Below are 144,179 nucleotides of genomic sequence, written 5' to 3'. Positions count from 1 at the left end.
CAAGCTACAAGCCACCCACGACCACCTGCAGGTTCCGGTGTCCGGCAAAGGATGCTGCAACATGGACAAAAGAGAGAAAAGGGAGGAGAAGAGAGGCCAGCACAAGAAACTACAGGAGCGACTCTGACACACTAAAGTTTACACTACCTAGAGATTTACCAACACCAGCTAGAGGTTTACTAAACACTAACTATAGGCTTTACTAAACAGAAATGTTTTAAGTTTAGTTTTAAAGGTGGAGGTGGTGTCAGCCCCCTTAACCCAGATTGGAAGTTGGTTCCATAGTAGTGGCGCCTGATAGCAGAACGCCCGCCCTCCAAATCTACATTTAGATACTCTAGGAACTACAAGTAAACCTGCACTCTGAGAACGGAGAGCTCTGACAGGAACATAAGGCACTATCAAATCTTGCAAATAATGCGGAGCTAAGCCGTTTTGGGCTTTATACGCAAGTAATAAAATTTTAAATTGGATTCTGAATTTTACGGGTAACCAATGGAGCGACGCTAACACTGGAGAGACGTGGTCTCTCCTGCTAATTCCTGTCAGTACTCGTGCTGCTGCATTTTGGATCAGCTGGAGCCTATTCAGCAAATTACTTGGACATCCTGCTAACAACACATTACAGTAATCTAGTCTAGAAGATACAAACGCATGAACTAGTTTTTCTGCATCACTCTGTGAGAGGATTTTCCTAATCTTTGCAATATTACGGAGATGGAAAAAGGCTATTTTACAAACCTGATTGACATATGGTTTAAACGACAAATCCTGATCGAAAATAACACCAAGATTTCTCACAGTTGCACTGGAAGCCATCGCAACACCATCTAATCCCTTCCTAAGATGCTCTGGACCAAGAATGATAACCTCTGTTTTATCTGAATTTAGAAGCAGGAAATTTCTGGACATCCAGTCCTTGATGTCCCTAAGACATGCCTGAAGTTTAACTAACGGTTCTGTTTCATCCGGCTTCATAGACAAATAGAGCTGCGTATCATCAGCATAACAATGAAAGTGTATGCCGTGATTCTGGATTATACTTCCCAACGGCTGCATGTATAAACTGAACAAGATTGGCCCTAGCACTGAACCCTGCGGAACACCATAACAGACCCTCGACTGTTCTGAAGAAACCTCAGAAGAATGTACATGAACAAACTGGAACCTGTCAGATAGGTATGATTTAAACCAACATAGAGCTGTCCCTTTAATCCCAACAACATGCTCTAACCTGTGCAGTAAAATGCCATGATCTATAGTGTCAAAAGCAGCACTGAGGTCCAGTAGAACCAGTATGGACACTAATCCCTTATCTGAGGCCATAAGGAGGTCATTCGTGACTCGAACAAGTGCTGTCTCTGTGCTATGATGCATTCTGAACCCTGACTGAAAGACTTCAAACAGATCATTTCTATACAAATAGTCACATAACTGGCTTGAAACTGCCTTTTCCAGAATTTTAGACACAAATGGAAGGTTGGAAATTGGTCTATAATTAGCTAAGGTGTCTGGGTCAAGAGAAGGTTTTTTAAGTAAAGGTTTAATTACTGCGACTTTGAAAACCTGTGGTACATATCCTAAACTTAGGGATAAGTTAATTTGGTCCAGTATTGTCGTACCAATAAGAGAAGAAATATGTTTGAATAGTCGAGTCGGGATGGGGTCTAACATACATGTGGTTGACTTAGCTCTATTAACGAGTGAAGTCAGCTCAGGGAGGTCTATAGGATCAAAACAGTCTAGAGACAAGTCAGAGCCTAGGGAAGTCGCTAAAGCTGAAGAAACGCCCACAACCGGCTGGTTGATTTCTTCTCTAATTCTCGCGATTTTACTGTTGAAGAAGCCCATAAAGTCCTCACTACTGAGAGCTGCAGGAATGCACGGCTCAACAGAGTTGTGACTCTTTGTCAGCCTGGCTACAGTGCTGAACAGAAAACGTGGGTTACTTTTGTTATCCTCTATCAACGTTGAATAATAAGCTGTTCTGGCTTTGCGAATGGCTTTTTTATATACTATTAGAATATCTTTCCATTCACGATGAGAGTCTACAGACCTACAAGAGTGCCACTTCCTTTCCATTTTACGCACGTTTTGTTTCAACATGCGGATATCTGAATTATACCAGGGAGTTAAGCTCCTGTGGCTAGAAACCCTCCTTTTCAAAGGAGCAACTTCATCTAAAGCTGAATGCAACAAATCAGCAGTGTTACTAGCAAGGAAATCAACATCTGCAGAGGTAGAACCCAGGTCACTGGCCTCGACTACATCACTATTTCGCACTGTCGTAAGATAAGCAATGGGCTCCCTAAATTTAACAATAACTTCATCAGACAAACATCTGCTAAAATAATACCTCCTATTTTGCACTTCAACATCAACAAAATTAAATTCAAACGTTATTAAGTAATGGTCGGATAAAAGGGAGTTTACAGGTGACACCAACAGACCATCAGTTTCAACACCGTAGGTGAGAACGAGATCGAGAGTATGATTAAAACAGTGCCTCGGTTTATCCACTTTTTGTGAGATACCCATTGATTCTAGAAGAGAATCGAAGGCTAATTTAAGATTATCGCTTTCAACATCCATATGAATGTTAAAATCACCCACTATGATGAATTTATCTGTGCTGATCAATAATCCAGAAAGGAAATCTGAAAATTCAGACAAAAACTCCAGATACGCACCAGCAGGGGGCCGGTACACTACCACTAACACAACTGGCTTCTCTGATTTCCGGCTCGGAAATTTCAGACCAAGCATGAGGCTTTCAAATGTATTATAGTTGCACTTAGGTTCAATTTTTGTTTGGAGACCGGAGTTATAAATTGCTGCGACTCCTCCGCCCCGGCCCGTGTTTCTAGGAATGTGATGATTAAAGTAGCCGGGCGGAGTTGATTCATTCAAACTAACATACTCTTCCTCCTGTAACCATGTTTCTGTTAAGCAGAAAATATCACTCCTGCTCTCTGTAATTATATCATTTACTAACAGAGACTTAACTAACATATTTCTTTATATTTACTTAACATACAGGCTTTAATTGTTCTTTTGAATGTAATGTTTGATTTGGATTCTTTGTTTTCTTTATTCAGATTGTTCCATAAACTGATTCCTTTCACAGAAACACAACGTTCCATCAATTTTGTCCTGAATCTTGTTTTTTTTTAAAATCTCTGTTCCTTTTAAGTTATACTTGTTTTCTCTTTTTTCAAATCTTTTCTGAATGTTGATTGGTAAAGTTTATTTATGAGCTTTAAACATAATTTGCAGAATACTATAGTCTACTAGTTCATGAAATTTCAACAATTTTAACTGAAGGAATAATGGATTTGTTGGATCTCTATATCGTTTTCTATTGATTATTCTTATGGCTCTTTTTTGCAAAATGAAAATTGACTGAATATAAATGTTTTACAGGCATTTCCCCAAACTTCAACACAGTAGGTCAGATATGAAACAATCAGAGTGTTATATAAAATGTACAATGCTTTGTTGTCCAATGAATCCTTTACTTTGTGTAACAGAGCAATTGTTTTGTATATTTTTATCTTTCTATAACCTGATAAGTTAACCAAGAGTTACATAGAATAAGAACCAAATAATCCCAGAACACAGAGAAAAAGCACCTTAACCCCCCAGCCAGACCGGAGGTCCTAGTAAAAGCTAGACAAGCAGCACAAAGACAGAGGACAAAGGAGCAGACACCATCCTAACTAATAACCAACTACCCAAAGAAAGAAAGAAATATGTCACTTGACTGGCTGTATGTTCAGCTACAGCGTGATAATTAAACAATACAAGGTCATGAATAAATAATCAACAAATAAGAAAAGATGATTGTGGAACTGGTGAAAGAAGATTCTACAGATATTAACTAAATTGAATGAAATAAATACATATATTTTGTTTGACATTTTAGGATTAACTTCTACTGAGGTAATATACTCATTTGTGAACTCCACGAAACGAGTGTTTCATTTGCAAAACCATGAAAACCTGATCAAATGTATTCCATTTAGTCGTATTCTGTCAAAACCAGTACTGGAGTTGAGGGGGGATGAGGGGGGATGGCACCCCCCCCCCCTGAAATAAAAAAGATCAAAATCATCCCCCCCTGAAATAAAAACGGTCCAAATCATCCCCCCCTGTAAAACTACCATCCCTTATGTCATTTCATCAATGAATGTGGTTTTACTGCTATTTCAACATTTAGAGTCATCACCAGAAAAATAACTTATTTGACAATTTTCACCTGTTCCAAGTAAATTTTCACTTGAAATAAGTAGGAAAATCAGCCAGTGGGACAAGATTTATCTTCTCATTACAAGCAAAAAAATCTTGTTCCACTGGCAGATTTTTCTACTTATTTCAAGTGAAAATCTACTTGAAACAGGTGAAAATTGTTGTTTTTTCCAGTGATGAGTCTTGTTTTAAGTGTAATGAGATTTTTTTTACTAAAATGAGACATTTTAACTAGAAATAAGACACATATTCTTGTTAAGATTTAGAGTTTTTGCAGTGATCCATTTTACTTATCCTGTGAAGGACAGAGTCATATTGATAAGTTCAGAAAAGTGTTTTTTATTGTTGTGTTTTGATGTATTTGATGTAAGCCCAGTGAATATTTAAAGCTTACAGAAGGCTGCATTTAACTGCTGCTATGTCATTCCTGCAGTATTTCTGCAGGTGTTTTGGTCTGGTCTATTATTTGTAATATATTATATTATTTGTAATCAGCACAAATTATCTGTCCCCATATGATAAAATCCACCATCCCCCCTGATTGTTTTTTACAACTCGAGTACTGAATATACTAATTTGTGAACTCCACAAAACGAGTGTTTCATTTGCAAAACCATGAAAACCTGATCAAATGTATTCCATTTAGCCGTATTCTGTCCAAACTAATCCCCACTTATACTGAAGGGCAGCGCTGAAGCTGAAGCCACCGCTCACACTGGTTATTACTGAGCCACATAACTGGCCCAGCTGCTCTGATCCGTCTGCCAGTCCCCACCCCACTCAGCCTGGCAGACCTGAACTCACTCAGACGCTGGAGTCGCCACACCTTACAGTCACAGCTGGTGGAACTGCCGGGAACTGTCTGGAACTGTGCCATGATCATTTTAAAGTGCGAGTAGAGAAGAAACCAAGATCAACCAGCAGTGATCTGGGGAGGATGCTGTTTTCTAGCACCGTGGTCAACCTGATCTCACAAAAATCCGTGAAGTGCCCACAACCTCTCACCACTATTTTCCGTGGTACCAACACGGAAAGTGTAATTCCGTGTGAGCACCACGGATATTGTACCATGCAAAGTCATTGGGATCCGTTGTCATGATATATACACGGAATATGACATTATTATTATTTATATATTATTCTTTATTATAGTGGCTAAATTATGAGTTTTTGTCGCGCAAGGTACTGTTTGTTACTGTTAGTTTGTAAAAGCATGTTTTTAACGCTGTTTTAGCAGTGTTTTATTTAGGTTTTAATGGGAGCACCACGGATATTGTACCATGCAAATTCAATGGGATCCGTGGTCGTGATATATACACGGATTATGACATTATTATTAGTGCCACGGCCCCCGGCCAGAGGCACGACTCCTCCAAAGCTATGCAATAGCAAGGAGGAGTAATGCCTCTGGCCAGAGGCCAGAGGCACTATTGTTATTCTGCGGGTTTCATCTTATTCCTCTTCCGGACAGATTTCGGTTCGCTACTCCTCCTACAGCTTTGAGAAAACGCGAAAAGTAAAAACGTAGAAACGTGCGCCTTAATCGGGAATCGTGTGCTATGACTTTTATAAGCAATTGGCGTGCACGTTTTTGCGCAACGTGCACAAACGTGCGCGCTAAAACCCATCCGGAATGCATTGGGAGAACTTTGGGGCCTCACCACTCGCACACCGTTACTCAAAGAATTCTGAACCAAATTAGAAAGTTGTAGGCCCTGAATTTAACTACAGTCCTGTGGATTTTCAGAGCGATTGCACAAATAGTTTTTGCACGAAGTGCAAAAACATTTCCAAATTTCCAAACTAATGGGGAGATCATTTTCCCATGTATTCCTATGGCGCCATTCAAAGCGGATGGGAGAAAAAAGACGAAATTCACCTTTTTTCTCAGTCACGTATCTTTCTCATAGTTGCACGTAGAAATGTCATTCAAACTTCAAAACGGAGGAAAACTTCTCTTCTCTCTCTGAACCTGGAACAGTTTTTTCCTAAAATGTACACTTTTCAAGATATGAGCGCTCAAGCAAGGACTGGAAATCACTTTTTGTCAAATCTAGAGGGGAAGTTCTAATTGATCAGAGTGAGGAAAGATTAAAAAAATGAACATCATTTTTATTTGTAACTCGAGCTCACGGGCAAACCGTAAAAGCTAGAAAGATAATTTTTGGTCAGAATGTAGACATAGATGTTGAGATTCAAATAATGTGACTTTGACAGGCGTGGTGTGCACAAAATTTGAACGGGGGGGCCAACAGACACGCCAATTCCTGTCTCGCTCTCCATTGGCTGCAATGTAAAAAAAAGTTTTCTTCAAAAAAATCTCATTTTTGTTTTCGAATTGCCGTTACTAACACATTTTAAGGAATATCTGTATGAAAATAACATTTAGAGAATCTGCTAGGTTCTCTGTTTCTCAAAATGTTTTCGTTTTTCTGCTAAGAGCTACGGTTTCATAACAAGGTGAAGTTATTTGAGGTTTGTCAAAACCGAAAATCTAGCTGAGTCATTCCCGCTACCTCTGTATACAGTAATAGGCTTCTGAACCTTTTTTTTTTGTTGTTGCCCGGCAACCGGAGCTCAGCTGTACTGATTAGACTGACCCAGAACTGGTCACATGACCCAGTCAGTACAGACATCATATAATATAACCTGGAAAATGGAGAAATCTGAACCCTGACCTTTTGACCTTACATGATCCCCAGTCCTGCTGGGAACAGGTTCATGGGATATATATGTATATTATTATTATTATACATATAAATATTTACATTTGTATATTATATATACAAATTAGCCCCGCCCCTTCTTCTGATTGGCCGAAACGTTATAGTCCAATATCTTTTGAATGGTTTGACATACAGAGTCATGGGTGATGTCATATTACTCAGTCTCGAGTCCTTGACCTTCATTGGTGCAAATTAGCCCCGCCCCTTCTTCTGATTGGCCGATATGTTATATTCCAATATCTTTTGAATGGTTTGACATACAGAGTCATGGGTGATGTCATATTACTCAGTATCGAGTCCTTGACCTTTATTGGTGCAAATTAGCCCCGCCCCTTCTTCTGATTGGCCGATACGTTATAGTCCAATATCTTTTGAATGGTTTGACATACAGAGTCATGGGTGATGTCATATTACTCTGGGATGGCAGGTGTTTTTATAGGATGTTAGTGTTATTATGGGATGGCAGGTGTTATTATAGGATGTTAGTGTTATTATGGGATGGCAGGTGTTTTTATAGGATGTTAGTGTTATTATGGGATGGCAGGTGTTATTATAGGATGTTAGTGTTATTATGGGATGGCAGGTGTTTTTATAGGATGTTAATGTTACTATGGGATGGCAGGTGTTATTATAGGATGTTAGTGTTATTATGGGATGGCAGGTGTTTTTATAGGATGTTAGTGTTATTATGGGATGGAAGTGTTATTATGGGATGGCAGGTGTTTTTATAGGATGTTAGTGTTATTATGGGATGGCAGGTGTTATTATAGGATGTTAGTGTTATTATGGGATGGCAGGTGTTTTTATAGGATGTTAATGTTACTATGGGATGGCAGGTGTTATTATAGGATGTTAGTGTTATTATGGGATGGCAGGTGTTTTTATAGGATGTTAGTGTTATTATGGGATGGAAGTGTTATTATGGGATGCTAGGTGTTTATTATAGGTTGTTAGTGTTATTATGGGATGGCAGGTGTTATTATAGGATGTTAGTGTTATTATGGGATGGCAGGTGTTTTTATAGGATGTTAGTGTTATTATGGGATGGAAATGTTATTATGGGATGCTAGGTGTTTATTATAGGATGTTAGTGTTATTATGGGATGGCAGGTGTTTTTATAGGATGTTAGTGTTATTATGGGATGGCAGGTGTTATTATGGGATGCTAGGTGTTTATTATAGGATGTTAGTGTTATTATGGGATGGCAGGTGTTTTTATAGGATGTTAGTGTTATTATGGGATGGCAGGTGTTATTATAGGATGTTAGTGTTATTATGGGATGGCAGGTGTTTTTATAGGATGTTAGTGTTATTATGGGATGGCAGGTGTTATTATGGGATGCTAGGTGTTTATTATAGGATGTTAGTGTTATTATGGGATGGCAGGTGTTATTATAGGATGTTAGTGTTATTATGGGATGGCAGGTGTTTTTATAGGATGTTAGTGTTATTATGGGATGGCAGGTGTTATTATAGGATGTTAGTGTTATTATGGGATGGCAGGTGTTTTTATAGGATGTTAGTGTTATTATGGGATGGCAGGTGTTATTATAGGATGTTAGTGTTTTTATGGGATGGCAGGTGTTTTTATAGGATGTTAGTGTTATTATGGGATGGCAGGTGTTATTATAGGATGTTAGTGTTATTATGGGATGGCAGGTGTTTTTATAGGATGTTAGTGTTATTATGGGATGGAAGTGTTATTATGGGATGCTAGGTGTTTATTATAGGATGTTAGTGTTATTATAGGATGTTAGTGTTATTATGGGATGCTAGGTGTTTATTATAGGATGTTAGTGTTATTATGGGATGGAAGTGTTATTATGGGATGCTAGGTGTTTATTATAGGATGTTAGTGTTATTATGGGATGGAAGTGTTATTATGGGATGCTAGGCGTTTATTATAGGATGATAGTGTTATTATGGGATGGCAGGTGTTATTATAGGATGTTAGTGTTATTATGGGATGGCAGGTGTTTTTATAGGATGTTAGTGTTATTATGGGATGGAAGTGTTATTATGGGATGCTAGGTGTTTATTATAGGATGTTAGTGTTATTATGGGAAGGAAGTGTTATTATGGGATGCTAGGGGTTTATTATAGGATGTTAGTGTTATTATGGGATGGCAGGTGTTATTATAGGATGTTAGTGTTATTATGGGATGGAAGTGTTATTATAGGATGTTAGTGTTATTATGGGATGGAAGTGTTATTATGGGATGCTAGGTGTTTATTATAGGATGTTAGTGTTATTATGGGATGGAAGTGTAATTATGGGATGCTAGGGGTTTATTATGGGATGTTAGTGTTATTATGGGATGGCAGGTGTTATTATAGGATGTTAGTGTTATTATGGGATGGAAGTGTTATTATGGGATGGTAGGTGTTTATTATGGGATGGTAGTGTTATCGGTGTTAGCGGTCCCGTTAGCAGTTCTGTTAGCGATCCCGTTAGCGATCCCGTTAGCGGTCCCATTAGCGGTTCCGTTAGCGGTTCCATTAGCGGTCCCGTTAGCGGCTCGGTTAGCGATCCCATTAGCGGCTCAGTTAGCGATCCCATTAGCGGTCCCGTTAGCGGTTCAGTTAGCGATCCCGTTAGCGATCCCATTAGCGGTCCCGTTAGCGGCTCCGTTAGCCATTCCGTTAGCGGTTCTGTTAGCGGTCCCGTTAGCGGTCCTGTTAGCGGTTCTGTTAGCGGTTCCGTTAGCGGTTGTTAGCGGTCCCGTTAGCGGGTTGGTTAGCGATACCGTTAGCGGCTCATTTAGCGGTCCCGTTAGCGGTCCAGTTAGCGGTCCCGTTAGCGGTTCAGTTAGCGATCCCGTTAGCGATCCCGTTAGCGGTCGTGTTAGCGGTTCCGTTAGCGGTTGTTAGCGGTCCTGTTAGCGATTCCGTTAGCGGCTCGGTTAGCGATCCTGTTAGCGGCTCGGTTAGCGGTTCAGTTAGCTATCCCATTAGCGATCCCGTTAGCGGTCGTGTTAGCGGTTCTGTTAGTGGTCCCGTTAGCGGTCGTGTTAGCGGTTCTGTTAGCGGTTCCGTTAGCGGTTGTTATGGGTCCCGTTAGCGGTCCCGTTAGCGGCTCGGTTAGCGGTCCCGTTAGCGGTTCAGTTAGCGATCCCGTTAGTGATCCTGTTAACGGTCCCGTTAGCGGTTCCGTTAGCGGTTCTGTTAGCGGTCCCGTTAGCGGCTCGGTTAGCGATCCCGTTAGTGGCTCGGTTAGTGGTCCCGTTAGTGGTCTCGTTAGCGGTCCTGTTAGCGGTTCAGTTAGTTAGTGGTTCTGTTAGCCTATTACCTATTTTCTGTAATAACTTTTGAATGGTTTGACATAGAGAGTCATGGGTGGTGTCATTGGACTCGGTATTGAGTCCTTCACCTTTATTGCTTGTACAATGTACACAAATGTGCAGCAGCCCGCCGTGGCACTCTCGAAATTTCTGCGAGGAAATTGTCTAGTTATGTATATATTATTCTTTATTATAGTGGCTAAGTTATACGTTTTTGACGCGCAAGTTACTGTTTGTTACCGTCAGTTTGTAAAAGCATGTTTTTAACGCTGTTTTAACAGTTTTTAAATGGTGTTTTGATGATTTTTAACAGTATTTAACCGTGTTTTCTAGTATTTAACGTAAATTCCAGTATTTAACCGTGTTGTTTGCTGTCGCCATGACGACGGAGGTGGCGTAAGTGATGTGAAATTATTATTTTTAGCAAAAACCACAACCGTTTCCTACTTCTTCTAACCAATCATTAGTGGTGCCTTAACCTAACCAGACCTTAACCAGAGCGTCGTCCAGCCACAAAATATCATTTTTAATGGCTTTTGAACCAGGAAGTGGAGACAGGCGATATTTAAATTCATTGTTTTAATCATTCTCCCATTCCGTCAACCACAGGGAATTCCCTGGGCATCCCCTCTACGTCATAGAGTGACGAGTGGAGATCCTGATCATGTGACGAGTGCCCCAATCGCGAACTTTATTTAACATTTCAATGGACGTGGAAGTAAACGGTTAAATATGTTGTGCTTTTGAATGGTAAATATTTAAATAAACCGTACACAGGTACATTTACAACTTATATTGAATCATTGTGAATAAATCAATGTTATTTACATGACGTTAAATAAAGTATCCTAATAAACAAACATATTTACAATTCCTTAACATACATCATCTCTATAAAATGTAGTTACTATTTCAGATGCACTACATAATAGATATATTCAATTGATAGATGTTTTTTAAAACGTTTTTACACGTTTTTACACGTTAACCAAACCAATGTGACTACAAATATGCTTTATTAAAAATATGCTGATTAGCATAAAGCTGTATAGCATGACTCTAGGGAAACGTAGTTCTTAGCTAATATTATTTTTTTTCAAAGAAATGGAGGTTGTTAATACTAAAATAAGAGTGCACATAGTAGTTTAAGGGCATGATACACACATTTGTGTAAATATATTTGTTATATAATTGTTAAGTATGTGAAAATGTATTTTAACCATGTTTTACCCTTATATTATAGCGCCACCTAGTGATGACTACTCTGGCATGATACATTAGATCAAGAGCTTTCCATAACAGTTGGTTTCATGTATATAGTCCATTTTATCGCAGAATTATAACCCTTTAAAAATTCATCAAGGTCAAGGTTCAATGGTCATTATTTCAAAGCAGGAGGCATGTATGAGCTTCATTCTGACTTATGCTAATCTACAGCTCAAGGCCTTTCCAAAAATGTATTTGGTTTTGTCATACGATTAAGTTTCATTTTTACCTCTGTTAGGTCGCATGATCTGTGAGGTGTAAATTCTGACCCTTATAGATCCAGCCTGGATAAAAATAAAAAAAAACGTTTGTTTTTTTTATTCTTTGGTGGGACTAATCTTTCAATGTATTGATGTTTTTATTAAAATTAATTTTAACCATGTTTTACCCCTTAACCATGTAATACCCTATAATATTCTATAATCCTGACCATTATATTTGTATTTGTTAGGTAAAATAAGGTATATTCTAGCCCAAAACATAATGTATGACTATAATTAGGAAAAACATCAAAACTTGATGTTTTGAAAAAGTTTTTTTTTTTTCATTCTTAATTTATGTTATTTGTGAATTTATTTCTTGGAAAAAGAGGCACATTAGATAAGATTCTTCTTCTTTCTGCTCCCTTTTCATTCATAATTTATGAACATTTGTATTGTTGTTTGAATTGTTTGTTTTATTTTTTGAATGAAATAAAGAATAAAATGAAAAATGAAATGAAGTACAATTTCCAGAAAAAAGTCGAAATGTATTTCAACTTTATTCTCGAAAATTCCGACTTTATTCACGAAATTTCGACTTTATTCATGAAATTTCGACTTTATACACGAAATTTCGATTTTATTCTTATATATAAAATATATAAATATTTCAACATTATTCTCGACATTTAGATTTTTTTCTCGATATTTCGACTTTTTTCTCGAAGTGCACAATAAAAAAAAAAATCTTCCCCTCTCAAATATTTTTTCTCCTGCATGGCCCTGATACTCTTCCGTAGTACGACTGCTGTATTAAAAAAAAAACACACAGAAGGAACTGGAAGCAGCAGTGGAAGAAGGATTTTTAATGTTTTGATATCAGCAGTTAGTGGTTGCTGTTAAATGTGCTGCGTAAAACAACGTCCACAGAGGGCAGAAATGTCAAAAGCAACTAATGAGCATGAAATCTCTAGGTGTTTGGGAACGGTGGGTGTAAAACCCAGATAGTTGATGCATTCATAAATAACGATCAAATTACGGTAGGTGGCAGAGCAAAGAGGTTCACTACCTTCACCTGGTAGCTAAATGAGGACAGTGCTTTTGAGGGCAAATACTGAGATCTGTTTCTTTTGTTCCTCAACAGAAATATGGTTTACACGAAGAGGAGGTTCAAACTCAGATACATGAAGATGTGGTTGAGATATGACAGGATGTGCAGCGTTTTGGCTCGGTGCTCGCCAAAAGTGCTGAGCAGCTGAATTGTCACTCAAAAAAGAAAAAGGAAGAAAAAAAATCTCTTCCCTAATTAATTTATTATACTTTAATTAATTAATTTCCCTTCAGGGATTAATAAAGTATTTTGAATTTGAATTTAAATGCATACATTTGTATAATTTTAATTTATAAGGCATGTAAAGATTTACCCCACAAAACAATTCCCACTGGAATCTACATATTTTATTTTGATCAACTTTATTGCAGACACAGGTCCATATAAAACATAATACAATATAAAACATATAAAAAAGAAATACAAAAATATTAAATATACATCTATAATACATACAAGCTATTGCTTGTATATACAAAATATTCCATTTATAAAACATACAAGCTATTGCACCAATGCCACCTACAGCCTAGAGGTGAATCTATAGCAGCTTTTCAAAGGGGCTGACTAAAGCTTCAATTATGTGGTTCTCTGATTTGTCCAATCGACACATAAAACTAAATATCAACTGTCTTAAGAGCCTCACAAGCTGGCACTCTGTTGGACACAAACAATTGACTGGCACTATGCCACCTAGGAACACGCAGCAGCAACCTTAGTGCATCATTGTATGCTACCTTGAGCCTCTGCATGCTCTTTTTCTTATAGTTAGACCACAGGTGAGCAGTATATAACGGTGTGATGTCGGTTCCAAACACTTCACAGAGTCAGAACACATATAAAATCCTGCAAGCATGTTAGCTTGAGAATAAATGTTACAGCGCTGTCGATACAGGTCTTTGTCATCCGTCCAGTCATCAGAAATGACATGATCTAGATATTTAATTTCCTCACATACATCAAGGGGGCTGTCTGCCAAATAAAAAGTGGGAAAAGTTGATTTACTGTCCCCAGCACTTCTAACTATCATTATGTGGCTTTTAGGCCATACTGAGAGCACCTTCATCTGCTGCAGCCCAGCACTATATGGACAAAGCAGTACCAAGTCGTCCGCGTACATAAGATGATTAACAATAGTGTTACCCACAAGACAACCAGTTTTTAACCTGTCCAATTGATTTGATAATCCATCGATATAAACATTAAATAAAAAAGGGGACAAAATTCCTCCTTGCTGCACTCCGTTACTAACACAGAATGGAGCAGATACCACATTGGCCCATTTTACTTGAAACCTTTGATGGGCATACCAAAACACTAAAATTCTCACCAAGAATTTAGGAACACCTCTATCTAACAATTTAACAAATAATTTTTCATGATTATTACGATCAAATGCCTTTGACGCATCAATAAAACATAAAAATACAGATGTGTTCAGGCTTGTGTACTTAAATACAATCTCTTTAGAGCATACAGAGGTCAGTTCCATTGAAAGCAAAACCATAATTATTACCAGGCAGTAAGTGTCCTTGTTTTTGCCATGAATGTGGACATGTTAACATGTTAACTCGTTAACTTGTGGGAGTGAATTGAAACTGACTCACTTTTTAAGTTGCCACTAATTACCAGTCGAGGAACTTGTGCCGCTTTTGCACTAGGACTTACTTGGCCCGACTCGGCTTTACACGGTTCCACTGTGTGTTTTCGCACTGCCAGGGGAGAAGCGGGCAGGTTTGGGTGAAGCTGCTGTGACGTACTCGATTGCGCAACACCTTTGTTCATGTCAGCGCTGATCAGAAATCAGCTGGAGCCGGAGCGGCTGAGAGTAAAACAGCCCGTCTACATCGCTTTTTTAATTTTTTCTCGACAGCCACCAGGTTTATGAACATCTGCACCTCAGAGTTGGATCACCAAACAGACGTTTTGTGCTTTATAATAAAATCGCCGCGAGCCGCGGGTCGCCTCCGTTTTATATAATACATCCATGGTCGCCTCGCTCTGACTCCCGCTTCCTGATTCAAACGTCTGACGGCCCCGCCCCCCGACCAATCAGAGGCGCGGAGGGTGGTGACGTCCCCGCCCCCCGACCAATCAGTGGCGAGGAGGGTGATGACCTCAGAAATAGTCCCTTCTCAGCCCGCTAAGAACCTGGCTGAAATGGTTACAGAAAAAAGTACCGACTTGGAGCGGACCGTGACATGGTTATCACTGCCACAAATGACACATGGTCCCCGAGACCTGGCGCGGCCGCCAGTTCCTGATCTAGGTGGCCTGGGACGTTGAGAGGCCTCCCGTTGTAGTAAGCGCTCCAGCAGAGTGATAACATGTTGCAGTGACTGACCTTCACCTGAAACAGTCTTACTAGCTGTATTTGTTTGAGGGGCGGGAGAGCTCTCTGTAGTCTGAACATGGCTGTGCAAAACCCTCGCAGCCTGGGTGGGTTGTAAGCCGCCAGCCGTGCTCGTGGACTGACGCTGCTGGAGACGCCTTTTGCGGTGGTGCTCATCCAGCCGTACCTGAACATCAGTGGCAGACCACTCCTCTAATGGCTTGCAGCTAAAGACCAGAGACAGTTCAGGATCAGGGCAATGAGTGATGAACATGATCATCACCTCATGAGAAGGGTTGTCAAGAGCCTTGCCCTGTTTCTTCAGTCCCTCCCCAGCAGTGTTAATGGCTTTGTTAAGCCGAATCCAGTAGTCAACAGCAGTCTCTTTGTATCATAAAAGTCAGCAAGAGGCATGAAAGAGGTCACAGAGTCACTGAAGTGCTGTCTGAGTATGTCAAACACCGGTTGTGGGCCCGACTTCAAGTCTAAAGAGGGTTTGCTACGTAGCCCAACCGTCACAACATCCCGTGCTCTCCCCCGTAGCTTGCCCAATACCTCTCCCACCTGGTCACATAACTCAATGCCCCTCCTAACAAGATGTATCTTAACAGCATCCTCCCACTCACAGACTGAAAGTTTGTCATTACTGTCTCTCCTGAAAGGGTGTGGCTCATAACTGTCATGGCTAACTGTCACGTTAACCTTAGAAAGATCACCTGTGGCCGACTGAGCCATGCTAACATCACTAGATGGAATTGACTTAAGACATGAGACAATGTTCTCACTTATACTGGTCCCGATCTGCTTCACCAAGTCACCAAGAACAGTAACTGAGACGTGCTCAACATCCTGACCAGAAGATGCAGACTGCCCACCCACCCGAACATCCGCAGTCCCACATGCATTATCATCCACAGTATGAATCACCCTAGCATGCTGAGGGGTAGACGTCATGTAACTTGACCCATTAAACTCTCCCCACATCGGGAAGCTGATCAAACCCCAGTCCCATACCCCGGCCAACAGTCGACATATTAGGACCATCCATTATCAGCGAAAAATGTAAAAAAAATTATTTTATTTTCAAAATCTACACCCCTTTAATTTTTTTATTTTTATTTTTATTTTTTTAGCCACTACACACAAAATGGAGTCCCCTAAAAGTAACACACATTAGGCTTCAAGCCACACTCGCGACTCACGGCACCCCGAGCACGCTGATCAAAACACACGTAGAGCAGCAATGTGAAGAGCCGTCCATCCCTCGTCGAGTCCGCAGCGACGCCAAGGCTAAGACCCGGGTCACGGCACCATTGTAGCGGTTGTACTCGTTCTCTTGCGTTGTGTTATTGAAGAAGAAGCACACACGTTCATTTTCTGGTTCCGCTCATATTTATTCACTGAGCCTGGTAATAGAACATCACAGTATTAGCTCCAACAGCCAGTTTTGCAGTTCACAGCTCCGCACACACACTGAGACCAAATTACATGAGTTAGCCAGCTACACCACGAGGGTTAGCCACGAGCTAAAAATTTCACCAACAACCTGCTCCATAAATTGTCCCACACGGACCGCAACCGACTCGCATCATTACAGAGCTTTTGTAATGGTAACCGGGAGCTTAACTCACCATATATATAAACATAAATCACACTTAACAAAAAAATACAACATTATAAAGCCCAAAACAGCTTAGCTCTGCATTATTTGCAAGACCTGATAGTGCCTTATGTTCCTGTCAGAGCTCTCCGTTCTCAGAGTGCAGGTTTACTCGTAGTTCCTAGAGTATCCAAATGTAGATTTGGAGGGCGGGCGTTCTGCTATCAGGCACCCCTACTATGGAACCAACTTCCAATCTGGGTTAAGGAGGCTGACACCACCTCCATCTTTAAAACTAAACTTAAAACCTTTCTGTTTAGTAAAGCCTATTAGTAAACCTCCAGCTGGTGTTGGTAAATCTCTAGGTAGTGTTTAGTAAACCTCTAGTTAGTGTTAGTAAACCTCTAGTTAGTGTTTAGTAAACCTCTAGTTGGTGTTAGTAAACCTCTAGTTAGTGTTAGTAAGCCTCTAGTTAGTGTTTAGTAAACCTCTAGTTAGTGTTTAGTAAACCTCTAGTTAGTGTTAGTAAACCTCTAGTTAGTGTTAGTAAACCTCTAGTTAGTGTTAAGTGTTCCACCTGTCTGTGTAGATGTCTGCTATATGCTTGCTGACACCCTGCAGCGCAGCTTGAAAGCCCAGCCTATTGCAGGCGTTGGCAGGCGTTGCCAACAGTGCGATGCAGCATCCTGGGCGACCATAGGTGATTTATGACGCATTCGGTGTGAATCCACAGAAACAGGGCCGACCGTCTCCTTGAGCCCTTCAGCCACACAAGAACCTTTGACTGAAAAAAATAGCACCGCCGAACACCAGGTGACGGCAACGCACATTTTTTGCAGTTCACAAACGGCCAGTAAAAGAATGAAAAGAAGAAGAAACAAGTAAACCACGGATGCTACTTGCTTTTCTTTTTACACAAACACCGCAATCGTAGCGATTGAGATTAAAAGAAACCCGCCGGACCTCTATATTGGTGTAATATGAAAGCAAGACCTGAACGACTCGTCAGTCCATCCATCGTTTTGTTTCATGTACTCTCTAACTGCATCAAATGTACTTGTAGCAAAATGTCTCTGGTCCAAATGCTTAAATGATTTGTGGTGACATGATTTAAGTTCATGTGAGATGACTGAACGTGATTTCCTGCTTTTAGAATACCCAATCAGCAGAGACCTCCAACCCGGTAGTCCCTCTAGGCCGAAAAACGTCCGTCTCTTACTACAGGGCGTTTTTTTTGGCCCCGTAAATGTTCCTGAAGGCCACATTACAGGGCTGTTCCTGGTAATGGAAACACACACAAACAGCCCGGCCCCGGAAAATCAACCCGGAACTCCTGCTGGTGGAAATGACACTAAACATGTACTGATTTAATATACTGATTCACTTATGCCAAAGGCTTTATTATGAAATTCCAAATAATGAATTTGATTGACAGTCGGCTTGGCCAATGACTAGTCACTATCCCTTCCTCATCCGTAATCATCATGCTACTGTGCCTAGCAAAGCAACCAGTCATTTGTATGAACCTGGTGTCTGCTGGGTGCAACAGTGAATTTTAATTTCAATGCTGAGAACTTGTTAAAAGGTACAGGCATGTTCCTGTCGCTGTCTTAACAACATGGCATATGCATGCCCTGTGCGAAGAAAAATTGGCTTCAAAAATGCTCTTCAGAAACCAATGGGTCACATGACCTAATGTTTCATCCATTGTTTTTTTTTTTTTTTTTTTTTACAGTTAATTGGTGTTATGTATAAACACATACACTAACGGAAACATTAGTATTATGGTAATATTCTAACATGTTAGCATTATGCTTGCTTTGTGCTAACACCAAACAGTGGCGGAGGACATGGAATTTTAGCTTTGGTTGCAACTTGCTTAAAACACAAAAGTTAAGAAAAAGGTCATTCAAGCAAAAGGCAAAGTTAATGAAATCTTCAGAAATAAAGAAACCTAAGTAATATGCAGCACAAATTCTTCTGCAGGAATGTGCTGTGATTTTCTTTTTTTTTTATTTTCTTTTCTCCACTATCTATCTTATGTTTAAAAAAAGATGTGTTGATCCTGCCTGCTCATTAGTCTCCATGGTAACCTGCAGCTTGTGAGAAGGAAAGAATGAGCAGGATTTTGCCTGGGTGCTTTACCTGAAACTGTTTAATGATAGAGGAGAACAGTGTATCACAATCTTTTAGACACTATGAATGAAGATGAAGATTAGAACAAAATCACAATCTAAAAACACTTTACATGTCCGTATGTCTCTAAATGTAAATGTTTGCATGGAGAAGTATGGGTTCAGATTAGGACATTCTCTCCTGAGGCTCATATGTCACATTTTCTTAAATCACAGGGCTTTGGCAGATATATTGTGTGAAAGAGGAGTAATGTTTTTTTTCCATTTTGAGCCTTAATTTGAAGCTCTAAGTAAATTAAGCTGAAATCCAAAAGATCTTTGAAAATGTGAGCTCTGCTCTTACTGTAGGTCATGTGACCTCCACTCTAAGCCCTCTCCAAACCCATTATATACTCAGAATGGACCTAAAAAGTTAATTAAACTTAAACTGAGTCATATGGTTATTGTGGTATTATTGTATGTTGATTCATAGTATGGTTTATTGCTATGGGAGTTTGTGAGTCACGTTACCATGTGGGGGCGCTGTGGTGCCAGGCGGCGGGTTATGAAGGAGTTGGCCACAGAGATTGTACTGCACAGTTGGTCTGGAGGTTATTACTACTTCATTAATGCGTGAAGAACATGACAGTTATAGCCCAATGTATTGTGACTTTGTTAAAGTTGAATGGTGTTTTTAGATGAAAGCATGTTGCAGCTGTAGCTTGCATCATTTTCATTAGGGAATGATTATTAATTCCCAATGAAATTAATTCTATTTAAATTCAAACTGATTCGTCTACAAGTATGATCTTTGCATGGGCTAAGTATTTAGCTTAGCTCCGGAGCACCGGAGCCACTCTCTGGACCGGACCGGTGAGCAGCTCTGGTGGCTCCGGTGTTCCCTAACGGAGCCACTCACTCGTTAGGTAACACCGGAGCTCTATTAGTAATACATTTTTCTTCTGTTTATGGTTTCAGATCTTCCAAGCTCCTGAATCTGTTCAACGACACCTTCAGAAGACGCACGGTCCTTCCTTGAGCCAGCAATAGTGCATAAATGTTATTTATATACAACATATGTTCTTTTATTTTTTTAACAATAAAGTTGCCATTTGTGAAAATTCAGTGTTGTGATTTTTCTTTACAGTTAACATGATTCATTTGTCTTGTAATATAAGTAATTAAATTATGAGGAATTGGAGTAAAGAACTGTGGTGTACCTGTTTAGAATTCAATTAAATCTTCCTGTGTGGTTTGTGTGAAGACGAGGTGACCCGTTCCCTCTTCAGGGAACTAAAGGCTGATTTATGGTTCTGCGTTACACGAACGCAGAGCCTACGGCGTAGGGTACGTGTCGATTTAACGCGGAACCGTAAATCAGGCTTTAAGATCCGTTTACAGCGTGTAACTGAATGAGAGCGTCCGACTATCGCGTTGAGCTGCGTGACATCGGACGCTCTCTGTCCACACTGAAACTGTTAAACTCTCTCTGTCCACACTGAAACCGTTAAACTCTCTCTGTCCACACTGAAACCGTTAAACTCTCTCTGTCCACACTGAAACTGTTAAACTCTCTCTGTCCACACTGAAACTGTTAAACTCTCTCTGTCCACACTGAAACCGTTAAACTCTCTCTGTCCACACTGAAACCGTTAAACTCTCTCTGTCCACACTGAAACCGTTAAACTCTCTGTCCACACTGAAACCATTAAACTCTCTCTGTCCACACTGAAACCGTTAAACTCTCTCTGTCCACACTGAAACCATTAAACTCTCTCTGTCCACACTGAAACCATTAAACTCTCTCTGTCCACACTGAAACCGTTAAACTCTCTCTGTTCACACTGAAACTGTTAAACTCTCTCTGTCCACACTGAAACCATTAAACTCTCTCTGTCCACACTGAAACCGTTAAACTCACGGCCAGTTAGGACAGTCCAATACAAAAAAAAATAAAGCAATGAAATTTATCTTGTCGCCGAAGCTCCCTCGCATGGGACACGCTTTGTGTACGACGCAGCCGGCTGCTCTTCTCCCCGGAGCGAGGCTTTGTTCCCTCCCCTGCTACACATCATTCAGGCAGCCAATCAGTGCAGAGCCTCATTATCATAACCTCCCCTCCCCTCAGGATCACTCACAGAAAATGGGGTTAGAAGCGGTAAAACTAGAGACATGGCCCACAGGCTGAATTTCTGTTTTATGTAGAAAAAACAAGCTTTAGATTGTTTTTAAGACATTCAAGGCCTGTTTAAAATATACATTAAATGCCATAATAGGTCCCATTTAAGTTGTGTTTAGTTTTGTCTTGTGTCTATGTTGTCTCAATTCAATTCAATTCAATTCAATTTTATTTATATAGCATCTAATACAACAGATGTTGTCTCTAGACGCTTTCCAGAGATCCAGAACATGAACATAAACATAAACATAAACATAAACCCCCGAGCAATTATTATATAAACAATGGCAGGTAAAAACTCCCTTAGTGGGAGAAAAGCCTTAAGCCAAACAGTGGCAAGGAAAAACTCCCCTTTAGGAGGGAAGAAACCTTGAGCAGGACCAGACTCATAAGGGGGGACCCTCCTGCCGAAGGGCAGACTGGGGGAGTCAGGGACGGCAACAGCACAGCAGGCAGGTGGAAGCAGCAGCGGGATGACCAGAGGTGGGGGGGGGGGCGTCAGCAGCACACAACAGTCATGTGGAAGCAGCAGCGGGATGACCAGAGGGGGGGGGGGCGTCAGCAGCACACAACAGTCATGTGGAAGGAGTAGCGGGATGACCAGAGGGGGGGGGGGGGGGGGGTGCAGGCAGGCGGAAGCAGCAACAGCAGACATCCACGTAGGCAGGTGGAAGAAGCAATGGGATGACCAGAGGGGGGGGAGGGCCGGGAACACAGGCCAGAACGCAGCTCCTGAGGCTCCGGCCTGCAAACATACACAAAAGAGAAAAAAGGGGGGCCGGCACAAGAAACTACAGGAACGATGGACAAAGATGATAGCTATGAGATATTTATAATAAATAAAAATGGTAATGGAGAAGAGAGGCAGGGAAAAGGAGAGGAGAAGAAGGGTGAGAGGCACCGCCCAGCGGATCATGTCGGTGCCCCCCTGCAGCATAAGCCTATAGCAGCATATCTACCGCGAAGCTATATTTGAGACTAACTATTATAGTTTTGTTCTATAGCTGCAACTATGACTACTGACTCTAACACACTAGAGTTTACACTACCTAGAGATTTACCAACACCAGCTAGAGGTTTACTAAACACTAACTATAAGCTTTACTAAACAGAAAGGTTTTAAGTTTAGTTTTAAAGGTGGAGGTGGTGTCAGCCTCCTTAACCCAGATTGGAAGTTGGTTCCAAAGTAATGGTGCCTGATAGCAGAACGCCCGCCCTCCAAATCTACATTTAGATACTCTAGGAACTACGAGTAAAGCTGCACCCTGGGAGCGGAGAGCTCGGCCAGGAACATAAGGCACTATCAAATCTTGTAAATACTGCGGAGCTAAGCCGTTTTGGGCTTTATATGCAAGTAATAAAATTTTTAATTGAATTCTGAATTTTACAGGTAGCCAATGGAGCGACGCTAACACTGGAGAGACGTGGTCTCTCCTGCTAATTCCTGTCAGTACTCGTGCTGCTGCATTCTGGATCAGCTGGAGTCTATTCAGCAAATTACTTGGACATCCTGCTAACAACACATTACAGTAATCCAGTCTAGAAGATACAAACGCATGAACTAGTTTTTCTGCATCCCTCTGCGAGAGGATTTTCCTAATTTTTGCAATATTACGGAGATGGAAAAACGCTATTTTACAAACCTGATTAACATATGGTTTAAACGACAAATCCTGATCGAAAACAACACCAAGGTTTCTCACAGTTGCACTGGAAGCCATCGCAACACCATCTAATCCCTTCCTAAGATGCTCTGGACCAAGAATGATAACCTCTGTTTTATCTGAATTTAGAAGCAAGAAATTTCTGGACATCCCGTCCTTGATGTCCCTAAGACATGCCTGAAGTTTAACTAACGGTTCTGTTTCATCCGGCTTCATAGACAAGTAGAGCTGCGCATCATCAGCATAACAATGAAAGTGTATGCCGTGATTCTGGATTATACTTCCCAAGGGCTGCATGTATAAACTAAACAAGATTGGCCCTAGCACTGAACCCTGTGGAACACCATAACAGACCCTCGACTGTTCTGAAGAAACCTCATGTACATGAACAAACTGGAACCTGTCAGATAGATATGATTTAAACCAACGTAGAGCTGTCCCTTTAATCCCAACAACATGCTCTAACCTGTGCAGTAAAATGCCATGATCAACAGTGTCAAAAGCAGCACTGAGGTCCAGTAGAACCAGTATGGACACTAATCCCTTATCTGAGGTCCAGTAGAACCAGTATGGACACTAGTCCCTTATCTGAGGCCATAAGAAGGTCATTCGTAACTCGAACCAGTGCTGTCTCTGTGCTATGATGCATTCTGAACCCTGACTGAAAGACTTCAAACAGATAATTTCTATACAAATAGTCACATAACTGGCTTGAAACTGCCTTTTCCAGAATTTTAGATACAAATGGAAGGTTGGAAATTGGTCTATAATTAGCTAAGGTGTCTGGGTCAAGAGAAGGTTTTTTAAGTAAAGGTTTAATTACTGCCACTTTGAAAACCTGTGGTACATATCCTAAACTTAGGGATAGGTTAATTTGGTCCAGTATTGTCACACCAATAAGAGAAAAAACATTTTTGAATAGTGGAGTCGGGATGGGGTCTAACATACATGTGGTTGACTTAGCTCTATTGACGAGTGAGGTCAGCTCAGGGAGGTCTATAGGATCAAAACAGTCTAGAGACAAGTCAGAGCCTAGGGAAGTCGCTAAAGCTGAAGAAACGCCCACAACCGGCTGGTTGATTTCTTCTCTAATTCTTGTGATTTTACTGTTAAAGAAGCTCATAAAGTCCTCACTACTGAGAGCTGCAGGAATACACGGCTCCACAGAGCTGTGACTCTTTGTCAGCCTGGCTACAGTGCTGAACAGAAAACGTGGGTTACTTTTGTTATCCTTTATCAACGTTGAATAATAAGCTGTTCTTGCTTTGCGAATGGCTTTTTTATATACTATTAGAATATCTTTCCATTCACGATAAGAGTCTACAGACTTACAAGAGTGCCACTTCCTTTCTATTTTACGCACGCTTTGTTTCAACATGCGAATATCTGAATTGTACCAGGGAGTTAAGCTCCTGTGGCTAGAAACCCTCCTTTTCAAAGGAGCAACTTCATCTAAAGCTGAGTGCAACAGATCAGCAGTGTTACTAACAAGAAAATCAACATCAACATCAGAGGTAGAACCCAGGTCACTGGCCTCTATTGCTTCAGTAGAGGCTTCACTATTTTCCACTGTCGCAAGACGAGCAATGGTCTCCTTAAATTTAGCAATAGCTTCATCAGACAAACATCTGCTAAAATAATACCTCCTGCCCTGCACTTCAACATCAACAACATTCAATTCCAACGTTATTAAATAATGGTCGGATAAAAGGGAGTTAACAGGTGACACCAACAGATCATCAGTTTCAACACCGTAGGTGAGAACGAGATCGAGAGTATGACCAAAACAATGCGTCGGCCCGTCCACTTTTTGTGAGATACCCATTGATTCTAGAAGAGAATTGAAAGCTAATTTAAGATTATCGCTTTCAACATCCATATGAATATTAAAATCACCCACTATGATGAATTTATCTGTACTGATCAATAATCCAGAAAGGAAATCTGAAAATTCAGACAAAAACTCTAGATAAGCGCCAGCAGGGGGCCAATACACTACCACTAACACAACTGGCTGGTCTCGTGGCTTCCTGTTTTATTTTGATACTCACCTTCTCCCTCTCGTTTCAGATCCTGACTTCCCCCCTTTGTGTGATTTTCCCCTCCACTGTGATTGCCAACCCCGCCCCTGATTGGCTCCACCTGTGTTCCCTACCTCATGTATAAATAGTCTGGCCCAATCCCAAACTCCACCCTAAACCCTCAAGCCCTGAGCCCTCACAGACTTTCAGTGATGTCAGCGTCACGTGATCAAGTGTGAGAGGGTGTGAGGGCTCCAAATGGTATAAATAGGAATGGGACACACTTAGCAGAAACCGGACTTTCTTTTACAAACTTTATTTAAAATTTCAATTTACAAAATCCTAGTCAGATCAAAATGTTACGTACCGGTATTATAAGTTTGGGAATGATCATCCTACGGATGTTTGAAAACAAAGTGGTAGCCTATATAAAGGAGCATAAAATTCAACAAAGAACATTATTTAAATATGTGCACAATACAATATGTATTTCCTTGTTAATGTAGTGTATTTCTTTCAATCTACCCATACCAGCACATCCAGTATGCCAGGCTCAATCGCCGAGTAATTTCATTTTTGTAAGAGAGCATATAAATTGATGGTATCCTGAGTTAAATATTACAGTTATATTATTACTATTTACTGCAACGTTTTTGTTCAACTTGCTGAAATTGTTTAAATTTAGTGGTCATAAATAAATGAATAACCAAATTACTGCCTGACTTGTTTGTGTTGGATCTAAAACTATCTTGCTAGTATTTACATGTATGCATTTCTGTTAACAGAGGAAATCTTAATTCAAACACTGTACTCAGATCAAAGAAAAGCAAGTCTTGTTTTGGTCAACTGAGGATTTGTCTTATACAGTGCTTCTCAATCCTGGTCCTCGTGTTCCCTGTCCTGCATGTTTTACATGTTTCCCTGCACCAACACACCTGATTCTAATTAAAGGTCCTCATTAGCTTGTCACCAAGGTCTGCACAGCTCTGTTGATGACACACGTACTTTTATCACGGTGTGCTGAAGCAGGGTAGCATCTAAAACATGCAGGACAGTGACCCACGAGGTCCAGGATTGAAAAACACTGGTCTAATATAAAATGAAAACAAATGAAATTGAACCTCAAATTATGAATGAAAAAATGATGAATAAAACTACATTTTGTCCTCCATCTTCCCACAAATGTCAATTAACTTAGATAATTGGTCATCCCTCTTCCTTTCCCTCTCCTCCTCCTTTTCATCCAGCTCCCTCAGCCTCTTTTCTTGTCTTTAGTGTTGAAGAAAGTCCAAAACGTCATTTGTCCTTTTTTTTGGTTTTCTTCCCTCCGATTGAATGAATGAATGAGTGAATGAAAAACTTTATTTCGAACATGCTAAAAAAAAGAAAAGAGAAATAATATATATATGTATATATGTATATATATATATATATATATATATATATATATATATATATATATATATATATATATATATATATATAGAACGATAGTTAAATAATATGTTTGTTGGTCGCTCCTTGTTTGTAAAGGAAATAATAGGGCCGTTGAAAAATCATCACGGGACAACAGTTTCTGAATTTAAATCACCAGTGGGATATGTATTTATATTTACAGGTGAACTTTCTTCTTGCAGTCGCACATGGTTCCTTTTCCTCCGTCCCCTGTTTTGTTTACATTCTCCCTGGTAACCTCCTTTTATGTCCCAACGCAATGAACTGTGGGTAATTCCCTTTCCCAGAGTGTGCTGGGATGCTGACTTGCTGGAAGGGGGCAGTAAGGGCTCAAAATGGCTGCCGGGAGCCCTCGCGCACTTAACCACTTGAGGAATGGGACAGCCTTAAGCCCTTACGCAAGGTGCGGGAGCGCGCACGTAAGTCTACGAGTCTGCGAGGGTGGAGATTGGGATTGGGCCTCTGTGTCTCCCCTTGTCTTGTTGCCAGTTCGTTTTGTCTGCTGCGTCAAGTGTTCGAGGTTCCATGCCAGGTCATTTATTAAAGTCAGGTTTTGTATTTCGTTTTTTTGCAGTTTTGAGAATTTTCCTCGGTGGAGTGATTTTTTGTTGATACTTTGCATTAAAAGATTGTTTTATTTTGAACTTGTCTCCGGTCGTGCATTTGGGTCCAGATCTTAGATCTGTCGTGACAGTACGCAGAGCAATTAACAGCGGCCATGCGTTCCCAAGGCGTCCGCATGAATCAGCAGGAGGAACAGATGTCCTTCCTACAGCAGGGAGTGAAGAAGCTGGCGAGCGGTCAGGAGGATTTCAAAGCAGCCATAACCCCCCAGGTGAACCTCCTGGCAGCCCAAATACAACAAGTCCTCACTTATCTCTAGAAGGATCCCTCCGCTTCTGATACGGAGGCCACACTGCCTCCGGCGGCTGCTGGAGCATCATCGGTCCCAATATCCCACCCCACAGCTCCTCGCCTCTCCCCACCAGAAAAGTTTTCCGGTGAGTCTGGAGAATGCCGTGCATTCATTTTGGACTGTGAAATGCATTATGAACTCTTGCCATCAGCCTTTCCGACAGAGCGCTCCAAAGTGGCATTTATGGTTTCCCATCTCAGCGGGAGGGCGAGGGCGTGGGCTACAGCAGATTGGTCCCCCGATTCACTGATCTGTGACTCCCTCAAGGAATTCATAAAGGCCCTGAGGAGGGCTTTTGATCCCCTCTCATCTGATCGAGAGAAGGCACGTGAGTTGAGTAATATCAAGCAAGGTACAGACTCTGTCTGTGATTATGCCATCCGCTTTTGCACCCTAGCCACAGACAGCGGATGGAATGCCACGGCCCTTTTTGATGTCTTTTTAAAAGGACTCTCCGACCAGATTCAAGATTTGTTAGTGCCCCTTGATCTACCGTCTGACCTGGATTCTTTGATAACCCTAGCCATAAGAACTGACAATCGTTTACAGGAGCGTAAACGAGACCGAAATCAAAGGGCGTTATTGGCTGAACGTCATCAGGGCCGCGCTGCAGCTACTACACCCAGTTTGCCGACTCCCTCACGCCTCCCATCGCCGGTTCCACAGAGGAAGGTGTCCTCCGAGGAGGCTGAGGGACCCATGCAGCTGGGACGAGCCAAATTTTCCCCAGAGATGCCGCATCGCCGTCTGCAGGAAGGAAGGTGCTTATATTGCGGGCAGCATGGTCATCTCCTCGCATTGTGTCCAGAGCGGCCTCGCCAAGTAGATGGGAGGATACTGGTGAGCCGTTTCTCCTCCACTGAATTTCCTCCTCGAGCCTTAACGGAGATCCAGGTAAAGCATCAGGACACTACCATTTCTCTTGAGGTATTCATTGACTCAGGGGCTGATGAGATTGACTGTATTATATCTCTGTTCCTGAAAAGAAAGCCATGACTGAATATATTGAGTCTTCTTAAAGGCTGGTCTTATTAGCCCCTCTTCGTCTCCAGCTGGGGCAGGGTTTTTCTTTGTGGGGAGAAAAAAAAAGATGGGTCATTCCGGCCATACATTGACTATGGGCCACTTACGACATTACTGTTAAAAATCGGTACCCTCTGCCACTCATGTCATCAGCTTTTGATCAGCTTCAGCAGGCCAAAATCTTTACCAAACTAGATGTGAGAAATGCCTATCACCTGGTTCGAATCCGAGAGGGGGATGAGTGGAAGACGGGCTTTAACACACCACACCACAAGTGGTCATTATTAGTACCGGGTTATGCCATTTGGGGTGACTAATGCTCCTGTTGTCTTCCAAGCCATGATCAATGATGTACTTAGAGACTTTCTGAACCACTTTGTCCATGTTTATTTAGATGACATCTTGATCTTTTCCCCAGACTCAGACTCTCATGTTGGCCATGTACGTCAGGTTCTCCAGCGGTTGCTGGAGAATAATTTGTATGTTAAAGCTGAAAAGAGTGAGTTTCATGCCAACACTGTATCATTATCATAGCTCCTGGAAAGATGCAAATGGATTTGGCTAAAGTCAGCGCTGCGGCTCAGTGGCCTACGCCTGATAGCCGCAAAAAGGTTCAGCAATTCTTGGGATTTGCTAACTTTTACAGGCGGTTTATCAGAAACTTCAGCGCCATAGCTGCACCGCTCCATGCACTTACCTCTCCTCTGACTCCTTTCCTGTGGTCCCCTCAAGCTGAGGAGGCCTTCCAGCAGCTTAAAACACGGTTCACCACCGCCCCCATCCTCACGGTGCCTGATTCCGGCAGGCAGTTCGTGGTGGAGGTGGACGCCTCCAATGTCGGGGTGGGAGCAGTACTCTCCCAGCGCTCCGAAAAGGACAACAAGCTTCACCCCTGTGCCTTCCTGTCTCGGAAGCTTTCGCCGGCTAAGAAGAACTACGATGTTGGAAACCGTGAGCTGTTGGCCGTTAAAATAGCTCTAGAGTAGTGGAGACATTGGTTAGAGGGTGCGCTGCACCCTTTTTATTGTATGGACAGATCATAAAAATCTGGAATATATCCGCAAAGCTAAAAGACTGAACTCACGTCAAGCCAGGTGGACACTGTTTTTTAACCATTTCAACTTTGTTTTGTCTTACAGGCCGGGGTCCCAGAACACTAAGCCTGACGCCTTGTACCGTCTGTTCGATCCCGAGCCTACTGCCAAGGATCCTGAGCCCATTCTACCACTGAACCGTGTAGTAGGATCGGTGACTTGGCGCATAGAATCCGAGGTGAAGCGAGCCAATGGTGAGAACCTGACACCTAGTGGTTGTGGCCCTCCATGGAGCGAGAGGTTCGGGAGTATGTGGAGGCATGCTGTATCCGCGCCCGCAACAAGACCTCCTCCAGAGCGCGGATGGTGTTGCTGCAGCCGCTCCCCACTCGTCCCTGGGCTGAAATATCTCTGGACTTTGTCACGTGGCTCCCGGTCTCTCAAGGTAACACCACTGTCCTCACAGTGGTCGACAGATTTTCTAAGAGGACTCATTTCATCGCTTTGCCTAAGCTGCCGTCTGCCAAAGAAACGGCTGAAATTAAGATGACTCATATGTTTCGTATCCATGGTTTCCCTAAGGATATTGTTTCAGACCGGGGGCCCCAGTTCATCTCCAGATTCTGGAAGGAGATCTGTAAACTCATCAGAGCCACTGTCAGCCTCACCTCGGGGTACCACCCGGAATCGAATGGCCAGACGGAACGTCTCAACCTGGAGTTGGAGACATGCCTTCGATGCCTGGTGTCGCAGAACCCGGCTTCCTGGAGCAAGAACCTGGTGTGGATGGAATATGCCCACAACTCGCTCCCCACCTCGGCCATCGGCATGTCACCATTCCAGTGCGTCTTCGGTTACCAGCCCCCTGTCTTCTCAGAGACAGAAAAGGAGATCACTGTCCCATCAGCTCACGCCATGGTCTGGCATTGCCACCGCATCTGGGTGGCCGCCCGCAAGGTTCTCCTGCGCAGTGAAGAGGTCTGCAGATCGGAGGCGCCAACCGGCTCCGGCGTACCAGCCTGGCCAGAAGGTCTGGCTCTCAACACGGGGCCTGCCTCTCCATGTCGACTCCAGGAAACTGGCTCCGCGGTTCGTGGGTCCGTTTCCGGTATCCAAGGTCATCGGCCCCTCTGCTGTACGTCTGCGCCTACCCCGGTCCCTGAGGGTCCACCCCACCTTCCATGTCGGCTGGGTGAAACCGGTCAGGGAGAGTCCCATGGTTCCCATGGTTTTTTTTTGATACTTTGCATTAAGATTGTTTTATTTTGAACTTGTCTCCGGTCGTGCATTTGGGTTCAGATCTTAGATCTGTCGTGCCATTTTTGTGACCTCATAACAATACATTGAGGCACTTCAATGTTAGATGGATTTATTGGATTCATTGAAGTTTCTGTGATTCAAATGATCCCTTGAAATTTGGTGTGTGTGTGTGTGTGTGTGTGTGTGTGTGTGTGTGTGTGTGTGTGTGTGTGTGTGTGTGTGTGTGTGTGTGTGTGTTCTCGTGGCAAGCCATTCAGGAAAATAGGATATGTATAGAAATATAGAGTCGCAATATATGGAATGAAGTTTGACATCACCAAGTCTCTTGCCCCATCTTGTTTTTTCTAAGTGCAATGCATTATTTTAGGGTGCCCGACAAGGGCACTTGGGTAAAAATTAATAATAATAATAAAGCTGATCCGTCAAAGTCACTCTTTAGTGCGTAGACCCATTTTCCCCCTACTGCACGTTTGCTTGGTGGCAACTGAGTGAGGCTGAACGTCTCATTCTCCTCTAGTGATTTCAGCTCATCATCCCTGGCACTTTTCCACTGCCTTGACCTGTTTGACATCACGGCTTCTCTGAAAGTTTGAGGAATATCACATACTGCTCTATAGTGAGAGTCCACGCATGTTTGCAGTTTGTCCGCTGCATCCTCAACTTCCAAGTCCTGTAGATGAGTTGGTCTCCTCCTATTTCTTGGTGGGTTCCTTCTGTTTACAGTCTCAGTGACTTCACCCGGCTGTGTACTTTCAGTCTGTTCAGGTAAAGTCCCATGAACACCACCCTGTATACAGTACTCCAGTTGTAAAAAGAAATCAGGGGGCATGGTGGATTTTATCATATGGGGACAGATAATTTGTGCTGATTACAAATAATATAATATATTACAAATAATAGCAGTGACCAAAACACCTGCAGAAATACTGCAGGAATGACATAGCAGCAGTTAAATGCAGCCTTCTGTAAGCTTTAAATATCCACTGGGCTTACATCAAATACATCAAAACACAACAATAAAAAACACTTTTCTGAACTTATCAATATGACTCTGTCCTTCACAGGATAAGTACTCATCACTGGAAAAAACAATTTTCACCTGTTTCAAGTAGATTTTCACTTGAAATAAGTAGAAAAATCTGCCAGTGGGACAATATTTATCTTCCTATTACAAGCTAAAAAAATCTTGTCCCACTGGCAGATTTTTCTACTTATTTCAAGTGAAAATTTACTTGAAACAGGTGAAAATTGTCAAATAAGTTATTTTTCTGGTGTTATTTTTCTGGTGATGACTCTAAATGTTGAAATAGCAGTAAAACCACATTCATTGATGAAATGACATAAGGGATGGAAAGGGGGGATGGCAGTTTTACAGGGGGGATGATTTGGACCGTTTTTATTTCAGGGGGGATGATTTGGACCGTTTTTATTTCAGGGGGGGATGATATGGACCGTTTTTATTTCAGGGGGGATGATTTGGACCGTTTTTATTTCAGGGGGGGATGATATGGACCGTTTTTATTTCAGGGGGGGATGATTTGGACCGTTTTTATTTCAGGGGGGATGATTTGGACCGTTTTATTTCAGGGGGGGATGCCATCCCCCCTTACCCCCTCTCAACTCCAGTACTGCCTGTATACCTTGACCTGGTACATTTTCAACATTGTCATGAACACACATTTCTCTGTTATTAACCTCGGGGTGTAGCTCCCCATCACCATACCCCATGTATGACTCATATGTTTGTGTTTCTTTTTCTGTTACAGCTTTTGTCGTGAACTTTACCAATTTGTGCTTTTGAACCTTTTTCTTTTTTCTGGGTAGTACACCAGGTAAGCGGGGCTGTTTTTATCATAACCCACTAAAACACCCTGTTCACACAGATTTTTCTACTTATTTCAAGTGAAAATCTACTTGAAACAGGTGAAAATTGTTGTTTTTTCCAGTGATGAGTCTTGTTTTAAGTGTAATGAGATTTTTTTACTCAAATGAGACATTTTAACTAGAAATAAGACAAATATTCCTGTTAAGATTTAGAGTTTTTGCAGTGATCCATGTTACTTATCCTGTGAAGGACAGAGTCATATTGATAAGTTCAGAAAAGTGTTTTTTATTGTTGTGTTTTGATGTATTTGATGTAAGCCCAGTGGATATTTAAAGCTTACAGAAGGCTGCATTTAACTGCTGCTATGTCATTCCTGCAGTATTTCTGCAGCTGTTTTGGTCACTGCTATTATTTGTAATATATTATATTATTTGTAATCAGCACAAATTATCTGTCCCCATATGATAAAATCCACCACCCCCCCTGATTGTTTTTTACAACTCGAGTACTGGCTGTAACCACGTGATGGCGACAAAGCCACAGTGATTTCTTCATGTCTCCTCATCAACTCCTTTCAACAAACAGAGGTCGGTATTGCTTCTGCATCAGACACTTCAGATCACCATTCAACATCGAGTGTCAGGATTTAGTCATGAGTTAAGCAGCCCAGTCTACAAGGACATGTTTGTAAGCTGGAGGTAATTGATGGTCAAATCATGAATACTTTCTCACCAGGATCACAGCAGCACTGAACCCTATTTTACCCTATTTACTATATATATATATATATATATATATATATATATATATATATATATATATATATATATATATATATATATATATATATATATATATAAAAATATATATATATAAAATGTTTGTGTATTTAGATTGAGTCCCTTGTCTCCTAAAATGAGCAAATAACTTGTTCACAGAGAGATCACCGTTTTGCACTTTTAAGGGGTTAAAAAAGCTGTTGCTGAACCAGTCCGGATAAGTGTGACATCAAGCTTCTTGCTTATCTCTTAAATGGAGAGAGTGAGACTTGAGCGCCGGCCCCAGGCTCTCCAGGCTCTCCAGGCTCTCCAGGAGCGCAAGGCGCCCCAGCTCTCCAGGCGCGCAGCAGCGCAACATTCTGCGCACTGAAATCAAACAGAGCTGGCACTCGGAGTTAAAACATCCCGCTTGTTCTGCACACCGTTTATTGCTCACATCGTTTGGGATTAAATAAGAGAAGGTCTAGTTTACTGCGGGTTTGGCAGGATTTGAAAGTGAACGGAGCCGTGTGAACAGACGCTGATTGTAGACGTTTATCTCGTTTAGAGGACTCCAAGAGTCCCAGCTGCTCCCAGGAAATTCCCCCAGAGACGTTTTTGGAGAGGATTTTCAAGCTCTTTTCGGAAAGTGGATTGAAAAAGAGGATTCCAGCGTGAGGTATTACTTTTGTGAGGGGGAAAGAAAGAGAAAAGTTATTTATTTATTTCCAAAAGACGGACCAAAAAGCCGCATCTTATTGTGATTGTAACACTTGGGTTTGAAGTGGTTTAGGCAAATGTTTCCATCTCTCTCTCCCAGGTGATCAGAGCGATGTCTGCGCGGCAGGAGAGAGGATTTAACTGAATAAAGCCAGAGAAGTCGCTGAAGATGGATGTCCTGCAAACATTCCTCCTGCTCTTCCTCCTGCACCAGGTGAGACTGGTGCGTTTATTCTGCTGTTGTTTCTGCTCAACTTCCAGCTCTGCACGGGATAGTTGATCACACACACCGACCCATTCCAATTAATAAGTCATATGGGCTTAAACTTGACGGAAATTTGGATTTAAGCACGTCCACAGTTAGGTTTTTTGAATTGATGACTGTATTCATTTGATTATTTCTATTTCTACGTTTTTCCTGCTTATTTAAAAACTTAGACTCTAACTTGGACCCATTTCTAATTCATTTATTTCATCCTGCCTGCCTGTGTTTTTATTTTCAGTCAGAAGTTTATATAATGTAGAGTTAATGCCATCAGAATTCTTTCACTGCACCCCAAGAATTCTCGTTTTTGAAAATTAGCAGCACATCCAAGCTTTGCATGAAAAGCCTCGATCATAGTTCAGAATTAAATCGCTGGCGTATCCTACATGGAAAAGTGGTAGCAAAAACCAGTATAAAGCAGCATTTACTTTCTGCATCGTTGTTGAGATTCCAGATTGTTGCAGGTGTTTTATATCATTTATATTCTGAACTCAGTTTTTTTTTCTTTTTTCATTTATGACTTAAGCAAATAAAACACACACCACGCTGTTCACCTATATCACCTTTATTGGTGGTTAATGGCAACCAGTATCATTCTCTATTTGCTCCCAGGCAGGAATACGGTTTGACAGCTGCGTTGAACCCGTAACATTTGTGGGACATACGTGTGGTACCAAGAAAAGGGCAGCTTGTAAACATAAAAGAAGACAGAATCCACACCTTTGCGCCTCCTCTCGCTTCATTTCCACAAAGCTCCAATCCTTGTGAATATGTAGAAAATGATTTGCGTGCAGAAGAAACTGTTTTAAGCCTCTGGACATAATCTCCCCCCAGTGTAATTTAGTTTTTATTGCACCAAACACTCTTAAGAGCGATCAAGGTCTTTGGGGAAATTTAAAGTCGTTTTTTCTTTTTTACTTTCATCAGCGGCAGATGACACTGTCTGCTCTCTTTTTCTATTCATTTTTTTTTATTTAGGTACATTGTGGATTTTATCGTGATTATCCTCTCCATGCAGGCTTGAAGGGAAAATGTCAAGCAATTGAAGAAGTTCTTCACATCTGTGCTGAATCCTCAAAGAGGGCTTCTGTAGAGATAGCCTTGACCTGTGCAGCTGCAGCTGCAGCAGCAGCAGCAGCTGCAGCAGCAGCAGCAGTTGCAGCAGTTGCAGCAGCAGCAGCAGTTGCAGCAGCAGCAGCAGTTGCAGCAGCAGTTGCAGCAGCAGCTGCAGCAGCAGCAGCAGTTGCAGCAGTTGCAGCAGCAGTTGCAGCAGCAGCAGTTGCAGCAGCAATTGCAGCAGCAGCAGCAGTTGCAGCAGCAGCAGTCGCAGCAGTTGCAACAGTTGCAGCAGTTGCAGCATCTGCAGCAGTTGCAGCAGCAGCAGTTGCAGCAGCAGCAGTTGCAGCAGCAGCAGTTGCAGCAGCAGCAGTTGCAGCAGCAGCAGTTGCAGCAGCAGCAGTTGCAGCAGTTGAAGCAGTTGCAGCAGCAGCAGCAGTTGCAGCAGTTGCAGCATCTGCAGCAGTGGCTGCATTTGCAGCAGTGGCTGCATTTGCAGCATCTGCAGCAGTTGCAGCATCTGCAGCAGTTGCAGCAGCAGCAGCAGTTGCAGCAGCAGTTGCAGCAGCAGCAGCAGCAGCAGCAACAGCAGCAGTTGCAACAGCATCAGCAGTTGCAGCAGCTCTGTCTGCTGTGCTGGAATCAGCATGAGCGTGTTGGGAGCGTGTTGGGAGCGTGTTGGGAGCGTTGCCCCCAGAGAACCAGAGCCACGCTGCCTCCCTGCAGAGACTCTCTTTATTTAAACGCCTCAGTGCTTCCCCTCCCAGCACCCACCAATGGCTGAGTGGGAGTGAGATACATACGCTTTTATCAATATTAGCCCACGTTCTTAGGCTGAAAAATCCAACATTATCACTCACTTGAACCGCGTAAATGAGTGCCAATGCCAAAATCCTTCAACTCCAAAGATCTTTCTTTCCTCTTTAGTTTAGTTTAGTTTAGTTTATTGGTCCTTTAAATTTCCACAACACAAATAACCCAAAGTACAGGTTTAAATCGTCAGTTTTATACAAAAAAATATATATAGAATTTTTGGTATATATATATATATATATATGTATGTGTATGTACTATTGCTTATATAAATACTGTATGGTATGATATTTATTAAGGACATTGCACTAGTTTATAAAAGCTAACATTTTTTGTGAAAAGGGAAGGCGTCATAATATATATATATATATATATATATATATATATATATATATATATATATATATATATATATATATATATATATATATATATGCAATTTTAACCCTTAACCCTAACCTTCCAACCCTTATGACGCCTTCCCTTTTCACAAAAAATGAATATTAGCTTTTATAAACTAGTGCAATGTCCTTAATAAATATCATACCATACAGTATTTATATAAGCAATAGTACATACATACATACATACATACATACATACATACATACATACATACATACACACACACATGCATACTGTATATATTTACATACCGGTGTATATATACATATATATATATATATATATATATATATATATATATATATATATATATATATATATATATATATATATATATATATATATATATATATATATATATATATATATATATATATATATATATATATATTTATACACATGTCCACAGGTACATGGCTTTAGTTGAAGAGATTCTTGAGGATGCATGAATATGCATCACACAGAGTTGGTAATGTTCTATCACATAAACATGGAGACGTAGGTGCAGAGCAGCAACGCTGATGCCAGACTTTACATCGTCAGATTAAGGGAGTGAGTGGCTGAATCATAAACTCACATAAAAATCACATTTATCTTTCTTGGACTCTTTATACACGCAATCAAAATAAAAAAATTAAATAATTAAAACCCCTCAAATGAAGTGGGGCTAATGTGACCTCAGCATGAGCATCTGTGCCAACCCCTGGGGACAAGAGAGGGTCAGGAGCGTCCCGGGATAATAATCCAGTCACCACATCTGCTGCCGTTATCACGGGTGCAATGACAGACAAACAATGTGCATAAAGACGAAACTAGTTAAGTGCCCTGCTCTCTGCCGTTTCTCCTCCGTTTCTCCTCCGTGCAGTCAGACTGCTGCACGGGAATGTGAGGAGGCTTCACTACATGTACGGCGCTTCTCAACTCTGTTTGGGATTAAATGTAAGAAATCTGTGACAAGGATTATCACGGCTTTCTACCTCATGGCTCATTTGTAATATTACGTGACAACAAAGTGTGGATGTGGCGACTGTAGGAAGGATGAGCTGTGGTGTTCACTGCAGCAGAAATAAAACCCCCAGGGTGGAGAGGGACGGGTGTGGCACGCAGTGTTTACATGGGAACTTTAATTCCTCTTTAATTCAGAATTAGAATTAAATCTGATTCAAAATGAGTAAAAATTACTATGTAAACACCTAATTCTGAATGAAAATGGCCATTCAGAATTAAACTTGATTCCAAAGTAAGTGGCTGGTTTATTCTGATTTTAAATCCGAATAGAATAATTCTGTATACTGTATACTATTACTACGTTTACATGCAGTCAAAATTTGGGTTATTGCTAATATTCCGGTTACTGAAACATTGGGAATATTCCGTTTCCATGGTAATTAATCATTCAGGATATCTGGATCAAACCAGCGACACACGGAGAACGTCATGACACAATTCCTGTCATTTCTGCTTCTTCTTCCTGTATCCAAATTCAAAACAAATGCTGCTTCACGCAACTTTTCTCTCACCTTCTTGTAAATCTTCTATCCCGGTACTTTCTACCGTCTACAAATGCAGAAATGTTCATATCCTTCATTACATTTATGAAGTGATTAGTCTCCTCCTGGTCTTGGTTTCTCCGTGTTTATAAGAACTTCCTGGACTCAAAAGACCAGGATTCCTTGTGAACAGAGCATGTGCAGAAAACAGATTCCTGTTCCGTTTGATGGGGATATTCCGTTTGGTGTTTACATGACTGAATATTCAGGTTTTAAAAGGAGTAACCCAGGGCTCATATTGGGGTTTTTAAAAACCTGAATATGAGCAAATTCCGGTTATTCAAAGGGTTATTAGTGTTTACATGGCCGTGCAAATTCGGGTTATTGCCAATATTCGGGTTTTAAAAGTGTTATTGATGCATGGAAACACAGTCAGTCATTCCTCTTTAAATTAATTCCGGTCTTTCTTTCTGCTCGTTCCCTCACCCGTCTGTCTCCATGACCTTATATTCCACGCTGGGCTGGTTTTCCAAACAAAGTTTCCAGATGCAGCAGCAGTAAACGCTGGTCAAGAGCAGAGACCATTTATTTAAGAAATAGAAATCATTAAAAGAACAGATGGAAACAGGAAACATCAAAATTGTGAGCTTTTCAAAGTTGTAGCGGCTAAGTTAGTTTTTCTTCCGGTAGTTTAACTTCCGGTCCCCCCCCTATCCAATCAGAACCTTCCCAACCCCCAGACCTGGAGAGGAATTGGAGAAAGACCATCAAACGTGTTTTCCATGGAAACCTCAATTCAGAATGACTATTTCCATGTTAACTCAAAGGAAAATAGTTTAATTCTGAATAATTTAATTCAGAATGATTAATTCTGAATTAAAAACCATCCTGTAACTGTGGCCGGTGTGCGGCTGAGCCGGGCCAGAACCGTCTCCGGGCCGCGGCATGCTCGGCCCTCACCGGGGCCACTGATGTGCTGGCATTTAACGGATTACGGAGGATTTCTCAAAAGATTTGGCATTGATTTCAACTTTTATTTTTGCAGGTTTGCATTTTTATTCACTCATTCATCAGGCAGTTGCAGGAAAATAAACTGTTTTCTGTTCAGATGAACAGAAAAATATTTACCACAAGAAAGTAGTGGTAAAATACTGCGATATGAATTCTCTTCCAGCCCTTTGTGTTTCCAGTGAGACAGAGACGCTCCACTCAAAGTCAAAAGGGGCTCCAGCAAGGACAGAAGTTTTATCCCTGTCTTAATAACAAAACACAAATTCTACACAAATTCCCTCTCTGAGGACTCTTTAAACCTTTCCCCTTCCCCATGCTCAATTAGGTTTGGCTTTATTATTTATTTATTGTATATTTAAAGGCAACTAACACTGGGAAGTGTAATAAAATGTACAGTTCGGGGATTAGAACTAGCTCTTTAATCTCACGCTCCTGATAATACTGCATGGACTGATTGATTAGTTTTTCAGGAAGCTTATGTCAGAAAAACCTAATCCGTCTTTGGATTGTGCCAGCCTTGTAAGGTTTTCTGCGCCGCCACTTTATCATGGCGGCGAATTACAGAGCTGCTGGGCTGTGATAAGGTCCTCGTCTCTTTTACAGACCCCACCGCCCAGCACTCCCCCCGTCCCCCCGTCCCCCCCGTCCCCCCCGGTCCCCCCCGGTCCCTCTGGACAATAAAAAAAACGCTGTTTATATTCTTCACATCCCTGCTCCGCCTGGTCCTCACATCAACCTCTCCTAGGATTTGCCTTGTAAGAAAAAAAAAGGAACGTAAGTCTTCAAAAAGCCAGCAGAGAAATTGGGTGGAGAGAGGAAAAAAAAAAAGAAATGTGAGAGAAAATGGCAGGGAACATTTCTGTGGAAGTGATTAAAACAGCGGCGGAGTGAAGGGGGCATGTAAGCATGCACGGCCTTCTAGGAATCATTGTGGAGCTTACACGCTGCTGATGTGTATCTGGACTCATATTGGGGTCACAATCTTTCCAGCCAGAAGGCTTGACTAGATAATCCCTCATAAACAATACTGTCTGTGGCATTTGTGCAGCTCGGACTCCGGCACGGCCGTCCGGACCTCGGAGGTTTTACTCCCAGCCACCGCAATCTATTCCTTTTTCCAATCATTGCCAATAACTGCGTGGACTGGCAGGAAATCCATGACCAAAACATGTTGAAGTTGACGCGAGAGAAGCTGCGTGATTGATCACCGTGGGACGGCTGCCCTTTGTGCTGACTAAAACCTTAATAGTTATTAACAGCGTGATTACTTTCCCGATTGCCACGGTTGTCCAGGATGAAGGAAACGTGCTGAGATTCTCCTCCTGCACACTGTAGGAAAAGCCCGTAGAAATGACCGTAAAAAACTGAAATAGCAGCGTAAATGTTACAGATGAAAATCTGTGTTGACATTGTGTCAGAGTTTGTCTGTTTAACTGGTAATAACTCGTTTAATGAAGACATTACTCAAAGAATTCTATGATATTATGTAGATATTTATTTCACAACAAAACACCGCTATTAATACTACAAAATATATTACCCCACACACAATCTTTTAAAAAAATAAGAGGAAAAACTCAGTCAAATTACTGTCTTATAATGAGGCTTTTACCGATTAATAATGCCTCTATTCTGATGTTTTCCAGTGAAATGTAATAGGATTAGATGTAAAATTAGCAATGGCTGCACGTAAATTGTACAGGAGAAAATAGCTTTAATGAAGGTATAGTCATGCTAATTTGGCTGAAAATGGATGTTGAATTGACCAGTTTTGTACGTAAATTGTATGATGTTATTTTGTAAAGGATTACAGTTTGAAATTGTAAATTTACAGGTTGTTCTGTAATGTGTTTCACAATCCGCTGTATCTTTTACAGTATTATTCTGGCAACCACAGCTGCCAGTTTTTTTCCGTAAAAACAATGTTTTTTTTTCTTACAGTGCACGCCACGCCCAAACCCGCAGGTATCCGTGCAGGAAACATTATGTTAAATATGCTGCAGACTTTCCTGATCGTTGTCCACAGCTATGAATTTTTATTGGCACCCGAGGCGACGCTGCATCTGGAGCGTCTGCTACCTCAGTATTCTAGTCATTACTACTCAGTAGTACCAGGAACACCAGCAGCCTCTCACGCACATCCTTACGGTTTCACAATATTCACAACGCTGCGCCGCCCTGTTTTTCTGGAACAAAGCAAAATTGTGGTCACATATGACTAAAGGAGCTGCGGAGGGTGGAGTCTGTGCCTTTTTTAATTGTTACATATATTTACAATTTGTCTGAACCAGGAGTCTTCAACCTTTTTTTATCCCAGGGAAAAACAGAGCAGGGACCCCCGCTTGGAATTTTTATTTTTCCCCTTTTTTTTAATGTGTCAAATTTTAAGCCTGGCTTATAATAACTTTTGAATGTGTTTTATTCTGCTTATATCACCTTATTAACCAGTTCCTGACTGGGTTATTAGCTACATGTGTTTACGGTTGATGAAACTTTGTCCTGGTCAGACGTGGAAGGAGTAACGTTAGGCCGAGCTGGAACGTTACAATCTCCAGCTTTAGGTTTCGTTATTGTCACTAATTTATCCATCAGGTCTAATTAGCGTTAAATAGGAAATAGCCAAGTTAATTTCACAACAAATGTTCTTTCCTTAAACAGCTATCTAGCTCTTTTTTCCGCTCTAAAGTTGACATTAGTCACATGACTCACGTCATGGGAATCATTTATGTAGAGTTGTAGATTAAATAGTTATCGTCAAAAGTAGATCATATTTATATATATATATATATATATATATATATATATATATATATATATATATATATATATATATATATATATATATATATATATATACAGGACTGTCTCAGAAAATTAGAATATTGTGATAAAGTCCTTTATTTTCTGTAATGCAAAAATGTCATACATTCTGGATTCATTACAAATCAACTGAAATATTGCAAGCCTTTTATTATTTTAATATTGCTGATTATGGCTTACAGTTTAAGAAAACTCAAATATCCTATCTCAAAAAATTAAACAAAACTATCACTTGAATAAACTAAACTTTAGTTGTTTTTTTAGTCTAGCATACGGATTATACACACACACACACACACACACACACACACACACACACACACACACACACACACACACACACACACACGCACGCACACACTCATATGTATATACATATATACATATTCTGCACCAGCCAATGGCAGCACATGTCAGAGCTCAGGAAGATGATTGACCTCTTTAATTAAAAGTGCATGGCGTTGGTGTAACAGCCAAGGTGTGACAGCTCCAGCGTGAGTACAACATATCTCCTCTGTGATTATTCTCAGTTTAACGTTCTCCGCTGCCTCGGAGTTTCAGGCCGTTCATTGCAGCTTGTCATCGTGAGCCCTAACAAAGCGCTGTCAGCTCCTCCGTCTCTGTGTGTTTCTGTGATGTACCTGTCTCCACAGCTAATCAAAGGCACAGGAAGCTCTGTCTTTGCCAGCTCCGGTTTCCTCTTCAAAGGCACTTGTTTTTGTGAAATCAGCCACAGTCACCGCAATCAGCTTTGAGAATAGAAAACATTCACTTTGTCAAATTTGGTGGACGCTTGCTTGAACAAATCAAGCAAAAATGACTTTTTCAAAAAACCTCTTTTATCATTTCCAGTGCAGATTTGAGGAGAGGAACGTGGAAAAATTGTAGCTGTCGCGCACATTCATTCAGCACGAAATAGCTCAGTTAGAGAAATGCTAAGATGGTTCTGTAAGAGATGAAAGCAGAACATCGGAAATCAGAACTCCAAGAATAACATACAATGCCTTGATTTGGATAAGCTGAAGAGTTTTACCAGCACAAAGTGCTTGTACACGGGGGCTCGTGTACAATTGTAAGGTGCTAAAACTGGTCAAGAGAATGATAATTATGCTGAGTCCTGTGTGCTCTGTGGTATTATCCTCCCAATCCCTGCTATCAGTGCTGGATTGCAGCGCTGGATTGCAGCAGGTGTCAGGAGCCAGAGGAGCTGCTGCTTTGACCATGTAAGGGGATTATGAAAGTGATGATGCGTTGAAAGGTAACGCCTGCTTAAAAGTGAAGTGCTCAGGGCTTTGCTGCTGTCACATGTGGCAGGTGTTGAGATAACGCCAGTATCCAGATTACCTGCAGGCTCTTGTCCCGGAGGCTCCACTCGCTCTTTCTTCTTTCCTGGTGGGATCTTTGTTAACACTTTCAAACAAGTGAACAGCTTTGCTGCAATTAAACTTCCCACACCGAGGCCTCGCGACTGTAGGGCCTTGTCTTCACTCCCAGCCCCCCCACACTTCATTCACTCATTCATTTGGAGGAAGGTTCTTTTTTTAGTGAGACCATAACAGCCGTACAATTTATGTTTTAATCAGTTTTCATATGTTGTGAGTACATTGTCACATGTTTCATGCTTACTTGGTAACCCTTTCTTTAACAGTACAGTAATAACCAGGTAATACCATGGTAATTACACTGTAATTACCTAGTAGTACCTTGTATTTACAAGGTAATTACATGTAACTACCGGGTAATTTACACAGTAAGTACTAGGTAATTATTACGTACCATGTAATTATGTGTATTTATCATGTAATAACATGGTAAATACCTGGTTGTTTAAACTAAACATTACTAGGTAATTACAAAGACATTAGATGGGAACTATGAGGGAAATTACAGGTATTTACTAGGTTAATATTGGCAACTACCAGTAAATTTACCATGTAATTACTCTGAAATTACATTAATTATTTCTAAGTAAGTACCAGGTAATTACTAAATATTTTTCTGCAAACTACCAGGAAATTATAACCTATATTTGAGGTAGTTACCAGCTAATTACACTTCAATGACCATGTAGTTACCTTGTATTTACTATACATTTCATGGATAACTACCGGGTATTTACCCATTCATTATTGATTTATGTATTATCAATGGATTGGTGCATGTACCCCCGAGGGGGTAAATGACTCTATCGACCTTGTAATTAACCTGATAGTTACCATGTTTTACCTGCAATTGGCAGGTACTTACCTTGTAGTTACTTGCCCAGTAATTCTATTTCCTAAGTATTTACCCAATAAGTACAGACATTTTTACCTGGCTTTTACTCAGTAATTAAAGTGAAACTGGACTGTAAAAGAAAGCGTGTGTTGTTTCCATAATATTACCTGGTACTTCCTCATTAAGTACAGAAATAATTACCTGATATTTACCCATTAAAGGAGCTGTATGTTAGAGCAATAATAAAACAAATCATAGAATGACCCCGATATGTCAACAGACATTTAAAAATCATGTTCATTTCAAATACTTATGTCACTGACAAGAGCACTCAAGCCAGGATATTCCAGTTTAAAAAGAGGAGTTGCAGCCCTCAACTGATGTTTATGTTGTCATTTTTTGTTTTGGCCTGAAGCTCCACCCTCCACCTATCTCCCAATCACCAAGTCAGTATTGTTTCTGAAGCTCCACCCTCCACCTATCTCCCAATCACCAAGTCAGTATTGTTTCTGAAGCTCCACCCTCCACCTATCTCCCAATCACCAAGTCAGTATTGTTTCTGAAGCTCCACCCTCCACCTATCTCCCAATCACCAAGTCAGTATTGTTTCTGAAGCTCCACCCTCCACCTATCTCCCAATCACCAAGTCAGTATTGTTTCTGAAGCTCCACCCTCCACCTATCTCCCAATCACCAAGTCAGTATTGTTTCTGAAGCTCCACCCTCCACCTATCTCCCAATCACCAAGTCAGTAATGTTTCTGAAGCTCCACCCTCCACCTATCTCCCAATCACAAAGTCAGTATTGTTTCTGAAGCTCCACCCTCCACCTATCTCCCAATCACCAAGTCAGTATTGTTTCTGAAGCTCCACCCTCCACCTATCTCCCAATCACCAAGTCAGTATTGTTTCGGCATCCGGGTTGCCAGCTCGGCTATAATTATGGCAGCCATGGCAGCCTACGTTCCTGCTGCATTCTGCAGCCTACCTGGCAACCTCTGGTCAGGGGGAGGAGGGGGAGGGTACACGCCGCTCAACAATATTTGGAAAGTGACTGCAGTACCAGTTTTGGACATTTCTTACAGACGGCTCCTTTAATTAAAGTGAAACTGGACTGTAAAAGAAAGCGTGTGTTGTTTCCATAATATTACCTGGTAATTGTAGATTATAATTATAAAGATTTGAACAATTGGCAAAACGTCTGATAATTACCTCCCCTTTACCCCGCAATTAGAAAGTTGGACCACACCCCCTCACACACACCCCCTCACATTTACCTCCTCACACACCACCACCACCTTGTAACAAATACACCAAAACAGGTGATCTGTCAAAGACTCTTTTTTCTTCTTCAAAAGGATAAAGAAAAAAATACAACGTTCTGTATAAAAACATATTGTACAGTGTAAAACGTATTGCATAGTGTAAAACATAAAACTAGGCACAGTGTTGAAAATATAGGCACATTCAGTCAATCAATGCAACAAATAAAAAATACAGTGCATTCAATAACGATATAACAACATATTTAGATCTCAAACTGGGATGTCAAGGACCCCAGTATTATCTGCATTTGGCCATCACCCTTAATCTAATTTTTTTTTCCAGAGACCCTCACAGAAGCAAAGATTTGAGACATGTAAACAACAAAAACACGGGGCGAACCACAATGAAATAACTTTTCATAAGTTTCAACACAAAATATGACAAGTTAATCATTTGCTTGCATATTTGACCAACTCTGGAGCAGCGTTAGCATGCTGCTATGCTCGGACGGGAACAGGAAGTTAAGCTTCGTCAATAACGGAAGTAACAGAGGAAGAACGGTGCTCTTCAAAATAAAACTTAAAATGACAGAAGTGCTTAATTCACTCTGCACATAATCTGCTGCCATTTACACGCACCACCAGCTGAAAAATAGCAGATCTACAAACTTATAGCGCAGCACTCTGCCCTGAGTGCAGCGATATGAGCTTGTACAGTATATCTGCTAACACCTACTTTAAATATTGTAAAGTAATTACAGTGTAATTACCATGGTATTACCTGGTTATTACTGTACTGTAAAAGAAAGGGTTACCGCTTAATTTGATTATAATCAGTACTCGAGTTGTAAAAAACAATCAGGGGGGTGGTGGATTTGATCATATGGAGACAGATAATTTGTGCTGATTACAAATAATATAATATATTACAAATAATAGCAGTGACCAAAACACCTGCAGAAATACTGCAGGAATGACATAGCAGCAGTTAAATGCAGCCTTCTGTAAGCTTTAAATATCCACTGGGCTTACATCAAGATAAATCTTGTCCCACTGGCAAATTTTTCTACTTATTTCAAGTGAAAATTTACTTGAAACAGGTGACAATTGTCAAATAAGTTATTTTTCTGGTGATGACTCTAAATGTTGAAATAGCAGTAAAACCACATTCATTGATGAAATGACATAAGGGATGGAAAGGAGGGATGGCAGTTTTACAGGGGGGATGATTTGGACCATCTTTATTTCAGGGGGGGATGCCATCCCCCCTCATCCCCCCTCATCCCCCCTCATCTCTGATTATAATATGTTGCTGCTTGTAAATAAAGTCTTATTAGAAGAAGCTATTAATTATAACAGATTTCTTTGTGGGTTTCTTTACATTAACAAAGTACAGAACAGTTAACGAGACTCATCCCAGCCATTTATTTTTTTTGTCATCATTTTATATATAATAACCACGGTTGTAAAGCTGTGAAAATTGTTCTGCGGACAGATATGAAGTTTACAAATTCCACATTATAAATACATGATGTTGCGAAATGAAGTATATTTTTAAATGACACCATATGTGTTATTGAAGTTTAGCCATATCTTTACTTAATGCTTAATAATATCCACCCCCCAGCATCAGCATGTTGCTGTTTCACAATAACATCTGTCATCTAAAGCCACTCAAGTGCTCATTTTCTGTGGTATTAATACATCGATATCAGCAGCACTTTCTCGCCCTTCTCTTCTTACGAACACACACGCACGCACGCACGCACGCACGCACGCACGCACGCACGCACGCACGCACGCACGCACGCACGCACGCACGCACGCACGCACGCACGCACGCACGCACGCACGCACGCACACACACACACACACACACACACAGTCTCACTGCACTATTACACAGTTCTCTCTTGTCTCATTTGCTCGTGCTGAAATGTAATATTGGTCTATTGTTGAGAGTGCAGGATCTCATAAACAGACCATAAACAGTCTTTATTCAGATCAGGAACTACCAGTCCAGTTACACAGGGGCCGGTTACACAGGGGCCGGTTACACTCGCCGTCGACAGGGCTGGTAGAGGAGCCAAACATTGTACTCAAGTAAAAGTACTGTTACTTCAGAATAATATGACTCAAGTAGAAGTAAAAAGTAGTCATCCGAATAATTACTTGAGTAAAAGTAAAAAAGTACTTGGTGAAAAAAACTACTCAAGTACTTAGTAACTGTTGAGTAACGTCTGATTTATTTTTTTAACACAACCATTCAAGCAGACAAAAGTACAAAATAAACATCTTCAGGCAAATTAATAAAATAAATTAAAATTAATAAAAAATAGCTTACAGTAAATTAAAATAATCTTAAAGTAAATTCAAGTACTTTAATAAATAATAAAATAAATAACAGAATAAAAAAATAAGTTAAGCACAAGTAGCACAAAATGTCAAGCCTTTGTACTTTTCTTTTTTAACCAGGCAGAACTAGAACATGAACTCATAGAAACTCTGTGTGTGTTTGAGTCTGTGTAAATGTGACAAAACATGCAAAAACAAACATTTTTACCAAAGAATCACCAGTGATGTTCTAAAATCCTACACTGTTGAGGGACATTAAAGTACACTGGAACTCAGCAGAAGTTTCCCCGTGTTTATCCTACTCACCACCCCAAAAAGGTTTAATTTAATAAGGTAAGGCTTAACTCTACACCAGCCTTACATCAGTAAAAGTTCAGAGCTCAAAACCCCCAAGAGTCCCGTGATCGGGACCAAAACGGTACTAGTTTCTTCTGAGGAGGAAGATTTTGGTCCGCGGGTCGAGGCGCGGTCGTTACTAGTCAACACAATAGATTAATATTAATAACCCAATATCGTGATACAGTTTGTCACCTCCACGACACGTATCGTGACGTTTTTGTATCGCGAAATTTCATGGCACGATATATAGTTACACCCCTACTGAATACTCAGGTGCATAAGTGAGGAGGAATCCACACTGAACTACCAACATTTTTAAAAATGAAGCCAAGGCAGCACATTCAAAGACAAGATGATGAACTTCTCTCAGCTCTGGTGTGTAAGAACACTGAACATTAACTGTGAAAATGCAGCTTCTTCATCAATTTTAAATATGGACTGAAAACTGTGACCAAAGAAATTTGATTTAAAAAACAAAAAGATGCATGTGACCGCACAAATGACAAAAAATACCGAGGTAAGAGTAAGATGAGTACGCCAGCCAGGCTGGCTTATGAGACACAAAGGAAAACTAATGTGAGCGGTGACACACGTGAGAACTGGGCAGTTTCCAACAGCAGAATTTTTTTAGCCTCTTTTTAGCCTACTAAAGGCTAAAAATGAGATGTTAGATAACGTTTCTTTGACCAAATCATCACATTTCTCTCACTTCCTGCTGATCTGATGCGTTCTTATGGAGAAGAAAAAAGGTCCCACATACATTACAAATGTGTAAGACGGCTGAAGTTCTTAAGTTCTGTTTTATTCCAGCACAAATGCAGTCCAACGGAAACACTCAAGAGTTTTTCAAAGGATATATTCAATCAATGTTTACAATAGGAGGCTATTTCTGCTCATGTGATGTGGTGAAATGCTGCCGGAGAGCTTGGTCTCACGGGCCTACTCTACAATTAGCATAAATTACGTCGGTATCTAAAGCCCTCCATGGCTGCCATTAATCATGTGACGCGAGCCATCAGTCATGTTTATTGTGTCAGTGATGCTCAATAAGACAATCCTCTCTCTTCCACTCCGTCTGTCCCTCGGATGGGAAGGACAGCTCTCGTGGTGCAGAACGCTGCAACTTCTCAAAATGAAATCCACAAAACAAGAAGCATGTTGGAGGAAAATGAAGTGGTATCAGTTTTAAAGGCTGTTGTGTAAACTGAGACGGGAGAAGTTTATAGACACTGGCCACGGTTACATGATGTTTTTGAGTGGAAATAGTAATTCCGAATTGAGGTTTACATGGAAAACACATTCGATTGGATTTATCCAATTCCTCTTAACCCTTGTGCTGTCTTCGGGTCAAGGAAGGAGGAAGAGAAGAAGGGAGGAAAGAAGGATAGGAGAATGAGGTCATTTTGACCCAAAGACAGTCCAAGGTTAAGGTCTGGGGGTTGGGAAGGTTCTGATTGGATAGGGGGGCGGACGTCTTTATGTATTTACGTCTACGGGAAGAAAACAAACGTACTCGATTAGCAACAACATGGAGAACCACATTATTAGCATCCTTTCTGGATTAGTTTTGATTCTGTTTCTGAAGCAGCAGCACGACAACATCATGTCGATGATTTTCTTTCGTGTGCTGAGGAAGAGGGAGATAGAAGACTGTGCTTTGGTAAAAGGCAGAAACTGGTCAGTTCAACGATTACTCTACCTCAGCCCACTGCCGCATCCAGCTCGCAATGCCAGACGATGAAAGTGCGAAGCAAGGACTGCTGGAACCGAACCGTCCTGACCCAATTTGCGGATGTTGAGTGGAAAGAGAACTTTCCGTTGACCGGCACGTAGTTTGTGAAGCCGTGTGGCCTGGGTGGCGTCTATATCTGCCAAACCTCCTTCATTTAACCTAGCCTAAGGGCTGTTATTACTGGTGAATAATTTTGAAGGCATTACAGTTCGGCTCTAGCTCTGTCAAACAGCCATTGTGACGAAAATATGTGTGCAAACAACACAAACAACTTCTCATTAAAATCAATCAGCATTTATTCACATCCAGGTGTCAAGCAGATGGAAAAGCGAGCCCATTGAATAAATCCTGATGGCACACTACGTTAAGACATAAAACACTAATTATCAAAACAACAATAATAAAAAAAATAAAAATGAAACGTTAACTGCATAAATGGAAAAGAAATCAAAAACAATAATGATACAAACGATCATCTATGGTTCAGAACAACGTTGTTGCACGTGGCCCTGTGGTATTTAAAGATGGCGTCCTCGTCACGCCACGTGCAATCAAACCGGATGACAAACACGGCATTTAAAGCAGCACAATGTAACTTTCCCACCTTAATCTCATATTTCCGGAGTCATTGTGATGGAACATCAACTTCCAACAGGTTTAATGAATCTCTGTCATGGTCTGAGGGGTCTGTATCGCCTTCACTGGCACTATGTAACTTTGAGGTGCATGGTAGGAACCCTGCCACACTAAAAAACTACAAAACATACGCCATTTCCCCCTCCTTCCAGATTCGTAGTCGAGACGAAAATGGGCGGGGCTTGGAGCGCAGAGCTCAGCAGAAGCTGGTAACCCGTTGCTGTGTTGTGGTTATTCTGTAACCATGGTAACCCGTTGCTGTGTTGTGGCTGCAGCAGCTCCACACAACAGACGTGGGGAAAAGATCGCTAATGGTTTAACTTTTCACCACTTTCCTGCTCGGAGGCAGAACCACGGAGGCCGAGTATCTGAGATAACAGAGTAAAAGAGTCGTTGGATTGCTTGGATCGCGGCTGTAACGACCAAACATAACGTTCCACAGTAAACCACAAACAAACACTCACACAGACGGGTCGGATCAAAACACAGGTTTTATTCCCCACTTCTCCAGGTAAACGCAGTTGCTGGCCAGCTCTCTGCGGTGCAATTAACCCCAATCTTCAGATAAAACTAGTTTGTTGAGGAAAAGATATTAACTCTATTTGTAGCTGCAGAGGAAAAAAATAATCCCACGAGGAAAACAAAAATATTGCTCACGCCTCGGAGCCTCTTCTGCATAATATAGCAGTCAAAAAAGAAAAAAGTAAGAGTAATACAAAACATGTACTGTATGTTGTACTATAATACTAATTTATTGAAACACATGGCGAGTCAAACATTTACCAAAGCAGCTGCCAAACACTCCTAAACAAGGTAGCCTAAGACGTCGGTTGTGCAGAACTGCGGCAGTAAATCCTCATCAGAGCTCCACTCTTTGATAGGGATTTCATATGGATCCAATCCGTTAATAATCATTATTTTCTCCATATACCGCTCCCTGGCTTCCTTGTTTAAGGTATCCCGGTAAATTCCAGTTCCTTTCCAGCAGTTTAACATCTTTTTTTTTTGCGTTACGTCTGTTCACTTGGTGAAACAGAAAAGTAGTTTTGAAAGTCCGTCCCGTCTTCATTTACTATCAAAACAAATGCACCCGAGTTTTCCGGCAGTACGTGCTGGTGCTCATGGGAAACGTAGTGTTCTTTCTGGTAAAGCACCACCGCTTTTGTCCAAAGGAGCCGCAAAACTCAACAAAAGCTGAAAGTTACATTGTGCTGCTTTAAACCGTGAATAACTGGTCGGAAAATGGCGCCACAAAATAAATGAACACAATAATAATGATGCCGGTAGTTGCTGGTGTTACACAATAATAAGAACAGTAACTTCATTAAACACAAATTTCGCTCTGAAACGCTCTAGATTAAACCGATCGCTCAAAACACAGCCTCACGCTTCCTCGGTTCCGGGTCTGGAAGGACTGCGGGCTTTCCGGGTGTTGATCAGGGTTTCTGCCGGGGTTCTTCCCGTCGGAGCTTTCAGTCCAAGCGGTCTCCCGGCTCTCTTCTCCTTCCGACTCTGAAATGAAAAGGACGGTGGTGCAGCGTGCAGCAGCCGGGCGGTGCTCCCCTGGTCAACGGAGCCTGGTCACGTCATCTTGGTGCGCGCGGGTCCGGCCCACTTGTCGGATGTGCGGGCTCCCGTCTTGGCTGATGAGCACGTGGGCGTCACGGACTCAGATGGCGGGATGCTTCTCGGGCTGATCTGGGCACGCTGGCCATTTTCATTGAGAATTAGGTGTTTACGTGGTCATTTTACTCATTTTAAATCGGATTTCATTTTAATTCCGAATTAAAGAGGAATTAAACTCCCCATGTGAATGCACTGACTGGGAGGTTACTATGACTCTTACATGATAATATCAAGATAATTTCATGCACACACTTAAAAGATACTGCCAATTTTTGCAACAAATATTATCAACCACATGTCAGAATGGAGTTTATAAAATGGGCCTATAAGCGTTCTCATTCTCACAGAGGTCAGGGGGAAATGGCCAAAAGCATTAGAGCGAAGGGCAGCAGAGACGCTGCACACACACACACACAAACACACACTAATGTAGCAGCAGAGACGCTGCACGCACGCACACACACACACTAATGTAGCAGCAGATACGCTGCACGCACACACACACAAACACACACTAATGTAGCAGCAGAGACGCTGCACGCACGCACACACACACACTAATGTAGCAGCAGAGACGCTGCACGCACGCACACACACACACTAATGTAGCAGCAGAGACACTGCACGCACACACACACACACTAATGCAGCGGTGTGTGATGGGTGTGTTGCCCCCCGGTGTGGATTTGCCGTTGCGATCCTCCGCAGCTCTGAAGCACCTGCCTTGTGTTTCCCTGGACGCTCTCTGATTAGAAGTGATGGCTCTGGAGCGTGAGGCTGTTCCAGTGATCAGAGCACCAATCTATCCTCCAGCAGGACGGAGACTGGTTGCAGTATTCCAGCGCTGCAGCTCAAGGGCATCCCCTCCCGGAGCCGCTCTGGACGGGAATCATTACAAATGATATGCCCAGTAACATCAGCAGGAAAATGGCTAAAGAAGGTCTGGGGATAGAGGGATTGCAGGCTGAGAATGGTTTTAATGTCAACTGAGCCTTTTGTCATGTTGGATGCTTGAAAGCAGGATGCTGCATCAATCTGTGGTGTGATGTTAAAGCTGACAGGCTTCAGTGCTGGAGAAGCATCAGGCAAGGCAGCGGTGGGTAGGGGTGGGTTAAAAACATACATACCGTATATCCATATTTTATCGATATACAAGTTTAGGAACGATTATCGATACATAAATCCAAGTATCGATTAAAAAAATAAATTAATTAATTAAAATTAAAATTTTTATCCCGATTCTTTTCCCACTTTTATCACCCAGTGCTCCTACCTAACAGTCCTGGCCGTTGCTCCCTCTACTAACCCTCTACCTGCTCTGAGCTCAGGTCTCCTCCTTAACCTGAGGAGTGAGCAGCATCTTTTCACCAGACAGGGTGGGGTTTCTCCGGCTGGACGTAGCGCGTGGAAGGATCACGTTATTCCTGCCAGACTTTCCCACTTTGTATCGAATCATATCGGAAATCGTATCGGCTTGGGACCTAGTGTATCGGAATCGTATCGGGAGGTCAGTGATGATACCAGAGACGTTTTATAAACTCTCCCCCCACTCCGGTTGTGTTTCCTGTATCTGTGTCACGTGGGTTTCCCCACTGCCCCGCCCCTTTAGGAGACTAACAGCAGCTCCTGAGTCTATTGAGTCCTGTGGGAAAAGTGAACGTGAGCACAGATTATTACCAATTCCTTCGCCCCATAGGAACCTACGTAAATATGGGACCCATTTTTCAAAAGCCACAAACCTTCTGAACATTCTGACACCAAAATGGACATTTTCAGACCCACAGATTAGGAGAAAATGAACATATATATATATATATATATATATATACATTATTTATTTATATATATATATATATATATATATATGTATATATATAAATAAATATATATATATATATATATATATATATATATATATATATATATATATATATATATATATATATATATATATATATATATATATTCAGAGTGGTCGGTCACTGCAGAACTGCCAAAGTCATTTTCCCATCAGATAAACTGAAATTTTAAACTAAAATAAAACTTGCTCCTTTGCTTTGCTGTTATTGTTATTATTGAAGTCTTTTTGGAAGGAAAAAATAATATTAGACTGATCCGATGATTGATATCAGGTTGATATCAGACATTAAAGTAGCAGATAAAAAAAAAACGAGCAGCAAAATAAGGCGCAAATATTAAAGTTGTACTGTCTAGTGTTGTATGTTCCAAACCAATGTGGGGAGAGGGGCGGCCACGCCCACTTAGGAGACAGGAAGTGTTTACCATTTCATACCATTGGCAGAAACGGTAATGCATGATCTTCTGTATAGAGGATCTTTGATGATACCCAGCTCTAGATGGCAGTGTCCCTTTTGTGGAGTGTGAGATTTAAACTTTGCAGAAATGCATTTGAGTTAATGAAGCTTCAGACACAGAAAATGAGCAGAGAAATGAATTGGAGCACCAGAGTGAGGTGAGTTTGCCCGGATAAATCTCTGAGGAACAGCGGGGTGCATGGCCGGAGCCGCCCCGCCTGCACTGACGAGCAGGTTAATTACCCCTTCTGTTTATTGTGAGAAAAAATGCCTGAAACCAATTTTTCTCGGACACATATCCCAATCATACGTGTGTGAAGAAAACAACATCACAGCCTTTCTCACGGCTCCAGATCCAGCGCGGCGGCGTTGCCAGCTTCTCATCGCAGACACATTTTAACGGCGTCTCTTCTGATGATCCAGAGGCCAGATGTCACCGGCTTCTTAATAACTTTCTAGAGGCCAGTTCTGGTCGCCGTGGCAATTACCTTATGTCAGGCCACAAAACATAGCTGTGCCCACAGGACGCACGGCAGCCAGCTCCAGAATGCTCATTATAGATGAATATATGAAGGACTCCGTGCTGCTCAGGCCACCAGCACTGTCTCAGTCTCTCCAACATGTCTGGATTACAGGACTGTCTCAGAAAATTACAATATTGTGATAAAGTTCCTTATTTTCTGTAATGCAATTAAAAAAGCAAAAATGTCATACATTCTGGATTCATTACAAATCAACTGAAATATTGCAAGCCTTTTATTATTTTAATATTGCTGATTTGGCTTACAGTTTAAGATTAAGATTCCCAGAATATTCTAATTTTTGGAGATAGGATATTTGAGTTTTCTTAAGCTATAAGCCATGAGCCATTGGTTCAGACAGAAAAAACTTTGTTCCTCAAGCCCCACCATACATTTTGACGTACATGAACGAAAATCGGTACACACCTGTATCATGTCGCAACTTAAAGAAAAGTCTCTTGGTGCCATGGCCCAAACCCAACAGGAAGTCGGCCATTTTGAACATTTTGAATTAATCGTGTAATTTTGGCGCAATTTATGTAATTTCTTCCGCAGTTAATACGGCGTCACGTCGACGCGTAGTTACATTTTTTGGGAGCTGCACGTCAGGTTACGGAGCGACTCCCGCGTAGCCGCGTACTCTACGCATTGATTTAACGCAGGACCAGAATTCAGCCTTTAGAGCCGCCGCCTCACAACGTTACCAGCTCAGACTTCGTCAGGAGCCTTCAGTTTACATCGTCCCTCCGTGGAAACGTGGGTTTTCTGTGGAATCTCCAGCTTTTTTCTTTTTTTCCTTCTAAAATAGTCCTCTAATTTTCTTGAAATAAGTTTATTTTTCTTAATTAGAAATACATTTCTGCAATGTAACTGGACTCTGGTAGTTTTTGATCTGAATAAAAAATTATTCTTAAAATGTGTGTGTGTGTGTGTGTGCGTGTGCGTGTGCGTGTGCGTGTGCGCGTGCGCGTGCGCGTGTGTGCGTGCGTGCGTGCGTGCGTGCGTGCGTGCGTGCGTGCGTGCGTGCGTGCGTGCGTGCGTGCGTGCGTGCGTGTGTGTGAGACCATAGACTCCAGCTCCAAGCAGTAATGAACACAATGAAATAGACCTAATAATGCAGATCTTTTTGTCTTTTCCTGTCGTACTTTCCTCTTATTTATAACAGACATCAATGCAGAAAAAAGTCCTCCTGACAGAACACTGAATAAGAAAGATTACTGCAAATGAAGTGCTCATACTGAATAACCGATACCGATAAGATTTTCTTTCTTCAGAAAAGATTTTAACTGGATTTTTCATAAATGTGTGATAAATATGCAGTTTTCATCACATTATTTCCACAAATATACTTATAACATGAAGTTTTGAACAGAAAGCTTAAAATGTGTCTTTTGAAACGTGTTATTTTGCCCTTTATTTACAGCAAGGCATGGTAGGGCAGAGTTAAAAAGCAATACTTAAAGACAAACATCACTTAAAAAGAATTACAAAAATAACATGTGATCCAGGAAATAAAGGTTACAGTGCATTATGGGAGATTACTGAAATGCGCAGTAAATAAAAAGGTTTTCAACCTTGTTTTAAAACAACTGAGAATTGCACTCTGATGCATTCTGGGAGTTTGTTCCACAGGTGAAGAGCGTGAGAGCTGAACGCTGCCTCAGCGTGTTTGGTTCTAACTCTGGGAGCAGGAAGTAGGCGTTGCCCTGACGACCTGAGGGTTCTGGTTGGCTCATCGTGGACCAGGAGGTCAGAGATGCTGCTTTAAGAGGATGCTTTCAGAGGACTTACTGCCTATTTTCATGACATCTGACATTTTGACGATGCACAGGCTGGATTATTGTATTCAGACCTGGGTTCGTCATGTCACAGTCCCCTGCAAATGTGAACATTTTTAAACTGAGTTGGCCCCAAATAAAGTGACAGGGTAACGTCTTAAGGCTGGTTTATGGTTCTGCGTTAAACCTACGCCGTAGGGTAGGCGGCTACGTGGGAGTCTCTCCGTAGCTACGCCGTAGCCTGACATGCACCTACAAAAAATGTAACTACGCAGACCGAGAGGGCTGTGATTGGTTTGCTTGGTAGCAACGCATTTCCGGTTCCAGACTGCACCATCCCCGCCATTTTTAAACATGTTGTTGTTCTACAGCAGTGGTCGGCAACCCAAAATGTTTTAGAGCCATATTGGACCAAAAACACAAAAAACAAACATGTCTGGAGCCGCAAAAAATTAAAAGTCTTGTATCAGCCTTAGAATGAAGGCAAATGGCGAAAGGTGAAATGTTGAGAAAAAAGTTGAAATGTCGAGATTAATGTTGAAGTACAATCTTGAGAAAAAAGTTGAAATGTTGAAAAAAAAGTCGAAATGTTGAAGTACAATTTCGAGAAAAAAGAAAAAAGTCGAAATGTCGAGAAAAAAGTCGAAATGTCGAGATTAAAAAGGAAAGGAAAAAGGAAGAAAAAAAGAGAAAAAGAGGAAAAAAGAAGAAAAAAGAAAAAAAGAAGAAAAAAAAGAAAAAAGAAGAAAAAGAGGAAAAAAAGAGAAAAAAAGAGAAAAAAAGGAAAAAAGATAAAACAAAGAAGAAAAAAAGGAAAAAAAAGTTCAAACATTTTTGAAAAAGATCCAGGAGCCACTAGGGCGGTGCTAAAGAGCCGCATACGGCTCTAGAGCCGCGGGTTGCCGACCGCTGTTCTACATAGACAGAACATTATCAACATGGACCAAGTCGAGGAGCGACTCATTGAGGAAGAAAACCAAAGAATCAACTAGAGACTACGATAAACCATTCAGGAAAAGAAGGCATCCCCCTAGTGCTCTGGGGGAGTACTGCACCGCGGAGAAATGGAGTGACGGAGAAATCCGAAGGTTCATGATGGCGTCACGGCAACGGCGTAGGTTCTGATTTAACGCAGAGCCATAATTCAGGCTTTATAGGGGTAATGTCCCCTTTAAAGAGTCTCTCTTCACAATTTTACTCACTTTAAAGAAGCCCATGCCCAATTTATGGAGTTGAGAGGGATCTTTATGCTCATTTACAAAGTAATAATGTGAGTGTTGTTTGATATTGAACAAAATCTGGAAAATCACCTCCATACACAGTTTTGAAACAATCTTCCCACAATTGTGGAGTGCAGCCACTTCTCTGTTTACTGCTGTTTTACACATGAGGTGGTGATACCAGTGTCTCAGGTTCATATATGCCTGTTTTTTACGAGACATGCAGGAAAAGGAAGAAGCCAAACCACACAAACACGTATCCGTCACCACTCCGTCTGCCTCGTGCTGCTGAAATGAAATCTGGTGCTTTCAGCTCCATAAGTCTGCATTTATTATCATAATAATGTCTTGTTTCAAGTTTGCCCTGAAATGCCTCGAGCGTGGCTGTACCGATTAAGAAATCTTAATTAAGCCTTTGTAGATTCTCCTTCATCAGACCTTGCCTCGTTTTGTACAAAACTTGTCTCTTTCCAGCCTGTTTTTAGGAGGCCGTACATTCGTCCTCCTAGACGAACGAGGTTTGCCAACGTGTCGCTGCGAACAGAGAGACAGGGAACCGTAAAGAAACCCAACCTCGTGTTGCGGAGTGTGCTTTCAAGTTCCCGGTGCTTTGTCTCTCTCGGGGCATTTAAGAATTAGATATCCCTGTGCTGATCCTCTTGTTGTCACAGCTATATCCCCCGTGGCTCATCATACTTAAACTCCTCTTTCTTTTCCATTATTATCATCCTAGACAAAGCTTACCTGAGATTTACTCTGAAAGACACTTTTTTTCTTCCCGCTAAAGCTGCACAACATGATATACGGTGTGTTGTGTAGGAAACGGTTTGGGCTGGTGGGGAGACGACGGCCCTGTCCTCTTTGCCTGCAGTTTAGAGGAAATGTTCCTGCTGGGAGTCTGGAGAGTTATTGTAATGTTGTAAGAGTCCAATCAAATTAACAGCAGAGGTCACACAAGGTATTGCTGAATGGCAGCATCAGCTGTGATGTTGCCACTAGGAAGGGTTGATTCAATGTCTAACAGGGAGCAGTGTCTTAATGAAGCTGACGGACGGTTGGGGTTTCACGTTTCCTATCCAGGTAACGAGACTTCAGCTCCTTAAGCAGTACTGGAGTTGTAAAAAACAATCAGGGGGGGTGGTGGATTTGATCATATGGGGACAGATAATTTGTGCTGATTACAAATAATATAATATATTACAAATAATAGCAGTGACCAAAACAGCTGCAGAAATACTGCAGGAATGACATAGCAGCAGTTAAATGCAGCCTTCTGTAAGCTTTAAATATCCACTGGGCTTACATCAAATACATCAAAACACAACAATAAAAAACACTTTTCTGAACTTATCAATATGACTCTGTCCTTCACAGGATAAGTAACATGGATCACTGCAAAAACTCTAAATCTTAACAAGAATATTTGTCTTATTTCTAGTTAAAATGTCTCATTTTAGTAAAGAAATCTCATTACACTTAAAACAAGACTCACCACTGGAAAAAACAACAATTTTCACCTGTTTCAAGTAGATTTTCACTTGAAATAAGTAGAAAAATCTGCCAGTGGAACAAGATTTTTTTTGCTTGTAATAAGAAGATAAATCTTGTTCCACTGGCAGATTCTTCGGTAACCCCTTCTTTGACAGTACAGTAATAACCAGGTAATACCATGGTAATTACACTGTAATTACCTAGTAGTACCTTGTATTTACAAGGTAATTACATGGTAACTACCGGGTAATTTACCCAGTAAGTACTAGGTAATTATTACGTATTTTCTTGTACCATGTAATTATGTGTATTTACCATGTAATTACATGGTAAATACCTGGTTGTTTAAACTAAACATTACTAGGTAATTACAAAGACATTAGATGGGAACTATGAGGGAAATTACAGGTATTTACTAGGTTAATATTGGTAACTACCAGTCAATTTACCATGTAATTACTCTGAAATTACATGAATTATTTCTAAGTAAGTACCAGGTAATTACTAAGTATTTTTCTGCAAACTACCAGGAAATTATAACCTATATTTGAGGTAGTTACCAGCTAATTACACTTCAATGACCATGTAGTTACCTTGTATTTACTATACATTTCATGGATAACTACCGGGTATTTACCCATTCATTATTGATTTATGTATTATCAATGGATTGGTGCATGTACCCCCGAGGGTGTAAATGACTCTATTGACCTTGTAATTAACCTGATAGTTACCATGTTTTACCTGGTAATCCAGGTACTTACCTTGTAGTTACTTGCCCAGTAATTCTATTTCCTAAGTATTTACCCAATAAGTACAGACATGTTTACCTGGCTTTTACTCAGTAATTAAAGTGAAACTGGACTGTAAAAGAAAGCGTGTGTTGTTTCCATAATATTACCTGGTACTTCCTCATTAAGTACAGAAATAATTACCTGATATTTACCCATTAATTAAAGTTAAACTGGACTGTAAAAGAAAGCGTGTGTTGTTTCCATAATATTACCTGCTAATTGTAGATTATAATTATAAAGATTTGAACAATTGGCAAAACGTCTGATAATTACCTCCCCTTTACCCCGTAATTAGAGTTGGACCAGACCCCCTCACATATACCCCCTCACACACACCCCCTCACACACACCCCCTCACACACACCCCCTCACACACACCCCCTCACACACACCCCCTCACACACACCCCCTCACACACACCCCCTCACATATACCCCCTCACACACACCCCTCACACACACCCCCTCACATATACCCCCTCACATATACCCCCTCACACACACCCCCTCACACACACCCCCTCACATATACCCCCTCACACACACCCCCTCACACACACCCCCTCACACACACCCCCTCACATTTACCTCCTCACACACACCCCCTCACATATACCCCCTCACACACACCCCCTCACACACACCCCCTCACACACACCCCCTCACATTTACCTCCTCACACACACCCCCTCACATATACCCCCTCACACACCACCACCACCACCTTGTAACAAATACGCCTTTTTTTACCTGGTACTTACTTATAAATAATTCATGTAATTTCAGAGTAATTACATGGTAAATTGACTGGTAGTTACCAATATTAACCTAGTAAATACCTGTAAATTTCCCTCATAGTTCCCATCTAATGTTTTTGTAATTACCTAGTAATGTTAAGTTTAAACAACCAGGTATTTACCATGTAATTACATGGTAAATACACATAATTACATGGTACGTAATAATGACCTAGTACTTACTGGGTAAATTACCCGGTAGTTACATGTAATTACCTTGTAAATAGAAGGTACTACTAGGTAATTACAGTGTAATTACCATGGCATTACCTGGTTAATACTGTACTGTAAAAGAAAGGGTTACCGATTTTTCTACTTATTTCAAGTAAAAATTTACTTGAAACAGGTGAAAATTGTCAAATAAGTTATTTTTCTGGTGTTATTTTTCTGGTGATGAGTCTAAATGTTGAAATAGCAGTAAAACCACATTCATTGATGAAATGACATAAGGGATGGAAAGGAGGGATGGCAGTTTTACAGGGGGGATGATTTGGACCGTTTTTATTTCAGGGGGGATGATTTGGACCGTTTTTATTTCAGGGGGGGGTGGTGATTTGGACCGTTTTTATTTCAGGGGGGGATGATTTGGACCGTTTTTATTTCAGGGGGGGGTGGTGATTTGGACCGTTTTTATTTCAGGGGGGGGTGGTGATTTGGACCGTTTTTATTTCAGGGGGGGGTGATTTGGACCGTTTTTATTTCAGGGGGGGGGGGGTGATTTGGACCGTTTTTATTTCAAGGGAGGATGATTTGGACCGTTTTTATTTTGGTGGGGGAGGGGGGTGATTTGGACCGTTTTTATTTCAGGGGGGGATGATTTGGACCGTTTTTATTTCAGGGGGGGGACGATTTGGACCGTTTTTATGTCAGGGGGGGATGATTTGGACCGTTTTTATTTCAGGGGGGGATGATTTGGACCGTTTTTATTTCAGGGGGGGGATGATTTGGACCGTTTTTATGTCAGGGGGGATGTGATTTGGACCGTTTTTATGTCAGGGGGGATGCCACCCCCCCTCATTCCCCCTCAACTCCAGTACTGTCCTTAAGGCATCAAGGTCCTGCAGCCTCTGGGACTGAAGCATCAGTGGGAAAACATTACAAACACAACATGCCTGTAGAAATATAAATCTCCTGAACCACTCAAAGTGTCTGTTTGGCTCACTGAATGAATGTTTTTCTTGAACTTAGAGAAAATGAAATACTTTACTCGAGGCTCAACAAGAACGTTTCCCGATATGTGGGACCCTTTGATTGTGTACTTTAAAAATCTCCTGACCCTTCCATCATAAGCCTGTGGAGCCCTGGGATGTATTCAGAGGTAACAAAGTAGATGTACTTCGTTACACTACTCAAGTAGTTTTTTTGAGGATTTGTACTTTACTTGCGTACTCGTTTTTTTTTTTTTTATCAGGACTTTTACTTTTATGTCACTACATTTGAAAGTTAAAAAATATACTTTTACTGCACTACTTTGACATTTGCCACCTCATTACAAATTAAAATGATCAAAGAATTACATTTAGCAAGACAGACAGTTTATTTTTGGTCTTGTATTCTATACCACATTTCATTCACCTGAAAATGAAATAAAAAAAACAAGGGAAGGATCATTTTTGGTTGTGTTGCTTCTTCTCATGCGTGCTATAAAATACTTGTACTTTTACTTTTCATACTTGAGTATATTTTTTCACAAGATACTTTTAAGTACATTTAAGGTGAGCTACTTTAAGACTTTTACTCAAGTCATTTTCTTATGGGTGACTTTAACTTCTTCGTCTTTTTCAGTTATGGTATTTCTACTTTTACTTAGTTACTTTTTTCAAGTACTTTATACACCTCTGGATATATTTTGGGTCTTGCCTAAATATTGACGTGTACTTGAATGTGTATGCCCCCAATGTCTGTCATTATAATTTTTAATTGTTACTATTATTTTGTTTACTTAATTTATTTATTTTCCTTTTTGTTTTCCCCCCTTTAGAGCAGTAAATGGTAATTGTGGGTGGGTGGGTTTTGTTTGTTAAAAAGAAAACTAATCCAATTCAAGATATTGTATTTAAATGCATCTTATTTTGTGCTTTCTTGAATAAAAAATATATTATAAAAAAAGCCCACAACATATACAGCTGCACAGCATTGGGTGCATGAGGTCTCTACATGTCAGCTGGAAAGGTTTGCAAGCATGTGACTACAGAAATAAATAAAGAAATAAATGTGACAGACGACCTAGTTTGTTAGCTTTGTACACATGTTTTTCAGTGAGGCTTACAGCAAAATTATAATTAGTCTGGCAGTGGCGTACGGCATGTTGGTGAGAATTCAAACAGCCGCTACTCCGTACTTTCAACATCTGCTTCTCTCAGTGATCCCTGCAACAGGGCCCGGGGACAGCGAGCACTACTAATTACTAATAAAACCAGCTCAGCTCGTTGCTGTGAATTACGGCAGCTTTATCTGGAGTGGACCAGGAATTGGTCCTGAAGCGAAACAGCTTTGAGGTGCCGGGTGGTAATATCAACATTCACTGCTGCGTCTGAATCAAGGCTCTATTTGGCTCCACAACACCGACACGTTCACCGCTGGACGCCAGGAAAAACTGACACGCAACAATGTTTTGGATATCCAAAGAGCATGAAAATCAGATTTACTGAGCCCATCATAGAATAAAACATTTACACAAAGAATTTCAGTCTAATTGTAAAGTAGCCAAAACAATGGTGTCGATGTGTTTCATGCTTCTTCTAGTGTGGTCAGTGTAATTACAAGTTCAGCAAATATATTCCATGGTTATTTAGGTTTAAAGGAGCATGAGGCAGGATTGAGGCAGGATTTATGAAAAAAATTTGTAAACGTTTTAAGTTTTCTAGTAATAAGCTCAGGTGAAGCGTTCCAAACCAAAAAGAATGAGCCCTCTAACGTATCTCTCCGTTGCCTTGAACAGGCTGTGTGCTGCAAAATGTGCTGCAATTCTGGGCCCGAATTTCCCGCGCTGTGCTGCGGATGTGACGTCATGCACGTTCTCCCCGTTCTTCCGTGCCGGCTTCGCTGTTGGCTGCAGTACCCCCGACGTCCGTCGTGGCGAAGGGTGGCGCTAATGAGTCTCATTTCTTAAAAGGAGCCTTATGCTCCTTTAAGTTTAAGTTTATTTTAGACAGGACAATGCATATTAATCAACACTACATTAAGCAGTGTAAATACACTGGATTTTAGCAGAAATGGTAGTTTCCACCTGCAGTCCCCACAGAAAACAAAAACAATTCAGTCAAACAATACAATCAAAAAAAGGAAACAAACAAAACATACAGGACTGTCTCAGAAAATTACAATATTGTGATAAAGTTCTTTATTTTCTGTAATGCAATTAAAAAAACAAAAATGTCATACATTCTGGATTCATTACAAAATAACTGAAATATTGCAAGCCTTTTATTATTTTAATATTGCTGATTATGGCTTACAGTTTAAGATTAAGATTCCCAGAATATTCAAATTTTTTGAGATATGATATTTGAGTTTTCTTAAGCTGTAAGCGACGATCAGCAATATTAAAATAATAAAAGGCTTGCAATATTTCAGTTGATTTGTAATGAATTCAGAATGTATGACATTTTTGCATTACAGAAAATAAAGGACTTTATCACAATATTCAAATTTTCTGAGACAGTCCTGTACATAGTAGCAAAATATATTTAGCAACATTTGAAAGCAGTATGGATTGTATCTAAAGTGACTTGAGCAAAAAATGCATATTACAATAATGAATAATATTTGGTGTGAATGTAGACATAGGTGTTGGGATTCATAAAATGTGACTTTGACAGGCGGGGTATGCACAAAATTTAAACAGGGGGGGAGGCTAAAGCGCCGCCAATACCTGCCTCGGTCCCCATTCGCTGTAATGTAATCAAAAGTTTTCTTCAAAAGAATCTCACTCTGTCTTCGCACTGACCCTACTCACATATTTTAAGGAATATCTGAATAAAATTAAGATTGTCTGAATCTGCTGGGTTCTGTGTCTCTCACAATGTTTTTGTTTTTCTGCTAGGAGCTACGGTTTTCTCACAAATCAGAGTTATTTCAGACCTTGTCAGAAGGCAAAATCTGGGTTTTTCTCACAGCCAAACCGGAAGGTTCTGAAGAGAGGTTCCTATGGGAAAAGTGAACGTGAGCACAGATTATTACCAATTCCTTCGCCTCATAGTAACCTAAGTAAATACGGGTAACATTTTTCAAAAGCCACAAACCTTCTGAACATTCTGACACTAAAATGAGACAAATTGAGACTTGTCTCAGTCTGAGCAACACACTCTCGCGAGATTTAGGCTCTCATAGCTCTCCTCTCTGGTGGTGCTGATCATAGACATATATACATATATATATATATATATATATATATATATATATATATATATATATATATATATATATATATATATATATATATACATTCAGAGTCGTCGGTCACTGCAGAACTGCAAACGTCGTTTTCCCATCGGATAAACTGAAATTTAAAATAAAAATAAAACTTGCTTCTTTGCTTAATAATACTGTTATTGTTATTATTGAAGTCTTTTTGGAAGGGAAAAAAAGAATATTAGACTGATCCGATGATCTTGTACTGGATTGATAGACATTAAAGTAGCAGACAAAAAAAAAGGAGCGGCAAAATAAGGCGTAAATATTAAAGTTTTACTGTATCTAGTGTTGTATGTTCCAAAACGATGTGGGGAGAGGGGCGGCCACGCCCACTTAGGAGACAGGAAGTGGATACCATTTCATACCATTGGCAGAAACGGTAATGCGTGATCTTCTGTATAGAGTATTTTTACCAGTTCATGGTATATATATATATATATATATATATATATATATATATATATATATATACACTTTATATATATTAAATACCCCCCCTTACACACACACACACACACACACACACACACACACACACACACACACACACACACACACACACACACACACACACACACACACACACACACACACACAGCAAATAATCCAGAGTAAAAGTAAAACTTTTGAATGGTTTTACATAGAGAGTCGTGGGTGGTGTCATTGGACTCGGTATTGAGTCCTTGACCATAATTGGTGCCAATTAGCCCCGCCCCTTCTTCTGATTGGTCGATATGTGATAGTCCGATAACTTTTACATGGTTTGATATAGAGAGTTGTGTGTGGTGTCATCGGACTTAGTTTTGAGTCCTTCACCTTTATTGCTGAAAAATGCAGCAATGTACACAAATGGGCAGCAGCCTGCCGTGGCACTCTCAAGTCTCTGCAAGGAAATTTTCTAGTTAGTGCCACGGCTGCACCAAGAGGCACGTCTCCTCCATAGCTCCGCAATGGAGGAGGAGTGCCTCCGGCCAGATATCGGTTCGCTACTCCTCCTACAGATTTCGGAGGACCCAAGCGAATCATATATCAAAACGTGTGTCTCAATCGGGAATAGTGTGCTATAACTTTTGGTGTTGAAATTCCCATTTTTCCCAAAGTTATTCCCCAAAAAACTGCCAAAAAACCCATTCAAAGCGGATACCTGCACGTAGAAATGTCATTCAAACTTCAAAACGGAGGAAAACTTCTCCTCTCTCCAAAACACAAGATATGAGCACTCAAGCGAGGACTGGAAATCACTTTTATGTCTAATCTAGAGTGCGGGTGCCGGTTTCTAGAGTGCGAGAAACAGTGAAAAAATAACCAGAATTTTTATTTCTAACTCAAGCTCACGGCCAAACCATAAAAGCTAGACAAACGATAATATTTGTCTAGCTTTTACAGTTTGGACGTGCAGGTATGGGAAAGTTAGGTGACTCAGAAAAAAGGTGAATTTTGGCTTTTTTTTTTTTGTACTTTTTCCCATCCACTTTGAATGGGTTTTTTTGGCCGTTTTTTTGGGAATAACTTTTGGAAAAATGGGAATTTCAACACCAAAAGTGCCTCTGGCTTTGCCAGAGGCACTCCTCTTCCATTGCTATGGCATAGCTATGGAGGAGGCGTGCCTCTTGGTGCAACCGTGGCACTAAATACCAGCAATGGTAATATTATGGTACTGAGAGTATCCAAGTTGTGTGACATACAAAGTGCGTGTTGCATTGCACATTGCCCTGGTACGTACAAATTAAAACAGATAATTAACATTAAGACAAACTACACCAGTTTAAGCCTGGTTGTGATAACAGTGTTGTTCCTCCAATAGCCAGGATTTGGGGGAAGTTCACCTATCGTGCTTGGTGTTGCATTCCGGGTGTGAGAGGCACCAACCCAAAAAGTGGACTAAGACAGAGAGTGGCTCTGATGAAGACTTTAAAATGAAAAGCAAAGGTTACTACTGTTATTCATACAGACACAAGCTTTCTACATGTGCATTTGGAATAATACATTGCTTTTTTTATAAGTACTGACTGCAGCAATTCTTCATTTTAATGAGGTGTTTTTGAGATTAGGAGCTCAGTGAATAATCATGCTCAGTCACATATCTCACTGTATTCTCCTGTTGCTAATATGGATCTTAATGACTGTCACTGCAGCAATGCAGTTTGTAATCCTTGCTATTCACTTGTGGAGAAGGAAAGCTTCACTCTAATATTAATCTTATATCTTTTTCAGTGCACAATACTCTTGATATGTGTGTGTGTATATATATATATATATATATATATATATATATATATATATATATATATATATATATATATATATATATATATATATATATATATATATATAAACCCTGTACCCTTGTGCACTTGATTTTAATCATCTTACTCTTTTATTTCTTATTGTGTTCTTTATTGCTGAAGTGCTTGTCTTTGTCTATTTTTAATTTGTCCATTAATTTCATTGTATTTTATTGTTTTTTATTTTATTTTCTATAAAAATAAAAATACGTTTAGGCACGTGGAGTCACTTCCTCCTAAGAAAATGACTTCACAAATTAAGTCTGAATCCATCAAATCAAATCAAATGAAATCAAATAACTTTATTCATCCGTTAGGAACTTGTGTAAAAGCATCAGCATCAGTGCGTGTACAGTTAACATATGTGACAAAAACGACCCACACAATCAATGGAAAGCAACATCCATTGGGAAATCACAAATACTTAGACTTTAGTGCTGTAAACCACAGCATATATACTGTAAAATGAGAGACAACAAAGAGATAAAAATAAGTCCCCCATTAAGTGCATAATAAATACATTAAAGGCAATGATTTTAAAATCAGAATCATTTGAGGATAATTACGTCTGACTGTGTCAGACTAATCAGTAACACATTAAATAATAATCTTATGTGAATGTTGCTTGTGTGTTTACCTGTGCTCTGCTCTGTTTAAGGTTGTACCTGGGAAGGTGAACGGAGGAGCCACAGATCTCATCCAGCTGAGGGACGGGGACAGAGAGGAGACGTCTCCCACCCGGGCCAGTCCCAGGATTATCAACCCCCTGCGCTTGTTCGCCCGGGGCCCCTCGGAGCTCCAGAGCAACATGAGAGAAATGACATATTTACAGAACGTGGAGGACTTCTGGGACTGGTTATCTAACCAGACAGACGTGGAGGCAGCGCAGACCAGGATCAAACGCAGGCCCATCGTCAAAACTGGCAAGTTTAAAAAGATGTTCGGATGGGGCGACTTCCACTCCAACATCAAGACCGTCAAGCTCAACCTGCTGATCACGGGCAAGATCGTGGACCACGGCAACGGCACGTTCAGCGTGTACTTCCGCCACAACTCCACGGGCATGGGCAACGTGTCGGTCAGCCTGGTGCCGCCCTCCAAGGTGGTGGAGTTCGAGCTGGCCCAGCAGTCCACGCTGGAGACCAAGGACACCAAAGCCTTCAACTGTCGCATCGAGTACGAGAAGACGGACCGCAACAAGAAGACGGCGCTGTGCAGCTACGACCCATCCAAGGTGTGCTACCAGGAGCACACGCAGAGCCACGTGTCCTGGCTCTGCTCCAAACCCTTCAAGGTCATATGCATATACATCGCCTTCTACAGCGTAGACTATAAACTGGTGCAGAAGGTTTGCCCCGACTACAACTACCACAGCGACACGCCGTACTCCTCCACAGGATGACCGGACTCTTACTAAGTTTGCATCAACCTTTTTCTTTTCTTGCTAAATTAAGGCCACGTTTACACATAGCCGGGTATTTTACAAAAACGGATATTTCCCCTTCTACGTTTTGAAAAATACCATAATTTCCAGGAACCTGCATAAATACGCTGTTAACGTGCTATGAGCAGCCAAACCTACAGGGGGCAGTGTAACGAGAAGATAAAGTCATGCTAGCCAATCAGAATCCTGGAAAAATACAACAACAAATGACACGAGTAACTTCCAGTTTCTTCCAAGATGAACGAGAGTCTTTCGTTTGGAGTGACAGAGAAGTGGAGTTACTTTTAAGTGTGACGTTAAAATATAAAACAGGTAAAATACAAGAAAATATTGACGGTGGCCAAACAAATTGTAACCACAGGTCGCACTAATGACGCTGGTGACGCTTCTGTCTCATAATGTGACGTTCTGAAGCCTAAATGTCCGTTTCTCTCTGTTTACAAGCAAAAATGAAGACGGAGGTTTTGCAAATCTCCACTATGGCCGGAGTTTTCAGAAATGATGGTTTTTGGAGACTTTGAGCTTCGTTTTTGTTTAAACGAACGGCCAAAACGCATGAAAACACCACCGTTTTTGCTACGTGTAAACGGGGCCTGAAAGTAAATGTCAAGCTCTCAACTCCTTCTCCCAAAATACCTAAATACCTGTATGTTGCAGGACGGGCAACAAAAAAGGGCAAAAAGCTGAATGGGGTTCACAACATTTTTTTGTATATACTGCACACGCATTAAGAGTTAGATTTGAAATAGTTAGGTGTCCAGACTCAGCTGCAGTGACTGGTGTTAGATTGGGAGAAGCTCGGGGGAATCACGCTGTCACTGCTGCACATCCTCTCTGTAAACCACGGCTGTAATTACCCTGTTGTCCAGATGTTTCCAGATGTTTCCAGATGGTTCCTGCAAGGCCAGACCAGAGGCAAAGGAGTCGTGCCAACTGGAAACGTGCACTTGGCTTCTGCACTGATGCTACAGTAGCATTTCCAAACTATTTCCTCGCCTCATTTGTAATTTATTTATTTATTTCAAAACAGGGAAAGTCCACAATAAGACATTCATCTTTTACAAGAGAATATGCATTTGTACCAGGTTGTAGCAGCTTGCTATTTCCAGAGCTGGGTGGAGGAGCCAAACATTGTACTCAAGTAAAAGTACTGTTACTTCAGAATAATATGACTCAAGTAGAAGTAAAAAGTAGTCATCCAAATAATTACTTGAGTAAAAGTAAAAAAGTACTTGGTGAAAAAACTACTCAAGTACTGAGTAACTGTTGAGTAACGTCTGATTTATTTTTTTAACACAACCATTCAAACAGACAAAAGTACAAAATAAACATCTTCAGGCAAATTAAATCAATAAAATAATAAAATAAATTAAAATTAATAAAAAATAAAAAATAGCTTAAATTAAAACATTCTTAAAGTAAAGTACTTTAATACATAAAATAAATAAAATAATAGCAGAATAAAAAAATAAATTAAGCACAAGTAGCACAAAATTTCCAGCCTTTGTACTTTTCTTTCTTAACCAGGCAGAACTAGAACAAACATGAACTCATATAAACTCTGTGTGTGTTTGAGTCTGTTTAAATGTGACAAAACATGCAAAAACAAAAATTTTTCCCAAAGAATCACCCAGTGATGTCATGAGATTGACGCGTACGTGGATAAAAGGGATAAAAGAAAAGTAACGAGCTCAACGTAGCCTAATGTAGCGGAGTAAGAGGAACAGTTTCTTCTTCACAAATCTACTCAAGTAAAAGTAAAAAGTATAGTGATTCAAAACTACTCCTAAAAGTACAAAATTTCCCAAAACTTACTCAAGTAAATGTAACAGAGTAAATGTAACTCATTACTACCCACCACTGATTTCTAGCTGTTTATTCGAAAAAGGACAGTGTCCCTCCCCCCAGGGGAGTTTGATCAATAGGTACTTTACGAATAAGCTTTGAATGATTAACACTGTTAAAGCTTGTTTTTAATCTGTATCTTTCTCACCAAGGGATTGAAACAATGCAAATGGATTGATTTCACCTAATTGACAAAATGACAAATTAAATTGATCCAGTAAATCTCATTTCAAAGAGACCTGAGAGAATGATTGTAAATGATCACACGCGTAAGCAGCACCCATCCATGGAGATCAGTGCGAGGCCTGCAGGTAAGCCGGGTCTGAGAGCCGGCGTCTGTGTTTGCAGGAGTGTTTGCAGGATGTTTGCAGGAGTGTTTGCAGGATGTTAGCAGGAGTGTTTGCAGGAGTGTTTGCAGGAGTGTTTGCAGGAGTGTTTGCAGGATGTTAGCAGGAGTGTTTGCAGGATGTTTGCAGGAGTGTTAGCAGGATGTTAGCAGGAGTGTTTGCAGGATGTTTGCAGGAGTGTTTGCAGGATGTTAGCAGGAGTGTTAGCAGGAGTGTTTGCAGGATGTTAGCAGGAGTGTTAGCAGGAGTGTTTGCAGGATGTTTGCAGGGGTGTTTGCAGGATGTTTGCAGGAGTGTTTGCAGGATGTTTGCAGGAGTGTTAGCAGGAGTGTTTGCAGGATGTTAGCAGGAGTGTTTGCAGGATGTTCGCAGGAGTGTTTGCAGGATAGTTTGCAGGATAGTTTGCAGGATGTTAGCAGGAGTGTTTTCAGGATGTTTGCAGGATGTTTGCAGGATGTTTGCAGGAGTGTTTGCAGGAGTGTTTGCAGGATGTTTGCAGGAGTGTTTGCAGGATGTTTGCAGGAGTGTTTGCAGGAGTGTTTGCAGGATCTTTGTGGGAGTGTTTAGAGGAGTGTTTGCAGGAGTGTTTGCAGTAAGTGTTTGCAGGAGTGCTTGCAGGATGTTTGCAGGAGTGTTTGCAGGATGTTTGCAGAATGCTCTGAGGCTCCGCCTGCGGAGGAGACGTCCGTTGGACCAGCAGCAGCAGAGACGGGGGGGGCAGTAAGTGCAGGACAGGTGGATTTAGTGAGTCTGGCAGACAATTATCAGCCCTTTGTAACAGTCCTGCCACCAGCCCTGACATCACCTGTCTCTAATGGGCTTTAATTAGCCTGGGAATTCTCCTTTTCCAAGACTGGCAACAATTGAAATGTGGTATAAAAAGATGATTTTTTTAAAGGCAGGAGCACAGAATCTGGTTGTAATAGAGGGTTTGCATTGATGTCACTTCCCCACAGGACCAGCCCCCTTACTGCACTGAGTGGCAAAAACAGCTGCAACTAGTGGAGAAGACGGAATAACAGCTGATTATCAGCTTAAATTAAAGGCAGTTGGACTTGACAGTGACCCGTACAGTTACCCCAAGAACCAGTGGTCCATGGACATTAATATTTGGTACAGTTACCAAGAACCAGTGGTCCATGGACATTAATATTTGGTACAGTTACCAAGAACCAGTGGTCCATGGACATTAATGTTTGGCACAGTTACCAAGAACCAGTGGTCCATGGACATTAATATTTGGTACAGTTACCAAGAACCAGTGGTCCATGGACATTAATATTTGGTACAGTTACCCCAAGAACCAGTGGTCCATGGACATTAATATTTGGTACAGTTACCAAGAACCAGTGGTCCATGGACATTAATATTTGGTACAGTTACCAAGAACCAGTGGTCCATGGACATTAATATTTGGCCACCAATCCAGTTTCCTGATATTTATATGTACTTAATTTCTACACTGGGGAAATACACGAAGCAAAGCTTGAAGGCTTACAAACGTCTTGACGCTTGGTCCGACTTCAAGGCAGGATTTGTTGTAGAAATTAAAGTGATGAGGACACTGAACTTTATGATTTGACCGTTTAACGTTAGCTACCCAAAAATCCAACATTACCTGATACAAAATGGGAACCACAAATCCATGTTTCAGTGTCTGGAATCCAGTTGTTTCTGTGAATTGCAGCGATCCATTTGTCTCTCTTAAGCTTATTTTTCATCAGTCTATAAAACGATAACTCCGATTTCTTGCTAAATCTATGAGTACAGTCGATCGCACAACAGCTCTTTCCCATTTTAGATGTTTTCCAGTTGCTCAAACTGAAAGTTTACGCTGACACTCAGTCTTTCTGACACTCAGTCTTTCTGACACTCAGTCTTTCTGACACTCAGTCTTTCTGACACTCAGTGGGCGTAACCCGCCGTGAAGTCGCATCTGTGACGTCATGAACTTTCCCCCTGTTGCTTCTCCCAGCCGTGAAGCAGGTATAAATTGGTATAAATTGGTATAAACTGGTATAAACTGGTATAAACTGCCTGACATTTGTGAACAAGTGGTTACATTCCAGTCTTGTAGTACTTGCTCTCATGTGCTTTGAACTAACAGTCAGTAAAACAGTTTTAAAAGGTTTTCATTGGAAACTATCCGCACATGAAATGCCATGGACTGTGTTGTGTACATATTCCGGGGTTTTGGGTTCGGGGCATGAATCTGTGGCCACAGCCGTTCCTTCTGTCAATGCTACTTTATTTGGTGCATCCCCACGTCTTATCTCATCAGCTGTAAATGTCCCTGTCACCTCGCTCCACGAGGTGAGGTGTATTATAACTCACACTTGATCTATGTTTAGTTTGACTCTGTGCAAATGCTGTGTATTACCGTGTAAGTCTGAAACTGTACGTGTTCAACTATTACTTCAGAGAAAATGATGTCAATTTATCCTGTTTTTTCCAGAGAAATATATCTATATATGTATAACCTTTTCTTATTTTTGGTGTTTTATCAGGAATATTGAAAAGATAATTGTCACATTTATTGTTTACAGCCACATGCTCTGATTGACCTTGTAAGTGCAGATTGTTCCCGCTCGGATTTTTTTGCGTACTTTCCTCTCGTCTGGATGGATTTCCTCTTCTGGGTGTCGTGTAATCAGTACTGGAGTTGAGGGGGATGAGGGGGGATGAAATAAAAAAATCACCCCCCCTGAAATAAAAAAATCATCCCCCCTGTAAAACTGCCATCCGCCCTTTCCATCCCTTATGTCATTTCATCAATGAATGTGGTTTTACTGCTATTTCAACATTTAGGGTCATCACCAGAAAAATAACTTATTTGACAATTTTCACCTGTTTCAAGTCAATTTTCACTTGAAATAAGTAGAAAAATCTGCCAGTGGGACAAGATTTAGTCTTATACAAGCAAAAAAATCTTGTTCCACTGGCAGATATTTCTACTTATTTCAAGTGAAAATCGACTTGAAACAGGTGAAAATTGTTGTTTTTGCCAGGGATGAGTCTTGTTTTAAGTGTAATGAGATTTTTTTTACTAAAATGAGACATTTTAACCAGAAATAAGACAAATATTCTTGTTAAGATTGTGAGTTTTTGCAGTGATCCATGTTACTTATCCTGTGAAGGACAGAGTCATATTGATAAGTTCAGAAAAGTGTTTTTATTGTTGTGTTTTGATGTATTTGATGTAAGCCCAGTGGATATTTAAAGCTTACAGAAGGCTGCATTTAACTGCTGCTATGTCATTCCTGCAGTATTTCTGCAGGTGTTTTGGTCACTGCTATTATTTGTAATATATTATATTATTTGTAATCAGCACAAATGATCTGTTCCCATATGATAAAATCCACCATCCCCCTGATTTATTTTACAACTCCAGTACTGAGTGTAATTATACATGTTGATTCTGCAAAATATTTGTTTCCAAAAGTACATTTTTGTTTAAAATGTAATGGTTAAAGATCAGATTTCAGTCTTTCTGGCATTAAACTTGATTTGAACTTGGCGGTCTGGTTGCCGTTCGCCGTTGTCTCGTTTCATCTGGGAACGGACTCCTCTCCAGGATAAACACACCATTTTAAGAGCTACATTTCAGTGTAGCTTTTTAATGGGCAATAAATCTGTGTCCACAGGCGTGGATGATACCAGAGCTGCACCTCAGGGAGCACATCCATTTTGCTGTGGCCATCAGGGACAGAGGTCTTTTCACTCGCTTCCATTACTCTTATCTGATCAGGGTGAGGCACCCACTCCTGCAGCATCAAGACACACCAGCTGTGCTCCTTTAAGCCCTTGGAAAAAACCACAACTACCGTGTATTTCACTTTTCACAGCTCACCGGTTACAGTATTGATTATTCACAGCGTCAGCCCAGTCCTTACATCAGCCAATCTGTGAATATGTTGTTTATACAGGACTGTCTCACAAAATTTGAATATTGTGATAAAGTTCTTTATTTTCTGTAATGCAATTAAAAAAACTAAAATGTCATACATTCTGGATTCATTACAAATCAACTGAAATATTGCAAGCCTTTTATTATTTTAATATTGCTGATTATGGTTTATAGTTTAAGATAAAAATTCCCAGAATATTCTAATTTTTTGAGATAGGATTATAACTGAAAACTTTAATGTTTTCATACCTTTAAACATATTCAAAGGAAAAAACGTGGCACCAGTTATTCTAGTGTCCAACAAAACATTCCCTTTTTTGGGCATAAACAAAAAAATACCAAAAGTTTTAATTTAATGATGAAAATAAAAAAATATAAAAAAATCGATCTTTAGACATACGAATCGATATGAATTAATATGAGAATCGATATAGAATCGGAAAATCGATTTTTTCAACACTTAAGATTAAGATTCCCAGAATATTCACATTTTTTGAGATAGAATATGAGTTTTCTTAAACTGTAAACCATGATCAGCAATTTCAGTTGATTTGTAATGAATCCAGAATGGATGACATTTTTGTAATTGCATTACAGAAAATCACAATATTCTAATTTTCTGAGACAGTCCTGTAAATGGCTACATAATAAACGCAATGTAAAGGAATGTTAAATGGTTCTAATGAGAACTTTATTTGATTTAGGCTTTCTGCTCTTCAGAGGCATTTTATCAAAGACATTTCTGTGTTTTGGAAGTCTGATACTTAGCGAAGGAACGCAAATGAGGGAGATAAAAAGGTTGTTGAGGTCCCTGAAGCCGAGACGTGTCCACGAGGGCGGACGAGCATCAGTCTACGTCGCTGTTAGGAGGAAAAAGTGGCCACACTTTTACTTTAATTAGTGCTTGCACAAACGATACACATAAAACAAGACAAAAACACTTTCATGTGCTGAACAAGGGTCGAAAAACACGGTACTCTGCCTTTAGTTTAAACGCTTTTCTTTTATCATTTGATCCGTTTTTTTGTAATCATGTAAAATATTAATAAAATAATAATGGGGTGGCGAAGAGAGAAAAACAAAACAATTAAAAGTAGGTTTAACAAAAAAAAAACCAAAAACATCAAAATAAATGAATAAAAACAGTTCTCAGCCTCTTTGGACTGCTGGAAAATGTTTTAATGGGTTAATGCAGGTTTTCTTGCAGACAGCTTCATCTTTTTTTTTTTTAACTTACAAAGTTTCAACATCTAAACTTGACGCTGTACGAGTAACATCATGTAAAAATGTTGCTACTCTTAATTTACAAAATCCTCTACGTGTCTGTCACACCACATTACATACGAGACACACGGAATAAACATGACCCATCCATTCGAACACAGAAGAACGTCGCCGGGAGGAGGATGGATGCTCAGCATCCTACAGCTATCCAAGCATCGCAGAGGAAACTTTTGTACAAACTCAATTCATGTAATTCTGCCAAAACAAATGTCATAATTGCAGAAAATACAGTTTAAAAGACAAAATTGGTACCTGGACACTTTTCTTTAGACAATAATGACCATGCATTAGTCTCCCCAGTTTGAGTTAACCACAATATGCTGAGAATATACTGTATATTTGCAAACTGGCAATACTAAAAGAAACAAATTTTAAAATTTAAATCTCCAACGGTTCAGAGATATATTATCTAGAATATTAAATCCTATTAAATTAAATATGTAATTTAATAGGAGACTGAGTACATACTTCCATATACTTGAAACGTTTTAACATATTTGGGCCAAAGTATAAACACTTGTGTTTTACATGGATTGACATTGGTCTTTTCATCAGATTACGGTTTTTCCCCACACGAGTATGAAATAGAACAGACTTTCTTGTACATTGGTCTTCTAGAGATGGTTTTAACTGTCATTTACATAGAAATGGTGCCATCAATATGGGGCATACACATCTTTTAAAAAGTGTAAAGAACTGACCTTGCACTGAGTGTGTTCATGCTTTTTAATGTCTAGTCACAAAATGGGCTAAACATTACAAATATATAATATTTCCCATTTTAGTTAAACCTTTGTTACGTTCCTATAGAACTCCATATCAAAATGACTATACACGGGAACTAGTGCAACCTGGAGGAGGCCCGGTCTGGGTGACAGGCAGGCACAGAGTAAAAGAGACGAGTACTCTAGAGCACATCCAGAGCAATGGCAGACGTATTAAGGCCATTTTGAAAATTACAGGAAAAGAAGAAATAAAATAAAATTAAAATTAAAAGAAAAAAAAAAACAAAACAACTGTAGCAGAGAACTTGGCTTGCTACCCGGGCTGAGACAGCAAAGCAAGCAACACCAATTGAATTAATTTATTTCCAACTCCATTGATGTCAGCCTTCCTTCCACATGCAAGCCTCCCATCTCCGTCCTCTGTGGCCAGTAAAGCTCCGCTCTGCTCCGCCTCGTTCAAGTGTGTGGAGTTTTGGTGGGGGTGGGAGCGGCGCCTGAACTTGTCCTTCCTTTGTAAACCCATGCTTGACACGTCAAGTAAAGTCCTGGGGCAACGCGGGGCAGTCAGGACTGTTTTAGACGCTTGCGGGGCAGGCCGAAGGGCGGGCACTGGGCCGAGGCCAGCGCGCGGAACGCCTCGGCCACCAAGTGCGGGTGCGACTGGATCATCGACTTCCAGCCCGCGGTCTCCATTATGTCTGTGGCGTGACTGGGAGGAAACAACAAATGGAGTTACGGCTCAGACGGGATCAGCTGCACATTAAAAATCAATAAACACAAATGAGATTGTAATGACAAGGAAAGTTTGATTTTGTGTTTAAGGATAAACTTGAAAAGGGCCATTAGTACATTAGTCACGGGAGAAAAAAAAGCTCAATGTCTTGTAACGCTGCACTTACGAAGGAGTATCAGGGCCAAACTAAGACAAAAAAACTATTGGAAATTACGAGAATAAAGTCGTAATATTATGAGAATGAAGTCGTAATATTACGACTCTATTCTCGTAATATTACGACTCTATTCTCGTAATATTACGACTCTATTCTCGTAATATTACGACTCTATTCTCGTAATATTACGACTTTATTCTCGTAATATTACGACTCTATTCTCGTAATATTACGACTTTATTCTCGTAATATTACGACTTTATTCTCGTAATATTACGACTTTATTCTCGTAATATTACGACTTTATTCTCATAATATTACGACTCTATTCTCGTAATATTACGACTTTATTTTCGTAATATTACGACTCTATTTTCGTAATATTACGACTCTATTCTCGTAATATTACGACTTTATTTTCGTAATATTACGACTCTATTTTCGTAATATTACGACTTTATTCTCGTAATATTACGACTTTATTCTCATAATATTACGACTCTATTCTCGTAATATTACGACTTTATTTTCGTAATATTACGACTCTATTCTCGTAATATTACGACTTTATTTTCGTAATATTACGACTCTATTCTCGTAATATTACGACTTTATTTTCGTAATATTACGACTTTATTCTCGTAATATTACGACTCTATTCTCGTAATATTACGACTCTATTCTCGTATTATTACGACTTTTTTCTCGTAATATTACGACTCTATTCTCGTAATATTACGACTCTATTCTCGTAATATTACGACTTTATTCTCATATTACGACTTCATTCTCATAATATTACGACTTTATTCTCATATTATTACGACTTCATTCTCATAATATTACGACTTTATTCTCATATTATTACGACTTTTTTCTCGTAATATTACGACTCTATTCTCATATTACGACTTCATTCTCATAATATTACGACTTTATTCTCATATTATTACGACTTTTTTCTCGTATTATTACGACTTTATTCTCATATTATTACGACTTTATTCTCTTAATATTACGACTCTATTCTCGTAATATTACGACTCTATTCTCGTAATATTACGACTCTATTCTCATATTATTACGACTTTATTCTCATATTATTACGACTTTATTCTCATATTATTACGACTTTATTCTCTTAATATTACGACTCTATTCTCGTAATATTACGACTCTATTCTCATATTATTACGACTCTATTCTCATATTATTACGACTTTATTCTCATATTATTACGACTTTACTCTCATATTATTACGACTTTATTCTCATATTACGACTTCATTCTCATAATATTACGACTTTATTCTCATATTATTACGACTTTATTCTCATATTACGACTTTATTCTCATAATATTACGACTTTACTCTCATATTATTACGACTTTATTCTCATATTATTACGACTTTTTTCTCGTAATATTACGACTTTATTCTCATATTATTACGACTTTATTCTCATATTATTACGACTTTATTCTCATATTATTACGACTTTTTTCTCGTAATATTACGACTTTATTCTCATATTATTACGACTTTATTCTCATATTATTACGACTTTATTCTCTTAATATTACGACTCTATTCTCGTAATATTACGACTCTATTCTCATATTATTACGACTCTATTCTCATATTATTACGACTTTATTCTCATATTACGACTTCATTCTCATAATATTACGACTTTATTCTCATATTACGACTTCATTCTCATAATATTACGACTTTATTCTCATATTATTACGACTTTATTCTCATATTACGACTTTATTCTCATAATATTACGACTTTATTCTCGTAATATTATGACTTTATTCTGGCAACATTATGACTGTTATATTTGTCTTGTCTTACTTTGGCCCTAATACTGGTCGTACTGCACTACATCATCTGACAGAAAAACTTGCTTTAGCAACCCCCTCTCTTCCTTTGGAATGGGAGCGATATTGAATTTCTGCGGTTTATCCAGGTACGAGTCAATTAATAACGTGGATACACAGATATGTGGCTTCAAACTAAAATGGCAAACGGCACTTTGTCTGCCGGGGCTAAAACAATGAATTCTAATGCATCTGGTTGGGGGACGAGATAAGAGCGTGGTATTAATCTTGTGTCACATATCTCAGCTAATTACATACTTGCTATTCCAGTTCTTTCCATCTTTACAGCCCAGCTGTCTCAGGACACTGCACCTATAGCGAGGAGATAAAAAGGTAAGCATTCAGGGCTGGTAAACAGAAATGGCAGCAGGAATTTATCACTGGAGGTTTTTTTTTTCCCCCTTTTCTTTTTTGTGCAATACTTGCCTGTTGATAAAATCTATGGCTTGTGCTTTGAGCTGCTCGGCGCTGTGCAGGTCGGCCAGGATGAGGGTGTCGGCCACATTCTCTACTGAAAGGCTGTTGCACAAGGCCTCTTCACACATGACCTTTAAACGCTCCAGAGCGTACTGGTGGGGGGGGGGGGGGGGGGACAGATGCAGTAGTTACAGAAATATCACTGCTTTACATCGTGTCTATCAGTCATTCCTATTATTCCTACTATTGTATTTCCTGTATTGCATTGTTTTGTTTTTATTCTGTAAGGTGACCTTGGGTGACGTGAAAGGCGCCGCTAAATAAAATGAATTATTATTATTATTATTATTCCATCAGTGCAGGAACTACTAGTTACTAAATATTTACTTATCACATAACAATTAGTGGTACTACCAGAACTGGAGTTGAGGGGGGATGAGGGGGGATGAGGGGGGATGAGGGGGGATGAGGGGGGATGAGGGGGGATGAGGGGGGGATGAGGGGGGATGAGGGGGGATGGCATCCTCCCCTGAAATAAAAACGGTCCAAATCATCCCCCCTGAAATAAAAACGGTCCAAATCATCCGCCCTCAAATAAAAACGGTCCAAATCATCCCCCCTGAAATAAAAACGGTCCAAATCATCCGCCCTCAAATAAAAATGGTCCAAATCATCCCCCCCTGAAATAAAAACGGTCCAAATCATCCCCCCTCAAATAAAAACGGTCCAAATCATCCCCCCCTGAAATAAAAACGGTCCAAATCATCCCCCCCTGAAATAAAAACGGTCCAAATCATCCCCCCCTGAAATAAAAACGGTCCAAATCATCCCCCCCTGAAATAAAAACGGTCCAAATCATCCCCCCCTCAAATAAAAACAGTCCAAATCATCCCCCCCTGAAATAAAAACAGTCCAAATCATCCCCCCTGAAATAAAAACGGTCCAAATCATCCTCCCCTCAAATAAAAACGGTCCAAATCATCCCCCCCTGAAATAAAAACAGTCCAAATCATCCCCCCTGAAATAAAAACAGTCCAAATCATCCCCCCCCGAAATAAAAACGGTCCAAATCATCCCCCCCTGAAATAAAAACGGTCCAAATCACCCCCCCCTGAAATAAAAACGGTCCAAATCACCCCCCCCTGAAATAAAAACGGTCCAAATCACCCCCCCCTGAAATAAAAACGGTCCAAATCACCCCCCCCTGAAATAAAAACGGTCCAAATCATCCCCCCCTGAAATAAAAACGGTCCAAATCACCCCCCCCTGAAATAAAAACGGTCCAAATCATCCCCCCCTGAAATAAAAACGGTCCAAATCATCCCCCCCTGAAATAAAAACGGTCCAAATCATCCCCCCCTCAAATAAAAACGGTCCAAATCATCCCCCCCTGAAATAAAAACGGTCCAAATCATCCCCCCTGAAATAAAAACGGTCCAAATCATCCCCCCTGAAATAAAAACGGTCCAAATCATCCCCCCCTGAAATAAAAACGGTCCAAATCATCCCCCCCTGAAATAAAAACGGTCCAAATCATCCCCCCCTGAAATAAAAACGGTCCAAATCATCCCCCCCTCAAATAAAAACAGTCCAAATCATCCCCCCCTGAAATAAAAACAGTCCAAATCATCCCCCCTGAAATAAAAACGGTCCAAATCATCCCCCCTGAAATAAAAACGGTCCAAATCATCCGCCCTCAAATAAAAACGGTCCAAATCATCCCCCCTGAAATAAAAACGGTCCAAATCATCCGCCCTCAAATAAAAATGGTCCAAATCATCCCCCCCTGAAATAAAAACGGTCCAAATCATCCCCCCTCAAATAAAAACGGTCCAAATCATCCCCCCCTGAAATAAAAACGGTCCAAATCATCCCCCCCTGAAATAAAAACGGTCCAAATCATCCCCCCCTGAAATAAAAACGGTCCAAATCATCCCCCCCTGAAATAAAAACGGTCCAAATCATCCCCCCCTCAAATAAAAACAGTCCAAATCATCCCCCCCTGAAATAAAAACAGTCCAAATCATCCCCCCTGAAATAAAAACGGTCCAAATCATCCTCCCCTCAAATAAAAACGGTCCAAATCATCCCCCCCTGAAATAAAAACAGTCCAAATCATCCCCCCTGAAATAAAAACAGTCCAAATCATCCCCCCCCGAAATAAAAACGGTCCAAATCATCCCCCCCTGAAATAAAAACGGTCCAAATCACCCCCCCCTGAAATAAAAACGGTCCAAATCACCCCCCCCTGAAATAAAAACGGTCCAAATCACCCCCCCCTGAAATAAAAACGGTCCAAATCACCCCCCCCTGAAATAAAAACGGTCCAAATCATCCCCCCCTGAAATAAAAACGGTCCAAATCACCCCCCCCTGAAATAAAAACGGTCCAAATCATCCCCCCCTGAAATAAAAACGGTCCAAATCATCCCCCCCTGAAATAAAAACGGTCCAAATCATCCCCCCCTCAAATAAAAACGGTCCAAATCATCCCCCCCTGAAATAAAAACGGTCCAAATCATCCCCCCTGAAATAAAAACGGTCCAAATCATCCCCCCTGAAATAAAAACGGTCCAAATCATCCCCCCCTGAAATAAAAACGGTCCAAATCATCCCCCCCTGAAATAAAAACGGTCCAAATCATCCCCCCCTGAAATAAAAACGGTCCAAATCATCCCCCCCTCAAATAAAAACAGTCCAAATCATCCCCCCCTGAAATAAAAACAGTCCAAATCATCCCCCCTGAAATAAAAACGGTCCAAATCATCCTCCCCTCAAATAAAAACGGTCCAAATCATCCCCCCCTGAAATAAAAACAGTCCAAATCATCCCCCCTGAAATAAAAACAGTCCAAATCATCCCCCCCCGAAATAAAAACGGTCCAAATCATCCCCCCCTGAAATAAAAACGGTCCAAATCACCCCCCCCTGAAATAAAAACGGTCCAAATCACCCCCCCCTGAAATAAAAACGGTCCAAATCACCCCCCCCTGAAATAAAAACGGTCCAAATCACCCCCCCCTGAAATAAAAACGGTCCAAATCATCCCCCCCTGAAATAAAAACGGTCCAAATCACCCCCCCCTGAAATAAAAACGGTCCAAATCATCCCCCCCTGAAATAAAAACGGTCCAAATCATCCCCCCCTGAAATAAAAACGGTCCAAATCATCCCCCCCTCAAATAAAAACGGTCCAAATCATCCCCCCCTGAAATAAAAACGGTCCAAATCATCCCCCCTGAAATAAAAACGGTCCAAATCATCCCCCCTGAAATAAAAACGGTCCAAATCATCCCCCCTGAAATAAAAACGGTCCAAATCATCCCCCCCTGAAATAAAAACAGTCCAAATCATCCCCCCTGAAATAAAAACGGTCCAAATCATCCCCCCCTGAAATAAAAACGGTCCAAATCATCCCCCCTGAAATAAAAACGGTCCAAATCATCCCCCCTGAAATAAAAACAGTCCAAATCATCCCCCCTGAAATAAAAACGGTCCAAATCATCCCCCCTGAAATAAAAACGGTCCAAATCATCCCCCCCTGAAATAAAAACGGTCCAAATCATCCCCCCTGAAATAAAAACGGTCCAAATCATCCCCCCTGAAATAAAAACAGTCCAAATCATCCCCCCTGAAATAAAAACGGTCCAAATCATCCCCCCTGAAATAAAAACGGTCCAAATCATCCCCCCCTGAAATAAAAACAGTCCAAATCATCCCCCCCTGAAATAAAAACAGTCCAAATCATCCCCCCTGAAATAAAAACGGTCCAAATCATCCCCCTGTAAAACTGCCATCCCTCCTTTCCATCCCTTATGTCATTTCATCAATGAATGTGCTTTTACTGCTATTTCAACATTTAGAGTCATTACCAGAAAAATAACACCAGAAAAATAACTTATTTCACAATTTTCACCTGCTCCAAGTAGATTTTCACTTGAAATAAGTAGAAAAATCTGCCAGTGGGACAAGATTTATCTTCTTATTACAAGCAAAAAAAATGTTGTTCCACTTTTTTTCCAGTCATATTTTCCTCATTCAAGGTTGTTAAAAAAATACTGCTATAATATCGTATCGTTATCGTGACCTCGATATGGTGTATCGTACCGTATCGTGAGATTAGTGTATCGTTACACCCCTACGACAAAACTATTTACTTGTTTACAATTTACCCAGTGTCAAATATTGAAAATACATATACATATTAAAATAGTGACGTATCCAGCAATGTTTCTGCGGTTCCGGCCTGTGGCCCGGCCTGTGGCCCGGCCCGTGGCCCGGCCCGTGGCCCGGCCCGTGGCCCGGCCCGTGGCCCGGCCCGTGGCCCGGCCCGTGGCCCGGCCCGTGGCCCGGCCCGTGGCCCGGCCCGTGGCCCGGCCCGTGGCCCGGCCCGTGGCCCGGCCTGTTGGAACAGCTCCTTGAAAAAGGTCTGAGCCAAACGTTGGCCCAGTAAACACGAGTACGGGGAGAAGAAGGTGTGTGTGGGGAGTTTTCTGTTTAAAAGGGCTTGTAACAGCTAAAATAAATAAAAGATGACAACTTCTCAAATCTCTGTTATTTCTTGCGGCTCCCGACAATATTTTTTGTAGAAGTGGGGGCAAAATGGCTCCTTTGATAATAAAAGGTTAGTTCGGAATTAATTATTCAGAATTAAACTATTTTCCTTTGAGTTTACATGGAAATAGTAATTCTGAATTGAGGTTTACATGGAAAACACGTTTGATGGTCTTTCTCCAATTCCTCTCCAGGTCTGGGGGTTGGGAAGGTTCTGATTGGATAGGGGGGGGACCGGAAGTTAAACTACCGGAAGAAAAACTAACTTAGCCGCTACAACTTTGAAAAGCTCAACATTTGTATGTTTCCTGTTTCCATCTGTTCTTTTAATGATTTCTATTTATTAAATAAATGGTCTCTGCTCTTGACCAGCGTTTACTGCTGCTGCATCTTGAAACTTTGTTTGGAAAACCAGCCCAGTGGAATATAAGATCATGGAGACAGACGGGGGAGGGAACGAGCAGAAAGAAAGACCAGAATTAATTTAAAGAGGAATGAGTGTAAACATGATCTGGAATTATTCTATTAGGATTTAAAATTGGAATAAACCAGACACTTACTTCTGGAATTAAGTTTAATTCAGAATGGCCATTTTCATTCAGATTTAGGTGTTTACATGGTCATTTAACATAAAGGCACTGACAGAGGTAGATGTCTGACCCTCCGTTGGCGTCACTGAACTCCGTAGTTAGTTACCTTATCTGCAGCTGCCAGCAAATTGTCGGCCATCTTCTCCAGGTTTGGAGCCTTCCCTGTATAAATGAAGCCCATCATTTCCCTAAACACATCTGGATCCACATCACTGATGTCTACACGATTCTGCAGAGAACACAAGAAAACACGCTGATTACTTTCACATTAATAATAAAGCCAACAACATGTCATCAAATATTAAAAGCATTCCAAGCAGCATTATGCAAAAGTAGAGTTTGGCATATTCTTATAACCAGTACTGGAGTTGTAAAAGAAATCAGGGGGGTGGTGGATTTGATCATATGGGGACAGATAATTTGTGCTGATTACAAATAATATAATATATTACAAATAATAGCAGTGACCAAAACAGCTGCAGAAATACTGCAGGAATGACATAGCAGCAGTTAAATGCAGCCTTCTGTAAGCTTTAAATATCCACTGGGCTTACATCAAATACATCAAAACACAACAATAAAAAACACTTTTCTGAACTTATCAATATGACTCTGTCCTTCACAGGATAAGTAACATGGATCACTGCAAAAACTCACAATCTTAACAAGAATATTTGTCTTATTTCTAGTTAAAATGTCTCATTTTAGTAAAAAAATCTCATTACACTTAAAACAAGACTCATCACTGGAAAAAACAACAATTTTCACCTGTTTCAAGTCAATTTTCACTTGAAATAAGTAGGAAAATCTGCCAGTGGAACAAGATTTTTTTGCTTGTAATGAGAAGATAAATCTTGTCCCACAGGCAGATTTTTCTACTTATTTCAAGTGAAAATTTACTTGAAACAGGTGAAAATTGTCAAATAAGTTATTTTTCTGGTGTTATTTTTCTGGTGATGACTCTAAATGTTGAAATAGCAGTAAAACCACATTCATTGATGAAATGACATAAGGGATGGAAAGGAGGGATGGCAGTTTTACAGGGGGGATGATTTCAGAAATCAGCACCAGCGACTCTTACCTTTTTACTTTCTTCCATTTCATGTTCAAACATTGCATTGAACACCGGTGATCTTGCTGTGAAAACAAAAGAAATTCACATTTACTAAAGCAACATCATGTTCCGAGTGCCACTGCAGATGCGTGTCCTTGTTGTAAGTTGTCAAGCGTCTGAGGGTTGGGGATGTTTTACCTGCGAGGATGGATTTGTGGGCCTTGAACTCCTTCCCTCCCACGTAGAGGCTGCAGTCCGTGAAGCGTGAACACTCCCACAGGTTCCCTAGGTCGTCCGACAGCTGACACTCCGGCACCTTCAGCATGTTCATGTTGGACTGGCCCGAGATGTTGATGGAGTCCTGGACAACGCTCACCTGGACGGGTCACACACAGGTCAACACCACACCTCCCACCGCCCAGTTCAACCACTCCTTCTAAAGGCTTCTGTCCAGACTAGGGAGGCTACGACTTCACAGAAACAAGTCTATGACAAACCCAATTGATAGTTATTATTCATAAACTCACAGATTTAGTGGACCTTAAAACAGTGCAGTTTATGTTTAAAATCAACAATAAAACACTTCCTGACAGCATTCAGAAGCTCTTCCAGAGCACAGTTACAAATATGAAGAGGAACAGTTATGTTCAGGAAAACAAAGAACCAACGTTAACCAACGATGATCTCAGTGACAGTTAATCTGTGAACAGCTGAGATACAGAAATGAAAATGTGGAGCACGTTATTACAATTCAAAAGCTCCTAGAAATACTAAATGATTAATACATATAAAACAGAGGTAGAATACACATAGGCATGTACCTATGGACATGTGTGTGTGTATGTATACATATATATATGTGTATACAGTATGCGTGTGTGTATGTATATATATATATATGTGTAGGCACGCCCGCCGATAGGGGGGGACAAACGGGTCTGCTGTCCCGGGCCCAGGTAGGGGGGGGGGCCCCAATTATTTTTTTATTTATTTTTTTTTTAAATTCTCATTAAATTATGGAATCATTTTTCAAAATGTTTCAATGTTTCATTTGTGGAAAAAATATGTAGTATTTGAGTTACATAAAAACTTGTTATTTGTTTTCTTCCTAATTGTCCTTGTGGTCAAAAACCCCCAACACAAAAATGGTTTGGCCGCTGATCAAAATTTGACGTTATCATTTAATTCAACCATTAGAATGGTCAAAATGTCCGGTCAGCACAAGTCCGGTGCTCAGAAAAGAAGAGAAAAGAGAAGAAGAGAAGAAGAAAATAGAGGCTTCAGAGATTCTCTACACAAATATTTTAAAAAGGTGGTGACGGTGAAGCTGGAATAATAAAGTGAGTGTAGAGCAAGGTAAGAAACAGTTACAACGTTTACCAAACTTGTAACTTAACCTAACTGGCTAGCTCTAATGTAAACGTCCATTAGCTTGTATAAAAACCTGAAGAGCAGAGGGAGAGGAGAGGAAGAAGGAGAGATCCGGGCGCAGGGGGGCCCGTCTTAGATTATTTTGTCCGGGGCCCCGGCAAGACTGTCAGCTGGCCTGTGTGTAGGTATGTATGTACGTACTATTGCTTATATAAATACTCTATGGAATGATATCTATTAATGACATTGCACTAGTTTATAAAAGCCAATTTTTTTCTTGTGAAAAAGGTTAGGCGTCATAAGCTCAGGCTTCAGTCTACACCTTTGGTCCTTGGTTTTTAGTCAAATTGTATTTATAAAAAAAAGAAGAAAAAAATGTAATATATAGATATACCAAAAATTATATATATTTTTGGTATAACACTGATGACTTACGCCTGTACTTTGGGTTATTTGTGTCGTGGAAATTGATAAGGACCAATAAACTGACCTAAAAAAAAAAATAAATAAATAGGAAAGTTAGAACGTAACTGATTCAACAGTTTCCCTAAAACTGAGGAATCTTTCTGGACCTGCAATCTGGAAATTCAGATAACTGCATTTATGTATGTATATAAAAAAAGAGAATGCACTGACGCACCATGTAACATTTTTAGTGACATGTACTATTCTTTAATTCCTAAAGTAAACCATTTACTTTAGTGTGGATATAAGAATGTAGGAAGTGTTTCTCTTTTTAAGTCATTTGAAGCAAATATTGTGGCACCATAAAAATCATGGCACAATTTAGAACAGACTGAAGTAAACTGGTCATGTGAGGAACTAAGAGACCACGGCTAATACATACATATGTATGTATGTACACACGTACACACACACACGTACACACACACACGTACACACACACACGTACACACACACACACACACACACACACACACACACACACACACACACACACACACACACACACACACACACACACACACACACACACACACACACACACACACACACACACACACACACACACACACACACACACACACACACACACACACACACACACACACACACATATGTTGCACTACAGCAGGAATCTAATTCTGATGCCTTCATTTAACATTTATTGTCAAACTTAGTTTTATGCTACATTCCTGATATACAGGAAACTGGTAGGAAAACCCACAGGCAACAAATACCGTATTTTCTGGACTATAAGCCGCTACTTTTTTCATAGGTTTTCAACCGTGCAGCTTATACAAAGGTGCAGCTATTCTGTGGATTTTTCTTCCACCACTCGGGGCGCTCTAACCGGAATTAGAATCAAAACTAAGACAAAATAAAAGCAAAGAAGAATACGCTACTTCTTCTTTAGCAGATAGAAGTAGGTAGAAGCAGATTTCAAACAGATAAATAGATAAATACCGGTTATTTCTTGGTTCTGTCCTGTTAATCAGCAAAGTTGCTGCCGTGTTAAAAGACACTGTTAGGAAAGGATCTATTTAGCTACAAACATGTACATCATTTACAGTTCTAAATCCTTCTGTACATAAACCGTATTTTCCGCACTATAAGGCGCACCTAAAAGCCTTTAATTTTCTCAAAAACCGGCAGTGCGCCTTATATATGATCATTACGGTAATTTCTGTTACTGTAGCCAGGGGGATTGTGGGTAATGTAGTTGGTGTCGCCGAAGTAATGGCGCTAAAAACGTCAGGAGTTAGAGACAACAGCAGCGACACTGACTCGCATAATGGAGACTGACGAGACTGTTAATAAAGTTTGATATACGGTAATAATAATAATAATAATAATAATAATAATGAATTTAACTTGTAACGCACTTTCCATTCAATGAATCTCAAAGTGCTACACTTAGACCATTATTCATTCATACACATTCTCTCTGGTGGTGGTAGCTACGTTTGTAGCCACAGCTGCCCTGGGGCAGACTGACAGAAGCGTGGCTGCCATTCCGCGCCAAATGGCCCCTCCGACCAACACCAACATTCAAACACATTCACACGGGGCAAGCTGGGTAAGGTGTCTTGCCCAAGGACACTACGACAGCAACTGGGACAGAGCGGGATTCGAACCGCCGACCTTCTGATCATTGGACGACCCGCTCTACCACCTGAGCTACTGCCGCCCCGGGACTTTTCTTCTTGTTTTTTTTTTTGCATTTGCTGTAGCGCAGCTCCATCAGGTAGATACGCAACTCAACCCCAGACACTATAGTCAGTATTTTAGCATTTATTTAGTGCGCCTTATAATGGGGTGCGCCTTATATATGGAATTTTTTTTAATACGTCATTCATTAAAGGTGCACCTTATAGTGCGGAAAATACGGTAGTAAATATCTAATCTAACAACATAAATATCTGCGGCTTGCATATCTTTTTTCTTTCTTTTTTAAATAGAGCAGATGTTGTATATCTTTTTTTATATATTTTTTTTTTTAAATAGAGCGGATGCAGCGTATATGCAGGTGCGGCTTATAGTCCAGAAAATACGGAAATTTAAATGAGCCAAATTCCAGTTTGTTTTATTTCCGGTCGACAGATCAGTCATTCAAATAAATGAGGACAGCGTGGCTTTGCGATGTGGGACTGAAAACAAACGGTAACCAAACGTGAAGAATAACAAGAAATCAAACACTGACCTCACAGAACAGGGTGAGCTTGTCGTCTGGTAAAAGGCCGTTTGCTTCATCGAGGAGGAAGTCTCTCCTAATAAACTTTTTGAAGCCCCAGTCTTTGCCTTGGACAAACCTATATGCTCTTTGGCTTTCTGTAACCAGGCGAGAAACAAAAGATGTCTTTCTTTCCACAGTGACTGTCTGCAAACTGGCTGACTGTGATGTGATGGGAACAACAGCAGACGTGAATATGACAATCGTTTCCATGGTCGTCACTTACCCATTGCTTTCGTTTCTTCTCTTTTAGCGTTCAGCAAAGAAAATTTGAACTTTGCTCGGACTTCACTTTTTGGACAGCTAACAAGTAGTAAGTACAGTGACAGATAATCTTTGCTTTCATCGTCAAGTCCCTTTGGATTAACTCGCAGACACCTGGCCGTTAAAGACACAACACTGGACGTCAGTTTACATGGTTTGGCTAAAAAGAACAATCTGCAGTGAATTTTATTTTAAGGATATTTTAAGATTTCATACTTAAAAGTAAAACACATACAGGACTGTCTAAGAAAATTAGAATATTGTGATAAAGTCCTTTATTTTCTGTAATGCAATTAAAAAAACTAAAATGTCATACATTCTGGATTCATTACAAATCAACTGAAATATTGCAAGCCTTTTATTATTTTAATATTGATGATTATGGTTTACAGTTTAAGATTAAGATTCCCAGAATATTCTAATTTTTTGAGATAGGATATTTGAGTTTTCTTAAGCTGTAAGCCATAATCAGCAATTTTAAAATAATAAAAGTTGATTTGTAATGAATCCAGAATGTATGACATTTTTGCATTACAGAAAATAAAAGGACTTTATCACAATATTCAAATTTTCTGAGACAGTCCTGTATTTTCCGAGAGCGTGTATGTTTGTTTGTGTGATAACTTGGAGGGAGGGGGTTACAATAAGAATAAACATTTACGAACCAAACTGAAAAATGTAAAGCCTTTAAAAAAAGGGGGGGTAAAAACTTTCAATACTGACCATTTCATTTTGTCATTAGGACCAGAGGAGAAGGTGGAGCTCTTCAGAACCTCTCCCATTTCTTCTCTGCAGAAACTAAAGTTGTTTATGGTCCACATGTAGGAAAACTTCACAACTTTGACCTTTAAAGAAAAGAGTGACAGCAAACATTTTTTTTTAATGCTGTGATACTTTTTAAATGTCACCAAATAGACTTAAAGCAGCACAACGTAACTTTCAGCTTTTCTGAGTTTGGCGGCATCTTTTGAACAAAAGCGGTAGTGCTTTACCAGAAAGAACACTACGTTTCCCATGAGCACCAGCGCGTACTGCCGGAAAACTCCTGTCCCGTCGCTGCATTTGTTTTGATGAGAGAAGACGGGACACTTTTCTGTTTCACCAAGTGAACAGACGGAACGCAAAAAAATAGATGTTAAACTGCTGGAAAGGAACTGGAATTTACCGATACCTTAAACAAGGAAGCCAGGGAGCGGTATATGGAGAAAATAATGATTATTAACGGTCTGGATCCATATGAAATCCCTAAAGAATGGAGCTTCTCGTCGGAGCTCCACTCTTTAGAAGGATTAACTGCCGCAGTTCTGCACAACCCATGTCTTACTACCTTGTTTAGGAGTGTTTGGCAGCTGCTTTGGTAAATGTTTGACTCGCCATGTGTTTCAATAAATTAGTATAATAGTACAACATACAGTACATGTTTTGTCTTACTCTTACTTCTCTTTTCTTTTTTTGACTGCTATATAATACTGAAGAGGCTCCGAGGCGTGAGCAATATATTTTTTTCCTCGTGAGATTATTTTTTTCCTCTGCAGCTACAAATCAAATAGTTAATATTTTTTCCTCAACAAAATTAATGGCACCGCGGAGAGCTGGCCAGCAACTGCGTTTAGCTGGAGAAGTGGGGAATAAAACCCGTTTGAATGATCCGACCCCGGTCTGTGAGTGTTTGTTTGTGGTTTAATAAACCCGTGTTTTGATCCGACGCCCGTCTGTGTGCGTGTTTGTTTGTTTACTGAGGAACGTTATGTTTGGTCGTTACAGCCGCGATCCAAGCGAGCCGACGACTCTTTTACTCTTTTAATTTGTTATCTCAGATACTTGGCCTCCGTGGTTCTGCCTCCGAGCAGGAAAGCGGTGAAAAGTTAAACCATTAGGATCTTTTCCCCACGTCTGTTATGTGGAGCTGCTGCAGCCACAACGCAGCAACGGGTTACCAGCTTCTGCGGAGCTCTGCGCTCCACGCCCCACCCATTTTCGTCTTGACTACGAATGGGGAAGGAGGGGGAAGTGACGTATGCCGTAAAGCAGTCAAAGCCGTAAAAATGTGTAGTTTTTTAGTGTGGCAGGGTTCCTACCATGCTCCTCAAAGTTACATAGTGCCAGTGAAGGAGATACAGACCCCTCAGACCATGACAGAGGTTCATTAAACCTGTTGGAAGTTGATGTACCATCACAATGACTCTGGAAATATGATATTAAAGTGGAAAAGTTACGTAGTGTCGCTTTAAAAGAAAACATAGCTTAAAGGGATTGTGACATGAAAAACACATTTTTCTTGATTTTTTGTGTTTTGTTGGGTGTCTTGACATCAATTACACCCAAAAAACAACGAACTTTTAACATTCAGTGTATTGTGTGCTTTCTGGGATTTTCCGCATAACTGTGCAAAAACGGCGCATGTGGTTTGGTGGCGGGCCGTTACGTAACGGCCCGCTAAATCACCGCCCCCTCCACCCAGCTCCCTGCCTCCTCTCCTCTCCAGCGCACCATAAAGGCTGATTTATGGTTCCGCGTTACACCGACGCAGAGCCTACGGCGTAAGGTTACGCGGCGACGCGCACCGTACGCTGAACCCTACGGCGTAGGCTCTGCGTCGATTTAACGCGGAACCATAAATGAGGCTTAACACGGAGCAGTTTAGAGCCTCTTTTGTTCTAATCACCGGAGGAAAACTGCTAAGAAGACCCGCGGCCACTGACTGGACTTAAGATAAGGGGACAGTGCTGCTTGCATGCCTTTATTTTTATGATTGTTTGCTGTGGTTCGCCCTCCTGCTTTTCCGTGCATGCTTCGCCTGTCGCTCTCCGACGCCGCTGTGAGCGTATGGCTGGAGGAGGAGGAGGTTTGGAGGAGGAGCGGAGCAATGATTGACAGGAAAGGGGGGAAAGGAAGCATTTTTCACGGCGCAAAAAATCACTGTAATAAAAAGCCAGGAAAAGAGTACTAGAGTGAAGTTTTTCTTGTTACACTCTTTTAGACACATTTGAGGGATGTTGGCCAAGACTTTTAATAGTGTTAAAAGCATGTTAAAAATGATGTCACAATACCTTTAATACTGCAAGCGTAAAACTGAGAAGAAAAAAAAATCATGGTTTTATCAAAAAAGATCCACTTTCAGGGTTAACGTTCACTTTTATATTCATTTGACACCAGACGTTTACATACAGTATATAAAAAAGGACAACACTTTTTCCCTTCACTGACATATGTCACTAAACTTTTACTATTTTTGTTTTGAACAGCATAATTACTTGTATGCTAAGGATAACAAAACAATTTATTTTTTGTTGTTACTTTCTTAAAAAGTTAGAAGTTTACATATACCGAGTTACTATGCCTTTAAACAAGCCCAGGTGGTGATGTCATGGCTTTGCAAGGTTCTGATAGGCTAATTAAAAACATCAGAATTCATTGCAGACACAAGCAATTCAATTTTATTTATAACCAGGGTTGCACATACAACGCTTTTCCACTAGTTCCTACTCAGTCTGACTCCACTCTCCTCAGTTTGGTTCTTTTCCACTAGGGGTCTAACGTGTCGAGTAGATACTTTTCTGTAACTATTCTGCCGAGGTTCTAAGCTGCTGAGTCGGCTGTATCTGACATAATCACACTACAGGCCACCGATTGGTCGGGGGGTTGGAGTCAGACGTCTGAGTCAGGAGGAGGAAATCAGAGAAAGAGACTCTGACGGATTCTTGTTCATTTTATTCAACCAGCAACGGCAGCAAAAGTCTGTTTCTGATCCAACTCTGAGGGTCAGATGTTCATAAACCTGGTGCTGAGGAGAGAATTAAAAAGGGATGTAGACGGAGATAAGGAACGACCAGATCTACCAGGAGCCACAGACCCAGCAGCACATCTATCATCTCCTCCAGGCTCTACATCTTTAGTGTTGTTGTCTTCTCCGTTTAGATACACAATCAAATACGTCACAGCAGCTTCTCCAACCTCCTACTTCTCATCTGGGTGTTGAAAACAAACGAGGGCAAGGCGAGTAGGTACTAGTATAAAGAGCGCCATATGTGCACCCCTGTTTATAAAAGCACCTTAAATTAAAAAAAAGAAATGCAGCAGGCCGAAGTGCTTTTAAGGCCCACCATAAACACACTGCTTCCTTGTGCGACACCATGGGAATATCAGAAGAAAGTCAGTCCCGATATTAGTAAGAGAATTGTGGAGCTCCACAAGTCTGCTTCACCCTTGGCTACAATTTCCAGTTGCTTGAAGGTGCCACGTTCATCTGCTCAAACACATGTATCAAAGTAGAAACAGCATGGAAATGTCCAGCCATCACACCACTCTGGAAGGAGACTGCTTCTGTGTCCCAGACATGTGAGGGCTTTGGTGCAAAGTCTGTCATTTAACCCAATAGTCATTCTGGTGTTTCAAATCCAGCGTATACAACATTCTTAGATACTTAAAACACAAAATGTAGAACTCTGGACTGAAAATGAACATATATATTACATTATTTGTCAAATATTACATTATCAGTTTTTGAAAAAAAAAAAAAAAGACCCACCTGAAAATGTAATAAATTCCCAATAATGTAATAAGGTATAACCTTATTGGTAAAAATGTTATTACAATATCAGTCAGGATATTTTATTACATTATTGGTGAAGTTATTACATTATTGGATTTTATTACACTTTCGATTGAGTTAAGTGCAAATGTTATTACATTTTCAGGCGTTATTACATTTTCAGGAAATTATGACATTATAGTGAGCTACATGGCGCCGTCAACATCAGCGCCGTCACAGAATGACTAAATGATGGAAGAACAGCAGCCGAATATCAGCCAGCCCAGTGTAGTTTGGACGGAGCCTCTAGACCCAGAAAGGGGATTGTCAACTATCCATCTGATCCTGCAAAGTGGCTCCAAACTGACGACAGGATGCGTGAGTACTTTGCACTAAACCATCCCTGTCAAAATCAAATCAATGGACACTGAACAAATCCATGCAGCCACAGAGAAGCTGAAGAAAATATATCCTCAGGATCTTGAGGACTTTACAGCCAGTTCATCTCAGTGGTAAAAGATGAAAAATCAGTCATGGCCATGTACAAGAAGCTCCTAGGCTTGAGGGATGCTTTCCCTAATGTTGACATTTGCCTTTGCATGTATCTGACATTACCGATTGCAAACTGTTCAGGAGAAAGATCATTGTCTTTGTTGAAATGAGTGAAAACATACCGGAGAGCAACAGTAACAGAAAAAAATGTAATGTCTTTGCCCTGTTGGCAATTGAAAATGGATTTACAACCTCCCTGAATTTTGAAGACATTACCTAGGACTTCGCCTCATCAAAACTCAGGAGAAAGCATGTGTAAATGTAAGTTTTCCATTTAAAAATCTAAATCTGAAGTAAAGTGAATATTAAAATCAAATGTAAAATGCATATAAATTAAATGTATAATATAGGGCTATACTTTCTACTATAATGATATTAAGTATGAGGAAAAACCAAGTATATTCAAATCTCAAACAGCTGTCTTTCCTCTTATGTATATGTTTTATTATTTCTCCACAAGATGGTGATGATCCTGTCATGGCGTGTTTCTGCTGCGATGCTGAAGAGTATGTTAAATGGTTTCCTCAGTAAGTGCTGCTGGTTTTATTTATTTATTACTATTTAGTGTTGGACAGTTTCTAAATGGTCTTGATAAATGTGAAGGGTTCATGTTTGTCTTTTGTTCCTGTACTTAATCACAGGTGTTAATATGGGCTCCAGGAAGAGGGGCAAGAATTTTTGTTCACCCAATTCCGGCTCGTTTTCCTTGGCTGTCTGAGCAGGTTAGTAAAGAAAAGTGGTTCAAACATAAGGCATGGATCAAGTTATTTAATGATTGCTTATTTTTCTACCATGTTTCTGTAATTAAATCTGCTTTTAGAATGCAGTCTAGTAAAGAACAGTGTCCAGAGAAACATCCAGACCAGTGGAGAGAACTGCTGAACAGACTTGATGCTTGTCCATGAAAATAAACATCTTTACCACTACAGCACACTATGGGCCTGATTTACTAAAGGTTTGCGTGTGTAAAAACCTGTGCAAACTTGACATCACCCGTAAACCAATGTGCAAGCTGATCTACTAACAGCGTGCAAAGAGCCTCTCAAATGAGCAAAATAGCACACGCTATTCATTTAGTACTTTTGCCCTGATGAATAATCAATATGGGCCGTACCCGCCAGAAATCCTAAATACTGGGAGGGGAAGATGCAAATATGTCCCATTTACCACACGCAATGAGATTTACCAAGCCTGAAAGTTTTTGCGGGGATTCTGATTGCGTCTGTATTTAATACGTTCGAAAGGAAGGTGCTAATCTGCCCAGCATTACGCACCGATGCTTGTTGGTGCCTGATTTGAGGACTGGGGTGGGGATGGCTCAACATGTGGTGAGGATTCTCCACATGCAAAAGGAGAAATATTTTATTTGAATGTTAAATCGAGTATTATTCAGCAAAAGGTTGCCACAGGAGGCACATTCATTTTTTAATTTGTGATAATAAATAAATCACGTGTTTTCATGGAGAAAAAAGTGTTTCTCATTGTGCGCCTATACTTGTTCTGCAGTTGTCATACCCCGGTGTTGTGCCGTATTCAGCACCCCTGCCGTGAAAAGCACCCCCTCGTCTGACAAAAATGATATTCTGATTCCGTGTCATGTTCTGTTTAGCGTCCAGTTTTGTGTTAATGATTCATGTTTAAATGCGCTCATGGATTCCACAATAGTCATACTTTCCCACAATCACAGTCACAGATAACAAAAATCGGGTGAATGGTTATTGATGTCATTAATTAATAGCCTGCTTACTGTGTTGTCTTCCATAATATTGTAAATATATATAATATAAACTCCTAAGTATGTGTTTGTGTGAGTGTGTATATATAAATATATTGAAGTGTCAGTGTGTTGTTTTTTTTCTTGGTCTACTTATCATTGAATATACGAGGGGGTGCTTTTCACGGCAGGGGTGCTGAATACGGCACAACAATTTGCCTCTTCCACTAATATCTCTAACTCCAACTCGTCAAATTTCATTTCATTTCATCACTATATCCTGCTTTCCATCCAGACTCTCCATGGCGCAAAGTTTGCGCTGCAAACCGTAAGACGCGCAACACCTCATTTAAATACTGAGGTTTGCACCTGTTATCAATTGCGCACGCAATCTTAGTTGATCACCCGCAAACCACACAACAACAGCACGTGCAAACTTTTTCAGTGCACACGCAATTTAGTACTCTTTATTTAGGATCTTAGTAAATCGGGCCCTTTGTGTTACTGCACATTTTATTGGTCTTTGTATATTTGACTTCTTATTTAACTATTCAATTTAATCAACACATTTAATTAAGATTTTCGGCAAAATGCAATAGCTTACAACATTTATCTTATTTGTTCTGTTTACATAGCAATGCTGATACCTATTGGTGATTTACTGGTACTACTGCCTTAACAATGACACTAGCAATCGATAAGATCATTTAATTAAAAAAAAAGAGTGGTGTAATAACGTATAAATAATAAAAATCAAAAAATAGTCTGTTTAATATACAACACATGACTTATTTTGGAATACAAAGAAGCAACTTGCCTATGACTATGCTATGTAAAATGTGAATTAACTTGTATTGGTAACTTTGGTAAGTTTAAGATTTCAATTCATAAATAACATCGATGAAGGGGGGCCTATAAAACACAGTCTGCCTAGTGTAGTCCATTTATTTAATCCGGCTCTGACTCTGTGCGATGTACAAAATGACTATCGTGAATATTCCAGTATACATTGTCACGCATTTGCGTTTAGACGCGGGCGTTAAATTACAGGCTTTTCTCACTCTCGTCTCGTCTCTCCTTCTCAGAGACATAAAACAAGCGCACCCTGTTAGATACGTCAGTCACGTGTGTGCATCATCAGCGCAGCTGCAGGTGTCGGTGCTGCTGTCCAGGACCGCCGGTCACTTCCACCCCGCTTTAACTTTAACTTAACTTTAACTTTCCCAAACTCGGCCTGTTAGTGTCGTGAGCTCATCCACGCGGTTGCTATGCGCGACGACTCTTTTCAAACCACACTGGGACGGTTTAGTAAAGACGGGAGGGGATCTTTTCTCCTCTCACGCCACGCTGATGCAGCTCCAACTATCCACTCAGTGCGACACGCGTCATCGCCGCCGAGCCTTTCTCTTCCAGAGCTGAGAAACGTCACCTAGTGTTGCTTAAATGTGGCCACATGAAATCAATCACCATCATCCAAACAAAGTCAAACAAGACTATATGACGTCATATTTCTAAAAGTAAGTGAAAGTGATGCAAAGTAAAGGAGGAGAGGATGAAACATTGCAGTCCCTACACCTTCAATTTGTCTGAATATAAAAGGTGCTCTAAAGGCCCTGCTGGTAAAACCAGCTCATCCTGGTAAAACCAGGTAAAACCAGGTCAAACCTGGTACAACCAGGTAAAACCGGGTCAAACCTGGTACAACCAGGTAAAACCGGGTAAAACCGGGTAAAACCAGCTCATTCTGGTAAAACCAGGTAAAACCAGATAAAAAGAGGTACAACCAGGTCAAACCAGATAAAAAGAGGTACAACCAGGTCAAACCAGCTCATCCTGGCACAACCAGGTAAAACCAGGTAAAACCAGCTCATCCTGGTAAAACCAGGTAAAACCTGGTACAACCAGGACCAGAACATGTTCTTAGCAGATGTTCTTAAGACGGGGAGTCAGAGTTGCAACGTGCACTTTCTGTTTTGAAATGACACTTTTTATGTTTGTGCCACTCCCTGCTTAGTAACTGTTTAATAAATACAGTTTTGGTAAATTTGACTTATTCCCCCTTTTTGCATGAAAGTTTAAAATGAGCATATATTAATGCAGTATGAACAAGAATGTTTTAATGTAGACATATAGAATCATCATACCGGTGTGATTGTAGCATCAAAGTGTTAATTCAAGGCTACGGCAAAATATCGAGATATATATCGTGTATCGTGACATGGCCTAAAAATATGGAGATATTAATAAAAGGTCATATTGCCCAGCCCTACTCTGCCCTACTCTGGCAGTCTGTTAAACGATAACTCCGATTTCTTGCTAAATCTATGAGTACAGTCGATGGCACAACAGCTCTTTCCTATTTTAGATGTTTTCCAGTTGCTCAAACTGAAAGTTTACGCTGCCACTGTTACTGTTGCATCTGTGACGTCATGAACGTTCCCTCTATACCAACATGGGCTGAAATGGCACTCGGCGAGGAAGAAGCCAATACTCCAAAAACATTTAAAAAAAGAGCCAGATTACAGTTTGCAAATGCACACAGGGACAGAGACCTTCATTGTTTGACACGTCCTGGTCTGATGGAACTAAAATGGAACCGTTTGAGGATAAAGGGGGAATGTTGCCAGCCGGAGAACACCGGGGAGTATGGGGGGAAGGAGCTAGTCTGCAAGTTCTGACTGAAATGGAACTGCACATATCTAAATACCGTATGTTCAGGTCTCAGCCACTGCTGTACTGGCCCTGAAACCACATGAACATCACCTGCGTTTGCTCAGATTATGCCCCCCCCGTTTCAAAAGCACATACACCGATACAAATATTGTCTACTTGTCTATTGTCTAATATTGTCTACTTAAAAAACATAAGGCAACTTTTTGCATGAGATTATTATGTAGATCATGAAAGACTAGTCTTTGTATAAACTACTTAATTTTTGTATGTAAATAATACATTTTGCAAGTACAGTCAACTTAATTGTGTTAAGTTTAATTTATTTATCAAAATTAATTTGACTTTAAAAAGAAAAAAAAATTTAAAAAGGAAAAAAGAAAGAAAATAAAAAAGAAAAAATTAAGTTGACTTTACTTGCAAATGAATTTTTTACATACTAAAAATTAAGTAGTTTATACAAAGACTAGTCTTTCTTGATCTACATAAAAATCTCATGCGAAAAAGTTGCCTTCATTTTTCTAAAGTAGATCAAGCAAGATATTTTTTACTGTGGTTTCTACTTAAACAAATAAAACATGTTTCATCTAAACGTTGGTCAATCTGCCCAATAGATTAAAACTGTTAAAGGAAAGGTAAATAGAACAAGATCATTGCTTGTTGTTTGTGTGTAAATGAAAAGATTACTGGGATTACAGAAATAATGCTTGTTAAGGAAAAAATGCACAATGTCTTGTTTTTTGAACAAATGCAGATTAAGTTCAAAACTAGATGTATTCATGTAAAGCAACAAACTTCATTTTTAATTGTTAATATCACAGATTTAAATACGTTATATTAACATGCGCTTAGATTTATTTTTTTCAGTGTTAATCACCATGGAAATATTCCCGCTGGACTCGGTAGCTCATTCGGTTTTGTCCACATGCACCGATGCCCTGTGGGGGACTGGCCAAGTTTCATATTAGTGGCACAAAAATCCACATGCTTTACGCTGTGAGATGATGATGATGACATGTACTCTACCATGGACTGATGTGTCATCTTACCTCAAGAAGAGTTTTTTGGTACAGCGCTACCATTTCTTAATCTTAAATATATTTCAATAACATTCAGCAGCTTTACATATTTCACAGCACAAACATCTGCCCCAACATCTAGGTCAGGGATGGGCAGTTCCCGTCCTTGAGGACCGCTGTCCTGCCCGCTTTACATCTTTCCCTGCTTTCACACACCCCATTCAAATGAATGGCTCATCATCACCACCTGGCCATTTGGTCAGAACAAGTGTGTTGATGACAGTCACTTGTATGAGGGTGTGTTGGAGCAGGTAAACGTGTGAAACATGCAGGACACCAGCCCTGGAGAACTGGAACGGCCCACCCCCATCCAAGTAACGCCTGAATTCTGGTTCTACGTTAAACCTACGCGGGAGTCTCTCCGTAGCTACGCCGTAGCCTGACCTGCACCAACGCAGACCGAGAGGGCTGGGATTGGTTTTCTTGGTAGCAACACAGTTCCAGTTCCGGTTCATGAAGCAGTCATGAACTTTCAGCGCTCTTTTCTACGTGTGTGTGTGATTTTGGTTGTTTTGGTTTTTTGCACAATAGTTGTCCTTATCTCTTTGTTCACTGTGACCTGAAAATCCGGAAGCTAAACAAAGTATCAACTAGTGCTCTGGGGGGGTACTGCACCGCAGAGAAATGGAGTGACGGAGAAGTCCGAACGGTTCACGACGGCATCATGGCCATGGCGTAGGCTCTGCATTGGTTTAACGCAGAACCTTAAATCAGCCTTTATGCAAACATTACCCATTCCTTTCCATTCTTTTCATTCTGTAAACCCTGGCCAGCAGTTTTGTCGGGGACACAGTACATGCTGGCAAAACAGCAGCTTGCCGGTCAAGGCCAAAACTTTGTCTTACACACAGGCAACACGGAGAAAATGGGGCAGGGTTCAGAGAGAGAACATTCACTAAGAACATATTATATTCAGCCTGAAATATGTTCATTGTAGCTACCTGCCTTCATCGTGAGAGGATGACTACTACTATTACTAGGGCTGCAACGATTCATCGACGTTGTCGACTAAAATCGATAATCAAAATTGTCGACAATGAATTCCATTGTGGACAATTGTCACCAGACGTGTTTTTCCAACGGAGTGAGGTGTCTCACTTCAATGCAATCTCTGCCAAGAGTCACACATGCACGATAGCGTCTCAGTGCAGTTGCAGGTAATAAAACTTCAAACGTTTGGGAGCATTTTAGCCTCGATACGGCAAATAAAAAGATGACTTGCAAGGTTTGCAAAGCCGACCTTGCCGGTAATGCATTTGAAGAGAAAGCCCGTCGGAGTGTTGAATGAAACGGACTCGCCTTGGTAAGATATTAAGCCCATTTTCATTTGTTAAATTAATTCGTTTCATTCGTTAACTTTGTTTATTTCATGTTATTTGAGCCACTCACAGCTACTCTCGTTGCTATAACCTAAATCATAATTGATGCTGCGCGAAAGGAGAAAAAGCTTGTGTGATGACAATGATGGATTTGCATCTAACGTTCTGTCAGGTGCCTATGAACTGTCAATCATCCATCAAGCTACACAATGGTCATGTTAACATTAAATCAGATAGATTTGTCTGGACATTTCTCTTGCGGGACGGGAGAAGACACTAAATCCATGCATCTCTATTATTGTGCGCCGTGCGGGCAGGAATTCTCAGAGTTTTGCGGATGCGGGCGGGAGCAGGATGAAGAAAACAGTCCCACTATATCAGGGCTCTAGTGCCATCGTTCTTGTGTTTATTATCATTTGCCACATAATTAAAGCAACATCACACTAAATTAAAAAAAAAAAATACTAATTATCCGATAAGTCGACTAATCGTTTCAATAGTCGGTGACTAGTCGACTATTAAAATAGTCGTTAGTTGCAGCCTTAACTACTACTACTACTGTCATTTAGCAGACGCTTTTATCCAAAGCGACTTACATCTGAGAGAACACATCATCCTCCACTGATGCAGAGAGTTGTTTGTTTAATACATTTAAAACAAAGAAAATCATAAACCAACAATCTGTATTGGCGTATGCTTCTGTGGAAACACTGATATGAATTATATTGACATATTTGACTGTCACTAGGAGGATTTCAATTACACTTTTTTGCAAAACAGAAGGGAAACTGAATTTGCGACTACGGTATTGCTGCAGGGGGCCGGGGTTTCCATTGAACGGTACTAGTCTTTGCAAGGGGGCAACTCTCAAGAGTTCCCTCACTGCAACTCTCCGGATCTCATCCTGCAAGACTTCTCTTCAAAACACAGAAAAAGAAGATCTGGACTTTGAAGAACATGGACAAAAACCTCTTTATATTTGGACAATTATTGCAACTGGCGCTACTTCTGTTGCCAAGATAGTATACAGGACTGTCTCAGAAAATTAGAATATTGTGATAAAGTTATTTATTTTCTGTAATGCAAAAATGTCATACATTCTGGATTCATTACAAATCAACTGAAATATTGCAAGCCTTTTATTATTTTAATATTGCTGATTATGGTTTACAGTTTAAGATTATTCCCAGAATATTCTAATTTTTTGAGATAGGATATTTGAGTTTTCTTAAGCTGTAAACCATGATCAGCAATATTAAAATAATAAAAGGCTTGCAATATTTCAGTTGATTTGTAATGAATCCAGAATGTATGACATTTTTGTTTTTTGTAATTGCATTACAGAAAATCACAATATTCTAATTTTCTGAGACAGTCCTGTAGATTTGGATGACTTTAGATTGAGCAACAACAATCCATTGCTGCCAGAGATGTGTAAATCCACAAAAACTGTTTCCATTACACTTTTGCAAATGGATTATCGACATAGCTGAAAAACCATCAAGCGTAAAAAGCTAATGGTATTATGAAGTTTTTCCAAATTAGACCCATTACATTACAGGTTTTTCTTTGCAATATTTGGGTTCCTGCGTAAATCTGGGGGTAACGGAAACATGACTACTAACTGCATCATTTTACTGGATGGTAAATAAGACAACACAACTTATGAAATCCACTCTAACATCATAAAATTACTTCCAAAACTAAGTGAACAATATGACATTTTTTAATTTATTTTCTGTATTTTGTGCTGGTCACATGAATGATGATGCAAGCGTTTGTGTCATCAGTGATTCTTGACGCACAGGTATTTATTTACTGTGATAACATTCCTGTCTTCAGAAGCTTCTAGTAGGACTTGATGCTCTCATTCTGAGAAATACCTTTACCAGGTTTTACCATCATAGCGGTTTTAATGTTTAATGCACATATGTTTGTTGTGTACAAGATATAAGCAGTGACTGCGTTTCCATGCATGAATAACCCTTTTAAAACCCCAATATTGGCAATAACCCGGTTTTCATGTAAACACCAAACAGAATATCCCCATCAAACGGAACATTCATTTGTTTTCTGCGCATGCTCTGTTAACAAGGAATCCTGGTCTTTTGAGTCCAGGAAGTTCTTATAACAGGCATCAGAACAGCTCTTCCTAAAAAAAAGAGGAAAATTCTCGACGCGGACGAGTGAGGGCGCAACGTGCCCGAACCCTCTAGGGGGGTCCGGGGTCATGCTCCCCCGGAAAATTTTGAAAAATAGACTCAAAATGGTGCATTCTGGTGGTCTCAAAGCTCCTTTGAGACCACCAGACCCTGGTCTCTTGTTTTTATGAAAAGGCACATTTTTTATCCTTTTGCTTGGTTTGAATATTTTAGTGTTTTTATCTACTGATGTTTTAACTTATCTTGATTCTTATCTTGGGGCCGTCCTTCTTGTTCTTTGTTCTTTTAGCCAAAGCACTGTTGTTACTTTATATTATCCTGTGTTGTTGAGTGTATGGTTTTAGATTGTATTGTATGAGGAGGCACTCACTGTGAACCAAGTTTACCCAAGGGTACTATAAATAAATCTATCTATCTATCTAGAAGGTGCGTTGAACAGAGTAATATGACTATTGATACAAAATAGCAGAATGAATAATACAGTGTTCCATTTCGATTGCAAAATGGATGACAGCACAAATAAAGTTGAGGCAAAGATCTTGAATGACCAAGTCTGTCTCCCATACTCGAGCTGGTTGAGTTTGCTTTTTATCGAATAAAAATGTAAACGGTTGAACAACAATGGCACCTCATCCATGAAAAGTTTCCCTGACAGTCATGTGAAGTGTCAGGGAACACTGAGGCCGCGTTCAGACTGCAGGCAAATCTGATTCATATCTGATTCCTTCTCATATCCGATTTTCAGGGCTGACTGTCCACACTGTTTTTAGCAAGTGTCCAAATGGGATCTGGCTCTGTTCAGACTGGGCCACATCATTGACTGATCTGACGGGTTGCCGTAGCAACGACGTCGGAGCGGAGGCGTCACCCAGCGCGTGTATTGTGTGAAGTCATGTAATTGTGACATCAAAAACAATAACAATATGGAGCCAGCTCACATGCTGTTCCAGACCTGTAAAGCTGGGCATACACTGTGCAATATTTTAAATCGTTTGAGACTGCCCCATCTCACTCTCATCCTCCCGTCGGACCTCTGTTACTGGAACTCCAGGCTGGTTTTGGGGCAGGGGTGGGCTGTGCCCACCCAAACGTGCGCCCCCGATCAAAGGTTATGGGGATCCTTTATTTTTTTATAATATTATATATATAAAAAAATCCCAAAATATCTGTACCGTTTCTGATTGGGTCGGCACTGCGCATCATTTTTAGACATAAAAATGAACGCATACCGCAAAAGTTGTGTCTCGGCGGAGGGACCCGGCGTCCCAGCAAAATGAGAAGAGAAAAAAGTGTTCAGAACAAAACCACCAGCAAACTAACAAACCAACCAACAAAGCTCAGAGTTAACAAAACGAACCAGCAATGAACAACTGGCAGCCCCGCTCTTTAACCTCTCCTCCTGATGAGCTGACGGGCTGCAGGTTCAGGCTCACAGCGCGACTGAAGGCTGATTTATGGTTCCGCGTTACACCAACGCAGACCTACGGCGTAGGGTACGCGGGGACCCGCACCGTACGTGGAAATGCGAGTCCGTTGTTTGTTTTTTTTCCCCCCGTTCCGCAGAAATTTTTGGCTGAGACCAAAATCCGCGGAATTCCGCGGAAGATTCTGATGCCTGTTATAAACACGGAGAAACCAAGACCAGGAGGAGACTAATCACTTCATAATTGTAATGAAGGATATGAACATTTCTGCATTTGTAGACGGTAGAAAGTACCGGGATAGAAGATTTACAAGAAGATGAGAGAAAAGTTGTGTGAAGCAGCATTTGTTTTGAATTTGGATACAGGAAGAAGAAGCAGAAATGATGGGAATTGCATCATGACGTTCTCCGCGCGTCGCTGGTTTGATCCAGATATCCCGAATGATTAATTACCATGTAAAAGGAATATTCCCAATGTTTCAGTAACCGGAATATTAGCAATAACCTGAATTTTGACTGCATGTAAACGTAGTCAGAGGTTTAGTTGACAGGTTCAGAAAAATATGATTCAGGATTCGTTTATTCCTCCTTTCTGGAACAGCCCCCTGGTAAAAGTCAGATGTTGTTGGTGTCTCTAAGTTATTATATGCAAAGCCTTATAGCTGAAGGAGAGCCCCCATAGATAGTAGCACAACTTAATGCTGGGCGTTTGTTTTGTTTGATTTTTACTATATTTATATATATACACACACACACACACACACACACACACACACACACACACACACACACACAGGACCGTCTCAGAAAATTAGAATATTGTGATTTTCTTTAATGCAATTACAAAAACGTCATACCGTATTTTCGCGACCATAAGGCGCACATAAAATTCTTTTTTCTTTTTAAAAATGTGCTGCGCGCCCAATGAAACGGTGCGCCGTATCTATTACCTATATTACGGTAATGTAAGGCGGACGGCCACCATGAGAACGGTAAAGGGAGAAGGGGGCGTGTGAAGCACCCGTGAGTTGCGGATGTGAATGAGACTATCCTCCGACTGAAAGCAGTAGCGCTGGCGGAAGAAACGATTGCATATAATTTATATTTATATATATATATATATATATATATATATATATATATATATATATATATATATATATATATATATAATTTATTAATTTATTGAGATGCGAGTTAAAATTTAATGAGGTCGCTCCGGTGCTACTTGCAAGAGGACTAGTGGGAAAAAAATAAAAAAATATATTTTTTTTTTCACTCGGCTGTGTTAGTGCATTAATGGAGTGGTTGATAATACAATCTTACTTTCTGGCTCATTCCTGCGAGTCCTATTCCTGTCTGACTGCACCTGGTACGGTCTTCGCACGTTACATGCACAGTAGTGCACGCGCGCGTACATGCAGCGCGCTCAAAAAGGTAAACAAAGCAGATGCAGTATGAAGCGGTCTATAGAAGGGTTAGCAGAGGGAGCGACAAGAATCATGGATTCTTCTTCTTCTGATGAAGAGAGTGACAGGTTGGCGAAAGAGGCAGGGGAGAGTGGGGAGAAGGAAAAAAAGTACAGCTTTCTGGCCAGTTCCCGTGGTTAAGATACGAGGGACAGGCCCAGGCCCAGGCCCAGGCCCGGTTCTACGAGGGTGCATAAGCATTGCACCCTCAGTTTATGTGTTTGCTCGGTTGAAAAGACGTAAAGAAAACTGACAAATGCGCGCGCGTTAAGCCTCATTTATGGTTCCGCGTTAAATCGACGGCGTAGGGTACGCGGCGACGCGCACCGTACGTTCGCGTCCCCGCGTATCCCTCGCCGTAAGATCTGCGTTGGTGCAACGCGGTACCATAAATCAGCCAGTGTCCGTCACTCATTTGCGTCCAGCGCGCAGTTTCCTGCAGCAGCAAGACTCTGCTCTCTGCTGCTCCGTTAATACAAAGTAACATGGATATTCGGAAGTTGTTCAAGCACAACCACGCCAGCAAGTTTACAGAACTGTCTCAGAAAATTAGAATATTGTGATAAAGTCCTTTATTTTCTGTAATGCAATTAAAAAAACTAAAATGTCATACATTCTGGATTCATTACAAATCAACTGAAATATTGCAAGCTTTTTATTATTTCAATATTGCTGATTATGGTTTACAGTTTAAGATTAAGATTCCCAAAATATTCTAATTTTTTGAGATAGGATATTTGAGTTTTCTTAAACTGTAAACCATGATCAGCAATATTAAAATAATAAAAGGCTTGCAATATTTCAGTCGATTTTTAATGAATCCAGAAAGTATGACATTTTTTTTTTCTTTTTTTAAATTGCATTACAGAAAATAAAGAACTTTATCACAATATTCTAATTTTCTGAGACAGTCCTGTACATATAATTGAGTATTATATCATTGTATAGAACAGTTATTAAAGTAGGTATGATTGTTTTATAAGTAAGCTTATTGAAACTCGTCTTATTATATGCAAGAATGTTATATGTATGAATGTATGTAAGATTCAGGTGTAGGACTCGATAAGTGTTTACTTCATTCCTACTCCGTTTCGTTTTTTTTTTTACTTTTTTGTGCTCTTTTTTTCCATCATGAATGTTCAAAATAAAATCTTCAAATCAAATCAAAATGAAATGAACATAATGGCCAGTAAACAGTTGTGTGTATCATGTGTCGTGTCCGTACCTGTGTGTAACACCAGCTCTCTGCCACAGGTCCACTTGACATCTCCCCAGGAGGAGGAGGGGTAGGAACCCGGGACATCACCGGCTCAGAGGTTCCACTCACTTACGGCCTGAAAACACTTAGTCACAAAACACGCAGGTTACTCATGATATATACAGTAGAATAGAATAAATCATTCTTACTCATTTGCAAAATACTTTTTATATATCTAAAATCCTTCTGAGCCTGCATCTGTCTGTAAACTGAGTTTTATGAAAACTGCATTACAACCTGAGATCATGTAATTACTTGAGAGTTTACGCCACATTTTTCTAGTTATTATATTATATAGAACTGGAGATTGAAGAATTAAAAGGTTTCGTTAAGAGATATAAGCATATGAAGTAGCAGAGAGAATATATCAGTCCGGGTTTATACCAAATTGTATTTTCTATGATTTAAAAGACAAAAAGAATGAGGAAATGACTGCCTAAAATATAGTGACCTAGTGACACTTCTGCCAATTTTAAACACTTGAGGGGACCTATTATGAAAAACAGGTTTTCTCTTGCTTTAACATATATAAAGTGTTTTTTTCTTGCTTTAACATATATAAAGTGTTTTTTTCTTGCTTTAACATATATAAAGTGTTTTTCTCTTGCTTTAACATATATAAAGTGTTTTTCTCTTGCTTTAACATATATAAAGTGGTCTCCCCTCAGCCTGCCAACTCAGAGAAGGAGGAAAGCAACCAGATTCTGCAGTGTCTGTACAACCGCCCGGATGAGCCGTCCAGTGTGATGTGGATCTACGAGCCAATAAGATTCTGCTCCCGTTGTTACGTGACGACAGGAGCGATGCGTGAAACCACTAACAACTAACTCTGGCCGGAACAACAACAACAACAACTCCACCGGCCGGAGCTTCCCCCATTTTCTACGCGTCATTCAGGCAGCCAATCAGCACAGAGCCTCATTATCATAGCCCCGCCCACCCAGAATCCTGCATAGATAATGACTGCGTTCTCAGCATCAATAACCCTTTTAAAACCCGAATATTGGCAATAACCCGAATTTGCACGGCCATGTAAACACCAATAACCTCTTTGAATAACCAGAATTTGCTTATATTCTGGTTTTTAAAAACCCCAATATGAGCCCTGGGTTACTCCTTTTAAAACCTGAATATTGGGTCATGTAAACACCAAACAGAATATCCCCATCAAACGGAACAGGAATTTGTTTTCTGCTCATGCTCTGTTCACAAGGAATCCTGGTCTTTTGAGTCCAGGAAGTTCTTCTAAACACGGAGAAACCAAGACCAGGAGGAGACTAATCACTTCATAAATGTAATGAAGGATATGAACATTTCTGCATTTGTAGACGGTAGAAAGTACCGGGATAGAAGATTTACAAGAAGGTGAGAGAAAAGTTGCGCCTTGCGTCGCTGGTTTGATCCAGATATCCCAAATGATTAATTACATGTAAACGGAATATTCCGAATGTTTCAGTAACCGGAATATTAGCAATAACCTGAATTTTGACTGCATGTAAACGTAGTCAGTGAGGTTAGAGACTGGGAAGATAAAGACATGGCTCAGAGGCTAAATTTCTAATTTATTTAGCAAAAAAAAAAAGCTTGTTTTTAAAAGACATTCAAGGCCTGTCTAAAATATGTATTAGATGCCATAATAGGTCCCCTTTAAATATTACACAAGACTTAGATATTTATAGGAATATTGGTACATTTAAACTTTTTTTAAATCTTTTTTTCCCCTCCACAGTATGACAAAGATATTTCACGCTTTGTTAGCAAGGAGGTGAAGGAGAAACATGTTAAAATGTTAAAAATATCAAAGAGATTATGTCAGCCAGGCACTGTTGTGATGACGTAAAAAAAAACATTTACCATGAAAAGCTAGTCGTTGAGAACCAAATACTGGAGAGGACTCCAAATATGTTAAGTATTTAGGAAAAATCATTGAAGTTTTTTTAAACTATGCTCCTCAGTGAAAGACTGGAGGAGATTCACATATTTCACATTCTATAAAGCACAACATGATTAAACAATTCAGGAAATCCGGGAGGGATTTCATCATCTAATCACAGCTGATATAATCATATGGGCAACTTTTTTTTTTTTTTTAAATAAAAGGGCACTATGCATTCTGGACTAAAGAACAAATAGAAACATTGAGACTGTTAGCAGTCTGGGGGCCAAACGGCTCTTGTGAAAGGTTGTTTAGGCCTCAGTGATGACAGCATTAATGCAGAGGGGAGGCCAGGTTCTATTTGCAGGGGTCTGGGTAGTTTTACAAGCCTGCTCCAATGGCACATCTCCACTGCCAGGAGCAGCCACACTCATGCATTTACCCAGCTCTTTCTGCGTGCGGAGCAGGAACTGGGTGAGGTACTTGAGGGCGGCCGGGCCGGGCGCGGGGCCGTGTGACTGTGCTACTGGTTGGGAAGGCAGGAGATGACGCTCAGCCCTCCACATGTCTCCTTCAACTTTCAGTTTTCACATTCATCACCGCCGTGTACGCAAACACAGCAAACACAAATGCCAAAGTCGTGTTAGCTCCTTTCAGGCTGAGCTTGTCATTCTAGTTCATTTTTTCAACTATTCTTTGTTGTCATCATATTATTCTTGTATTTTATTTACAACTAGCATGCAGCAAAAGTTGTGCATTTACACTACCAAGTGGTATGAAGAGTTAATGTGATGGGTAAGTGGCCCCTATTGGGACAGATACTACAGAAAATTAGAATATTGTGATAAAGTCATTTATTTTCTGTAATGCAAAAATGTCATACATTCTGGATTCATTACAAATCAACTGAAATATTACAAACCTTTTATTATTTTAATATTGCTGACCATGGCTTACAGCTTAAGAAAACTCAAATATCCTATCTCAAAAAATTTGAATATTCTGGGAATCTTAAGCTGTAAACCATAATCAGCAATATTAAAATAATAAAAGGCTTGCAATATTTCAGTTGATTTGTAATGAATCTAATGAATTTTTCCCAAATTGCATTACTGAAAATAAAGAACTTTATCACAATATTCTAATTTTCTGAGACAGTCCTGTATACAGGAAAGAGAAGGTTGGCCCTATTCTAAACACAGCCTTCTAGGTTTAACCCTTAATCCTTAATGGAAGTCTACCTGAGCACTTTGGGATGTCAGAGCAGCATATCCTGCCTTCAAAATTACATCTTTTTTCAGAGATGTCCATGCAAGACAATGTAACACCATTTGTGCACACATTACAAAAGGAATAGCTGAGGAAGAAGAGGTTATAGGTATCGGACAGGCCCGCCAAAAGTCCTATCCTGTCCCCACCAGAGAATGCATGAAGAATCTTAATACAAAGAAAATGTGATCATGCCAACCCCTGTGCTGTGACACCCTAAGGACAGCTACATCTCTGCCTGTTGTTAGGGGTGAATATCAACATTACAAAGTGATAAAAGCTTTACTTTTACAACTTTTTTTCTTTTCTTTTTGAATGATCTGAATCTGAAAAATCTGAAAAAAAAATGACATTTTGGGGTTTTATATACCGTCCCAGCCTGTGCAGCTAAAATTCCTGTTACAGAACAATGTCAACATTCTCCAAATCACATCAATTAGCAAGTCTCATTCCAGCTACCAGACCCAATTTCCAATACCGACCCTCATACGCCGACACCTGATTTGTACTATGATGGCTCAACAGTGCCTTTGCAGTAGAAAAAAGAAAAGAAAAAATAAATTCCACTAGTCTGACTAAAATTGGAGCTTTAAAATGCATGTGAACATCTTAGCCAGCTTAAAATCAATATGTAGACAGAATTTCTCATAGCAAGCAAACCCATATGATGCAGTTGAAGATGAGCTAACGTATGAGCCGGACGGGAACTGGCCAACGTGCTCCTGCTCGGGCTTTGTTCCACAAGTACTGGAAGACGTTGCAGAGTATTGACACAAAGAAAAGGACTTTGTTGAAATGGCTTAGTCAAGCTATAACTGCAGCTCCTATAAACGATGCATGTACTGATTGGAAGGTTGAGCAGGAAGAGTGAGGACATTGTCTAGCCTTCCACATGCTACCCCGCTATTCATATGTTAATCTAGAAATCCCAATGAAATATAATATGAGATATTCTCATTTTGGGCCTTGTACAGTACTATTAAACAATCTATGAAAGACAATAAAGTCCTTAACACAGGGGTCTTCAACCGTGGTCCTCCCTGTCCTGCATGTTTTAGATGTTTCCCTGCATCACCACACCTGATTCTAATCAACAGTCATCATCATCATCATCATCATCATCATCAAGTTATGGACAAGTCTGTTAATGACAAAGTCGTTTGTATCAGGGTGCGTTGCGTTTTTAAAAACCTGAATATAACCCCTGGGTTACTCCTTTTAAAACCAGAATATTCGGTCATGTAAACGCCAAACGGAACATGAATTTGTTTTCTGCACATGCTCTGTTCGCAAGAAATCCTGGTCTTTCGAGTCCAGGAAGTTCTTCTAAACACAGAGAAACGCAAGACCACGCCACACTTTTGGAGTGAGGAGGAGACTAATCATTTTATACATTTAATGAAGGATATGAACATTTTGGCATTTGTAGACGGTAGAAAGTACGGGGATAGCAAGATTTAAATGAAGGTGAGCGAAAAGTTGCGCAAAGCAGCATTTGTTTTGAATTTGGATACAGGAAGAAGAAGCAGAAATGACGGGAATTGCGTCATGACGTTCTCCGCGCGTCGCTGGTTTGATCCAGATATCCCGAATGATTAATTACCATGTAAACAGGGATAACCCTGTTTGCTCACGTATGGAAACGGAATATTCCGAATGTTTCAGTAACCGTAATATTAGCAATAACCCGAATTTTGACTGCATGTAAACGCAGTGGTCTTCAACCCTGGTCCTCGGGACTCCCTGTGCTGCATGTTTTAGATGTTTCCCTGCGTCACCACACCTGATTCTAATCAACAGTCATCACCAGCATGTCAGCAAGTTATGGACAAGTCTGTTAATGACACAGTCATTTGTATCAGGGTGGGTTGAAGCAGGGAAACCTCTAAAACATGCAGGACAGCGGGTCCTGAGGACCAGGGTTGAAGACCACTGCGGCTTTACATGATTGACATTCTGCTCTGATGGTCCTTATTCTTTCAAGACAAGGATGACTATGCAGGCAATCAAATCTGATGATTTTCACTTGAAATACTTGACAGAAGAAGACACAAACATTCAATTGACATCATTAACTTGCAATTTCAACAACCCTTTTTTCTGCAGCAAGCTCCAACCCATTCATGAGTGTTACCATGTCCCTGGAGCATCTGAAAACTAAGTCCCTACGGCCCCAATAAACCACAAACTGTGACCAGAGACTTTTTTTTTTTTTTTTTAGTACAGCTACACAACAAAAGCTTTGAAATCAATAGACTGCCAAGTTATTCAAATGGAAATATTTGCTCATGTAAATATAAAATATTGATGGCTCATATTACTAATTTGGCTTTGAAAAGCTTTTCCACACGTGTTAACTTCAGCGAAACTACCTCAAAGTTTCACCTGTAACTTTGTTTGGCTAACACATTGGCTGCAGCTGTGAACTATCTGCTGTAGCTGTGAACTATCTGCTGTAAAAGGTTGATTTATGCTTCCGCGTTACACCGACGCAGAACCAAGGCGTAGGGGGACGCGGCGACGCTCACCGTACGGTGCGCGTCGCCGCGTCCCCTACGCCGAAGATTTGACGCAGAACCATAAATCAACAGAGATGCATTGCGGGGCTGGGCTCCTGAGTAGCTAGCTGGCATTAGCTTTAAAGTTTAATTATCACAGTTCTGGAGAGCGCAGCAGTTCTTATTAAATCAACATTCTGTTCTATTCAAAGTGTAAACGGGCACGCCAACTCGTTAACAGGAATGTAAAAGCTAAATAGGCTGCAAAGCAGCAGCCCAGAGTTAGCACAACATGAGCTTCAGTGTCAACACTCATTTCCAGCCTGATCACCAACATCCCTGCACATCTGGCCTTATTCACGCTCACGCACGTCCAGAGAAGACTCTTTCACACCAGGATCACTACATTTAAACAATCCGGAACATGATACAGAAGCACATGTGGATTATCTGCTTAGAATGTTATTAAAAGCCCTATTCGTGTAAAGCCTGATTTATGGTTCCGCGTTAAATCGACGGCGTATGGTTACGCGGCGACGCGAACCACTACGCCGATGGCTTCGCGTCGGTGTGACGCGGGAGCATAAATCCGGCTGTAAGTTGGCTGTAGCCTCTCACTGCAGATCCAGCAGCGCTGCTCAGCTCCAGCCCCGCTAACAACACGCTGCTAACCACACGCTGCTAACCACACAACACACACATCCGTCCCCACCAGCGGGAATCAGTGACTAACGACACAAACAGGCTGATTACTGCCGTAGATCGGTGTAAACAGCGGGCCTGATCTGATCTTTATCCCCTAACAGGATGCTAACGGGCAGCTAGCCGGGGCTAATCCTGCACTGGCCGCCGCAAAAAGTTTAAAAAGACGTGGTAACAGCATACCTTTTACATTTAATACTCCCATATATATGTCTAATAAAGCACACAGCTTTGTGTTACAGTCGCTCGTCTCACCATCCGTCACTTTGAACTCTTTCATTCAGTCCCTTAACAAGGTTTCTTTGTCTTATTTATCTGTAGCTAACAGTTGTCTAGCTGGCTGCTAGCTTCATGGGTTACAAAATATACACACTGCGCATGCGCAACATGTAGGGACCGCTCAACGTCTCGGCGAATATATATTTAAATATACATTATATATATATATATATATATATATATATATATATATATATATATATATATATACACTGTACTTGAATGAAGCACAAATATCACATAGATTTATTTGCAGAATTAATACAAATTAATTTTTTCCATGAAACATTGTATCCCTATATATATATATATATATAGTATTGAAGTGTATTGTATCCCAATAACCCTTAGTATATATATATATATATATATATATATATATATATATATATATATATATATATATATATATATATATTGTATATATATACAGTACTCGAGTTGTAAAAACAAATCAGGGGGGATGGTGGATTTTATCATATGGGGACAGATAATTTGTGCTGATTACAAATAATAAAATATATTACAAATAATAGCAGTGACCAAAACAGCTGCAGAAATACTGCAGGAATGACATAGCAGCAGTTAAATGCAGCCTTCTGTAAGCTTTAAATATCCACTGGGCTTACATCAAATACATCAAAACACAACAATAAAAAACACTTTTCTGAACTTATCAATATGCCTCTGTCCTTCACAGGATAAGTAACATGGATCACTGCAAAAACTCACAATCTTAACAAGAATATTTGTCCTATTTCTAGTTAAAATGTCCCATTTTAGTAAAAAAATCTAATTACACTTAAAACAAGACTCATCACTGGAAAAAACAACAATTTCCACCTGTTTCAAGTAGATTTTCACTTGAAATAAGTAGAAAAATCTGCCAAGATTTTTTTGCTTGTAATAAGAAGATAAATCTTGTCCCACTGGCAGATTTTTCTACTTATTTCAAGTGAAAATTTACTTGAAACAGGTGAAAATTGTCAAATAAGTTATTTTTCTGGTGATGACTCTAAATGTTGAAATAGCAGTAAAACCACATTCATTGATGAAATGACATAAGGGATGGAAAGGAGGGATGGCAGTTTTACAGGGGGGATGATTTGGACCGTTTTTATTTCAGGGGGGATGATTTGGTACTGTATATATACACACATACATATATATATATATATATATATATATATATATATATATATATATATATATATATATATATATGTATATGCAGCTATTGAAGTAAGGGTTATTGGGATACATGTTTCATGGAAAAAATGAATTTGGATTAATTCTGCAAATAAATCTATGTGATATTTGTGCTTCATTCAAACATGTGAATACCAGTAAGGTGTAATATGATGTACACGTCACCCACACATATGAAGCGAAGCAAGAGACACCCCATTACAAGGATTTTGCAAACAATGAGAAGTCTGTTTGTATAAAGGACCTGTAAACTGTGCTGCTGCATCTAAAATCCCAAAACAGCAGCCTGTAATACAAAACAAAAGTGCAGATCTATAACTTTACCCTCTTCCCTTTGAAATCAAAGGAAGCTGCTATACTTGGGACAAATAGGAGGGTGATTTGTGAAGTATTTGCACATCTTCATAATCGCTATTGTGAATGTGTGATCAAAGACCGTCCAGAAATCAAGGAGATAATAGTGTTGAGCAATGGTTTTGGTAATTTTCGCATTTTCTGAGTTTTCCAGGACACATGGGATATTAATGACGAATAAGTACCTTGTTGCAGGTCACGCACAAATGGAGTATGACAGCATGCACAGTACCACTTAATGCTAAATGGTTTTGGATATCTTTACCCTAAAAGACTACGTGATCATACTCCAGACTGCAGTAATGAGACCATCACCCTACCATGTGAAGGCACTCATGCGATGAATTCCTGAAAGTGAATGGATCCAAAAAAATCTTATTTCGTTAACACTAGACCAGGCAAAAAAGCTGTAGATCTGTGCATGGCAGGTTCTTCAGTTTAGCAGTGATGCCAGGGTCCATTTCAAGGTGTCCTTTTCCAAGAACTGCATTAGACGGACTGCCATAGAGGGTACCAGGGCCAAATGACTAGATATTAGTGTTTTCATGTGTGACACAGACAGTTTCTTCCCCCAAGCTGTTGCTGTGATGAACTCTCATCACTCAGAGTCTCAGAGAATCAATCACAGTGGAATTATAACAATAACAATAACAACAGTAATTATAATATCCAGAGGTGGATAGTAACAAGTTACATTTACTCTGTTACATTTACTTGAGTAAGTTTTGGGAAATGTTGTACTTTTAGGAGTAGTTTTGAATCACTATACTTTGTACTTTTACTTGAGTAGATTTGTGAAGAAGAAACTGTTCCTCTTACTCCGCTACATTAGGCTACGTTGAGCTGTTACTTTTCTTTTATCCCTTTTATCCACGTACGCGTCAATCTCATGACATCACTGGGTGATTCTTTGGGAAAAATGTTTGTTTTTGCATGTTTTGTCACATTTACACAGACTCAAACACACACAGAGTTTCTATGAGTTCATGTTTGTTCTAGTTCTGCTGGTTAAAAAAGAAAAGTACAAAGGCTTGACATTTTGTGCTACTTGTGCTTAATTTATTTTTTTATTCTGTTATTATTTTATTTATTTTATTAAAGTACTTGAATTATTAAGATTATTTTAATTTTTAATTTTTCATTAATTTTAACTTATTTTATTGATTTAATTTGCCTGAAGATGATTATTTTGTACTTTTGTCTGTTTGAATGGTTGTGTTAAAAAAATTAATCAGACGTTACTCAACAGTTACTCAGTACTTGAGTAGTTTTGTTCACCAAGTACTTTTTTACTTTTACTCAAGTAATTATTTGGATGACTACTTTTTACTTCTACTTGAGTCATATTATTCTGAAGTAACAGTACTTTTACTTGAGTACAATTTTTGGCTCCTCTACCAGCTCTGATAATAACAATCATATGCTGTAACAATGCACCTTCATAATCATGTCTACCTCATTCTGCTGCACCTTTCACTTTTTTAATTGTATATATGTTAATAAGTGCCACATTTGTTTATTTACTGTTTGCTACTTTTTAAATCTGGGTACAGTGAGCGAAATAACCGGAGTCAAATTCCTTGTCAATGTTCAAACTTGGCCAATAAATCTGATTGTGATTGTGATTGTGATTCTGGTTCTGATTCTGATTCTGATTCTGATTCTGATTCTGATTCTGGTTCTGATTCTGATTCAGATTGTGATTGTGATTGTGATTGTGATTGTGATTCTGGTTCTGATTCAGATTCAGATTCTGATTGTGATTGTGATTGTGATTGTGATTCAGATTCAGATTCTGATTGTGATTCTGATTCTGATTCTGATTCAGATTCAGATTCAGATTGTGATTTTGATTGTGATTGTGATTGTGATTGTGATTCTGGTTCTGATTCTGATTCTGATTCTGATTCTGGTTCAGATTCTGATTCTGATTCTGATTCAGATTGTGATTGTGATTGTGATGTGCTCTGCCAATCAAAGAGAGAAAGTTCCAGGACCTTCAGACGTGTTTCATGGGCTGAAGCTCCATGAAACATGACAAACCCCGTTGAATGTCATCACTTCTTCAACAATTTGTCAAATAAATAGGCAGTGATGCCCTTGAATCTTTATTTCCAGTTGTCTGGACTGGTCAAGATAATGGAGAATGACGATTTATGGGATACATTTATTTAATGGAGGATCTGCAAACCCAGCAAAAATATGCTGGAGGGAGAAGTTATTATTTTATTTATTATTTTAAGAGGGTGATGAAAGACATATATATATATATATATATATATATATATATATATATATATATATATATATATATATATATATATATATATATATATATATCACCAGCTGGGTGGTTTAATCTCTAGTATAACTGCAGAGTGATCTGAAAACTATCAGGAATGCCAACCTATTGCAGGAAGATATCCCAACAGCTACCGGTGTCCATCTTCATTTTTTTCATTGAGAGCATTCTGACTCCTGGGAATTAGGTGTGGTATAACAACAGCTCTGCAGCTGACAAGAACTTCCCTGCAGAGAATCATAACACACCTCCTTCCCCCCAAAAAACCCGTTGTTGCCATCAAAAAACATCTTGCATCATAAAGGACTTATATCATCCTGCCCATCAACGTTTGAGGCATCTTCCCTATGAGAAATGACTGGTCCTTCAAAGTACACAATACAAGACTGCTGGAGTGTTTAACCCAAGGACATCGTTAAACTACATTCTGCACTGAAATCACTCACTCAAGAGAATATTATTCAACTGTTATTCTGTAAAATGTACAGTATTATCTATTAATCTATTCATCAATACATTTAACATTTGTTGTGTGAGATTTTTATACCACTTTGCTGTTAATTTATTTTCTTCAGTTTTGATATTTAATGTTGGATAGGCTGAAAATGTGCATGTGTGTTACGGATTAAAGTCTTTATTGAAGCCCCATTTCAGGCTGGGCCCCAGAATGTTGCTGGAGTATATTTTGTAATCACAAGAAAGGAAATTTGACGCTTAATGGAGCTTTGTTGTTGGCTTTTATGTGGGGTTTATTTGCCATCAACTCATCCCTAGATGGAAGGGTCACTGTAAACCAATACACAGCTATTCTAAGAGATAATCTTTATCCTACACATGTCAACAGAGGCCATGAGAACATGAGTAAGTTTCGTGCTGTTTTTGTACTGTTTTGTACTAGGATGGGATCTAAATCCTGACTGAAACTGAACAGATCATTTACAGTGCCTTTCAAAAGTATTAGCCCCCTTCACTTTTTACGTAGGTATTTTGTTTCATTACAGCCTTTATTTCAATGTTTTTTTAATGTGGATTTTATGTGATGGATCAGAACACAATAGTTGGTGAAGTGAAATGAGACAAATATATACATCAAGGTACTTTTTAGAAATAGAAAAACTGAAAATTGGCATGTGCATATCTATATGCATATGCATTAATCTGTCACGTGCCCCCTTTGTTATGAAGCCCATAAAAACCTTTGGTGCAATCGATTTACTTCAGAAGTCACATATTTAGTGAAATGATGTCCATCTGTGTGCAATCTAAGTGTCACATGCGCTGTCAGTACATATACACACCACCCATTCACACAGATACACTACCATACACTCACTGACAATGACATGGACAATCATTCTGTCACCACTCTCATCTTCCCCTGGAGGCCCGGGCCCGGTGAGCCCATACCCGGGTCCGACCCTGGTCCCCCCCCCCCCGCCCCAGGCAGCACGGTGAGCTTATACCCGGGTCCGGTCCTGGTCCCCCTCCCCCCCCCCCCCCCCCCAGGCCGAACGCGGGAAACATGGGTGGAGGAAGACCTCAGTCCTGCCCCCTGGTGATGGGTGTGTGTGGGTGCGACTAATGCGGTTAAAACAGGGAGGGGGAGGTCAGGCCACCATGTGGGTTTTACAGTAACCACATTTGACAGTGCCCCCCCTCCCCTCCGAAGACCCTATGTGCAAGAGTGCTTGTGATGTGTATATCTGTTGAGTGTAGAGATGTCTAATGGTGCTTTTATACTAGTACCAACTCAGCGCGACTCAACTTGCCACACTCTCGTTTCTTTTTAGACACCCAGATACGAAGTAGGAGGTTGGAGTGAAGCTGCTGTGACGTATTTGATTGTGTGATCTAAACGGAGAAGAAAACAACACTAGAAATGTAGAACGTGGAGGAGATGATAGATGTGCTGCTGGGTCTGTGGCTTGTGTTCAATATCAAGTTAAAAAATGAGAGTGAGAGAAACTTCAAGCATTTGTTTGTCTCTGCGCTGCTGAAAAGTCAGCTGGAGCCGTGAGCAGCTATGAAGTGTCAGAGCTCCTGGTAGATCTGGTCGTTCCTTATCACCATCTAGATCCCTTCTTAATTCTCTCCTCAGCACCAGGTTTATGAACATCTGACCCTCAGAGTTGGATCAGAAACAGACTTTTGCGCTGATAAAATGAAGAAGGCGCAAGTCAATCTTTCTCTTATTTTCGTCTCCTGATTCAAACGTCTGACTCCATCCCCCCGACCAATCGGTGGCCTGTAGTGTGATGACGTCAGACACAGCCGACTCAGCCGCTTAGAACCTCAGCAGAATAGATACAGAAAAAGTATCTACTCGGCACGCCTCCACCCGCCTCCACCCCTAGTGGAGAAGCGCAAAACCGGGGCATGGCGATTCAAGTCGTGCTGAGTAGGTACTAGTATAAAAGTGCCATAAGATGTTATTAAAAACTGAGGATCGGGCAGTCCACCACGACCCCATGACGGTCCAGTACATCGACCACATAACTGCGGATGCTGCACCAATCCGTCTGTCAATCTCCTGCTCCATCGTTCCCTCACTTGTGAACAAGATCCCGAGATACTTGAACTCCTCCACCTGAGGCAGGACTTCTCCACCCACCCGGAGAAGGAACGCCACCCATTCCCGGTGGAGAACCATGGCCTCGGTCTTGGAGGTGCTGATTCTCATCCCTGCCGCGTCACACTCGGCCTCAAACCGCCCCAGCACATGCTGAAGGTCCCGGTCCAATGAAGCCAACAGGACAACATCATCTGCAAAAAGCAGAGACGAAATCCTGTGGTTCCCAAACCGGATCCCCTCCGGCCCCTGACTGCGCCTAGAAATCCTGTCCATAAAAACTATGAACAGGACCAGGTGACAAAGGGCAGCCCTGCCGGAGTCTAACATGCACCGGGAACAAGTCTGATCTACTGCCGGCAATGCGAACCAGACTCCTGCTCCGATCATACAGAGACCGGACAGCCCTTAATAGAGGGCCCTGGACCCCATACTCACTGACCCCCCACAGAATGGCACGAGGGACACGGTCAAATGCCTTCTCCAGATCCACAAAGCACATGTAGACTGGTTGGGCAAATTCCCATGAACCCTCGAGCACCCTGGCGTAGACTTTCCCGGGGAGGCTGAGAAGTGTGATCCTCCTATAGTTGTAACACACTCTCCGGTCCCCCTTTTTAAAAAGAGGGACCACCATTCCGGTTTTGCCACTCCAGCGGCACTGTCCCCTTCCTCCATGCAATGTTGCAGAGACCTGTCAACCAAGACAGCCCTACGACATCCAGAGACTTGAGGTACTCAGGGCGAATCTCATCCACCCCCGGTGCCACTGAGGAGCTTACGAACTACCTCAGTAACCCTGGCTTGGGTGATGGATGAGCACGTCCCCGAGTCCACACTCTCTGCTTCCTCAGTGGAAGGCATGTCAGTCGGGTTGAGGAGATCCTCGAAGTATTCCTTCCACCGTCCGACAATGTCCCCAGTCGAGGTCAACAGCTCCCCACCCACACCATATACGGTGCTGGCAGAGTACTGCTTCCCCTTTCTGAGGTGCCGAACGGTCCGCCAGAATTTCACATGACACTGGACGGCTCATCCGGGCGGCTGTACAGACACTGCAGAATTTGGTTGCTTTCCTCCTTCTCTGAGTTGGCAGGCTGAGGGGAGACCACTTTATATATGTTAAAGCAAGAAAAAACGTGTTTTTCATAATAGGTCCCCTTCAAGGTTTGTTACTTGGAATGTGCGTGGAGCTGGTTCCAGAGAGAAGAGACTAAAACTCTTTAATCAACTAAAAACCCTGCCGGCAGACATTGTCTTACAGGAGACCCATCTAGCAACAACAACAGTAGATACACTCATTGCAGCACAGATTCCTCATGTGTTTTCAGCCTGTTACAACTCCAGACAAAGAGGGGTGTCTATTCTCATTAACAAGAAGGTGAATTTTATTGTGAAGGACACACATGTAGACCCAGAGGGTAGATTTATAATATTAGTTTAATGCATTCAAAATATGAATTTATGTATTGTTAATGTATATGGTCCAATTATTGATGCTCCTTGTTTTTCACTATTTTTTCACCTGACTCTCTGATCACAACACAGACCGCAACCTGGTGTTGGACCCTGGAGTGCACAGGCTCAGTAACGCAGGTAGTCACAGGAGTTGGCAGTCCGCAAATATTATTAAGCAAAATATGAATGATCTTGGTTGTGATCAGGGGTCGGCAACCCTAGAGCGCCGCCCTAGTGGCTCCCTGGAGCTTTTTCAAAAATGTTTGACCTTTTTTTTCCTTTTTTTCTTCTTTTTTTCTTTTTTTTCTCTTTTTTTCCTCTTTTCTCTTTTTTTCTTTTTTTTCTTTTTTTTTCTTCCTTTTTCCTTTCCTTTTTAATCTCGACATTTCGACTTTTTTCTCGACATTTTGACTTTTTTCTCGACATTTCGACTTTTTCCTCGACATTTTGACTTTTTTCTCGACATTTCGACTTTTTCCTCAACATTTTGACTTTTTTTCTCGACAATTCGACTTTTTTCTCGAAATTTTGACTTTTTCCCGACATTTCAGCTTTTTTCTCAACATTTCGACTTTTTTCTCGAAATTTTGACTTTTTTCTCGGCATTTCGACTTTTTTCTCAACATTTCGACTTTTTTCTCGACATTTCTCCTTTCGCCATTTGCCTTCATTCTAAGGCTTATACAAGACTTAATTTTTTGTGGCTCCAGACGTATTTGTTTTTTGTGTTTTTGGTCCAATATGGCTCTTTCAACATTTTGGGTTGCCGACCCCTGGGGCCTCATGTACTAAGAGTGCGGCGCACAAAAAACGTGCGTACGCCACTTTCAACGCTCACGGTCGGATGTACAAAGAATGACGTGAACGTAGAAAGCTGCGGTCCTTCACTCACACATCAAGGCTGTTACACGCACTTTTCTGAGGTTCTGTCCGTTGGCGACACTCACTGGTGATGCAGTGAAGTGCAGAATATGAGGAAACGTGACGTCAACAATAAGTTCACGACCACATGAAGGACACGACAGTCCCCAATCATCAAATAAGTGACACACGGGTGGAACTGCACCAATTACACAATTAACCACATGGTCTGAACATATAAAGGTCGGCGCAGGACAACGTAACCTGTGCAAATCACAATGGCAGTACTGCTCATGGTAGACGACTGCAATAATGGCAGAATCAAGAGGGAGCGCATCTTCAGGGACCACACTGATTTACTGGCCCACGATGATGACTGGCTGGTCAGCCGTTTCAGATTTCCAAGAGCAATCCTCTTGGAACTCTGTGCTGAGTTGGGTCCCAGTTTGGAGAGGAGCACAAGGAGGAGCCACGCACTACCTGTCCCCCTGCAAGTGCTGACCACACTTGGTTTCCTGGCTACCGGGTCCTACCAGCGCGAGTTGGCAGACCGGTCAGGAATAAGCCAGTCCGCGCTGAGCCGTGCAATGCCAGCTGTATGGGACGGGATCATCCGCAAGTTCGGCAGGTACATCAGATTCCCGTATGGTGCAGCTGACCTTGCAAATATTAAAACGCAATTTGCAGCAATTGCCGGTTTCCCTAATGTAATCGGTGTGATTGACTGCACACACATTGCAATAAAGGCGCCATCGGTGGATGAATTTGCGTACGTCAATCGCAAAAACTTTCATTCCATCAACGTGCAGATCATATGTGACGCACAGATGCGCTTCACAAATGTTGTGGCAAGGTGGCCTGGCTCCACCCACGACTCCTTCATCCTCGCCAACAGCCTGATGGGGATGAGGCTCCAAGCTGGCAGGGTGCGGGATGGATGGCTCCTTGGTAAGTGATCGCTTACAATGTCGAAAATAAAGCCACTTCACAGTTCTTCAGTTATTATTTATTGGTTATTTCCATTTTTTAATTTAGTTGTATAGACCGTTGAGCGTGTGTGTGTTTCGGCTGCTGCAGGACTGAATTTCTCCTCTGGGAGATCAATGAAGTCTATTCTATTCATTAATGTGTCTATTGACAACCCATCAGGTGACAGCGGCTATCCACTGAAGGAGTGGTTGATGACCCCCCTCACCAACCCCCAGACTGCCCGAGAACTCGCTTACAACCACGCTCATACCATCACTAGAGCTGTTGTAGAGCGAGCGATCGGGCAGCTGAAATCTCGGTGGCGCTGTCTGGACAGGAGCGGGGGGATGCTGCTGTACCGCCCCGACAAGGTGGGCCGCATCATTATTGCTTGTGCCACCTTGCACAATCTGGCGCACCGCCATGGCGTCCCACTGGCAGAGGTGGAGGAGCCGGCAAACGAGCCAGAGCCAGCACCCCCCCTTGTGCAACCTCATGCAGCTGCCATTCGGGCCCGACAACGTGTCATTGACACACTATAGATGGGAAACTCAGTCAAGGTTCATTTTTTAACGTTTTATTATTGTATTATTTTAGTAGTGATCTGCTCCAGTGAGTCAGCAATGCGTGACATGGTTGCATTTAGTTGGTCAATTCCCCGACTGATCCTGTCGTGAATATCCAGGACCGCCTGCGTCAGCATGAGGCCGGTCGGACGGGCCTCATGATCGGAGGCAGCGGTGGCGCGGGGTTCCTCAGATGGGAGGGAGGAGGCTGTGACCCCCGAGGTTCCCGGTTCGGCATCATCTGAATAAAATTGTAACAATATCACTTCAGTCACTCGAGTCTATTATTTCAATGCAAGCATAAATAAGTTTACTTCACTGTGGGTTATGGTACACTTGGAGTTAATTTACCTTCATTTGGCTGCTCAAATGAGACGGAGTCGCCCTCAGGGACAGGTAGGAATCCTGTGAGGACGGTCTCACCCACGATTGCGCACACGCGCTCCTCAAAAGGGGTGAGCGCCTCCGTTCCTGCTCCACCACCCGTCATGGCCGCACTTCGCCGGTGTGCAGCCGCTCTCCTCTTTACCTCCATCTTTATGTCCGACCACTTCTTTTTTAATTCCTGTGGGCTGCGGTGCTCCGACCCCACAGCGTTTACGGACACAGCCACAAGATCCCACTCGCCTTTTTTCTTCTTTGTATTTATCCCAGAGGACAGGGAGCCAAAAAGGACGGTCTTCCTGGCCTCCACCTCTGTTAAAAGCGTTTCCAGCTCACACTCTGTGTATCTTCTCTTTTTGGTTGCTTTTGCCATTTCTAAAGTTTATTTGGCCGATTTTTACTTGCTGTTTTATACTCATGATCATGCGTCAGGGCGGAGTTTTGCGCTCCCGCATGTGCGCTCAATTCCACGCTGATTGTGATGTACAGAGAAAACTGCGTGGATTTGGGCGTACGCACAGCTTTGTACATATGAATTTTTGCGGTCTTGTTAATTCCACGCACGGATTCACGTTGAAATCCACGCACTCTTAGTACATGAGGCCCCTGGTCTTGATGCATGGCGTTCTCTCCACCCATGTCATGGATTCCCAGTGTAGTTTTTTACTTTAACTCACTCCCCTGTCTTTCCAGATCCTGCCACCCTAATCAGCCAGAAATCCACTCATTCCCTTCACCTGTGCTTCCCCACCCAGCACCACACCTGGTTTCCCTCATCAGCAGTTCCCCTTATATACCGGCCCATTTCCACCTTTCTGTTGCCAGATTGTCGAGTGTCTTTGCCTCGCTTTCCAGCCTTCCTGTCATGTTCTGTTTCTGCCTGCCTGTGACCCTGTATGACTCCTGGTTTTTTGGATTTTGCCTGCCCCTTCGGATTGTTTGCCTGACCTGCCTGACTACCCGGTTTTGACACCTGCCTGCCTTGGACCCGAATAAAGCCTCTTGGACTCTGATCTGCCTGGTGTTGTGCATTTGGGTTCTCTGTCCTGTCTGAGCCGTGACAACCCGACTATCAGGGACTACACTTTTTTCTCAGCTGTTCACCACTCATATTCCAGGCTAGCTTACTTTTTAGTCAGCAGCTTTCTGATGAGAGATATCTCAAAATCCATCCTATTACTTTCAGCGATCATGCACCAGTTCTTTCACTCTGGTGAAGAAGGGAATCACACCACCTTTAATACATCATTACTTAAAGATCCCAACTTTATTAGTTTTTTTAAAAAGAGAGTGGGACATATGGTTACATATCAACAACCAACCTGAAACGTCAGCGAGCGTTCTTTGGGAAGCGGGAAAAGCAGTAATTTGAGGCAAAATAATTTCAATTTCTTCAAATAAGAAAAAAGAAAATTTAGAAACAAGGGAATTAGAATGTGAAATTAAAGCGTTAGAGGAGGCCTTCCAGACCTCTGCTGATGAACACATCCTTAATAAAATAAGGAAACCTAAGATAGAATTAATATAATCATTGATACAAAAAAAACAGTTTCTGGTACAAAGGCTTCGTCTAGAGAACTTTGCACATCCCAATAGATCAGGGAGATATTTAGCCAATCAATTAAAAGTAAACAAGGAAAAAACAACTATAACAGCCATTAAGGATCAATCAGGGAATATTACGCATGATTCCTGGTCAATAAACTCACTCTTCAAAGATTTTTACTGTAAAATATACTATCAATCTGCCAAAGTTTCATCTTGAGCAGGTTATGAATTTAGATTCACGGCTCTCAATGGGAGAACTCCATGAAGTTCTCCGGCATATGCCCATTAATAAAGCTCCGGGCCCAGCTGGCTTGCCGGCTGAATTTTATAAAGAATTTTGGATCATATTAGCACCAACATTTCATAAAATGATCGTAAATATTAAGGAGGATAAAAGTTTACCCTCAAATATGTACTCTGCTTATATCAGCGTCCTATTGAAACCGGACAAGGATCCTACGCTCCCATCGAGCTACCGTCCAATATCATTAATAAATGTAGATCTTAAAATAATCTGCAAAGCTCTTTCCAAACGTTTGGAAAGAACAATCCAACAATTTTATCTGACTCAAGGGCCATTTAAATCCTTTACCTTCTCAACAGAGATTCTTAAAAAAAACAACTTTTTTTTCATTGCATGCTATTTTTTTTAACTTCTTTTAATTGATTGTCCTCACTGCTTCTCCTGGTTAAATATAGGAAATAATAAAAGTATTGCTGATGTTTATTAATACCTGTTTGACTTCAGAATGATTAGCTCTGAATACCTCTTTTATCTCTTTGTGTGATTTGATACATTAATCAGGTATGAATAGCCCGTTGCATGAATATCTCATTGAGCGATGAGTGTGACAGTCCTCCACCTCCAATGTACAATAGTCTAATTACGAGAATCTCAAACCATTGCTGATATTATTCCTGACAAGCATTCAAGGCCTTAAATGATGGAGACTGATCCAGACAGTGCTTATGAGCATGAAATAAAGGTGGCCGCGACAAGATGAAGCCCAATGACCTCATCAGAACAGCTGTCAAAAAAAAAGATTTGATTTAGACATTAGTCACACTTTTTCCTCTGACTTGGAAATAAAGTGATAATGCTGAACAATGGGGTCGGCAGAAAAGCAGAAAAATCCACTTTCATCTAATTTGATCAAATCTAAGTAATAACATATATATGAATAGCCAAGAATTCATTAGATGGATATGAAAAATAGCTATTAGTCGATCAAATTATAAAAAAAGGAACTTTGATAAACATTTTTTTTTGCTCTAGTAGCAGATCATATAAAGGATAAGAAAAAGTATGAATACATCATTTTACTTTTGAGTAGATTGGGCATATGAATCTTCCTCTTTATGTCAATCTCAGCATGTCTGTACGCTGCATTGCATTCCTTCAAACACAGAGGGACACGATCAGCGCTATTATATTATAAGTCTGATATGTGATGACATTATTAAGAGTATGACATGAATCTGGCTTCATTTCACCACCTCACCCCCTGCATTTCCAGTTCCCCATATCTTCAAAATGTTGGTGCGGGAGGGTCAGGGTTGGCGTAGAGATACACACATTTTGCCGTTAGTTTTTTCTTTTTAAATCCCAACCTTTTTGTAGAAGGTTCTTTCAAGCCCTGTTTTGTGCGCAAGTTTTATAAATGAGGCCCCAGGACTGTCACTTAGGTAGGAGCACTGGGTGATAAAAATGGGGAAAAAATCGGTATAAAAATATATATAATAAAAAAACAAAAAACTTTTAGCCTATCCCTAATTCCTTAAATGGTGACTAATCCTAACCAAGAAACTGTGTTGTTAACAAAGTGTATTTATTGATACAACAAAATACTGTAGGAGTAGATGGTTCCACAGGTGAGGTTCTCTGTTCCACAGGTGAGGTTCTCTGGTAGGACGTTCCACAGGTGAGGTTCTCTGTTCCACAGGTGAGGTTCTCTGGTAGATGTTCCACAGGTGAGGTTCTCTGTTCCACAGGTGAGGTTCTCTGGTAGATGTTCCACAGGTAAGGTTCTCTGTTCCACAGGTGAGGTTCTCTGGTAGGATGTTCCACAGGTGAGGTTCTCTGTTCCACAGGTGAGGTTCTCTGGTAGATGTTCCACAGGTGAGGTTCTCTGGTAGGATGTTCCACAGGTGAGGTTCTCTGGTAGGATGTTCCACAGGTGAGGTTCTCTGGTAGGATGTTCCACAGGTGAGGTTCTCTGGTAGCTGTTCCACAGGTGAGGTTCTCTGGTAGGATGTTCCACAGGTGAGGTTCTCTGGTAGGATGTTCCACAGGTGAGGTTCTCTGGTAGGATGTTCCACAGGTGAGGTTCTCTGGTAGATGTTCCACAGGTGAGGTTCTCTGGTAGATGTTCCACAGGTGAGGTTCTCTGGTAGGATGTTCCACAGGTGAGGTTCTCTGGTAGGATGTTCCACAGGTGAGGTTCTCTGGTAGATGTTCCACAGGTGAGGTTCTCTGGTAGGATGTTCCACAGGTGAGGTTCTCTGGTAGGATGTTCCACAGGTGAGGTTCTCTGGTAGGATGTTCCACAGGTGAGGTTCTCTGGTAGCTGTTCCACAGGTGAGGTTCTCTGTTCCACAGGTGAGGTTCTCTGTTCCACAGGTGAGGTTCTCTGTTCCACAGGTGAGGTTCTCTGTTCCACAGGTGAGGTTCTCTGGTAGGATGTTCTACAGGTGAGGTTCTCTGTTCCACAGGTGAGGTTCTCTGGTAGGACGTTCCACAGGTGAGGTTCTCTGTTCCACAGGTGAGGTTCTCTGGTAGATGTTCCACAGGTGAGGTTCTCTGGTAGGATGTTCCACAGGTGAGGTTCTCTGTTCCACAGGTGAGGTTCTCTGGTAGGATGTTCCACAGGTGAGGTTCTCTGTTCCACAGGTGAGGTTCTCTGGTAGATGTTCCACAGGTGAGGTTCTCTGGTAGCTGTTCCACAGGTGAGGTTCTCTGGTAGCTGTTCCACAGGTGAGGTTCTCTGGTAGCTGTTCCACAGGTGAGGTTCTCTGGTAGATGTTCCACAGGTGAGGTTCTCTGGTAGCTGTTCCACAGGTGAGGTTCTCTGGTAGGATGTTCCACAGGTGAGGTTCTCTGGTAGCTGTTCCACAGGTGAGGTTCTCTGGTAGATGTTCCACAGGTGAGGTTCTCTGTTCCACAGGTGAGGTTCTCTGGTTGATGTTCCACAGGTGAGGTTCTCTGGTAGATGTTCCACAGGTGAGGTTCTCTGTTCCACAGGTGAGGTTCTCTGGTAGATGTTCCACAGGTGAGGTTCTCTGGTAGATGTTCCACAGGTGAGGTTCTCTGTTCCACAGGTGAGGTTCTCTGGTAGATGTTCCACAGGTGAGGTTCTCTGTTCCACAGGTGAGGTTCTCTGGTAGATGTTCCACAGGTGAGGTTCTCTGTTCCACAGGTGAGGTTCTCTGGTAGATGTTCCACAGGTGAGGACAGTAGTAGTGGAACGAGGTCTCGCCAAAAGTTTTCTTCTAACTTTAGGAACCATTAAAAGGCCGGTACCAGAAGACCTCAGGGTCCGCGAGGGCTCATAATTTAAAAGCAGATCAGATAAATAAGAAGGCCCAAGACCATTACATCTCTGCAGACCCCGCACATCCTGGACACAAACTGTTTAAACTGGTCCCCTCTGGTAAACGCTACAGAGTACTGTGCACAGAAATGAGACACCGAAACAGTTTTTTCCCCAAGGGTGTCCCTTTGATAAAGTCTGGCAGGTGAAAAGTAGCAGTAAAATTCTCGTCTTAACCACTTTGCTATCACACAGACGCACACTTACTGTTCCTCATGCACTCTACACTGCACTGCATTCCCAACTGTTGTACATGTGATGTTTACGTTTACTCTGCTACCTGCTGAAAACAGACGGTTGTCTCAAACAGCTAACCAACTAATGTGCGCTCTGCTCTGAGCATGGCTTTGGTAGCAAACACCGCAACCCTTCAACCGTTTGACACCGAAACAGTCCCTGGCTCTGTCCGACGACGCTGGGCCAAAATGGTGCAAAGGTTTGAAAATTATACTACTGCAATGAACATACAGTAACTGGAGATGGTAGGCTCAAAGCATTGTTATTTGCACATACCTGTACTGTATCAAGTATACTTATTCAGGAAAGCCGCTTAGACAGCGATCATACCAGGCTACGGATGTTGGCTAAGAACTGTGAGTTCTCAGATGTTGATACAGAGATTAAAACACAAATGATACACTGTTGTACATCTTGAAGACTGGGCAGAAAGGTACTGCCAGAATCTGCCCTAACACTACAAGAGCTCCTTGACCATGCAAGGACACTTGAGATGTCAGAAATGCAAGCAACTGGCATAGAAAGAGGCACCACAGCTACAGTCAATGTGTTTGATCGGAAAGCTATGCACAAGCATCCAAGGGGCAGCAGTGCTCCAAAACAGCAATACAACACCCATTTCAGAAACTGTGGAGGAAACTATCCCCATGCTAGAGAAGGTTCTGTTAAAAACAAGGAATGTATTGCCTGGGGAAAAATTAACCACTTTGCAAGGCAATGTCGCTCTATATCCAATGACATGAAACATCCACAACAAAAAACTCAACAACACCCAAAGAAGGTTCATCACATATCAAAGGCTACACCAGAAAAGAACACGGACCATGAACTCTTCTAGCAGTGATGGTGCGGTCTTTGCAGTGGATCCTGACAAAACTGGTGAGCTACCACAGACCCAAAATATGATAAATGGTAGTAGTATATACGTTTTAATTTCAGGAATCTCCGAAAACTGTATACATGAGGCAGACTTCGTCATAAAAGGTGGTATCTTTAAAGTTCTCAGCTACAAGACATCCAAAGTCATCCAAAGACATCCACAGCACTGGAGCTGCAGATGAATTGGTAGCGAGCTATCTTAAAATGTTTCAACGGATCGGAAGGCTGAGAAATTTTCAGGTGAAGCTGCACATTAATCCAGACATCAAGCCCACATGTCAACCGCATCGACGGGTGCACTTCCACATCTGCCAGAATGTTGACGATTGGAGCTTGGAAACTGGAGACAGATGACATTATTGAGGAAGTCACTGGCCCAACGCCATGGGTCACCTATTGTTGCAGCTCCTAAACCTAAAGACTCAGATAAAGTAAGAATCTGTGTTGACATGTGCTAAGCTAATACAGCCATTGAAAGAGAACCGTTTACATCACTCTTAGGGCTGGGTATCGATTCAAATGTGAAGAATCGATTCGATTCCAATCCTTCAGATTCAGAATCGATTATCAAGATTTGATTCGACCCGATTCCGATATCAATTTGGGTTAGTGTTATTAAAAATGTTTTTTGAGCTGTTGCATGAATGATATGACTGTAGTTCTGCAACATATGAATACTAGTATTATATTGAGATTCAACAGCAAGTATTGCAGCTAATGATGCTGTAAGGACCAATCAGCTCCCAGAATGCTGATAGAACTGCTTTCAGAAACATCGTGGGGCAGAATTACCAACAGATCCAGGGAGGAAACAGAGAGTTTTTCCCACATTCCGTTATTATTTTTTCCATTTTTGGTCTATTTCAATTTTAAATTTTTGAGTATTTGGTTTTTAGCATTTTGTGCAAATGTAACCCCAAGACAGTATATAAAGTAATGAAATATAGACAATTTATGCAATTATAACTGAAAACTTGAAAACTAACTGAAAAAATGTTTTCATACTTTTAAACAAGTCTTTTAAACATATTTAAAGGCAAAAACATGGCACCAGTTATTCTTGTGTACCAAAAAAAAATCATTTTTTGGGCATAAACAAAAAAAATACCAAAAGGTGTAATGTAATAATGAAAAAAATAATCGATTTTTAGACATATTAATCGATTTTTAGGAATTAATATGAGAATCGATTTAGAATTGGAAAATCAATTTTTTTCAACACAGGCCTAGAACTCCCACTATAGATTACATGATACATGAGTTGATTGGAGCAACCGTGTTTAAGTTCGATCTGAGACCTGGACCACAACAGCCAGAGCTTCATGCAGACAGCAGGTACTACATTCATCACTCACCTACAAACCACTGAGTTTTGGTGTGTCCTCCAAGGCTGAGGTGTTCCAGAACGCCATATACCAAACATTACTAGGTCTCTCAGGTGTGAAGAACCTCAGTGACCACATAGACTACGTTTACATGCAGTCAAAGTTTGGGTTATGGTCAATATTCCGGTTACTGAAACATTGGGAATAATCTGTTTCCATGCGTGAGCTAACAGGGTTATCCCTGTATACATGGTAATTAATCGTTAAGGATATCTGGATCAAACCAGCGACGCACGGAGAACGTGATGACGCAATTCCTGTCATTTCCGCTTCTTCTTCCTGTATCCAAATCCAAAACAACAATAACAGCAGCACGGAGGATAATCAACAGCCCAGTAGAAGTCGTTTTGTTTCTCTCCCTGTAGTTCTCCTTTTCCAGCGTCTTCCAGCGGAGCTTGATCTGGTCTGGCGTTCCTACAAATGCTGCTTCGTGCAACTTTTCTCTCACCTTCTTTTAAATCTTCTATCCCGGTACTTTCTACCGTCTACAAATGCAGAAATGTTCATATCCTTCATTACATTTATGAAGTGATTAGTCTCCTCCTGGTCTTGGTTTCTCCGTGTTTAGAAGAACTTCCTGGACTCAAAAGACCAGGATTCCTTGTGAACAGAGCATGTGCAGAAAACAAATACCTGTTCCGTTTGATGGGGATATTCCCTTTGGCGTTTACATGACCCAATATTCAGTTTTAAAAGGAGTAACTAAAAACCAGAATATAAGCAAATTCCGGTTATTCAAAGGGGTTATTGGTGTTTACATGGCCGTGCAAAACCGGGTTATTGCTAATATTCCGGTTAGAAAAGGGTTATTGATGCATGGAAACGTGGTCATTATTGTTTACGGTGCCTCCCAGACTGATCACGACAACATCCTCCGCTATTCACAGACTCAAAGAAAGTCTCACACTCAATCGTGAAAAATGTGAGTTCAACAAAACCAGGCTTGAATTCCTTGGTTTCATCTTCTCAGCAGAAGATGTGTCAGCAGATAAAAAAAATGATGCAAGAGGATTTGAGGTAAAAAACAAAGTCAGTATTTATTCTTTTTTGGGAAGACATTTCACTGACACATTAGAGCACTACTATCCATCAGCCCACTCATTCAGGAATGCAGCAAATCTGTTAAAAGAGAATGACAGTGAAAATCAGGGTACTGCCTACTGTTGGGGCTGAGGATACCATTTCTCCCAATTAGTGACACTGTACAATATATAGTTGTATGCGCTAAAATAGATGAAACACTCTGCAAAGAAGGCGTCTACTGAAGAAAATCTCCATGGATCTAAAACCACTTCAATATAATTCATGCCCTCATTGATCATCATCGCAGTAGCAGCAGTGGCAAGAGAGCTGAGGATCTTTTCAGTTTAGGATGGAAATTTCACTCTGAGGTCATTATGAGTACGCTCAGGTCACACCAGTATTGTATCCGTGCAGTTTGGGTTTAGCTGTCTGACAAAGCTGTAAAGATGAGAACTGCAGGTTCATTTGCCTAAAAAGTTCTGTAAAAGCACTGCACTGATGACTCTCTGCGTCACTCCTGCATTGAAACTTGAGATGTACGTTTGGATCCTTGTGCATGCAAAAGATAATTAAATAATTCATTAATTTGAGCTAAGTCTTTACTTAACCCTTGTGCTGTCTTTGGGTCAAGGGAGGGTGAAGGGAGAAGAGAGGAATGAAGGAAGGGAGAAAAGATGGAAGGGAGGAAGGGAGAAAAGAAGGAAAGAAGGAAGGAAGTAGGGAGTAAGGAAGGGAGAAAAGGTGGAAGGGAGGAAAGAAGGGAGAAAAGATGGAAGGAAGGGAGAAAGGAGAAAAGAAGGAAAGAAGGAAGGAAGTAGGAAAGGGAGTAAGGAAGGGAGAAAAGATGGAAGGGAGGAAAGAAGGGAGAAAAGATGGAAGGAAGGGAGAAAGGAAGGAAAGAAGGGAGAAAAGGAAAGAAGGGAGGGAGGAAGGAATGGAGAAAAGGAAAGAAAGAAGGGAGGGAAGAAGGAAGGAATGGAGAAAATAAGGAAAGAAGGAAGGAAAAGCAAAGAAGGTAATAAAGGAACGAATGACGAAAGGGAGGTAGGAAGAAAAAAGTAGTAAAGGAGGGTAAAAAGGGAGGAAAAGAGGAAAGGAAGAAGGAAGGAGAGAGCATGGCAGGAGGAAAGAAGGATAGAAGAATTGGGTCATTTTGACCCAAAGACGGTACAAGGGTTAAGAGTGTTATATTATGTCAGTCTTATTCAGGTATTGCAGTCGCCTAGGGGTTCAAATTTGTACAGTTATTAGATACTTTTTTCCACAACACAGTTCCACATGGGGCAACAAATGAACTAGGATTGGCTGTTATACTGAATCTTTTTTTTTTAAGTATGGTAGCTGTTGGTATTCTTTGATGTCCTGTTGTGTCACATGTGTTTCTCTGTAAGGTGTATAAACAATAAAAAGCCTTCTCATATTCTACAATTACTTAAAAAGCAGATTTCTTAAAAAAAGGGGGTTAGACATCCTAAATCATCAGGTTTTCAACCAGAAATCACTGTGCAAATGCACGTTGAGTATCTGTTGCTAGAAACATTGGTCATTGGTGCATGATCTAAAAGGCTGTTGAAATGTAAACACTGGTTTTTCTGCCGAGGGCGGCCTCCCCCACCTCCGTGACTCGGACCCGCGCCGGCCGCTGGTCCGCCTCCAGGACCGCTTCCTCCACGGCACAGCCCTGCTCTGGAGCTGGTGTGTCCCGGGCCGCCTCCTCCGTAACGCCGCCCTCGGCGTCCGGCTGCTGGTCCGCCTCCACCTCCGCAGCCCCCTCCGACTCCGCCCCCGACTCCGCCTCGGGAGCCGTCGCCTGGCGACCTGCAGCCACTGCCTCCCGGCCGGTCGGCTGCAGCCCCGCCAGCGCTGCTGCGGCGAACCTCAGGCGTGGTGCCGGGGTGGGCCGCTCCAGGGGTCCCGCCGCCTCGGGAGCCGTCGCTTGGCGGCCCGCAGCTTCTGCCTCCCGGCCTCTCAGCTGCGGCGCCGCCAGCCCCTCCCGCGTTGCTGCGGCGAACCTCCGGCGTGGCGCAGGGGTGGGTCGCTCCGCGGCCATGAGCGCTTCCAGCCTCGCCAGCTGCTGCTCGCCCTGGTCACGGAGCAGGGCGGCCAGGTCCGCCATGGCATGGGCGAGCGCCTCCAGGGCCCGATCCGTGCCTCCCTTCTCCATCCCGTCGGGCCCCACGTTGGGCGCCAGTGTAGCACGGCGAGTGCTACGGGGCCCGACCGACAGGATAGAGGACACAGAGTTTAGTGCAGAACCCTTTTATTTCACCAGAAGCAAACACCCACACGTGCACAAGCACAGCATCACTCAGCAGCTTCAGCTTCAGTCTGACTACCAGTCTCAGCAGCAGCTTCTCCTCTTATAAGGCTGGCAGGGTGGAGAGGCTGACAGGCCACACCTGTGTCCCGTCAGCCTGAGTGGCTGCACCTCCTCCACCCTGCCACACACCCCCAACGCCAAACTCGCGCCGGGGTCTGTCCGGCCGAGCCTACTCCCCCCTCAGCCTGAGTGGCTGCACCTCCTCCACCCTGCCACAGTGTTAATATTATATTTTTTTAAATTATGATTATGACAATAATTTTAATGCATGAGCTCAAAGAAAATCTAATGTTTATATATCCTTCTTGTTTATATATGCCAGTTTTTTTCATGTGCTGTTCTTACACATGATGTTGTCTGTTGTTACATGCACTTTTTGAGAAGCCGTTGATGTTTGAGTCTGAGGAACTGACAAAATATAACATTCATGCTGATTTTAGGGATAATTGGTAACAATCTAATGATTTCTTTATTCATGGGAAAAAGATGAATAAATCTGCAATTAAACCTGAAATTGAAATTGCTTTGAGAGAGCATACATGTTTCAAGAATTTAAGAAACTTGTAGTAGGACCAGTCAGAACTCAAATGCATGAAATTCAGTCATCCTATTGGCATTTCTGAACTTTGTGTACTGTTTAACATTAAATCACCTTGCCAAACTAATCATACTGACAGGGAAAGAATATATGAATGGATTAAAGAAAACTATGCAAGGCAGAAGAGATGTCTTTTATTACACTAATAGCACACGTTTAGTGTCCTGCTGTACCAGAAGTCAGGGGCTACTGCACGCTCACCTGTCCATCCCCCAACGCCGTGACAACAAAACACATCTGACAAATGAATTGAATGTTATGAAATTTATGCTGAAGAAGGTTTTTTAATATTTTAATGCAAATTCTATTCTTCTAATGATTTCTAATGATACAATAAGTGTGTTTACATGGGAAGTTTAATTAGGGCCCGAACACTTACAGTGCGAAGGCCCTATTGTATCTGTAGGAATTCTTTCTTTTTTTTCTTCTGACAAAAGGAAGGCCTTTTTGCCCCCCTAAACGTGCCCAAAAAGTCACCAAATTTTGCACGCAAGCCAGGCCTGGCGAAAAATTTGATATTTAATGGTTTGCATTAATGGGCGTGGCAAAATGGCTCAACAGCGCCCCCTAGAAAACTTTGTGCCTCAAGCCCCACGATACGGTTTGACGTACATGCGCGAAAATCGGTACACACCTGTATCATGTCGCAACTTAAAGAAAAGTCTCTTGGCGCCATGGCCGAAACCGAACAGGAAGTCTGCCATTTTGAATTAATCGCGTAATTTTGGAGCAATTTATGCCATTCCTTCGCCCGTTAATACGGCCCGAACCGCAATGTGCACCCAGGTGTGTTATACATCAAAATGTACGTCTCCATCCTGCGACTACACGCATTACTTTTCTCTTTCAAAAGTGTTACCGTGGCGACACTAGACGCCAAAATGCGCGCCCCCCCTTCGTCTGATTGGTCCATATTTGATAGTTGCCCAAAAGTCACCACATTTTGCATGCAAGCCAGGCCTGGTGATAAATTTGATATTTCATGGTTTGCATTAGTGGGCGTGGCCTAACGGCTCAACAGCGCCCCCTAGAAAACCTTTCTCTGCCATAACTTTTGAATGGTTTGACATAAAGAGTCGTGGGTGGTGTCAACCGACTCGGTATTGAGTCCTTGACCATAATTGGTGAAAATGAGCCCCGCCCCTTCTTCTGATTGGTTGTCCCTATTTGCTGCCATAACTTTTGAATGGTTTGACATAGAGAGTCGTGGGTGGTTTCATTTCTGATATGCTTATGGGGGGCGGTGGCCATGAGTGGAGGGCCCGTTCATCGCTGCTTGCAGCTTTAATTCCTATTTAATTCAGAATTAAAATTAAATCCTATTTAAAATGAGTAAAAATGACTATGTAAACACCTAATTCCGAATTAAAATGGCCATTCCGAATTAGACTTAATTCCGAAGTAAGTGGCTGGTTTATTCTGATTTTAAATCCGAATAGAATAATTCTGCGATCATGTCCACTCATTCCTCTTTAAATTAATACCGGTCTTTCTTTCTGCTCGTCCCCTCGCCCGTCTGTCTCCATGACGCTTATATTCCGCGCTGGGCTGGTTTTCCAAACAAAGTTTCAAGATGCAGCAGCAGTAAACGCTGGTCAAGAGCAGAGACCATTTATTTGATAAATAGATGTGTAGGTACTTTAATTTCCCCACTATGCATACAGCCTATAAAAGTGCAGTAGGGTCAGCACTAAACCTGGAGAATAGTCACAGTACCGTGACTACACTGGTCATCTAATGGCTCAGGCACAAAATTAAAATTATGCTTACCAAATATTTCTAAATGACATACAGTCCTGTTGCATTTAACCTGTATGTGCCGGGGCCTCATTCAGATCTTATGTTAGACCCTGTTCACTTATCATAGAAATTTTCCATCTGTGATTAGTAAAAGTCCAGAAAAACAAATGCCATTTACAACTGTGAGGAATAAAAAAACATACAATTCATAAATGTCTAACACTGGAGTTAGAAGAAATTAAGTTTGGATGGAAGTGTGGTAGAGTGAACGTAACTATAATTAAGATGAAATTACACTCGTGTCAGTTTTCATTCTGCTTAATTAGGAGCTTTCTATGTTTTCTCACTCAACAAGCGTTGAGCCTTTTTTTCAACATTTTTGACAGGACTGATTATGTAGCATGAAGCAGATGCTCTGTTGCAGAGATATCCATTGACAATTATGGCTTTTCTTCATAGCTCATTTCCCATGGAGCAGTGAGAGAAATTGCACACTGGCTCTGTGTTATAATAGTGTCTCTTGATATGGAAATGAGACACTAATTTAACCCAAATGGGCACATTTTGTTCTGGTTTCACTATCAAATGAACTATGACATTTTTGAATATGTATTCCAGTATTAGTTTTGGTGACATATTTCAGCTACATTCTGCCATGTTTCACTTGATTAAAGAGTACAAATGTAATGTTATATCTGGACAAGCTGATTTTGGAAGTTAATTATTTGTGCATTGTTGCTTGTTTGTGTTGGTATAATAGTTCATCTTATCACTCTATACTTGGCACATTGTCTCAATCGGTGTTAATTAAATGCTTATTGTAGCTCAAGAATTGCTAAAAAAAAAAAAGGGGAAGACATTTGGTGTGGGGCAATTAGTAAAATATGACCACCTTAATAATGCAGTCTGTCCTTAAAAAAAGAAAACTGCTAAATTCAGGTTAAACAAATACATGTTAGGGGTGTAACGGTACACGCAATCGTATCAAACCGTTTCTGTACAGGGCTGGTACAGTGCAGATGTGTACCGATCCGAATACAACATTTGATTCCTGCTTTACTTCGCTCCAGCTCGCGCTCCCTCTCTCCCTTGCCCACTCCCACCCTGTGCATGCAGCACATCTGCATCGCAACTCTCATAACGCTAGCAAAACATTTGAAACGCAACCACACGAATGTGAATATCGCTGCTGCAAGGAAAGAAACCAGTGCTGTGTCAACGCAGCAACATTTGGCATTTAAACAGGACTGTTTAAATTCCAAACGGAGACCAGAAAGCGGGCCCATATTACTCCGGTTTTAAGATCACTGCATTGTCTCCCCGTGTGTCTCAAGATTGATTTTAAGGTCTTTGTAGTTGTTTTTAAGTGTCTTAATGGTCTCGGGCCATCTTATCTTGCAGAACTACTTTTACCACACAGGCCTACCTGTGGCCTGGTTGATTTCTGAGGGCATGCGGCTGTGGGCGTTACTTCAGCTACTTTACTCTAGACTGCTTTGTTCCTGTAGACCTCCCTGAGTTGACATTAGAACTAAATCATCCCGACTCAACTACTGTGTTTTTTTCTCTTATTGATACGACAACACTGGACCAGACCCACTTATCCCTAAACAAGGGTCTGTTATGTTTTCCCGCAGGGTTCAGTGCTAGGGCCAATCTTGTTCAGATTATACATGCAGCCCTTGGGGAGTATAATCCAGAATCACGGCATACACTTTCATTGTTATGCTGATGATACGCAGCTCTATTTGTCTATGAAACCAGATAAAACAGAACCGTTAGCCAAGCTTCAGGTATGTCTTAGGGACATCAAAGATTGAATTTTTTGCTTCTAAATTCCAATAAAACAGAGGTTATTATTTTTGGTCCCAAACACCTAAGGAAGGGATTAGATGGTGTTGTGATGGCTTACAGTGCTACTTTCAGAAGCCTTAGTGGTATTTTTGATCAGCATTTGTCATTTAAACAGCATGAATCAGGTTTGTAAAACAGCGTTTTTCCATCTCAGTAATATCCCAAAGATTAGGAACATCCTCTCGCAGAGTGATGTGGATAAACTATTTCACGGTTTTGTATCTTCTATCTAGACTATAATATATTATTAGCAAGTTGTCCAAGTAATTCACTTAATAGGCTCCAGCTGATCCAAAACGCAGCATCGTGAGACCCGTCTACCCCCACTCCACCCCTCCTCCCACCAACCCGGGCAGGCGGGGGAGAGGTTTGTCCGTCAAGACTCCTCTCCCTGGCCCTGCCCCTTCTCAACCTTTTCCCGACCCTGCACCCCAACCTGGGACTTGCTGATTGGGCCGGAGATTCGGGAGCTGCGTGTTGGCCTGCGATCCCCACCCCTGGTCATCCCGTTGCTGCTTCCACCTGCCTGCTGTGCTGTTGACGTCCCCGACCCCCAGTCTGGCCCTCAGCAGGAGGGTCCCCCCTTATGAGCCTGGTCCTGCTCAAGGTTTCTTCCCTCCTAAAGGGGAGTTTTTCTTGCCACTGTTTGGCTTAAGGTTTTTCTCCCACTAGGGGAGTTTTTACCTGCCATTGTTTATGTAATAATTGCTCGGGGGTTTATGTTCTGGGTCTCTGGAAAGCGTCTAGAGACAACTTTTGTTGTATTAGATGCTATATAAATGGAATTGAATTGAATTGAACCTGACACCCTGCCTACACTCAGGATCTGTGAGGAGGAGGTGTGTCGGCTGTTCCAGAGGCAGAAGATCACGAAGGCTCCAGGCCCAGACAGCGTGTCCCCCTCCTGCCTGAGAGCCTTCCCCGAGCAGCTGCTCCCACCTTCACACTTACTTCAATGGGTCCCTGGAGCTGTGTGAGGTGCCCTCATGCCTCAAAAGGTCCACCATCATCCCAGTCCCCAAGAAACCCACCATCACAGGACTAAATGACTACAGGCCTGTCGCCCTGTGGTCATGAAATCCTTTGAGCGGCTGGTGTTGAGCCATCTAAAAGGATATCACAGGCTCCTTGCTCCACCCCCTGCAGTTTGCCTACCAGGCAAACAGGTTGGTGGATGACACAGTCAACATCGGACTGCACCACATCCTGTGTCACCTCGACACCCCAGGGACTTACGCGAGGATCCTGTTCGTGGACTTCAGCTCGGCGTTCAACACCATCCCTCCTGAAATCCTCCACCAGAAGCTCACCCAGCCTGCCTCCAACTGTCAGTGGATCACCAGCTTCCTGAGTGACAGGAGGCAGCAGGTGAGGCTGGGGAGCATCACATCCAGCACCCGGACCATCAGCACCGGCGCCCCCCAGGGGTGCGTCCTCTCACCACTGCTCCTCTCCCTCTACACCAATGACTGCACCTCAGGGGACTCGTCTGTGAAGCTCCTGAAGTACGCGGATGACACCACCGTCATCGGCCTGATCCGGGAGGGTGATGAGTGTCAAGTCCACCTCTTCTTCCCTCCAAAGGATGCTAGGACAACTCAATTTCAATTGGGTTGTACAATCGAGCTACTTGGCTTAAGAGAGCCCTCCTAGTCAGTGGATTAGGTGTCTCAGTTCTCACCTCCTCTCTGAGAAGATCTTTTCCAATCCTCATCTTCTTTTTCCTTTTGGAAAAGTTAACTGAGGTTAACATGTAGAGCTTGTCTTCATCCACTTGGTAGCCGATGCCCAAAGTTTGTTGTCTTCATCCCTCATTTGATTTGGAAGAATTAAGGTAATTTTTTCTTGACCGGGCCCATGGTTTGAAGAAGAAACCGCCAGGTCATTGTGGGAGGTTAAGAGGTCATCCACATAACTGTCTTCTTCAATGACTCTGCGTTCCTAACTCTGAGATCCGCTAGGGCCTTCTCCACTGACTGTATAAGGTCAATGACCTTTCTTGACTGGTTCCCCTTCACATATGGCATCTTCTCTAGCTCTTCAAGGATTTCCACAGTGATGGTTGACTTGTTGTCGTACCTGTTCTCCAGGACTCTGAACATGTCGTTAGCAGTGGTGTAGGTTGGGAGTCTGAGATCTTTTGAGATTTTGTCATCCACACTCTCCAAGAGTTGAATTCTCTTAACTTCAGTTGAACCGGATGGCTATCCCTGCCTTTGCAGGTTTTCCCAGTCCTTCCTCCATCTGTAATATTCTCTTTTGCTTCCATTGAAGATGGGTAGAGTGATTGGCTTGATTCTCACTATTGTCGTGGGTGTTGCCAGTTGGGGTTGTCGTTTAACTCCTGTGCCTTTCTCATCCCTCGTCCGTCTAGTGGCAAATTCAGCTTTCCTTAATTCAAGCCTACAGTAGGATACTCTCATGTCCTTGACTCTTCCATCCCATTCATCTTTTAATTCCACAGGGATCCATCTCTTCCATGTTGACATTGCTGAGATGGCCTCATTTACTCTTTTGTCCAAGAGAGCGAGATGCACTTCATAGCCCTCTAGATTGGTGCTTTCCACAGGTACACCAGCCGCGTTATCATTGGCTTTTTCTGCTTCCAGGATTGCCACCTCAAGTTCACTTCCATACCTCGACCACAGGTTTGTTTGAACAATGCCTCTTATTTCTGCCATCTTTGTTTCACCATCTTTTACAGATCTGTCAATGTCGGCCTCTTGCTCTTCATTGGCATCGAGCATCTTTCTGAAACAGTCTGAAAGCTTGGTGAATTCTTCCTTCAACTCCACTTGAAGCATACTGCTTGCTTCTCTTGAAATGAAGTTGGCTTGTCTGGTGAAGCTTCTTTTTGCAGTGGTTCTCTCCATTTTGAGC

The 144,179-nt window shown here is 41.0% G+C and overlaps 3 protein-coding genes across 4 annotated transcripts; 2 read left to right on the top strand and 1 right to left on the bottom strand.

Moving 5' to 3' along the window:
- The first annotated feature begins 32,879 nt into the window (after positions 1–32,879).
- Positions 32,880–74,580, top strand: nxph2a (neurexophilin 2a). Its single transcript, XM_061723027.1, has 4 exons — positions 32,880–32,953; positions 33,582–33,692; positions 33,834–33,947; positions 68,036–74,580. The coding sequence occupies exons 3-4, from the start codon at positions 33,903–33,905 to the stop codon at positions 68,777–68,779; spliced, it is 789 nt and encodes a 262-aa protein (XP_061579011.1). The 5' UTR covers positions 32,880–32,953; positions 33,582–33,692; positions 33,834–33,902; the 3' UTR covers positions 68,780–74,580.
- Positions 74,581–76,077: 1,497 nt separating this feature from the next.
- Positions 76,078–115,538, bottom strand: spopla (speckle type BTB/POZ protein like a). Of its 2 annotated transcripts, none has more exons than XM_061723026.1 (11): positions 115,430–115,538; positions 108,797–108,914; positions 91,376–91,497; positions 90,615–90,766; positions 90,359–90,486; positions 86,521–86,698; positions 86,350–86,405; positions 85,375–85,497; positions 80,137–80,279; positions 79,969–80,022; positions 76,078–77,638 (listed from the first exon to the last, which is right to left on the bottom strand). In XM_061723026.1, exons 2-11 carry the CDS (start codon positions 108,872–108,874, stop codon positions 77,494–77,496), a joined length of 1,179 nt encoding a protein of 392 aa, XP_061579010.1. In that variant the 5' UTR covers positions 108,875–108,914; positions 115,430–115,538; the 3' UTR covers positions 76,078–77,493. The 2 variants fall into 2 exon arrangements, with proteins under 2 accessions (XP_061579010.1, XP_061579009.1); XM_061723025.1 differs by having other exon boundaries at positions 115,358–115,532.
- Positions 115,539–124,484: 8,946 nt separating this feature from the next.
- LOC133446274 (putative nuclease HARBI1) lies at positions 124,485–125,986 on the top strand. The gene is made up of 3 exons (XM_061724284.1): positions 124,485–125,154; positions 125,356–125,630; positions 125,861–125,986. Exons 1-3 carry the CDS (start codon positions 124,485–124,487, stop codon positions 125,984–125,986), a joined length of 1,071 nt encoding a protein of 356 aa, XP_061580268.1.
- The last annotated feature ends 18,193 nt before the right edge of the window (positions 125,987–144,179 follow it).

This window comes from Cololabis saira, chromosome 6 (assembly GCF_033807715.1).
Source record: "Cololabis saira isolate AMF1-May2022 chromosome 6, fColSai1.1, whole genome shotgun sequence".
In the NCBI taxonomy this organism is placed as follows: Eukaryota; Metazoa; Chordata; class Actinopteri; order Beloniformes; family Belonidae; genus Cololabis; species Cololabis saira.
Note: the sequence above shows the minus strand (reverse complement) of the source record. Positions and strands in the feature narration are given on the sequence as shown.

What these genes read in the sequence shown, in the direction of transcription:
- nxph2a (XM_061723027.1), top strand. Translation starts at nt 33,903, where the DNA reads ATGGATGTCCTGCAAACATTCCTCCTGCTCTTCCTCCTGCACCAG. An exon ending in TGCTCTTCCTCCTGCACCAG is followed by an intron (nt 33,948 to 68,035) that starts GTGAGACTGGTG and finishes GCTCTGTTTAAG; the next exon opens with GTTGTACCTGGGAAGGTGAA.
- spopla (XM_061723026.1), bottom strand. Translation starts at nt 108,874, where the DNA reads ATGTCCCGGGTTCCTACCCCTCCTCCTCCTGGGGAGATGTCAAGTGGA. An exon ending in CCTAATGACAAAATGAAATG is followed by an intron (nt 90,767 to 91,375) that starts GTCAGTATTGAA and finishes TTTAACGGCCAG; the next exon opens with GTGTCTGCGAGTTAATCCAA. An exon ending in GCCATAGATTTTATCAACAG is followed by an intron (nt 80,023 to 80,136) that starts GCAAGTATTGCA and finishes TCCTCGCTATAG; the next exon opens with GTGCAGTGTCCTGAGACAGC.
- LOC133446274 (XM_061724284.1), top strand. Translation starts at nt 124,485, where the DNA reads ATGGCAGTACTGCTCATGGTAGACGACTGCAATAATGGCAGAATCAAG. An exon ending in GCGGGATGGATGGCTCCTTG is followed by an intron (nt 125,155 to 125,355) that starts GTAAGTGATCGC and finishes ACAACCCATCAG; the next exon opens with GTGACAGCGGCTATCCACTG. An exon ending in TGGCAGAGGTGGAGGAGCCG is followed by an intron (nt 125,631 to 125,860) that starts GCAAACGAGCCA and finishes GTGAATATCCAG; the next exon opens with GACCGCCTGCGTCAGCATGA.